The sequence below is a fragment of the Macrobrachium nipponense genome, chromosome 40 (assembly GCF_015104395.2).
Source record: "Macrobrachium nipponense isolate FS-2020 chromosome 40, ASM1510439v2, whole genome shotgun sequence".
Classification (NCBI taxonomy): domain Eukaryota; kingdom Metazoa; phylum Arthropoda; class Malacostraca; order Decapoda; family Palaemonidae; genus Macrobrachium; species Macrobrachium nipponense.
In genome coordinates, this window is record NC_061101.1 from 16,654,656 (window position 1) to 16,785,384 (window position 130,729).

Sequence of the window (130,729 nt, forward strand, 5' to 3'; positions counted from 1 at the left end):
ATATATATATATATATATATATATATATATATATATATATTATATAATATATATATATATATATATATATATATATATATATATATATATATATATATATATATATATATATATATATATATATATATATATATATATATAATCTGCTTTATTTGACTATTCCCATTATTCTTTTTTTTATTAGCCATGTTCGCCTTTCTTCTTATCCTTTTCATAATTGCTTAACATAATTAACTCAGACATAGCTATTCAAAGTCAAAAAGCAATCATAAAAAAATCAAACTAATATAATTCAGTCTTATTTTTTATCAAATTCCTTGCATATCATACTGTTTCATTTGGACACCTTGGAAAGCTTTGGGAGTCAACACTGATTAATACATTAAGAAAGGCTTACTTTCCTTGAAGCTTTCTTAGGTTGATCTTTCTGTAGCTATTAATTTCTTCTAAATAGAAATTAATTCAAATTAGTTTCGCCTGTATACCTACTAGACCTACCTACTACCATAAGCATATTATAAGTAGCTGAAAGGATAAGAAATATGAAAGGTGACGTTCTCGTTTAAGTCTATTTCATGTTTTTTTTTTCAAGAAAAACCTACTGCTTTAATCAAGAGTTGCTCTTTGACGGCTACAGGGTGTAACACGAGTGTATGCACATATTTTGTGGAATGAAAGATAAAGTTTCTTTGAACAGAAAATATTTTATAAACATGCATTTTAAGGCGCCCGTTGTCGGTGCGGGGAATTTTAAAATAACCGTTATCATTAGTGATTCTTTCACGAGATGGAGTTCATAGTGAGAAGTCGGATCTAGTCGCCTGAGATGTAGAAGAGAGCGGAGGTGGCGTACAGGAGTGATGGAGGGATTAGGCCGATGTTAATAAAGTATCTCCCAATAAAATGTATTCTTTAGGTTTTGAAGAAAAAAATGCATGCATCATTAGAGTAAGCCTAACTGAATCTCTCATCCATCAAAGATAAGTTTGCTTATTCATTAGACAACTATCAAAGACTTCAAGTGTAGATGTTTAGCAATGTCGTGACGAGGCACTAGAATTCAAAGTTCACAAATGAATGTTGCACAGCAACATTTACACTACTGTATTGTCTTGCTCTCATGTGGTGCTTCGAGGTATTCAACCTCTAGGCCCATGTTCTAAATTTTACCTTTGTTAAAACAATTTTATTCATCTATGTATGATTCTCTCCGGTTTATTAAGCTTTCTTGATATCTCTCTAACAGGAACTTGCACCGAATGCAGTGCAATAATTCTCTCGCTCATCGAGGGATGTTTCTTAGACCGATAAATGACACATTGACATTAGATTCCCGTGCACATAACATCAAAAGCAATAGAGTGAGGTCGCCTAGTTCGCACTGTTAAGATATCGTTTATTTTTTATTACTTTTTTTTTTTTTAATTTGATAGCATTTTGTGAGATTCCAATGTTTTCTGTAAAATTTAACAAATGGAATAGTTCAACTACCTTCAACTTAATATTGAAATGATAATTTAAGGACTATGTTTATGCGATACTACTAGTGATAGGTGTCTCCTATCTATTTGGTAAGGTATATCTATGGTTGTGATATGACGTTTTTTATCACTTCGTTTCGTTCACGTCAATTTTGTTACATGGAAAATAGTCTTACACAATAACATAACATAATGTTCTAAGATATCAGTGATTGTTTTTAACGTCATTACACATATCTTCCATCTTTGAAAAGAAAAATAAATAAATAAGGCATGAATCGTGCGTCAGGCAGGTGAACGAAAAATTATGACACTCTGCCACGAGTTTTTTGGCCGACAATACATACTCTTTACCTGTGCCTATCCCTGCCAGCTCACACGACCTCTATCACTGATGAAATACTCTGTAAATTCTCTACGGATGGCACTACCATTGACATTTGTATTGATCTCCGTTATTCGTTCTAGTGGTATCAGGGTACCGTCAAGTGGTGGTAGATCTACTTCCCTCCAAGATCCTGGGATAACAGTGTCATAGTCCATCTCATAGGTATCAAAAGTACGTGGAAGAATGTATAATTGTTGGGATATCGAACTCCTCCATAGGAAATTGTGTAAATATACACATGCTAATGTTACTTTCTTTGCATAATTAGGCCTCACCAACATTGGTTTACGCAAAACTCTAAACATCCCCGAAAGAATACCAAAAAAGTCTCTACAACTCTTCTAGCCCTGTTTAAACGAGTTAAATATTATTTTCTTTGAGCCTGGATGTTGCTGACCTTGGCAGGGTTGAATAATATTCTCTGTAAAGGGAAAAGCATCACCAGCAACAAATATGTAAGGGATGGCAATATGGCGAACCGGAAGTGAGTGTGAAGAAGGTAGAGTTAAAGTATTATCCCTCATGTACTGACTAAATCTAGAGTTTGAGAAAACACCACCGTCGGACAATCTACCTTGACTACCTACATTTACATAAAGGAAATCGTACATACTGTCAACAATAGCTACCAATACGATACTAAAGTATCCCTCATGACTGTAATAATCGCTACCACTAGACGCTGGTGCTTGCACTGTGATGTGTTTTCCATCCAGCGCACCTACACAGGGCGGGAAGTTCCACCTCTGTTCGAATCCCTGGGCCACTTGTCGCCATTCATCCTCAGTTGCTGGTATCTGAAATCATGTATAGTTTGCATTTACTTTATTGAAACATCTTGCATTAAAACACACACACACAGACACACATACACACACTACAGTTTATTTTATTAATACCAACTTCCTCTCTTCCTTATCAGAATGATACTGGTGATAACACGTCAGCATTGGCTGACGATGATGAATGTGTGGACGAACTAGCACTGATTGATGATTCAGTGCAAGATGGCAAGCACAGTAGCTACTGCTGGACCTCCTATAAAGGCTAGAAGGCTATGTGTTGCAGACAAACAAATAGGAAAAAATGACATGGTAGAAAAAGCATACGGTATTATGAATGAATTATATGAACGCCATATTGAAAGAGATGAGCACCAATTATTTGGAGACTTGGTGGCCACAAAATGAAGAAATTTAAAACCTCCATCCGGTAACCACTCCCCCTCCCCCATAGATACAGATGAATGTAACGTGACTGTCCCGCCCCAGACGATATATGTGTTGGATGAACCACACATTTCTGAACTTTAAAAATATACTGAAAATGTATATGTTTTTGAGTAGAAGTTTATGACGCCCTTAATAGATTATTCACTGCTCCTTTTTATATCATTATTTGAATGGTACTACGTATCTAACTATGCTCTTTTATAAATGACATAGCGTATTCGTGTGTCATAAACATATTCATTCATGCATAATTGGGGAAGGGTATTGTTATGAATGTTTATTCGTAGTTATTGAAAGGGGCTGCTCTTGGTACTATATAAGTATTAAAGAAAGGTAAATGTACATGGTGTTTTTCTTTCACTTTGAATACCTTGAATTATTTGCTTTGGTAATGTTAAGTAAGTGTTTTTAAGGTTCCTTGATGCAGTAGCATATCTATGCAAAACAGCGCCCATGGCAAAGTTTAATTGTGCGCCACTTTTTAATAATTTAAACATTAGATATAAGCAAACTTTTTACGAAAGATAAACCATGAAGAAATAAATAATAAGAATACACATATATAAATATAGAATATATATATTATTTATATATATTAGATAAGAAATTAAAACATGCATAAAATAGAAAATAAATAAATAAAAATAAAAAATAAATTAATAAAAAAAATAATCAAAAATAAATAAATAATAAATAAATATAAAAAAAATAAATGAAATTCAATAAATAAAAATAATGAAATAAAAAAATATAGAAAATAAAAATAAAAAATAAGAAATAAAAAAAAATAATGAAATAAATATTTAAATACAAAATATAAATAAAAATAAACAAATAGAAATAAATTAATAAAAATAACTCAATACAAAATAAATGAAAATAAATATATAAATATAAAATAAATAAAAATAAATAAATTTATAAAAATAAATAATTGAATATAAATAAATGGATAAATTTAATACATGTACATAAATAAATTAAAAAGAAATAAAAATAAAGAAATTAAAATAAGAATAAAAAAAATCAACTAATTAAAATATGTAAATAAAATAAAATGAATAAATGAATTAAAATAAATATATAGAAATAAACGAATTATAAAGTAAATAAATCAAAATAAGTATAAAATAAAAATTAATTAATTAAAATAAGGAAATAAATGAATAAATAAATAACAATAAATACATAAAAATAAATATATAAGAATAAATAAATAAATAAATATAAAATAAATAAAAATAAATAAATAAAAATAATGGAATAAATAAAAATAAATGCATAGAAAATAAGAATAAAAATAAATAAAAATAAATGAAGAGAAAATAAAAAATAAAATTAAAAATGAAATAAATAAAATATTTAAATAAAAAATAAAACAAATAAAAATAAAAATAAATACAAATAAATAAAAATAAATAAATAAAAAATAAATAAATATAAATAAATTAATAAATATAAAATAATGAAAAATCAATAAAAAATAAAAAAAAAATTTAAAAATGATATTGTTAAACTACAATAAAGTTTTGTACATACTTACCTGGCAGATATATACTTAGCTATAGTCTCCGACATTCCCGACAGAATTTCAAATCTCGCGGCACACGCGACAGGTAGGTCAGGTGGTCTACCTTACCGCCGCTGGGTGGCGGGTGTACGAACCAATCCCCCTTGCTTGTCAGATTTTTCTCTTCCACCTGTCTCCTGAGGGGAGGCTGGGTGGGCCATTAATCGTATATATCTGCCAGGTAAGTATGTACAAAACTTTATTGTAGTTTAACTATCATTTTTGTACATGAACTTTCCTGTCAGATATATACTTAGCTGATTGGCACCCTTGGTGGAGGGTAAGAGACAGCTAAATAATACAGGTAAGAAGGGAAACAACTAATGTTGTAGGATATAAAAACCTTGGTTCTCACCTTTTCAGGCTGAAGACTTCATAGATACTGTCTCTGAGTCTGCATTGCCTGGAGAGCTACAGCTAGGACATGACCTGTTGCTGAAAGACTCTCGGATCTACCAATGGGATATGTGATCCCCTTCTGTGGTAGAATCCAAGTCGGATCTTGTTAAAGGGAACTTGCCCGCTTACATAACAGATCCTTACCACTACCTCTGCAAGGAGCCAAAACCCACCAGACCACCTAACCAAAATACAAATGGTTAATACTACGACAAAAAGAGGTGCCTCCTGCAACCTCTTTCAAACAACCAAAAACACAAATACAAAATATAGGGTAACATAACAAAATTTTAAAAAGGATAAGTTTCAGCTCCCTGCCCCAGCACCGAATCCGCCGATACGAAAGGGCCCAAGGCGAAGCATTTATCATACGTGATTTTTACATCACGTAGGTAGTGGTTTGCGAAAACCGACTGGCATCTCCAAAAAGTCGCCTCCATCAGGTTCCGCACAGACATATTTTTCTTGAATGCAAGTGAAGTTGCGATGGCTTTCTCACCTGTGCTTTCACTTTCGTAGTTTAAAATGCTCTTCCTTGCAGGCAACATGTGCCTCTGTAATAAGACTTCTCAGGAAGAAGGAAAGAGCATTCTTCGACATGGGCCGAGAGGGGTCCTTCACGGAGCACCAAAGCACATCTTGATTAGCCTTAAGTTGCTCCTTCCTCTTAAGGTAATACTTCACAATTCTCATAGGGCAAAGAGTTCTTTCAGGCTCTTCCCCTACCAGAAAAGATAACCCACGAACTTCAAAGCTCCTGGGCCAAGGACGTGATGGGTTTTCATTCTTAGCGAGAAACCCTGGAAGAAACGAACACACCATCGATTCTTCCTTAAACCCGACATTGCCCTCAATAGCTTGGAGCTCACTCACCCTCTTAGCTGTTGCAAGGGCCATAAGGAAGAGAGCCTTCTTCGTCAGGTCCTTGAAAGAGGCTAAGCCAGGAGGTTCGAATCTAGACGATCCAAGGAATTGTAGCACTACGTCTAGATTCCAGTTCGGTACAATATGAGAATGTTTAAAGGCTTCAAATGATCTAATAAGATCATGCAGGTCCTTATCCTCGGAGATATTTAAGCCTCTATGCCGAAATACCGCCGCCAACATACTGCGGTATCCCTTAATAGTTGACACAACAAGATGACACTCTTCTTTGAGAAAAATTAGGAAATCCGCAATCTGGGTCACAGAGGTACTGGAAGAGGAAACGTTCTTCCTCTTGCACCATCGTCTAAAGACATCCCACTTTGACTGGTATACACGTAAGGTGGAAGGTCTCCTCGCTCTTGCGATTGCTTTAGCAGCTGTTGTTGAAAAGCCTTTCGCTCTGACCAGACTTTGGACAGTCTGAAGCCAGTCAGACTGAGAGCAAGGAGATTTTTGCGATACCTGTCGAAGTGGGGCTGTCTGAGTAGATCGCTCATTAGCGGGAGCGATCTTGGAAGGTCCACTAACCATTCCAGTACCTCTGTGAACCATTCTTGGGCCGGCCAAAAGGGAGCGATTAAGATCATTCTCGTTGAATCGGACTCTACGAATTTTTTGATACTTAGCCCCAGAATCTTGAAGGGGGGGAAACGTGTAGACGTCGAGTCCGCTCCAGTCTAGTAGAAGAGCATCTATTGCTAATGCCTCTGGATCTGAGATCGGAGAGCAGTAAGGATCCAGTCTCTTGTTTTTCGATGTGGCAAAGAGGTCTATGTGTGGCCTGCCCCACAACTTCCACAAGCTCTGGCATACATCCAAATGAAGGGTCCACTCTGTGGGAAGGACCTGATCTTTCCTGCTGAGGAGATTTGCTCTTACATTCCTTTCTCCTTGCACGAACCTGGTGAGAAGCTTGATTCCCCTTTCTTCTGTCCACAGAAGATCTCTTGCTGTCTTGTACAGGGAGAAGGAATGCGTCCCCCCCTGTTTTCTGATATATGCCAGAGCTGTAGTGTTGTCCGCGTTGACCTGCACTACCGATCTTCTGACTTTGGGCTCGAAAGCTCTCAGAGCCAACCACACAGCCATCAACTCCTTTCTGTTGATGTGCCAGGCTACCTGGTCCCCCACCCAGGTACCTGACACCTCGCTGGTTCCCAGAGTCGCCCCCCAACCCGTGTCCGACGCGTCGGAGAACAACACCAGGTTGGGGCTCTGGGATTGAAGAGACAGTCCCTTCGCAAAGAGGTTGGGGTCTGTCCACCATGTGAGATGTTTCTTGACTTCCTGGGATAACGACAGGGAGAACGTCAAATCCTGAGAACGACGACTCCAATTCCGATGAAGAAAGAATTGGAGCGGTCTCAGGTGCAACCTTCCTAGGGAAACGAATTGCTCCAGCGAGGAGAGCATCCCCAGCAGACTCATCCACTCCCTCGCTGTGCATACTTCTTTCCCTAAGAAGGTTGTTACTCTCTTGAATCCTCGGGCTATCCTTTCCTGAGAGGGGAAAAGCCTGAAAACTCAGAGAGTTCATCCGTATCCCGAGATACACACACTCTTGTTCGGGAATTAGTGACGACTTCTTGAAATTGACAAGAAGTCCCAACGCCTTCGTCAATTCTAGTGTTACTTGCAAGTCCTTCAAACAACGATCTTCTGACTTGGCCCTTATCAGCCAATCGTCGAGGTACATGGATATCCTCACCCCCTTCAAATGAAGCCATTGCGCTACGTTTCTCAAGATCCCCGTGAACACTTGAGGGGCCGTCGAGAGGCCGAAACACAGAGCCCTGAACTGAAAAATTTTCCCCCCCCATCATGAATCTGAGAAACTTCCTCAAGGAAGGATGAATCGGTACGTGGAAGTAAGCATCCTGCAAATCCAAGGAAACCATCCAGTCCCCTGGACGAAGTGCTGCCAGCACTGACGAAGGTGTTTCCATCGTGAACTTCTTCTTTTCGACGAAGAAGTTCAGGGCGCTTACATCCAACACCGGTCTCCATCCCCCTGAGGACTTCGGAACTAGGAAAAGGCGGTTGTAGAAGCCTGATGAATGATGGTCTGTCACTAGTTAGATAGCCTCCTTCTCCAGCATCTGTTCTACTGCTAGATGGAGAGCTTGATTCATGATGGGGTCTCTGTACCTGGCCGTCAACTCCCTTGGGGTGGTCGTCAAGGGAGGTTTTGCGATGAAAGGGATGAGGTAACCTCTCCTCAAAATTGAAAGGGTCCAAGGATCCGCCCCTTTCTGGGCCCAGACTTCCGCAAATCCTAAGAGTCTGGCGCCCACCGTTGTCTGAAGGACTTGTAAGTTATTTGGGGGCTTTGACTGACTTGGCGAAAGTCTTACCTCTTCTTGAAGGTCTACGACCTCTAAACGTAGGGGTTCTGGAGGAAGAAGCCCCTCAAAAGGGCTCTCGAGTACTTGACTTCTTCTTAGCCTTGGTAGGGAAGGAAGGGCGAGGTTTTCTTGCCGACTGTGCCAAAAAGTCCTGGGTGGCTTTAGCCGAAAGCGATCTTGAGATGTCCTGAACAAGGTGTTTAGGGAATAACTGAGCGGACAGAGGAGCAAACAGCAAAGAAGACCTCTGTGCGTGGGAGACTGACTTCGTTAAGAAGGAACAATATACGGACCTCTTCTTTACGATCCCGGCCCCATACAGGGAGGCGATTTCACTCGCTCCGTCTCTTACAGACTTGTCCATGCAAGACAAAAAGCACACAAGATCCTCCGGAGAAAAAGACTCTGGCACTTCTATCTTCTTGGCCAGGACTCCCAACGACCAATCAAGGAAGTTAAAGACCTCCAGTACTAAACATGCCTTTCAGCATGTGGTCTACTTCATTCATTGCCCAAGTCGTCTTCGCAGAGTTAAGGGCAGCTCTCCTTGTGGAGTCTACCAGAGCCGAAAAATCAGAATCAGCTGAAGACGGTAGACCCAAACCCAAGGACTCTCCTGTTTCGTACCAGAAACCAGCGCATCCTGATAACTTCGAAGGAGGGAAAGCGAACATCGTTTTCCCCGCTTCTTCTTTGGAAGCCATCCAGGAACCAAAACTCCTCAGTGCCTTCTTCATCGAAAGGGTCGGCTTCATCCTCACACAAGAAGAACCCTTCGTTGTCTTCGCTGTAGAAAAAAGTGAGTGAGGAGAAGGAGGAGCCGTAGGAGTAAGGGAATCCCCAAATACTTGCAAGAGAAGCTCAGTAAGCTTCTTGTAACAAGACACAGCTGCAGAAGTGTTTGGTTCCTCATCCGAACCGTCTAGGACGTCTTGTCGAGGAGAGCGCGGAAGATCCTTAGGTGACGAAGGGGTCCTAGTAGGAGCTGAGCAAGAGGTTGGAGAAAGCCCTCTCGTAGAAGAGCTCAAATCCACCGGAGAACGACGAGAAGATCTGGATAGTCTGCAATGAGACTCCCTCTTCGAGGTAGACGAAAACTCAGCAGAAGGAGAGGTAGGGCTCCTACCCCGAGAATACCTGGATACATCCACAGGGCGCTTACGAGGAGGCGAGCGCCTACCAGAAACTGTGCGCCTATCCTGAGGCGAGCGGCTGCCAGGAGAAGAGCGCCTATCGGGAGCAGAGCGCTTGCGCGGCTCTCGATTCTTGTCTAGTTGAGTACGATCAACAGAAGTTCGACTGGAAGGAGAAATGCGCCTACTAGGAGAAGGCTGTTTGCGAGACTCTTGATGTCTGACAAGTGGATAACAATCAGGAGAAGGGCGCTTCAAAGCTAACGAGTAGTGCATCTAGAAGAGGGAGAGCGCCTACTCGGAGAAGGGCGCTTGAAAGACTCTTGTTGTCTGCCCCGAGGAGAATAATCAGGAGTAGGACGCCTCGAAAGAGACGAGCGCCTACTAGGAGATCGACGTGCAGTAGGCTCTTGGCGCCTACCTTGCGGGGAGCGGCTACCAGCTGACGCCTATCAGGCGCACGGCTCCTACCAGACTCTTGACGTCTGTAGGGAGAGAAGTCACGATCAGGAGAAAAACGTCCACTCAAAGCACGATCCGAAACTCGAGGAGAACGACATCCTGAAGAAGAACGCCTACTTGTAGAAGGGCGCCTTCTAGGTTCTTGAAGCTGCTAAGGAGAAGTCCCACGCGATGGAGTCGAAGAAATAGCGTGATGTGCAGGCAAAGAGCGCTTACCGGAAGCGGGAATCCAATCTGGAGAAAAAACTTTTTTCTCCACAGAGCGTCCGACCGATGTTTGGCGCCTTGAAGCCGAAAGAGAGCCAGGAGAGCGGGGGCGCTCGTGTGAGCCCCTACCTTCATACGAAAACTCCCCATATGAAGGAGACCGCCTAAAAAGAGGAGAACGATCCTCTGAAGAGCGGCGCCTAGATCTCTTGATCGGAAGAGAAACGTCCTTCTTCCTACGTGATCTAAAGGCTAGAGAGTCTGCCAGCGCCGTGATCTGAGCCTGGAGTCCCGCAAGGACTCTAGTAGGAGAATCTTGCTGTTCTTCTTCGGAACCAGGCGCAGAACGAGGGGCGCGAGAAGAAGAACGATCACAGGATCTCTTGGGTTTCTTCGCCTCCAACGACAATTCTTCTGGGAAAACTTCCGGACTAGAAGCCAAAGGACTGCAGGGAGCCTTCCAAGCCCTCTTCAACGGGCGCGACGCATCCGGGGAGTTCCAACCTCTCTTCGGAGAGGGAGACGACGAAGAGGAGAAGCATTGACGTAGGATCTCCTTCTTGTAGCGATCCGAGGCAGCCTGGGAGCGTACTTCAGGACCTGCCGAGGGGACGCCTGACCGGTGGGGGTTCTCCCTAGCCCTCTTGCGGCTTTCGACTTTCCTACTCCACTGGAACTGGGAGTCTGGAAGAGGTCTAGGCCTAGAGGCACTAAGGAGCCGGTCAGACGCACCCTCCACAACACTGGGGACACTGCACTGATCACTAACACTCTCCTTACCTTCCAACTGATGAATCTTCTGATCCATAGATAGAATCGTGGCTCTTGAAGCCGCCGTCTCCGAAGACGAATCTTCGGCTTCAGTGCGGGGAGCAGGGGCTGCAACTTGGGGAGAAGGTTCTACTTCTACATTAGTATTAGGATCCACATCCAACTCACTCATTCTAGACCTACTAGAACTTCTAGAGGAAGCCTTACGTACTCTATCACGTTCCAACTTCCTAACATAAGAGAGAGCGCCTTATATTCGTCTTTCATTCAGCACCTTACATTCACTACAAGGGTTAGCAAAAGAACATTCATTCCCCCGGCATTTCATGCAAACCGTGTGAGGGTCAACCGAAGCTTTCGGCAACCTCACCTTACATCCTTCAATCACACAAACCCTAAACAAAACAGAAGTTTTAGCTACTGAATCCAGGTCAGACATTGTTAAAGAAAATCCAAATCAAAATCAAAACGGTCCACAATTAGCGTATACCAAGCCAAACAGAGCGAATACATCACCAAAAGAAGTCCAAATTAACTCCAGGCAAGAGAGAAACGAAAAACTATCGAGAGGAACCGACAACAGTTGTTATCGTTCCCGCGACAGAGAAAAATCTGACAAGCAAGGGGGATTGGTTCGTACACCCGCCACCCAGCGGCGGTAAAGTAGACCACCTGACCTACCTGTCGCGTGTGCCGCGAGATTTGAAATTCTGTCGGGAACGTCGGAGACTATAGCTAAGTATATATCTGACAGGAAAGTTCATGTACAAAAATTAAAAATAAATAAATATAAAATGGATTAACATATAATTTATATAAAAGAAAATAAATCAATAAAATGAAAATGAATAAATATAAATAAAAAATAAATAACGTTAAAAACTAATAAATAAAGGAAATATATATATATATATATATATATATATATATATATATATATATATATATATATATATATATATATATATATATATACGTATAATAAATTTATGTAAAACAATCAATATAAAATAAGTAGATTTAAAATAAAAATCTTATAAAATAAATAAAAGAGAAAAAATAGAAATATAAAAATAATAAAAGGAAAAAAAAATAGATAAAATTAAAAATATATAGATAAATATACATAACATAAATAGAAAAAATCAATAAACAAAAATAAAATATAAAAGTAAGTAAATAATAAAGTAAATAAATGAATAATATAAAGAAAAATGAATAAAAAAATAAAAAAACATAATAAAAATAAATAAATAAGATAAATAAATATAAAAGAGATAATAATAAACAAAAATATATATATTTAGTATTAAATAAATATATAAGTAATAATATGAAAGAAATAAATAGAAAATAAATATAAGTAAATAAATAAGACAAAAACTAATAAATATAACATGAATAACAAAAAATAAATAAATAAAATAAATAAATTAAAATGATTTAATAATTTAAAATGAATAAATACATTAAAATATAAATAAATAAATAAGTAATAAATAAAAGTAAATTAATAAGTAAAATAAATAAATATAATAAATAAATATGAAAATAAATAAGTATAAGATATATAAGTCTTATTGAAAGATATTGCTGCATCAGCTGCATTCAACTTGTAAATAGTCTTCTCTATTTTTCTAATAATAGCTTTCTCTCTGCTATTACAACTGGCGAGTATTGCGCCGATATTACTCATCAGGAGAAGTGTCTTGAAGAAAACTTCCTTCAACCAATGGCGGGAGCGCATTGCGCCACCGGCCAATGAAAACGCAGCTAGCGGTTGAACCCCTGCTGACCTGCCGCTATATATTGAGTAGATCTTGACAGCACCAACAGTCTGCTCCAATCCACTGCCGTGATTATGCTCGGATGATACCGAGAGAAATGTTGGCCACTATATTAACTTATATTTTGACCTATTTGTTCATTTACTGTAACAAATAAATAAATTTGTAACAATTATCCCTGAAATTGACTGCTCCTGATGAGTAATATCGGCGCAATACTCGCCAGTTGTAATAGCAGAGAGAAAGCTATTATTAGAAAAATAGAGAAGACTATTTACAAGTTGAATGCAGCTGATGCAGCAATATCTTTCAATAAGACTTGTTTGAAAGAGGGTCTCCTTCCAATATATAAGATATATAAATATATAATAAATAAACACGAAATAAACGAAAATTTAAAATAAAAATAAATAAAAATAGATAAGAAAAATAAAAATAAATAAATAAAAATACATAAATAAAAATAAGTAAATAAAAATAAATAAAAAATAATAAATATATAAATATAATTACATAAAAACTAAATATAAAATAAATAAATATAATATAAACCAATAAATAAATAAAACTAAGTAAAAAATAAAATATAAATAATAAAAATGCAAATGAATAAATATAAAAATTATTATAACATAAATAAATACAAAATGAATAAAAAAATATAAATAAAATCTATAAATATTAAATGAATAAATAAAAATTAAGAAAAATAAAAATAAATTGCAAAATTAAAAATATCAAAATAAATAACAAATAAAAATAATAAATAAATAAATAAAATAAATAGATAAAAATAAATAAAATAAATATAGAATAAATAAAAAAATAAATAAAATAAACAAAATAGTAAATAAAATAAAAAATAAACAATAGAAATAAATAAATAAACAAAAATAAATAAAATATATAAAAAAATACAAAAAATATAAATAACTACTTATAAAATAAATAAAAGTAAATAAAAATAAATGAATAAATAAAAAAACAAACAAATAAAAATATATAAATGAATTAAACTAAAATAGATAAAAATATACAAATAAAAATATACAAATAAAAAAAATAAAACAAAAATAAAAAAATAAAAAATAATAATAAAAATAAATAAATAAATAAATATAAAAATTTTATAAATAAATGAAATTAAATTAAATAAATAAATAAATAAATAAAAATAAATAAAATAAAAATGAAATTAAATTAAATTTGAAATTGAAATGAAAATAAATAAAATACCTAAAAATAAATAAAACAGTAAATAAAAAATAAAAATTAAATAAAATAAATAAAAATATAAAGATAAATATATAGAAATAAATATAAAATTAAATAAATAAAAAATTAAAAATAGAAATAAAAATATTATATAAAAGGAAAAAAGAATAGATAAATAAAAAATATATACAATAAATAAATAAATAAAAATTAAAAAATAAAAATAAAAAAAAAAAAAAAAATAAAAAAAATATAAAAAAATAAAAAGAAAAAGAAAACTAAAAATAATAAATATAAATAAATAAATAAAAATAAAAAATTAATAGAACTGAAAAATAAATAAAAATAAATAAATAGATAAAAATTAGGAAATAAATAAAAAATTAAAAATGTCAATAAATCAAAATGAATAAATAAATAAGAATAAAGATAAATAAATAAAAAAAATTATAGATACAAGGGATTACCCAAGTTACCAATCACTTTTTAAATTTCTTTACCAACGCCTATGCTGGATCTAGTCAGTTTCACACAAACGCCCAACTGCCGAGACTTAAGCCATACCAGATTATATCTACCCTCGGTGGGAGAACTGTATAAAACCGGACTTCTAAACTCTCTGCCATCAGAGCACTGAACGCTACAGGAAGAAATTTCAAAATACAGTCACAATCAATTTCCTTTATATTCTTTAACAATTTGATATACAATACTAATCCAAATTATAACTATCAAGACAAATCTCTAAAAATAGTATACGTGTTCTTGAATGTTAAGAAAAACATTCAACAGCTTATGTACCCTTTTTCTGACAATTGGGGTCAACTTTGTTTGATTACAAACATTGGCAATTACAGGATGATGCGCACACAAGAATCTTTTCTTAATAATGAATCTATGGTTAAAGAATTTATTCTTTCTCAAAACCTGTTTTATCACACTTCAAAACTGAAATAGGGAAAGCGTTGCTTTGGTAACATATGGAAAAATGAGTATTTCAAATTACTTCAAATCCTCAAGTCCACCACTCTAAACCCTTCAGAGCAGGGTCACCTGTAAGTCATAAAAAGCAACAGGAAAAACATTGGATAAAACTAAATTAAAAGCAAACCTTAATACAAAGTACAAAAAAAAAAAATTAAAAACGTACACAGTTGCTCATTTTGTAAGTTGTCCTTTATGCAAAATCTTTTCGAATTACAAAATGCTAACATGTACCAAATATCTAAAGAGGTATAACAATAGATTTTAAGATTTTAATAATAGGTTCCATGATCCAAAACTAAAAATGCAATGGGAGCTTTGAAAAACCAGAAACACTAATCTACAAGTAATCATTCTACACTTTCTCTATAAAGATCAAATTGACAAACTAAATACTTAAGTTACATCATAAAAACTGACCAAATTAATATTTCAAACAACTTTTTACATCACAGTATTAGGGTGAGAAGTAACTAAACCCAGAGTGGATTAAGCTAATAAATTCAATAACCATAAAAACACAATATATGGCTTACTATTGCAAGTTAACTGATTAAGACAGTAACTCAGATCAGTTTTATACAAACCGTTGCATTTGTACAAAACATAGGTGGGACAGTGATCTACTGAAATGACTAGATTATCAGCTTAAAAAATAACTAGATAATAGTAAAATTTAGGCCAACACGCCCACTATGCAAGCCATTAGGAGCGCCTCCACCCAATCAGGGGCACCGCCCCCCCATGGGGTGGGGGAAAAGGAAACAATTATTTATTGAAGTCCTAAAGAATCTCCGGATAGCAGCAGTTTTCTTTCTTCTTTTTTCAACTAGTCTTGAATATTCATCGTATCATTCCCTGAAATGTATAAAGAGCATTAGAAAATTAAATATACTAAATTCAAATAATATCCAATGCCGTTTGAGTAGTTTCAACAAACTTTTTTTAAAGTAAATTTCCTTATACTAACTCCAACAATCTTCATGTTATTGTCCTTGTAATGAAAAGATTTGTCTTAATAATTAAACATCATTTAATTCAACAAAACTGGTTGTGATGAACTAAATACACAACAATGGAAAAATTTAGTTTTACTGTATTTTTGTTACTATAATAAACCACATTCCAACACGCAGGTCCTCGGCAAGATCTGACCAAGAAAAAATATTTATACTGAAAATAATGAAAAATTATAAGATTTTAATAATAATGTATTAGGGAACTACGGACAGGTAAATGCAACTTTTACGCAAATAGCACAAACTTATGCTTAAAAAAAAAAAGAATAAAAGAGGCTCACTGCCAATAAACGAAAATAGACTAAACTGAAATCAATCCGTAGGAACAACAGAGACGGGAAAAGTATGAGTCACTGAAACCAACTCATGGCGTAGAACTTCAAAAGTGAAAAAAAGAAAAAATAATACTGGATAAATCCAGCAAACTTATACAAGAAATTTAGCAGTGTTTCGTCTGCAAAAAGCACATTAAAATATATAGTCAAGGTCCAAAGAACAGATTCAAACTGAACAGAAAGTTCTAAAAAATGTGCAGCAGTCTTTAAAATGCATGAAGTTGACGTTCAATAAATTAGAAAAGACACAAAACCCTAAAAAGGGACTCGACTACAATGTTAAACTCGCAATACAGTCAAGCGAACTACGACTTATGATCAATTTTTCCAAATCTACGTTGGAGCAGATGATCTGAAATGGATAACAGCTGAACCACTAATCGTACCGATACGTCTACCAGCGTCAAAACGAAGGAAGACCTTACATGACCGAAAATCAGCTTTTGATGACGTCACCAGACAAGAACGCTGCGTCACGGACCCTGGAACCACATAAATTCAATAGTCAGTCGACACACTCGCGTAAAGGAAACTAGTGTCCTCATTTGAGTTGTTCCAAAAATAACCTCGCCTGGCCCAAAAAAGATTTTGCGTGAGGAATACCGATGTATAAGAAAAATTGTTTGAACACAAATCTAACTTACAAGATAAAAATTATATAGTGGATGTCCAATATGGCCCATTAAACGTTGATCATAAATTTTTTTTTTTTTTTTAAATATGAATTTCAAGGAATAGATTCCAAAATCATTTCTGACGGAAACTTCTGTACGGATCGAAAGAAATATGATTTCTATCCGGTCTTCGAAAATCGACTTTTCATAATTGTAACAATATTAACTGCACAGTCATTCCTTATAAACATGAAAACTTATGACAAACAAATACTTTTTAGTTCTCTCTCTCTCTCTCTCTCTCTCTCTCTCTCTCTCTCTCTCTCTCTCTCTCTCTCTCTCTCTCTCTCTGACACCAACTGGTTTTCCTCTCTCCATCATCGAGTCAAACTGAGAAATACAGATCCAGTTGCCTTGTTGAGGAGGAAGTGGGAGAAGAAAACAAGCTAAGATACGACTTCCTAATCACTTTTATTCTCATATTTATTTCGCATATTTCCTTAACTGCACATTTTACACTCAAACCCAGTAAATGTCGTCAACAACAAAATCTTTACGATCACTTTTTTTAACAATATTAGAATATGGAGACTTTATTGCATGCTCAGAAAAACGCCCACTTCCCACTCCTCATTCTTGTTCCCATAGTATGTCCTTAGGAGAAGGTGCAAGGGAAGTCACTTGCTTAAAAATCTGTGAAAAAAATGTATGTGGAAGGGACATTTAGAATTTAGGCTAAACTTGCATGATTTTCTGGAACCCTGGCTTTGTTCTGGCCTCCTGACGTCATATTTCTGTAGTGAATGAAAATGGCCCCTTCTTGAAGGTGGCAGGAGAGACGCTTGGAGAGTTTGGTGGTGGTCATCCCGATACTATAAGAGTGGTGGCATCCATCCACCGGGCATGTGAATTTGTAGATGACACTCCTTCTCTTCAAAGACGTTTCTGGGGTGCCGGGTTGTTTCTAAGAAGCAGCTGACTGGTTTTCATATTTTTATAGTATATTATGAGCCTAATTTTATCACCTTCTGCAGTGGGGAGGCACTTTCACTGATTATTTTCCTTATAGCCTTTTCGTCTTCCAAATATTTGTGGTGCATATAATTTTTAATAAAATATTTTTATAGCTCCACTTTGGTCGTTAGTTTCAGTTGTTCTTTCCTGGTGCCATTTATTTATGGACTCCTGCGTTTGGCATTCGACCATGCGATTTGAAAAGTTATTATTGATGAGGAATTGTGTAGACCTTTCGATCTCCCTGGTGGTTTCTCTCCATGTGGAGCAGTGTGTAAGGGCGCGGCGGACGAAGTCATCTACCACAGATCTTTTATACCTGTCTGGGCACTCGCTGGACCCATTAAGGCATAGACCCGGGTTTGTGGGTTTCTTATAAACCGTGGTGGTGTATCCCATAAGGGTCTGCTGTACCCAAATATCCAAGAAGGGTAGGGCGCTGTCAATGCTGCGGAGGACGGAACATTCTTCAAGTCTTTCTTAAAGTTTCAAGATCATCTTCTCTGTTGACTCTTATGAAGGTGTCGTCTATGTAGCGGTAGTATTGAGGAGGGCAGGGGATCTTATTGAAAACCCTTTCTTCGACGACACTCATGTAGAAGTTGGCAAGCAGAACTTTTAATGGGGATCCCATTGCCACGCCATCAATCTGGCAATAAAGATGTCCTTTGTGGGTTGTGAATGGTGCCTTCTTGGTGCATATTTCAAGAAGGGCTTTTAGGGCTTCTTCGAGGATGTTCAAAGCCTATGTCCTCACATCTATATAAGGCGGAGAGGATTACCAGGCTTGTGGGTTTTGCCGTAAATATACCCTGGATTAAAGTCACCCTGGGCAAGGGGAAGCCTGGGAGCATTCCTAGTGGCATGGATTCTTTCGACCGTCCTATTAATGTCTCGTCACCCTCTCTCACTTTGCACAAGTCTGCCTCTCTCTCTCAATTTGCACAAGTCTGCCTCTCTCTCTCAATTTGCACAAGTCTGCTCTCTCTCTCAATTTGCACAAGTCTGCTCTCTCTCTGCCTTTGCACAAGTCTGCCTCTCTCTGCCTCACTAATTTAAGGGGGCCGGCCGGCTAATGTCCTTTTTTAAGGACAGGACTTTGATATTCATACCAGGTGACTTGGGACATCTCCAAACCGCATATGATTTTCGCCTCTGACCTTCGGTTTTGTGACGCCAGGGCAATTTATCCCGAAAATAACCATTTTTCAAATTCTATCTCCTCCCTTGATATTTAATATTAAGACCTGGAATTACTACCATATATAGACCTGATGTAGACCTCCAATCGAATGAAGAGTTTTTTTTCTAAAAGTCATTTTTTTTGCTAGATATGAATTTTTCAATATGGTAAAAAAATAAACCCTATAAATCAGGAGAAAAAAATTTATAAAAAAAATACGAAACAACTTGGAAAAAAGGGCTCTATTTGATTGTTCTATAATGTCTTTCTGAGTTATATACCAAATTCCAATGTTATAGCTTTAAAACTAAGTGAGAAGATAGATTTTGAAGGTCAATAAGTATAGTTTTGAGATACGGCCGTTCAAAGTTTTCCTTCCTATTTCTATAAAGACAATGTTAATAAATAATGATTATTATGAAGGTATATTTCTTTTTTGTGTATTAATAAACCAAAACTATTTTATTTATCATAAATGATGATCCCTTTGCTCATATATCGCAGCCTGGGGCACTGCTTGAGGCAAGATGGGGCACTCCTTCCTACGCAATTCTCTCTCTCCCCTTCACTAACTCGGCTTATTACAGCGAATTTTCTTCTTCTGTATGTTAGCGAGATGTTTTCCTTGTATTTGCCTTTTTGGCATGATGAAATTCTTGCCCGAAACAAAGATAAACAAACGTAAAATGGAAGAGAATGTCAAGAGGTGAAACTCGAAGGCGTACTCTTTTTTTTTTACAAAGACAATTTAATAAATAATGATTATTATGAATTTCATATTCCATTTTGGGTATTGAAAAACCAAAACTTTGTTATTTATCATAAATGAAGATCTCTATGCTCAAAGATCGTAGCCTTGGGCATAGTGTGACGAGTGCTGTCACTCAAGACGGGGGCATTACTAAGCAGCCCTCCCCTCTCTCTTCACTAACTACGCATATATTATGATATTCTGTAATAATACTTGAGCAATTTTTCTTCGTCTGTATGTTAGCGAGATGTTTTCCTTGTCTTTTCCTCATTGGCATGATGAAATTCTTGCCGAAACATACATAAACATACGTAAAAGCGGGCGAATGGCAGAGGTGAAATGGAACGTGTAGACTACTTGAAGTCTGTGATCGCACTAAATCAGGACTGGACTTGGTAACTGAGCCTGAAGTCTCCTTCTCGACTCGGGGAATGTCTACAGATGCCATTTCTCCCAATTTCTTTGACAATAATTATCAAAATTTACGACAATAGAAGAAATATTGCATTTTCTTGTACGGATCAATGTTTTAGGCTTATTGAGTTACAATAACTAATTACCCTGTAACTACGAAAGTAAGAGGAATTTTGACGAAATATTTCGTATACGTATTCTCAATTGCCATATGAAGCTCCATGAATTTTTTCATGACTTTGCATTTTTCGCCCTATACCACCATATAGGGGTTCCGGCCGGCCCCCTTAACACACTCCAAACTATTTACTACCGCCCAAATGGCTGGGTGGGGCTGGGGCTGGGGCTGGGCTGGGGCTGGGGCTGGGGTGGGGCTGGGGCTGGGGCTGGGCTGGGGCTGGGCGGGGCGGGGCTGGGCGGGGCGGGGCGGGGCGGGGCGGGTGGGGCGGGGCGGGGCGGGGCGGGGCGGGGCGGGGCGGCATTATGGGCACGGTATTTGCTTTCCTTGGTTCTCTCCGCCTCCATTAAGGAGGCGGAATTCCGCTCCCAGGGAACACATAGGTCAATTACATTAGTCTGCTCGCCGCTCTGTATGATGCTGAAGCGAAGGACATCTCTGCAGCAAATGACAAGAGATCCTCCGCCCCTTCATTGCATCTTCTACAGGTCAGGGACACTAGTTGGTCATTAGGGATCCTGCCCACTGCTCTACTAACTCAGCACAAGACGGCCTGTGCTCTGAGCCGGAGCAGATCAAGAATGGATGGATGGATTATGAAATTTAGGGACAAACCCAAGCACTGGGACCTATTATGGTCATTCAGTGCCGTAATGGAATGAAATAAATAATCTGATAATTAATGAAATGTAATTGAACGTGATGATAATTTGATGTGAATGAAACTAAAAAACCTTATTTCATTAAAAAAAATTATATAATTCTTTTTTTATTAAAATAAAATTAAAAGTACAACTGCATACACTTGTGTGTATTAGGTGAAAGGTAAAATTAAATATTAATAAAATAAGTCAAATTTGATAGTATGTATACATCAATCTCTTTTAAGAACTTTACAAGATTACTGACATCAACATCATCTCCTACAAGATTATTGACATCAACATCATCTCCTAAAATATACGAAAGTTGTCTCCCTGAAAGACCGAATTTCCTGCGGGCAGCACCATACACTGGGCAACAAACCAGAATATGCTCAACTGTCAAGAGGCAGCTACAGCCAGCACAGACTGTAGCCTCACTTCCTTCAAGTATAAAGCTGTGTCAATCGCGAATGGCCAATACGAAGTCTCGTTAAAACAATCTCGGTCCTCCTGTCTCTATGAAACGAAGACTGCCAAAAATTCAAATTAGGTCTGATTGCCTTCAGCTTCTTGTTTCTGGCAAGGAGGTTTGAGGACCATTGCTCCTGCCATTTGTGGCGGATATAGCTTCGAATAGGAGACTTCATATCAATGTATGGAACTTCATGGATATCCAGTGATCTTTTATTACATACTCTTTTTGCTGCTCTATCAGCTTTTTCATTACCTTTGATCCCTACATGGGCAGGAACCCAGCAGAACGAAACAGCTTTGTGTTTGCAAGAAATTCGAAAAAGCCACTCTTGAGCTTGGAGAATCAAAGGATGTGATGTATTGCAAATATTAAGACTCTCCAAAACACTTTTAGAATCCAAATATATAACAAATTTCTTCTTCTCGGTACAATGAACAATAGCTAATGCTCTATTAATGGCAGAAAGTTCTGCTGTATATACTGTAGCAGAATTTGGTAGTTTTGCAGCCTCACAAGTGTCTTTTGTAATTATGGCTAGCCCAACTCCCTCTCTTGACTTGGAACCATCTGTATAAATCTTAAACGCACCATCATGAGTTACATCATGTTCTAAGAATGAACTCTTTGCCATTTTATCAGAAAGGTTCTTCTTGACCATAGTTTTGTTACAAACTTTTGCTTTAGGGATAAGCCATGGGAGGAAACTGGATGCAACTAACTGAGAAACATTCTGATTTTTTAGAGTATCATTATTCACTTCTTGATGTATCCTTATCTGGAAGGGGACAGATGACCTTGGTTTAAATTTCCTGTTGTCAACTTGGCGAATGACCTTATTGGAAGGATTTTTTTAACTGCTTTTTACGCGCATTATGTAGCGCAGACCCAGTTCCTCCCGTCGTAAGTCAAGTGGCAGTTGATGGGTATCTACATACAGACTGTCAACAGATGTTCGGAATGCACCAAAGCAAATTCGTAATCCCATGTTATGGACAATATTGAGGTCGTTAAGTTTGCTTTTACACGCTGAAGAATAAATCTGACACCCATAATCTAGCTTTGATCTAGAAAGTGCATCATAAAGTCTTAATAAAATTTCTTGTCAGCTCCCCACTCATATCCAGAGACTACTTTCAAAAGATTAAAAGATGCTTTAATTTTACATTTAAGGTTATCAATATGTTTGGTCCAGGTGAGTTTTGAGTCAAAAGTCATTCCCAAAAATTTGACATTGGCAGCATAAGGTAAAATAGATCCCTCGAGTTTTAAATTAGGTATAACCTCTTTACGTCTGCTCCTTGAAAAGCGGATAGCAACACTCTTAATGGCTGAAAATTTAAAACCATTTAGCCTGGCCCATTTGGAGACAGAATCAATAGCTTTCTGTAGATATCGGCATGCAGATATAGCATCGTACGCAGTGCAATAAATGGCCAAATCATCCACAAACAATGAAGCTCGAACTGGGCTTGGAACTTCATCCAAGATGCTATTTCTGGCAACAGCAAAGAGGGTCACACTGAGAACACTTCCTTGTGGAACACCTTCCTCTTGTTTAAAGGGGGACGACAGAAAGTTCTCTACTCTCACTTTTATTAATCTCTCGGATAGGAAGGAATGAATGAACCGAATTAAGTTGCCCTTAATACCCATTTTCTGTAGTTGTTTAAGAATTCCATTACGCCAAGTAGTGTCATAAGCTTTCTCTAAATCAAAGAAGACCCCTATTGTCTGACACTGATTGACAAAACCCTGCTGAATTTGGTTGGAGAGTCTCATAAGTGGGTCGAGGGTAGATCTATTTTTACGAAACCCAAATTGGAAAGGAGAGAGAAGCTTATTTGATTCTAAGTGCCATACCAAGCGATAATTTATCATTTTTTCCATTAACTTGCAAACACAGCTTGTTAGTGCTATAGGTCTATAACTTGAACTTTGTTGGGGATCTTTATTTGGTTTTTGAACGGGGATTATGATGGAAATTTTCCAGGATCTCGGCATAACTCTAGTCTCCCAAATCTTATTAATGATCTTAAGAAGGTAGCGTTTGGCCTCTTCAGGTAGCTTCCTAAGCATTATATATAAAATAGTATCTTCACCAGGAGAAGTGTTATCTGTTGAAGAGAGTGCTTCATGTAGTTCTTGAAGAGAGAATCTTGCATTGTATGCCTCCCGGTTATCACCAGATAGATTCAGATTGACCTAAGTGTTCCTGATTCTTTGGAATTCACTAGAATAGTTTTTTGGGCTAGAAATGTTGGAGAAATATTGACCCAATGATTCAGCTACATCTGATGGGTTTGTAATGAGGTTATTAGATTAGATTAGATTATAAAATTTTTGGCACATAGCCAAGCGCCGGAGCCGAGGGGCCATTCAGCGCATATATATCTTAAGAATAAAAAAAAAGTCACTGTCACACAAACAAACATACACACAACCGATCTAACATACAAATCATTCATTCATAAAAACCAAACAAGAAACCTAAAACAATTAAAAGAAAACTACAATTCGTACAAAATACCAATGTTTTTTAAAAATGTCATAATTTGCTCTGCCTGAGCACCTTCACCTAAAATATCGGCAAGAGTCTTATTTGCAAGCAAACAAGCTCTACGATTGTTTTCAAAATGAGGGCACTCCACCAAAATATGCACCACAGTCAAATCCACATGACAGGTGGAACAGCGAGGAACCTGCCTATCTGACCCACTCATCATTAGATACCCCTGAGTATATTTAGTGTGGCCAATACGTAATCTAGCTAAAACTATCTCATACCTTCTATCCATCCGGCTATGGGGCCAAGGATGAACAGAAGGCCTAATCGACTTTAATTTAAGATTATTATCTAAAGTAGACCAGTGGGCCTGCCACTGGTCTCTACAATAAAATTGAATGGTACTTTTAAATCGGAAACAGGGATGCCCATGTTGGAAATGTGCCTAAGCCTAGTTGCAGCCTTAGCAGCAGCGTCGGCTCACTCATTCCCAACAATTCCAACATGGGACGGAGCCCAACAAAACCTAACAGAAAAACCTCTTCTATTAATTAAAAGATAAAACCAATCTTGTACTTCTTGCACTAAAGGGTGGCAAGAGACTAGGCTTTTGAGAGAAGATAAAACACTCAAAGAGTCAGTAAAAATGGTAAAAACCTTGTTAGTACAAGAACTATAAAAAATATATTTAAGAGCAGTCAAGACTGCCAGCAGTTCAGCTGTAAAAACAGAGGAATTAGATGGAAGCTTCTTTTTAATAATATTATCACTAGTCACTACAGAGCAACCAACACCATCAGAACCCTTTGAACCATCAGTATATATATGATGAGAATCACCATGTTCAAAAGCATGATCCAAGAAACTTGCCCTCAACTGATTACCAGAACTGATGCTCCTGCTGTTCCTAATTGGGCAGATTTCTAAGTGTGGCCTATTCCAAGGAGGAAATTTTGAGGGCGAAATTTCAGCTACTGCAGGGGGTAGTAATCCCACCTCCCTGGCAGAGCTTGCTAGTCGAACTTCAAGCGGCTTTGGCAGTCTAGGTCTATTTGGGGCTCTATCAGTTGGTTCTCTAACATACTTATAATTAGGGTTTAGCTTTGATGTAAGTATTCTTGATATGACTCTCAAGCCTAATTCCTCCCTACGGATACATAATGGGGGAAAACCTGACTCAACATATAGGCTTTCTACTGGAGAAGTTCTATACGCTCCCGTACAAATACGTAAAGCCATATTATGGACAACATCTAATTTCTGCAGTGTTGTCTTGCATGCACAACCATAAACTTGACAACCATAATCAATTTTGCTTAGGCATAAAACCTGGTACATCCTCAAAAGGGTGATTCGATCTGGCCCCCAATTAAAATTAGACACAACTTTAAGAATATTAATACGAAGCTTCACGTTACATACAACTTCATTAACATGTTGAGTAAAAGTTAATTTCTTATCAAATGTAACACCTAGATACTTAATGCTATCTTCATAAGGTAAAATCGAATCATTTTAAAACAGCGTAGGGATCTCTTCCACTCTTCTTAATCGGCAAAATCGTATAGCTTTGGTTTTTTCTGGTGAAAATTTGAAACCTTTAGCACTGGCCCATAATGTTGAAGCATTAATAGCAGTCTGGATCTTTTGACAAGCTTCGACAGCTGTAGACTTGCTACAGATTATTGCATAATCATCAGCAAAGGCCAGACCATGCACCCCGACAGGAACTTGTTCTAGTAGGCCGTTGACAGCTACATTAAAGAGTGTTGGACTAAGGATGCTTCCCTGAGGTAACCCTTCTTCTTGAGGGTAAGCAAAAGAAATGTAAGAGCCCACTCTTACTTTCAGGTAACGTTCTGACAAAAAATCTTTCAGACAATAGAACAAATTACCCACAACACCCCACTCTACAAGTTGCAAAAGGATACCCCCTCGCCAGGTAGTATCGTAGGTTTTTTCTAGGTCAAAGAACACTGCAACAGTCTGGTTTTGCACAGCAAAAGCATTCTGTATCTCCCGAGTAAGGAACATCAAAGGGTCAGAAGTACTTCTATTTTTCCTAAAGCCAAACTGCCGATTAGATAAAAGATTCTTTGAATCCAAATACCACACAAGTCGAGCATTGACCATCCTCTCATAAATCTTGCTAACACAACTAGTTAGAGCAATTGGCCTATAATTCTTAGGAAGGAAGGAATCTTTAAAAGGTTTTAAAACAGGTACAATAATCGATATCTTCCAAGACTCTGGTGAAGTTCCTGAAAGCCAAAAACTGTTTAAAATGTCTTAAAAGAAATTGTTTTGTACTTCTAGGCAGATTAAAAATCATTGAGTACAGTATATCATCTTCCCCAGGAGATGTTGGGGAAGACAACGAGATTGCATGATCCAATTCTTTCATGGTGAAAGGAAGATTATATGATTCTAAATAAATTTAAACTAAAAGCAGGAACAACCGTGGTACTGTCCCTAATATTCCTGAATGCAGGAGAGTAATGTAGGGCACTAGATATACTGGAGAAATGCCTACCAAAGGTTTCTGCAACTTCTCCAGAATCAGATATGAGGAAGCCATCAATTTTCAATATAGGCAAGGGAGGTGGAGAAAATTTCCCTTGCAGCTTTCGGATTCTGTTCCAGACTAATGACATAGGGGAGTCATATTTTAATTCACTTATATATCTGATAAACGATTCCCTCTTTGCTTGCTTAAATGTTTTCTTTTGCTTAGCAAGAGCTCTTTTATAGATAATTTTATTGACCAAACAAGGAAATCTACGATATCTCTTGTAGCAAGTTCTAGTTATCTTTCAGCTCAATGCGCATGAATCGCTCCACCAAGGTACTAGAGGACGCCGAGGCTTACCAGAAGTTCGAGGAATAGACAGCATGGCACCACACAGCAATATACTGATTAAATACTCATAAGCAGATGTTGGGCTCTGAAAATCTTTTATCTCTTGATCAACTTCAGTAGATTTTTTGAATAATCCCCAGTCAGCCTCCCCTACCTTCCATTTTGGAAAACATGGAGATGGAATATTTTTCATAAACTTTAAGTGAATGGGCCAATGATCACTGCCATGATCATTCTGGTCTACTACCCACTGGTAATCTAACCTCAAAGACGAAGAGCAGATAGTGAGGTCAATGGCTGAATCAGTATTATGAAAAACATCATGTCTTGTAGGGGAACCATCATTCATTAAAGTGATGTCATTTAAGTCAAGCAGCTGTTCTATTATTAAACCCCAACAGTTGCAGTTTGGCTCTCCCCAGAAGGTGTGCTTGGCATTAAAATCTCCCATCAGAATGAAGGGTTTAGGAAGCTGGTCTATTAACGTCTGTAGATCGGTTAATTCTAGCTGACGGGGATTACCCTGCGCATCCTGCAATCTATTTTCCAATGATGGATCAAGGTAGAGAGAGCAAATTGTGATCCATTTATAATTAAAAATTTGGACTGCACAAGCCTGCAACACAGTGTTCAATTGAACAACCCTGTGATTAACAGACTTGCAGACTATGATGCCTATGCCTCCCTGAGCACGTACACCTATCAGAAGTGGAGACCTATGAAATGAATAATTAAAACCTACGTTGGGAGTGTTCTCTCCCAACTTTGTCTCTTGTAGACACATCGCAGATAGATTATGTTCCTTAAACAGAACCCGAACTTGCTCTCTATTTGGTATAAAGCCCCGGATGTTCCATTGCATGAGAGCCATTATTTAGAAGATGGGATCTTAAAATTTTCTACCAATTTAGGAATCTGAGTCCTGGTGAGAGAGATCTTATCAGTTTTACCAGAACTACTTGATCTAGATCTGGGTGTTATAGATCTTTTAGATGATGGGCCTTCACTTGCCCTTCCAGTTTTGCTTTTATTTTTCCTATGATGGCCGAGTGACCGAGAATGAGGCGAAGAGGGAGAAAGGGGCCCTCTTCTGACGAATAAAGAGGGCCTCCATCTCCTCACCGTCATCTCCACGGTGCACTGTAATGACAGGATCAGGTGAGGGCTCAATGTCAGGCAATGTTCCTGTCAGACAAAAGTCGTCAACACATTGAGATCTGGCTTGAACCCTTGAACCAACAGGGTCCCCTGGATTGACCAGAGTCTCTGCAACATGAGGAGCCCCGCCAGAGGGGGCATGAGAAGCCCCACTAGGGGGGCCGTGTGGAGCCCCGCCAGAGGGGGCATGAGAAGCCCCACTAGGGGGGCCGTGTGGAGCCCCACCAGAGGGGGCGTGGGAAACCCCACCAGGGGGGGCACAGGGAGCCCCAACAGGGGGGGCACGGGGAGCCCCACCAGAGGGGGCATGGGAAACCCCATTAGGGGGCCCCAGGGGAGCACCACCTGAAGGGGCACCAGAAGTAGCAATATCCGGCTGTTGTGCCTCCAAGGCATCTGAATAAGTTTTCCTTCCCAACAGCTTCTTGGCCTGTCCCACACTGATGTGCTCAGCAATAGACTTAAGTAATGCCTCCTGTTCTTTTTTGAATGCACTGCATTTCTTCTCTCGGGCTCGATGTTCACCCTTACAGTTCACACACATTACCGGTTCAGAACATTCCTCGTGCTCAGGCTTGCCACACGATTCACAAAGTTTATTCCTGGTGCAAACATTAGAGGAGTGTCCAAAGCCAAAACATTGAAAGCACTGGAGCGCTTTCGGTCTATAAGGACGAACTTTCATAATTTCATTGTCAAGAACAATTTCAGATGGCAAAAAAGGACTTACAAATGTTAAAATAATCATAGACGAGCGGGGCACTTTGAAAACCTTCCAAACCACATCTGGACACATCTCCAAAATTTCCTCTTCGTCCATTTCATGTAAATCTTCACTGAAGATGACACCCTTTGCATAACTAAAATTATAGTGAGGTTTTACCTCTTTTATCATACCTTCGGGATCAAGCTTTAAATTTAGGAGCATTACTGATTGAACATTGGTCTTGGCATGAACTAAAAAACTATTACACTCAAAGCGAGTTACTTCTGGGCTGCCAACATTGCCGATCTTCTGGCTTACCAACCTTTTCACCTTGAAGAGGTTGCCTCTCTCACCATGTGTTGTAATAATCAACCACTTAGCTGGGTCTGGTGATCTGGAGGTTTTTACTTATTTTACTCGAATCTTTAGTTTCAGTTGGTGGTCTATATATCTCAAGATACCTAGGGACCTCTTCTGCCTCTACAAGTCCAACATTCATAGAATCTGACCTAAACTCTCTAAATGCTCTGTGAGCTTCTGATTCGTTGTTGAAAAATATCCAAAATTCAAAACAACCATAATTTTTGCAAAGTCTATTCCGTAATTCTTTTACGTTCCCAATTTTACAAAATTCATTAAATAAGGTTTCATAATTCCAGTCTAAAGGGACTGGTTTTACATACAAAATGTTTGTAACAATGAAGGAGCTCATTTGAAAAAGGCTCCAAAGTCCCAATGGAGGAATTACCAGAATTTTCCTTGTCCTTATCCTTGCCTAAGTCGTCAACAGAAGGTTTTAGTGTCTCCATAAGATGTAGAATTGATGATTCGTCCAGGTAGCCCCCCACCCACCATGGAGCCACATTTAGAGGACAGTGTTATCCCATACAGGGCTGCCCTAGGGGTACCACCCAGATATACACCCCACCCTCAGTGCTTAAGGCGTCATGATGTCCGTTGAGATCAGACCCAGCACTAAGAGAAGGGTTTGACATATAAACTTTCCCCTCCCTCGACCACGTTAGGTACTCGAGTTCTACGGGTGAGGTGGCATGCCAACCATCCTCACCCTCCATCAAATCCAATGAACAAGTCCAAACCATGTCCAAAACCAATCCAAGTCCTCAACATAAAATCCGTGCCTTATAGAGGGAGGAAGCAGAAGTTCCCACCAGGCATCAGGGCCCAGCTGCTCAACCCTAAGGCCCCCATCCTCGGCAAGGCTTCAGCATCTGGGGGGTAATGAGGTTATTTCCTACTCTCAAAGAGGGAGTTTTGGGTGGCACAAACTTCCCTGCTAGTTTTCGTACCTTTTTCCATACAAACATCGATGGTGTTTTAGAGTTAATTCCATTTATATAATAAATCCAAGAGTCTTTCTTGGCACGACGGAAGTATCGGCGTTGTTTTGCCATGGCTCGCTGATATATTGTTTCAGAAGTGGATGTGCCACTTGATTTGTATTTCTTGTAGCATCTTCTAGTAATTTTTCTTAAGGTGGCACACTTTTTGTCCCACCATGGAACTGTTGGTCTCCTTGGCTTTCCAGTAGTTTTTGGAATAGAGGCTTCTGCACTGGCTAATACAGTGTTTGTCCAATACTCATATGCTTCAATATGATTGTTAAAGGATTCAAATGGTTTATCTAGATGGATATCCTTTTTATACTTCTCCCAATCAGCTTCCAATGGCTTCCATTTCTGTGGCATTTCTGTAGGGACATTTCTGGTAAACTTTAACAGAATGGGATAGTGATCACTGCCATTTAAAAATTCATTTACTGACCAAATAAAATCTAAAGCTATTGCAGAGGAACATATACTCAGATCAATAGCAGAGTAAGAATTAAAATATATATTATGATAAGTCATAGTACCATCATTTAAAAGCACAATATCATTATTATTAACAATGTCTTCTATAATTTTACCTTCATTATCTGAAGTATGCCCTCCCCATAACGGATTATGGGCATTAAAATCACCAAGAATAAAAAATGGCTGTGGCAGCTGATCAATTAATGATTGGATATCAGCATTTGTAAAGTTTGATCTAGGAGGCAGGTAGATGGAACACACAGTAATCTGTTTGTCTAATGTGATCTTAAGAGCAACAGCCTGTAAATTTGTATTGAGGGCTACAGGCAAGCATTCCAGTGATTTGCTCAAGATAATAGCTGCTCCTCCATGTGCTCTATCACCCACTGGAGGGGTGGACGTGAAGATCTCAAAATTAAGTCCAGGATTGAACTTCTCTGGACCTTAACACATTAACCGCCATAAGGCAATTCATCAATTTCTCCCTGCCGCCATAACTACAATGTCCTATCCTTCTCAGTATGTTTGTCACAGCGAACAGGGGAACACGTTGTTTAATCTGCAAGATAGTGGAGAAGGGTAAGAGAGTGTAAAAACCTTGAGACACATGTTGTTCATAAGGCAACATGTATACATTTTTCTTTCTCCGACGCCAAATGCGCCATCGGTGGATCATAGATAAATTGGTCACCGATGGTTCAATTCGCGATGCTTGTCAAATGCCGTTCATTCCTCAGTCTCATTGTACACCGATGGTTCACGCTATAACAATCCATTTTAATTTTTAACTAGTTTACAAAGCTTTTATATATATATATATATATATATATATATATAATTATATATATATATATATATATATTGTGATTTGTATCTCTCTCTCTCTGTGATATTTGGATTACTTCTCTCATTTAGGCCTACAAGTGATTTACATTCACATGAGATCATGATCTACAGAAACCTAAATACGTATATTATTCTTTGATTTATTATATTTTTTATCTTTATTTATTTACTATTCTTTTCTTTGCAATGATTATTCACTAAAGTATACAGAGACTGTTTCTTATAAAACAAAATGTCATTTGTCTTTGCGTTGTAATATACTGTATATATATATATATATATATAATATATATTATATATATATATATATATATATCTATATATATAATATATATATATATCGATATATATATATATCATAGATATAATATAAGATATATATATATATATATATATATATATGTATATATATATATTATATATATGCGATATATATTATATATATTTCTTCTTTAGGAACGCAATGGATGCTAGTAGCTTTTATGGGTATGCAGAACCACCGTCAGATGATGATGATGATGATTACAGCAATGATGAAATTTCAAATTCCTCCCTAAGTGACTCTGATCCAAATTTCGATGATGAAGAAAGTAGCAGCTACAGCGAATCAGAAGATGATGGTACAGGAGATGACAGCATTTTGCCAGCAACGGATGATGATGGTACAGAGGATGAAAATATATTGCCTTCAACATCTAATGTGACAGATATTCAACAACAATTATCTCAAGCAAATGGAAACTCTGACTGGCAGGATACCGTTGCTCTCCCTAGAAACTTCCTATGTACAGCTAGAGAAGAGAAACATTACACTTTGCCATCTACTTCAGATGGAGAAGTTCTTCCACTTGATGTGTATAAATTATTTGTTACTGATGAGATCTTTGATTTGATAGTAATTGAAACTAATAGATTTTATGATACTACTGCAGCAATGAAGCCTATTACTAGGCACTCTAAGATGAAAGCTTGGAAACCAGTAACCAAACAAGACATTGAAAAGTTCTTTGGTATCTTTATTCTCATGGGTCTGAATAAGCAGCCAACTTTTGAGAGCTACTGAGTAGGAGCAAAATGTATGGAGTTGATCTTATAAAGACAACCATGGCTAGGAATAAATTTGAGCTGATCCTACGATTTATACACTTTGCAGATAATAGTCGCTCAGATGGAAGTGATAGACTTTTCAAACTGCGGCCACTGATTATTCAGCTTTTGTCAAGAAACTTTAAAAAATTCACACCTGGTGAGAAGGTTGTAATAGATGAAAGTATGGTTTTATTTAGAGGTCGAACAATATTACGGCAATATAATCCAAGTAAAAGTCACAAATATGGATTGAAAGTCTATAAATTGTGCTCAGTGGATGGATATACTTGGGAATTCATGATTTACAAAGGGAAAGGTGATAATGCTCCAGGAATAGAACATGCAGAGTATATAACTCGGGCACTAATGGATGGACTTCTTAGTGAAGGTAGAACACTTTATATAGACAATTTCTATTCTTCAGTGCCATTGTCTAGTACCTTTTAGGAAAATCAACTTATGTCTGTGGAACACTGAGAGTGAACAGAAAGTATGTTCCAAAATCTGTGACACGCAAAAAACTGAAAAAAAGGTGAAGTAGCAGCACAGCAGAATTCTGAAGGCATAAAAGTTATAAAGTGGAAGGATCAACGTGATGTTCTTATGCTAACAACTGTCCCTGAATATACCAAAGAATTAGTCAAAACTGGTAAAATAAAACGTGGTATAGAGAGAGAAAAGCCGCAATGTATCTTGGATTATAATGCAGCCAAAAAGGAGTGGACTACTCTGACCAGATGGCCTCATATTACTCACCCCTCAGAAAAGTAAGAAGTGGTACAAGAAAGCAGCTTTTGAGCTTCTTCTTGGGACAGCTATAGTAAATTCATATATTCTCTTCAACAAGTTTCACACAAACAAACCAATTTCAATAAAGAAATTTAGAGTATCTGTAGTACTCTCACTTTTGACAGGTAAACCAACTGAAGATATAAAGATTGGAAAGGATTTTTCACCCATTGGGGGGAAAAGGTCACTTCATGTTTTAGTTGAGTTAGATGGAAAAATGTAGAGATGTGAGAAAAAAGATGCAGAGGTTGCTATGAGTTACTTAGTAAGAATGAAGGAAGCCAAATCGCAGCACGCAAAGCAAGAAGAGTAAAGACAGTGTGTGGTCAATGTGAAGGCAAGCCTCATTTATGCCCATCATGCTTTGAAAGACTTCATTCAAAGGAGTACTAATGTTTCTTTGGTGCATATGAAATGCTATATATATCTATACTGAAAAGTTTCAGATATGGGAGCTTTTGCATAATTTTTTCATGTGAATGTGCTATCATGAAAAATGCCTATTATTTTTTCCATTATAATTAAAAGAATTGCTTTTATTTTTTTCACTTTTATAAAATTCAATTAATAAACTTTGATTTGCATGCAGACTAGGGTATTTATAACCCTTTTTACTAATTTATCTAAATAAAAATGAAAAAAGTATAAAAAATCAAAATTGAACCACTGGTGGTACATGTGGCGTTTATGTCTTATTCACAATGTACCACCGGTGGTTGACATGGCGGTTAACGTGTTAATGAGTTTCCTGCATTGCGTTCCATTGTAGGATGTTGAATAAAGCCATTACAAATCCGATTTGGAAGCCTTTATTTTTTCCTCTTTGGGTGGTCTGGAAATATGATATTGTTATAATACAATAAAGTTTCATACATACTTACCTGGCAGATATATACATAGCTAAGACTCCGTCGTCCCCGACAGAAATTCAAATTTCGCGCCACTCGCTACAGGTAGGTCAGGTGATCTACCGGCCTGCCCTGGGCGGCAGGACTAGGAACCATTCCCGTTTTCTACTCATATATTTTCTCTTCCACCTGTCTCCTTGCGGGGAGGCTGGGTGGGCCCTAATCGTATATATCTGCCAGGTAAGTATGTATGAAACTTTATTGTATTATAACAATATCATTTTCATACAATCAACTTACCTGTCAGATATATACATAGCTGATTGGCACCCTTCGGTGGAGGGTAAGAGACAGCTACTACTGGAATAGACAGGTAAACAACATCTGTTGTAGGTATAAATAAAAACCTGGTCCTACCTGATAGGTGGTAGACTTCGTGGGTGTTTGCCCCAGTAGTCTGCATCAGCTCAAGAAACTTTAGCGGAGATAGTGATCTATGGCCAAGAATTCTTGTGGAACTGCCGAAGGGGTCTTATCCACTTACTCGGCAGAGCCTGAAAGGACTTTGTCAATGGGTGCTGATCCACTTATATGACAACACACCTTATTAAGGAGCAACACAAACCAATCCCGACCACCTGATCCTAACCACCATGTTAGTATTAAAAATTGCTCTGAGTTATCCCCAAACTCTTCGCAACAACCGTACTCGAACCAAATTGCACACGCACACATAATTTTCCAAAAAATGATACTCATCTACTAAAAGATATCACAAGAGTTCCTACTGAACGGAAGTGACTGGCCGCCTGTGCGGTATCTGCACTTGTTCAGCAGAAAGTCTAGAACATATCTATTAGACTTAAGTAGTAAAAATTAAGGATTGTTGTTAGCTCCTGTACCCAGGATTGTGCCCGCAGACACAAAAGGACCTAAGGAAAACATTTTTCATAGGTCACACGCACGTCCTTCAAATAGTGAGAAGCAACACAGAATTACCATCTCCAATATGTCGCTTCCAAGATATTCTTCAGTGACATATTTCTCTGAAAAGAGAGAGACGTCGCCACTGCTCTCACTTCATGAGCTCTTACTCTCAGAAGTTTGAAAGAATCATCCGTGCAAGCCTTATGAGCGTCCGTAATTACGTTCCTGACAAAAAAGGCTAAAGCATTCTTAGACATAGGGTCTTGATGGATCCTTCACTGAGCACCAAAGACCTTGTCTAGAACCTCCCAACTGTTTCTTTTTCTGTAGTAAAACTTTAACGCCCTTACTGGGCAAAGAGACCTCTCCGGTTCCCTGCCGACGAGACCGATAATCCTTTTACCTCGAAGTTTCTCGGCCAGGGATTCGAAGGATTTTCATTCTTCGCCAAGAATAATTCCTTGAAGGAACAGATGGCTGAATCTATATTGAACCCGACTTTGTCACTAAGGGCGTGCAGTTCACTAACTCTTTTCGCCGTCGCCAGTGACAAAAGAAATAAACATTTTCTCGTTATATCACGAAACGAGGCCAAATGTAGGGGTTCAAATCTCTCTGAAGACAAGAACTTAAGCACTACGTCTAGATTCCAGTTAGGGGGAGAAGTAATCTTAGACTTCTTGGTCTCAAAAGACCTAACCAGATCATGTAGATCTTTATCGTTTCCCAAATCTAGGCCTCTATTCCTAAAGACGGCCGATAGCATACTCCTATAGCCCTTTATCGTGGCTACGGAGAGACGCGATTCTTCTCTCAGAAATAACAGAAAATCAGCTATTTCTGTTACAGAGGTACTGGAGGAGGACAACTTCTTCGACTTACACCACCTTCTAAAAACTTCCCACTTGGATTGGTAAACCCGGATAGTGGAAGTTCTCCGGGCTCTAGCGATCGAGCTTGCTGCTTTGCTAGAAAAGCCTCTCGCTCTGACAAGTCTTTCGATAGTCGAAAGGCAGTCAGAGCGAGAGCGGGGAGGTTTTGATGAAACCTCTCGAAGTGTGGTTGTCTGAGAAGATCCTTCCTTTGTGGAAGGGATCTGGGGAAGTCTACTATCCACTCCAGCACCTCTGGGAACCACTCTTGAGCTGGCCAAAAGGGGGCTATCAGGGTCATTCTTGTCCCCTTTGAAGTCACAAACTTCCTGAGCACTTGCCCCAGAATGTCTTGGAATGGGGGAAATGCGTAAACGTCTACCTGAGACCATCTAGCAGGAAGGCGTCTACTGCTAGAGCTCTGGGGTCTTCCACTACTGAACAGAAGACTTCCAGTCTCTTTCGAGAGGAACGTGGCAAAGAGGTCGACATGAGGAGTCCCCCAAAGAGACCAGAGATTGCGGCAAACGTCTGAGTGGTAGGGGTCCATTCGGTATGAAGGACCTGGTTCCTCCTGCTCAGCCTGTCCGCTCTCACGTTCCTTACTACCCCCTGAACGAACCTCGTCAATAGAGAGATGTTCCTTTGCGATGTCCACAACAGCAAGGTCTCTTGCGAGTTCGTAAAGGGCATATGAGTGAGTACCTCCTTGCTTCCGAATGTATGCAAGGGCGGTTGTATTGTCCGCATTCACTTGTACTATTTTGTTGCTCACTAACGGTTCGAAGCTCTTTAGAGCTAGGTGTACAGCCAACAGTTCTTTGCAGTTTATGTGCCAGGACACTTGAAGAGCATTCCAAGTGCCTGACACCTCTCTCTTTCCCAAGGTTGCTCCCCAACCTTTTTCCGACGCGTCGGAAAACAATACAAGGTTTGGGCTCTGTATTTCCAGGGAAGTACCCTTGTTTTCCCTCAGTGGGAGTAACCAACCATTCTAAATGGCGTTTCATCAGAACTGGAATGGGAAAACTGTCCGAGAGGAGTCCTGTCTTCATGTTCCACGAACTTCTGAGGAAGAACTGAAGAGGACGGAGATGAAGTCTTCCTAGATGAAAGAACTGTTCGAGCGAGGAAAGGGTCCCTAATAGGCTCAACCATTCCCTCGCCGAAGTACGTTCCTTCCTTAGAAAGAGAGAGACTTTTTCTAAACCTCTCGTTAGTCTCTCTTGAGAAGGAAATACTCGAAAACCCCGAGAATCCATCCGAATCCCCAGATGGACCAAGTTCTGGCTGGGGATCAGTTGGGACTTCTCAAGGTTCACGAGTAATCCTAAGGTCTTTATCAGGTTTAGTGTCACAGTCAGGTCCTCCAAACACTGTTTCTCTGACTTTGCTCTGATAAGCCAGTCGTCTAGGTACAGAGAAATACTGATTCCTTTCAGATGAAGCCATCTCGCCACATTTTTCATAAGGCTCGTGAAAACCTGAGGCGCCGTAGACAGGCCGAAACATAAGGCTCTGAATTGGAAGATCCTTCCCCCCCGTCATGAAACGGAGGTACTTCTTCGACGAAGGATGGATCGGGACGTGAAAATAGGCGTCCTGGAGATCCAGAGACACCATCCAATCCCCTTGGCAAAGAGCCGCAAGGACTGAAGCAGAGGTTTCCATGGAGAACTTCTGTTTCTGAACAAACTTGTTCAGAGCGCTGACATCCAGAACTGGTCTCCAGCCCCCCGAGGCTTTCGCAACCAAGAAAAGACGATTGTAAAACCCTGGGAGCTTTGATCCAGCACTAGTTCTATAGCTCTCTTGTCCCACATCTGATCCACCATTTGTTGAAGAGTATCTTTCAACACAGGGTCCTTGTAATTGGCGGACAATTCCCTCGGAGTTGACGTCAGGGGAGGATTGTCCAGGAAAGGAATGAGGTATCCCTTCTGAAGCACAGACATCGACCAAGCGTCTGTGTCTATGAGAGTCCAGGCTTCCGCAAATCCCCGGAGCCTGGCACCTACTGGTGTTTGGAGGAGCGCCACTTCACTTTCCCCTTTTAAAGGGACGGAACGAGGCTCGACCTCTCTTCTCGGTCGTTTTCCTTTTAGCGGTAACTCTAGCGGGAGGGCCTCCTCGAAAGGGCCGAACAGGAGTAGACACACCTTTCTTTTCTCCCACCATCACTGGTCTCTTCTTCCTGGAAGATTGCAGGAGAAGATCCTGTGTCGCTTTCTCCGTCAGAGATCGGGAAATATCCCTCACCAACTGTGAAGGGAACAGAAAGTCAGACCTAGGGGCGAATAGCAAGGCTGCTCTTTGCGAATGGGATACTGCTTTCGTCAAGAAAGCGCTAAAAACAGATCTCTTCTTCAAGAGACCTGCTCCAAATAAGGAAGAAACTTCCCCTGAGCCGTCCTGTACCGCCTTGTCAATACAGGACAAAATTGCAAGGAGTACGTCCGGCTCTAGCCCTTCAGGGGCATGAGCCTTCTTGGACATCACCCCAAGGGACCAATCTAGGAAGTTAAAGACTTCTAGAATGTGAAAAAGTCCCTTGAGGAGATGATCCAACTCTGAAAGACCCCAAGTAATCTTAGCAGTGTGAAGGCTATGTCTCCTGGATGCATCTACCAGACTGGAAAAGTCAGCTTCAGCCGAAGCTGGGAGAGTGAGACCCATATTCTCCCCAGTCTGGTACCAAATCTCTCTCTTGCCCGTAAGTCTAGCGGGAGGCATGCAAAACACTGTCCTTACTAGCTCTTTCTTGGTTAGCATCCAGCTATCCAGCGACTGAAGAGCTCTCTTCATAGAAATCGTCGGTCTCATCTTCAAGAAAGCCGACGACTTCGGCGTCTTAGAGCAAGAAAAAAGTGAACGAGGCGAAGGAGGAGTGGCAGGGATCAATGCATCTCCGTATTCCTGGAGGAGGAGAGCTGTTTTTTTCAAAACTTTGTAGTTAGACAGCCCTTCTCTGCCGTGAGTCCTCGTCCTCTGAGTCCTCTTCTAAAATCGGATCAGAAGGAGAGGCCACTTCCCGTTCCGGGTCTTCCTGTCCAAAAACTCTCTCTAACAGGGAGACAAACTCCTAATAGGAGAGGGGCTAAGAGAGTGTATAGAGCTCCTATGCTTGGCTGCGCCTCGTACTTGGCTGGCCCTCGCGCTTGGCTGGGCCTCGCGCTGGCTGTTGGCGCCTCGCGTTTGGCTGGCGCCTCACGCCTGGCTGTTGCCTCGCGCCTGGCAGGATCCTCGCGCCTGGCTGACTCCTCGCGCTTGGCTGGCGCCTCGCGCCTGACTGATGCCTCGCGCCTCTCTAAACTCTCGCGCCTGACTGACGCCTCGCGCCTGGTTGGAGCCTCGCGCCTTTCTGGTGCCACATCCTTGTATGTAAGATGCTTGTCTGGCGCCTCGCGCTTGGCTGAATCCTCACCCGCCTGGTTAGTTTTGCCTCGCGCTCGGCTGAAGCTGCTGGTCTGCAGACGTATCCCATCTGGGAATATCCTCGCGCCTGTAAAGCGTTTCTCGCTTGTCTGACGCTCTAATCCTAGAAGACGCTTCTCGTCTGTAGGAAGCCTCGCGCTTGTCTGGCGAATCAAAATCGTCCAAAGAGTCTCTATCCGAGTAAATCTCAAAAGACTCACGTCCCACAGGAGCCTCACTCCTGGCGGGAGAAGGAAGACGAGTCTTCTTGACCGGAAGTCTCACGTCTTTCTTACGAGGAGGATCCTTCGAAAGGACTCCTACCAAGGCGGATAGCTGTTCCTGCACCGCCAAAATGATCCTCTTGGAAGCCTCTCCTGCGTCTTCTTGAACGGGAGAGGGAGACCTCGGAAGGAGTTTTGCCCACATCATGGGACGTCAAAATCCTCTTCGCCTTCTTGATGGAAGGAGGCGCTTCTTCCGAAAAGCGTTCTGGGCTTGAATCCAACACAGGATCTCTCCAGTGCCTTTTCAGGGGCCTGGACAAGTCCGAATCCTTCCACCCTCGTTTAGGAGAGGGAGAAGCGGACGAAGAGAAGCACTCTCTGAGGACGCTTTTCCTATAGCGGTCCTGAGCAGTCTGCCTATTTACAGAGCCTGCTGAAGGGACGCCTGACCGGGGGGAATTCTCCACAACCTCCGTACGGCTTTCGACTTCCTTCTCCTCTGGGCTTGGGAGCTTGGAAGAGGTCTAGGCCTGGGAGCGTCGCAGAGACGGTCAGACGCCCCCTCCACAACACTGGGGACACTCACTTCACTATAATCACTTTCACAGTCCTTACCTTTCATGGTAGCCATTTTGGATCTCATCCTGTGAAGAGTAGCTTTCAGTTCAGCAATTTCCGAGGCCGAATCTGAATGTAAAGCCAGTGAGGGCCCTGATACAGAATTAGAATCATAATTAAGAGAAGAGTTAGAATTATCCAAAGGCTCAATAGGCCTTGTACTACTACCCGCAATCTTAGATGCAGCCCTTCTGACTCTATCCCTTTCTAACTTCTTCAAGTAAGAAGTTAGAGTCTTCCATTCCTCAACATTCAACCTCTCACACTCATGACAGGTGTTAGAAATAGAACAATCAAAACCCCAACATTTGCGACATACAGTGTGAGGATCAACCGAAGCTTTCGGTATCCTCACCTTGCAGCCTACATTCACACACATTCTCACACAACCACTTGAATCAGACATTCTTGAAGAAAAATCAAAAGCAAGTCCAAATCCAGTCCACAGTAGCGAATGCCAAAACAACGATCCAGGTACGTCACCAAAAGTCCACAAAAAGATGATCAATTGTCTAGAAAAGCGAATTCCAGTCAAGAGGTGGCAGCAACGATGTTGATACCACCGGCGACAGAAAATATATGAGTAGAAAACGGGAATGGTTCCTAGTCCTGCCGCCCAGGGCAGGCCGGTAGATCACCTGACCTACCTGTAGTGAGTGGCGCGAAATTTGAATTTCTGTCGGGGACGACGGAGTCTTAGCTATGTATATATCTGACAGGTAAGTTGATTGTATGAAAAGATGGTTTTTTATGACTAACCCTGTGATCTTAATTTCTCCTAGTTTGTAATCTGTGAAACCTCTTTAACTTGGTGGTTGTGTTCCATTGAAATACTTGCTTCACTTAAAGAAAGCACACTATAGCTGTTAAATATCGAAGCATGCTGATTTGGAGTATAAGGGGGAGAGCCTGAAAGAGTCCTTTCTCTCTTGGGGTTCCTTAACGGTTTTGATTCCATTAGATCAGGCAGAGATTCTGCCCGAGATAGATTTACTACTTTAAAAGTAGGAGATGGAAGAGATGATGGGCATCTTGCCTGCTTTGGTGGTGTGTGCTCTTGCTTCCAGTGACTGAGCACCCAACCCAGATACCCGGGCTTCTACCACAGGAGTTGATACACTTACTGCTGGAGAAGGTGCTCCCACAGGACCCCTTGTGGTAGGTAGTAAGGGGTAGTGGGTTTAGAGCTCTTGCATAGCTCTTTGATTGGCCCAATTGTTGTTTGGCATATCCTATGCTAATGTGTTCAGCATTAGCCTTATTTATTGCTGATAGTTCATCTTTGTATGCTTCACAGTTTTTATCATTAGCCTTATGGTTCAGCTGACAATTACAACAATTTGGTGTTTCAGAACAAATACCATGGTCAGGGGCAGAGCAATTTATGCAAACTTTTGCGATCTACATACTTTTGATGAATGACCAAACTTGAAACAGTTGAAACATTGAATTGGTTTCGGGAGGAAGGGTCTTATTCGCACTCTTTCATTTTCAATGATTACATGGGATGGAACGATAGGGTCTTCAAAGGTCAAAATTATCATATTAGCAATGGGTGTCTTTTTTACTTTCCACACTACACTGTCAATGGGCTCATTTCAAGGATCTCACTTTCTGTGAACTCATATAAATCTTTGTCAAAAATGACACCTCGGCCATAACTAAAATTCAGGTGGGGTCTGATTTCTTTAATCATATCATGCCCAGAAGGATTCACTGCAGATAGCATTTGTGCTTGTGTTTTTTATTTAGCATGTATTAGCACTGTACATTTTCCAAATCTAGATATATCTCCACTATTTATTCCTCCCACCTTTTTCTGGAGATACCTGCAGAACTTATAATAATTGTAAGTTTCCTCCTTTGCTGTAGCAACTAGCCACATAGGAGGTTTGGGAGTTCTAGATGGATTATTACCGTCGTTTTCTGACGTGTATCTTGAACCCCTTCAGATGGTACATAGCTATCTAAATTTTTGGGTACTTTATCTGTCAAAGCTCCCTCTATAATACACTGATTTATTTGAACTGTATTGATATTACTACTTGCCTTAATGGCATCTTCATATTTATCAAAAGTAATCCATGCTTCCCATTTTGATGTGACTTCAAGGAAATTCATCCTTATTTCAATTATAGTTCCAAAGGAATGGAGGGTTGTCAAAATAATGTCATAGTCGCACTGCACTGGTATGCCCACTACATGTAGCACTCGCAAGATTTTCACATTAGATAGTTTTCCATTACAATATTTTGTAGAGCTACCATCGTGCTCTTGATTAATTGAAATTTCCTGGGGGTGGTCCAAGTCCTTGTCCATAGTCGTCATCTGCGCCAAACAGCATCAAAAGTCCAGGGCGGGTCTCGAATCCTTATAATTTCCCCCCCCCGAATTGCATAAAGATTAGAGGGGGTATAAAATATATATATATATATTTTATATATACTACTATATATAACAAAGAAATCAACAGAGTTCAAAAGCTGCTCACAAATAACGGCTACCCAGATGACATGATCCAGCAAGTTGTCAAAAAGAGATTAGAGGCTTTCCATAACCCGACCCCGAGGGACAACACACAAGACAAAGACAAAGAAATAGTGATATACCATCAGATACCATACAACAAACACCACGAAGATGGAAGGAAAGCCATCCTTGGTATACTGCGAAGAGGAACCACCCCCCTAGCACCATATAACAAAATAACAGCAAGAATTTACTGCAAACCAAATCTTGGTAATGAAAAATAGTACGGCCCCATCGACAGAGAAAGAGGTTGAATCTGATATAGTATACAAGTTTGTCTGTGCTGATGAGCAATGTCAGTCCCCCCCAAAAATGCAATATCGGACACACAACCACCACACTCAAACGTCGCGCATGCAGGCCCACAGAAACCCAACGGAGCCATTCATCAGCACTTTGTGGATACCCACCAACAATAAAAAACCATCCTTACAAGAACTTCTCACAAACACCAAAATAATACACAAGGAAGGCAACTACAATTCGTTTATTGATATCAGAAGCAGTCAGCATCGCCATGCAACGCCCCAACCCTTCTTAACATCCAACGTGAGGCAGGACCGATCCTTGCCCTCGTGTAGGAGGCAGCCCTTCAACCGCGTATTGGAACAAAACCACCACACGCGGGACAGGAGCGCACACGCTGCACACTGACATTCAGTGAATTAAACATATATGTAATTAATGTATAATGTGTATGTAGCTGCCGTTTTTCTTCAAACAGCCACACAGGGCATGACGATGTAGAAAAGCAACAGGATCTGTTACTCACGTCACACTTTATTAAAAATTTGATAAAAAGTTCAAGTTGACATCACTAAACACTTTAAACCAACTTAAAGCTTTAAATCACTTAACACTACAACAAAGTTGACCGTTGCTGTAAGGGCTTATAGTTAGTCATTACTCCAAGACCAGAGAACCAATGAGGAGTACTTTGCTAGTAGTACAAGGCGACGAGGTTCAAGAAACTGAAAACAACAAAATATACAAACTTACTAAAACTGTTAAGTAGAAATTCCATAATAAACAAAGAATTGATAATAGTTTGATATAACTACAAAACGCCACAAACATTAAACAGAATATAACAATTTCAGTAAAGAAATAAACTTACATCTGTGTTACTCTAAGCTACATCCAATACAAACGAAACGAATTTCCAAAGAAATGTTCTTTACACTTCGAAGACTTCTCCTGGTCTGGTCAGTCATCTCAAAAAACCTGTGATCCTATTTCCAGAAACTTTAATAAATGTTACAGGTTGTAATTCCAACACTGATAACTACCAGGATAAACAATCTTTTCAAGAACTACTCAACAACAATTAACAAACAAATTACAGCAGTAACAATCCAAAATAGACTGAACAATGTTTACATGTAAAACGGACAAAATATCTTTAGTATAATTTAACCCTAATCACCAAGTTGAAAAACAAAAAGCTTAATTAATTTATATATGCACAATTGGCTTCTATAAAAAGCTGCATTTACATTCTCGGCCCTATAAACAAATTATTTGTTTATCAAAATCATCATATCTATAAATGCAGGTGATATAAAATAACATCTAATATTAAATTGTAATTATACTCTCAAATCCTTTGATCCTAAAAAAATAACTATCATAATCATTGTTCCTCTACTGCAAGGAGAAGAACAAGCTTTTGAATGGGTCGGTGGAGCTCTGATGTTGTGTCTTCAAAACTACACTTCGTACAAAACCGGTTCTGTCCTTTTCAGTGCTGATAACACAACCCATCATCCAGTTACTCCTTAACTGATTATCATCTTTTACAAGGACAATATCACCAACTTGAATGTGCCGCTTTTCCTTGTTCCACTTCTGTCTCTCTTGTAATGTTGATAAATATTCTCTTCGCCATCTAGTCCAGAATAAGTTAGCCAAGAATTGAACATATCGCCACCTCTGTCTCAGATACATATCTCTTTCTGAAAAACACCAGGTGGTGGCATCACAACACTTGATTTCTGTGTGAGAAGCTGTGCTGGACTGAGTGGTTGTAAGTCTCTGGACTGTCACTGACTGTGGTCAAAGGACGGTCATTCACTATAGCCTCAACTTCTGTGAGAGTGCGGTAACTCTCATCATCCAGTCGTCCAGCATGTTCTTTGAAGAGATGAGTCAAGACCTTTCTCACAGTTCTAATCTGACGCTCCCACACACCTCCCATATGACTAGCTGTAGGGGGGATTGAAGGTCCAGCTGATGCTTTCTTTTGAGAGGAAAGCTCTGATCTGATCATCATTCATCTCTTGCAGTGACTTCCTCAACCTTCTCGGCTCCATGAAAGTTTGTCCCATTGTCACACCAAATCTTCCTACATTTCCTCTTCTAGCAACAAACCTTCTTAAAGCATTTATGAAGGACGATGTGTCTAAGGAATTGGCTGTCTCTATATGAATTGCTCTTGAAGACAAGCAAGTAAACAATACACCGTACCTCTTCCTGATTTGCCTTCCTTCTTTGACTTCCTGTGGCCAAAGAAGTCAACACCTGTGTGTGTGAATGGAGCAGCTGGGAATTACTCTTTCCAATGGTAAATCAGCATCTTCTGGTTAAGAACAGGGTTTCTCATTTTTCTGCAAATGACACATCTTTGTAAAACCTGACGGACACTTGCATTGGTACGGATAATCCAGTAAAGTTCTCTAAGTTTGCCATCACATGGTTTGCGTCCAGCATGAGCTAATTTTTCATGTGTGTAACGAATAATCAAAGTGGTAATATGGCTCTTTCTAGGTAATATCATTGGATGCTTTTCGTCAGCTGAAATTTCTGCTTTGGAGAGCCGTCCATTAACGCGAAGAAGCCTGTCTTGCAGATCAATGAAGGGATCTAGTTTATAAATGCTACTGCTACTACAAAGTCTCGGCCCCCTTGAACCCCCTTCGCTCTTTTGTAAGAGTGCCACTTCCTTACTAAAAGTTTTCTTCTGGATATATCTGATGACTGCTTTTCCAGCAGCATCTAATTCATCTGCTGTAATTGAACCATTAAGTCTAGTTTGTCTCTTAGATTTCAGTATGAAAAAAAGACGGTGATACACTGCAACAGCCTTCCTCAACCGATGCCATGAAGAATAATACTTAAGAAACTTATCAACAGCATTTCCCTCCTCATCTTCTGGATGTACTGCAAAACTTGTAGATCCTTCCAATTCAACATCATCTTGAGTCATGTCATTTTTCCACAGCTCCTCTGGTCCTCTAAGAAAATATGGGCCATCAAACCAAACTGTTACTGTCAGCATTTGCTGACTAGTGAAACCTCTTGATGCAATATCAGCAGGATTCTCTTTACTCTGAACATATCTCCACTGTGTATTTTCTAGAGAAATCCTTAATTACTTTCACTCTATTTGCAACAAATATAGGAAACCTCTTTCTATCACTAAAGATATAGTGAAGAACTGTTGTAGAATCTGTGTGATAGAATGTCTGGTCCACTGTAATCTGCAGCTCTTTCAAAATGTGTTGTGCTAGATTTATGGACACCACTGCAGCAGTCAAACCATTCCAGTGGGGTATGGTTGTTGCCTTTACAGGACACACTCTAGACTTTCCCATCAGCAGAGCAGTAGAAATCCTCCCACTGCTATCGGAAAGTCTTATGTATGCTGCAGCACCATAGCCTTCATTACTAGCATCTGAAAACATGTGCAGTTGTGTGGAAGTCACTGTACCAAATTCCTTTGGCTTGACACATCTTGGAATCTTTAAGTTACCCAGGATTGGTAAATCATCAAGCCACCTTCTCCAGGGCTGCTGGTATTTTTCGGGAATAGCATCATCCCATCCCAAGCTGCTATCCTGACAAACTTCGCGAAGAATTCTCTTAGCTGGCAAAAGAAAAGGAGCCACAAAACCAAGAGGATCATAGAGGGAACATACTGTTGACAAAATACCTCTCCTTGTAAGTGGTTTTGGGTCCAAGCTTGCAGAGAAAGTAAAGTAGTCATCTTCAATATTCCACTGAAGACCAAGAACTCTTTCTGCATGAAGTTCATCATAGTCAAGATCACAAGTTTGAAGATCTTTTGAACGGTCCTCTTGCGGGATTGATTTCAACACCAGCTTGCTGTTACTCACAAACTTTGTCAGCCGAAAACCTCGTTCCTTCAATGCTGACGTAACGTCTTTCACAAGTCTTAATGCCTGCTCTTCTGAGGGTACAGACTTTAAATAATCATCCACATAAAAAATTAAATTAGTCTTAATGGTGCATTCTACATCGTGGACCATACTTTATCCTTTGCATGGTCAGGCTGCTGCCTCAAAGCGTACATTGGCGCTGCTAGGTGATGAACTGCTCCAAAATGTGAACACACCCATACGATTACTCTGGTAAGTTCGCTTTCAAGTTCACCACCAGGCCACCATAAGAATCTAAGGTATTTATGTTGAACTTTTGGTACCTGCACTTGGTAAAACATAGATTCTATGTCACCCATCAAGGCCACCCCTCTCTAGACGAAATCTGATGAGCACTCCAACAAGGGAATTAGTCATATCAGGACCTTGGCATGACAAATTGTCATTAGGGAACTACCCTGGTATTTAGCACTACAGTCAAAGACTACTCTAATCTTATTTGGCTTCTTTGGATGGTAGACACCGTGATGAGGCAGATACCATGCAGGCTGTTCATCATACGACTGATCCTCCGGAACCTTATAAGCATATCCTTCAGACACCAATTTCTCGACAAATTCCACATAATCTTCATGGTAACTTTGGGTTTGTTTAGTTTCATTTTTCTTCTTTGCCATTGGTCCTCGTTTCACTGCCTGTTCTCTATTGTTTACCAAGTTAACTTTATTGGTTCTAAATGGTAAGGGAAGAAGCTGGTAGTGTCCATTGGTAAACTGAATGTTTTCTGCAACTTCTTTGAGGAACTGTTGATCTTCTTGTGACAGACCCTTCTCATCAGGAACTCTACCAACATCTTTCTCACTAAAGTCTCTTTCGAACATATGGACCACAGCTGCAGGATGAATACACTCCTTTACCCTTTCAACTTCCTGAAGAAAGACATGGTGACATGAAATACTGTTCTTCTCTGAAGAGTATTTAAAATGTAGAGGGCCACTAACAGTCCATCCATGGTGGTAAAGAACTGCAAAGGAATCTTGACCCTTGGCTGGAACGCACTTCTAATGGTTGCAGTGCTTTAGGTCAATTACTGCCAATCAACAAACCAATCTCCAGATCTGCTCTATAATCAGGAATCAGATCAGCAATATTCCTCAGACCGGCTACCTTTTGAGCAATTCTGGTTTTGGTATCTGTTGATGACTCACTGGGATATCTTGACGAGTAAAGGTTTTTGGCAAATCAAAAGTGTTGTTTCCTTCCATATCTGTAACACACAAATTATTAACCGCCAAAGTATTCACAATGTTTACGCCATGCATGGTTTGGAGCTTTAAACATGTCTCTGTTCCAGATGCACCAATCTGCTCTCGTAAACTCTCTGTGATGAAATAACCGCAGTGCTGCCATTATCAAAAAAGGCATAAGTGTCCAAAACTACTGGTTCCCTTTCTGATATACTTTTACTGGGAGAATAGCCTGTAATATTGTATTTATTCACTGACATGATTGGTAGTACTGTGCCTAACAATAATTTCACTTGCTACTTTTCTAGACGCTCTTCATTGTCTTTATGTAACTTGAATCCTTCGATATGCAATGATGTGGATGCTCTTACAGCACGTCTTACATTGCTTCCTTTTCATACATCCTTTAGAGGTATGGTTGAGACCAAAGCATCCAAAACACAACCTTCTCTCCTTAAGGAAATCTATTTTTTCTTCAGAGGTCTTCTTAACAAAATTCCAACAATCATCAAGATCATGGTTTTTCTTGCACAGTGGACATGATTTCTCTTTCTCAGAGACTAATGTTGTCTTTCTATTTTCTGGATTCAGTTCTGCTTGGGTAGCAAAGCTTGAACTTTTGTTCTTTTGTTGACAATATCTGAGTTTGAAGCTACCAGAGTTGTTTTCAGGCTTTGAATAATTATTTTGAAGAGCAAACTTGCTGAATGCTGGGTCATTTGCTGCCTTTGCCTTTTTATAAACAAATTCAACCAAATCTGCAAAATCAACTCCTCCCTTTTCTTCCCTCAAATGTCCAGCCAGGCTACACCACTTGTTCTGAAGGTATGTTGGAAGTTTTTTTAACAACTGCTTGAAGGTTAGGAAGATGATTTAGTATCCATGTGTGACAAGTTGGTCATGGCATGTCTGCACTTAATAAGGAATAAAGCAAATGTATACAAGCCATGAGGATCTTCGTGTTTCAGTGCAGACCAAGAAATAAGTTTCTTAATATATGCCATTGACACCTTGTAGGGATCGCCATACTCTTGACTGAGCAAACTCCTAGCTGAAGTATATCCTTCTGAAGAACTCATATACAAGCATCCACCTATCAAGTCTTTGGCTTCCCCTTCAAGTTGCTGATCCAAGTAGTACAGTTTGTCAGCATCACCCGAAGCATTTGGGGCAATTCTGGCATCAAATGCCATCATGAAAGTGGCAAACTCAATAGGATCACCTTTAAATTTTGGTACTTCTATGCTTGGAAGCAACATTGCTGCAGTCATGTGTTGCTGTGTCTTCAGGAGCATCTCTTGTTGGGACTGTAGTTGCATATCAAGATTTGGCTCAGGGAACCGACAATGGCTAGAACTACTGGGAACGTTCACTTTCAACTGAGGAGTATCTACTGTTATATCCGAAGGTTGTGGTTGGAACGGGTCCTAACATTTTGGATTCAACTGGGAAGGAGTATCTTTTGGCATGATATCCGATATATTGTCAGCTTCAGCATAAACTCTTTCCCTTGCTTGAGACATAGCAATTTTTGTTTCTAATTCTAATTGTTCTTTCTTTTTTCTAAGTCTAAATTCTTGCTCTTCCCTCTCCTGCTTAAGTCTGAGTTCTTGCTCTTCCATCACTTTTGCTTTTTCTCTCATAGCATGTTGAGCCATCAATTCTGCCAGTCTAGCTTTCTCTTTGAGGCGGCGCAAGATCTTAACATCTATTCTTTGCTGGAACTTGGTCCTGCTAGTGGATGAGGAACAAAGACTTTTTCTATCAAGGTCTGCAGTTAATTGCAATTCACTTTCCTTGACCCAATTATTCATTTCTGTAATGAAACGATCAATAGATACAGTATTTTCTGAATGCCTCTTATTTACTGTGTTTCGTTCACTGGAATCTGTTAAATGCTTCTCATATTGCTGAAAACATTCATCATATTTATCACGTAATTTGCACAAAATAATCATTTCAGACTTCACCAGATGAAGATTATCACAATTATCCATTAGTCTAAAGATCTCATTTCTCCTTTTGGTCACGGCAGACAGAGCAGCAGTTTGGGCATTTTTCAAAGTTTTTATTTGCTCTTGTATCACTTCATCGAGACAATCTTCACTGACTATAGACCCAGCAACTTCGCTAGATTCCTGCATTTTCAATCACGAGATTTTCTTGAACTAATGTAGCTGCCGTTTTCTTCAAAGCCACAGGGATGAGATGTAGAAAAGACACAGATCTGTTACTCACGTCACACTTTATTAAAAATTTGATAAAAAGTTCAAGTTGACATCACTAAACACTTTAAACCAACTTAAAGCTTTAAATCACTTAACACTACAACTAAAGTTGACCGTTGCTGTAAGGGCTTATAGTTAGTCATTACTCCAAGACCAGAGAACCAATGAGGAGTACTTTGCTAGTAGTACAAGGCGACGAGGTTCAAGAAACTGAAAACAACAAAATATACAAACTTACTAAAACTGTTAAGTAGAAATTCCATAATAAACAAAGAATTGATAATAGTTTGATATAACTACAAAACGCCACAAACATTAAACAGAATATATACAATTTCAGTAAAGAAATAAACTTACATCTGTGTTACTCTAAGCTACATCCAATACAAACGAAACGAATTTCCAAAGAAATGTTCTTTACACTTCGAAGACTTCTCCTGGTCTGTCAGTCATCAAAAAACCTTGATCCTATTTCCAGAAACTTATAACTGTTACAGTGTAATTCCAACACTGATAACTACCAGGATAAACAATCTTTTCAAGAACTACTCAACAACAATTAACAAACAAATTACAGCAGTAACAATCCAAAATAGACTGAACAATGTTTACATGTAAAACGGACAAAATATCTTTAGTATAATTTAACCCTAATCACCAAGTTGAAAAACAAAGCTTAATTAATTATTATATGCACAATTGGCTTCTATAAAAAGCTGCATTTACAGTGTACATAATAACTTACTTTCAACTTTTTATATAATTTCTGTTAACATATTTATTTATTTGTCTTATTTTATGTTTCACTATAGTCTTTTGTAAATACTTAAAACTAGGTATCTGGCAATTGTACTACCTTTCCGTCCTCATGACGTCACAAAACGCATGTAGGCTCATATTTGTATCAGTACGCTTGATAACGTCAATACGTATAGGTTGATGAAACAGCTGTTGCGTGTAAAAATACTGGAGTAAATGGAAGAACCCCATTATGTGTCCATTAGTAACCTGAACAATGAAGTTCAACAGCTGCTCACAAATAACGGCTACCCAGACGACATGATCCAGCAAGTTGTCAAAAAGAGATTAGAGGCTTTCCATAACCCGACCCCGAGGGACAACACACAAGACAAAGACAAAGAAATAGTGATATACCATCAGATACCATACAACAAACACCACGAAGATGGAAGGAAAGCCATCCTTGGTATACTGCGAAGAGGAACCACCCCCCTAGCGCCATATAACAAAATAACAGCAAGATTTTACTGCAAACCAAATCTTGGTAATGAAAAATAGTACGGCCCCATCGACAGAGAAAGAGGTTGAATCTGATATAGTATACAAGTTTGTCTGTGCTGTGCTGATGAGCAATGTCAGTCCCCCCCAAAAATGCTATATATCGGACACACAACCACCACACTCAAACGTCGCATGCAGGCCCACAGAAACCTAGGAGCCATTCATCAGCACTTTGTGGATAACTACAATAAAAAACCATCCTTACAAGAACTTCTCACAAACACCAAAATAATACACAAGGAAGGATACACAAGGAAGGCAACTACAATCGTTTATTGATATCAGAAGCAGTCAGCATCGCCATGCAACGCCCCCAACCTTAACATCCAACGTGAGGCAGACCAATCCTTGCCCTCGTGTAGTAGGCAGCCCTTCAACTGCGTGGAACAAAACCACCACACGCGGACAGGAGCGCACGCTGCACACTGACATTCAGGTAATTAAACATATATGTAATTAATGTGTACATGTACTAATAACTTACTTTCAACTTTTTATATAATTTCTGTTAACATTTATTTATTTGTCTTATTTTATGTTTCACTATAGTCTTTTGTAAATACTTAAAACTAGGTATCTGGCAATTGTACTACCTTTCCGTCCTCATGACGTCACAAAACGCATGTAGGCTCATATTTGTATCAGTACGCTTGATAACGTCAATACGTATAGGTTGATGAAACAGCTGTTGCGTGTAAAAATACTGGAGTAAATGGAAGAACCCCATTATGTGTCCATTAGTAACCTGAACAATGAAGTAAAGAAAATAATTAGAAAATATGAAGCAATTTCAAAAAAGCTGGTTAACAGTGAAAAGGCATTCTATTCAATGAATGTTTTATATATATACATACATACATATATATATATATATATATATATATATATATATATATATATATATATATATATATATATAATATATATATAATATTATATATATATATATATATATATATATATATATATATATATATATATATATATATATATATATATATATATATATATATATATATATATATATATATATATATATATATATATATAATTTAAACTTGAAAACTTAAAAAAATATCATCAGCCTTTCTTGGAGTTTATTCCGCCACCAATGGCATAAGTGAGAACCGAATCCCAAATGTCCACGTCCCTACCCTACCCCACTGGGGATGGCATAACATGATTAGAGTGGCTCAAGTGTAAGCCAAACCCGCTTGATAGGACTGAGAGTATTACAAGAATACAATCATCCCCACCCCAATCATGTTATGGGCAAACCGTATAGAATGCCGAGAGTCCTAACCCCAAACCAGACCCCTTGGAATCCGTGGTCCAGCTCTAAAGAATAGTTCCGCCTGATCTCTCAGGTCCGAACATTATCTCTCAGGTCCGACCATTATCGGGCAGTTGATGATCCTACCACAGTTCCCACTATTTAGTTTTGGATATAAACCCAGTCCCAGCTATGATATCTTTTCCTATTTTCATGTCTAATAAATTAAAGGTGGAAAATTCCACAACAATTAATCCAAATTATACGATGATCTATGGGACTCTGACTTGAACCCGGGAACAAATTCCTGGGTGTCAAGAGCCCCCTCACCACGTCAAGGTGGTCCCACTTCGAGGGGGAACTTTTGTTAAGGGCACAGGATCGAATTTTATCACTGCTTAATTTCTGTAAGCGTAGAGAATTACAGAATCATGATTAATATTCCCATTGACTCTTATGTTGCCTGGCAATCTTACAAATAGCTCCGTTTCCCACTTATATGTCTAGTAGCTTACTACCAGTAATATAGAATTTTTTTCAGGATTCGTGTTAATATCCGTTAATATGGATATTTTTACAGTCGTCAGAGACCTGGATAGGTTCACTCATTGTTCTAATGCCATGGGTAAAAAAGTTTGTACAGCTGACTCTTTTGAATTCCACCATATCAGCGAATTCATGTGGGTTAAGTCTAGTCCTTAACGGCTCTCTCCCTCACATATTTGAACGTTGTCTGAATTTACTTTACCTTTTGACAAGTATAAGTTCGCTTACAGGCTGATTAACGGGACCTGGTTACACCTCGCAGTCGGAGAGTTTCACATTGCATGCCCGGACGGATCGTCTAAAACTTCAAACTGTTCGTCGCTGCGGACGGCTGCAGTGGAGTAACGACCACCTACAATGTGAAGGGAATAAGCACCATCATAAGTGAATAGGCTTATTTCGTGCATTTCCTTGACCGTCACCCATATCCCAGCGTTAATTTCATTTTTAATGCTGAGTTGGTCCAGCAGCTGTCGGAATTGACTACAAAGGAACATACTTCCAACGCTTACAACCAAGGAGAGTATTCAACTCTATGTTTGCTGGCGCAGACCTTGTGCTGGGGATGATTTTATTCATCGCGAACGTATTTGTATGGCATAGGATGCAGAGAACAAGCATGGAGGCTAAACAGAACGTCGGACCCTGCCCAGACGATTTTCCCTTGTTTTTAGAACCATTTGGAATTGCCCAATTCATTTGGCTCTAGGTGGTTGTCGGGAACTATGTAATGGGCGAAAAGTTGTTCAAAACGCTAGTTAAATGTGTAGTAGGTATCTCCTTGGCTATGTATTCCATATATAAAGTATCAGTAAAGGATCAGAATCTGTAACAGTATCATACATAAAGTATCAGTAAATAACAGAATCTGTACCAGTATCACAATCATTATATATCTATCAGCATGCTTATTTGAAGAATATAGAAGTTAATCAGTGAATCAATATATATCTGTGTGTGTAAGCACTAGGAATCTATTTAAAGTGTACCTAGATTTATCACTTAGATTAGTCATTTATGTTAATCATTTGTATTGGGTGCACATATATTGATCATATTTATATGAATCTATTTATATATGTATAAATAAATCAGGTAGCCTATAATCAATCTGTTACCTTGTATCATACTACTAATTGCAGTTAATATATGATTTTTATCATGTAAATCGTTATGTTATGCAATTATTAGAAGTACATTAGTATTTTCTATAGTATGTATCTTCATGAGTAGAAGTATAAAACTGTACCATTATATATCACATGATCATTATTACTTACTATTATTATCATGGGCATGTCTTATATCTTATATCTTATACCCTATACCTTATATCTTATACCTCATACGTGAATCTGTATTTGTGTACGCCATGAATTTTCTTTTTACTTATATTTTCTATATATCTGATTTTTTACATATAACCAATTGAATATCATTCCTTAACCACTTGCTGGTAATTATGAGTTAACTATATATTCACATTAATTTCTACACTCCTATGGGTCAAATGCAAGTCGACCTTCATGTCTTGGGTAATGTTCAGAGTTTGGTTTTGTAGCCGACCGAGCAATTATGTAAGTGTTTACATATTTAAGTGGAATATATGTGTTTTCCACATTATAAAAAACTTTTTTTTTTTTTTTTTTTTTTTAAAAACGGATTAAATTAAACCAATGACCCAAGGGGTCAAAGGAGTGGGCAGGAGGAGTTGGTAGGGCTAGGGAAGGTAGTGATAAAGTAAAAGATTGACTAAGCCTTGACCGTGTTGTATCAGCGTCCCTAATTAGTTCAGGCACCTGTAGTCATCCAATCTATTGTTGTGTGAATCGTCGACAAAGCTTTCCGCTTGAGAAACCAATGTTGGACCTATAACCCAGGAAAAGAAAACCGTCCAACTGACTTTTGTCTGATTAGTTTCATCTGCTGGTAGTCTGTTTGTATGGCTGAGCTAGTGTTTGCTTCACCTATGATCTTGTAAACCAAAGTTGGATGTCAGGACTTCCTTCAGCAAGTCTTCATTGGCAAGACCTATCAAATTCTTCTCTTCACGATGTAAGATAGAAGAATATATCTTATTTTTGTACTCTGTGTTTCAACGACTAAACCCTTAAATCAGAAGAAGTGACTGAATGGAACTTAGAAACATCATCGCAGTCCATCATACCCCAACGAGGAAGGGACTTGCACCAACCGACCTTTGCGAAGGCCCAACCCCAACACATACATATTCGATATGTCGCCCATGAGATCAGATGATACTAGAGGTAAGAAGAGCAACCGTAAATCTTTATAAATGCTAGAAAATGCTAATCCCATTAACAAATAGTTTATTGTTCACTTTCCTCAAATACAGGGGGGTGGGGCCCTCGCTCAGTCGGCGTTCAATCAGCAATCACGGATTTCAGTTAACTCAAACAGGTTTTTCCTTTGGACCACTCTCAGTCTAATTATCGCTAGTATGAATCCGTGGCTTTAGGGCTAAGCCCCTCGTCCTGGTTCCGATAACCAACCAAATGCATGAACTAATGAACAGATTCACATCTAAGGAATTAATTACTGACAATAATGGTAATAAAACCATTCTCACCTTATATATTAGTTTGGCATATCTTCATAATCTATACGCATATTCATGGGGGGGGGGGGGGGGGGGAAAAAAAAATAAAAAAATTTTTTTTTTCCTTTTTTTTCAAACACTCATTTGACATACAACCTTGTAAGTTGCACGGCCAAGCAGGAAATGTAAAACATTGAGTTACACTCAACAGCACATTTGTCTTCCTTAACCTTTTAGAAATGTTGATAGTAAGTACAGTAGTACCATTGAGATGTGAAATTTAATCCGTTCCGAGGCGCTTTCTGCGTATCATGAGGTTTTCGGTATCTTGGACCACACTTTTAAATTAAAATGGTAAAAGGCTAATCTGTTCCAAGCCCCTCTCCAAAAAACCCCCAAGTAAATTTCAAAGAATAAAGCCAAAATCGACCTATAAAAACAATGAAATACTACAAACAAAATTTACAAATTGGGACCATTCAATTACCTAACAATAAACGTAATGGCAAATTAACCATTGTAAATAAAGTGTTACAGTGGGGTCCCCCGTATTCCGCGGGTGGGAATGCTGCTACCAGACACCCCCACGGCGAATAGTTAGGAATCCGCGAATGTTTGGAACCCCCCTCCCTCTAAAATGCTCATAAAACTATCCTGAAACATGCAAACACCAAAGTATCCCTTAAAGACCATCCTTCATCAAATATACATAAAATATCCCATTATGGTTCATATTAATCTTTGAAACACATGAGACCCCCTGTCGACCGCGAGTATCAATCATTACTTGCTCCCACTAAATTTTATGTTATTCATATTTTCCCTTCATATTCTTATGTGAAAACATTGTGTGTACGGATATCAATGAATATTTTTTACCCCATTGTCAAAAAATTACAAAATATATAGTAAGAATATAAAAAAAAAATAGGAATATTTAGTGGAAAAAGTAATTGCAGAAGTAGGAACTGTTATAAAGTAGTAGAAATAGTAGTAAAGTAATAGAAATAAAGTAGCAGAAAAAGTAGTAAAGTAGTAGTAAAATAGTAGTAGTGGTAATAGCAGTACTAGTTTTCTTACTGAAACAGTTATTCCTAGGTTTCATACAGAAAAAGCGTATACATCAATGAATGTTTAGGCAGCTGGTAATAATAATAATAAAACAGTAATAACAGTAATAATAATAATAATAATGATAATAAAAGCAACAGCATCTCGTGACCAATACGTATATACATATGGGGCAGTTTATTCACCCCCATTATCATCAGGAAGCTATAAAAAACACATCTCATCATGAGTAACAGGCCTCCATAGAAGTCCTTTCACCTTACGCTTTCCTGTTGAATGAAAGTACTACTCTGCCCGAGCATTCATCCATTCACACAATTTGTCCATTACATCACCACAAAAAAGGAAAAAAAAAAAAATGTATCACGTAAGCAGATGAAATCTGGTGTGTAAGCAGGAATCCCATTGTCACCCTCCGTGAATCAGGGGGGGCTGGGTCTGGGCACAAGTCACAAGATGGATCAGTTATGAACCGCCAGCCTTCATCGACAAGAGGTTCAATGTCTTCCAAACACTCGTTGTCACTGTCAACCTCTAAGAAATTATCACTATAATCATCATCTGATAGATTTGGCAGGTACTCAGACCCTGACTCTGAAACACTATCATCTGACATGATACTGGAAAAAAAAAAAAAAAACTGCAATCAAAAGGGAAAAAGGTTTAGAATTCAAATCTACATGGTTTACGGACAAAATCGTCATCATCCTTCTCAGATAATAGCCTGAGGCGCACTGGTATATGATGGCCAGTACCCCTCCTAATATCCCATATGAAAATGACGTCACGACGTCCATCGGACGCTCATTGGTTAGAACGAATTGTGGGTGGAGCTTCAGCACCTCTCTCTTACACAATACTGTGTCTGGAAACCATCCAAGCTAAATAAAACGCTTTGCTTTTCGAGGAGGGATGAAAGACGTACACGCGTACGTCCCGGTCTTTTATTACTGGAAAAGACGTACGTGTACGTCCCAGTGCTGAAGTGGTTAATACTATTTTAAAGTAAATCTTACATTTTATGTTTATACATAAATACATACTGTACGTACTGAATGACTTAGTTACGTATGTGAAAATAATTCAGTCCCCCCATAAGTATTCAGTCATGCACGTTTTCTTTAATACTGTTACTATTTGAGACATCCATTTTCTTTTTACAAGGGAACAATGGAATGTGAAATCACAAATACCAAATGTCTACTTAAAGTATTATCCTACATCAAATATACCACTGAATTGGTATTATTAATATCATTTTAAAGTAATCTTAAACATTTTACCATTAGAAATATATAAACAGCCAATAGCAGAAAGAGAGAGAGAGAGAGAGAGAGAGAGAGAGAGAGAGAGAATGTTATTGTTACTGTTTAATCTCATTAAACGTAATATTATTTGTAAACTAGTACTGTATATTTTACCATAAAATGTAGTAATGTCCTTAAAGATATACTTATACATACACTTCCAGCCCAAACAGAGGGCGAGAGTTACCACTAGCGCATGCTAGTATCTCGGGGATTGTGAGAGAGAGAGAGAGAGAGAGAGAGAGAGAGAGAGAGAGAGAGAGAGAGAGAGAGGGTTGTCCTTATTTAAGAGTGAAATGGATAGATTATTGTACTTCTTTAAAATTAGTTATATTATTATTATTATTATGCAAAAATATCAATAAACATACACATGTACCATAGAAATTATCTCATATATATCAGCAAAAGAGAAAGAGAGAGAGAATTTCAATGATCCGTAATTGGCAACACTCGATTTAACAGTTGGAACCCAGCCAACCAAGCTGGCTAAGTGTTAAAAAAACAAGACACGGGGTTACATAATTCTTTTTATTTATAAACTAAAATCTTGCTAATTATCACTTTAGAATTTCTTTAATGAATTTATATTATTGCTGTCTACATTAATATTGATATTTGAAAATTAGTAAATCATCATCCAAAAAAACATACATCGCTTTAAGAGAGAGAGCGAGAGAGAGAGAGGAGAGAGAGAGAGAGAGAGAGAGAGAGATTATTGTAGTATTTGTAAAATACTTTCACATATGATTTTTGTAATTACAGTTATTATTAGTATTATTATTATTATTATTATTATTATTATTATTTGAAAATATTAATAAACATATTACGCATATATGTACCATAAAAATCTCTCATCTCAGTGAGAGAGAGAGAGAGAGGAGAGGAAAATTTCATGCCCACTTGATGGCAGCAACAAATCAGCTCCTTCCCCCTCCGGTCACTTAACTTGATACGTATATCTGAGTTTTAGTACCTGGAGTTAGAGAAAGAATCTGACTGGGATTTCCTTCATTCTTCCATCATTTTTTAAATTTATAAGCTAAAATCTTACTAATTCACTATGGTATTTTCTTTAATGAATTGATATTATTGCTGTATAAATTAATATTAATATTTGAAAATAGTAAATCATTTATTTATCATACAAAAAACATACATCTTTGTAGTAGAGAGAGAGAGAGAGAGAGAGAGAGAGAGAGAGAGAGAGAGAGAGAGAGAGAGAGAGAGAGAGAATTATTATTTTTATTATGTGATATTTAAACTTATTAAACTTACTAATACAGTATTAATCAAAATTAATATTTGAAAATTAGTAAATCATTTTTGTATCATAAAAATGTATTTAGTCATGAAAATAAACATCAAAATACACTAATTAGTGATTATTTTTGTCGGAAAATTCCGCGAATGGGCGAGTCTGTCCACGAATAATTTCTAGATAGGTTCCAAAGAAAAATCCGCGAATGTGTGAGTCCGCGAATCCGGAGAACGCGAATACGGGGGGAACACTGTATTAGTGTACATGGTATACAAGAAATACTGTACGTAAAATGTAGAAGCTTACCTTTTGAGTGAGGCTATCTCCGAAAGTGGCGGCAGAGGAGGAGGAGGAGGACAAATGGCAGATACATACGTACGTACGTACGTATGTACACTTAACTTTACGAAACACAAAAAAATTTAAGGAAAACTAAACTAAAATTAACGAAACACATTAACAAAACTGTAGCACTTAACTTTACAAAAACCTAAAATTAAAAAAAAAAATTTTTTTGCTTTCTTTGATTTTTTTTTTTTTTTTTTATGTAGGTTTTTTTTTTCCCAGAATTTTCAACTTCTTCACCACTTTCAACTTTGTTTTTTATCACTTGGATCTTCCTTTTTCCTTACTCCTGCTAATGCTAAAGGCCTCTTTAAAAAATAACGATCCAAGGAAGATTGCTTCTGTCTACTTTTCACAATGTTCCTGAAACGACTCAGGCAAACGTCATTGAACTGCGCAAGCATACGACCTGTGTGAGCCTTTTTGGGGTGTCTTTTTTTCTATAAACGATTGCACTTTATGAAAAGCGGCAATCTCCCACAAGGCCAGCGCGTATGTTTTCTTTTTTTTTTTTTTTAAAAACGGCTGCCCGTCTTGATAATTATCTACTAATTGTTGCACCTCATGACTCTGTTGGCCCTGATGTCCATCAAAACCCTGTTCAACCAAATGCTCTCTCTGCAACTGATTTGGGTACTGAATGTTCGGCTGCTGACCTTCAACATAAACTGAAGTGCCTTGATTATACTGGTATGTATGTTGTAAATGATTGGTCAACACCCTCTGTTCAGCAGGGAGTGGAGATTCTACCAACCTTGCATAGTTTCCAGTTATCCCATGAGAGAGACCTTGATCACTTATCCCATGTGAGAGACCTTAGTCACTTATCCCACGAGAGAGATCTTGGTCAATCATATCATATATGTCGTCACTCAAGAGGTGCTCTTCTTTTTCCATTTTCTGTGAAAAGAAATGAATTTTATTTTTAAATACACATGACACAAACACCATCACAATGTCAACTCTGACTAGTAGATTCAGAAACAGTTGACGATCCCGAAACGAATACCGCGTGCATACGATAGCGATGCTGGTACCGAGTGGCCGAGGCACGCCACCACGTACATAGATGCATGATGGGAGGGACGCTGGCCAATAGGAGAGAAGGATCTCATGGCCGCGACTAGCATCAGGAACCAATGGGAGAGCAGGAGGATGGTGGCGAGTCTACTAAGTTGGCGGCACGCAAGTTTCAAAATTGTTATCGGTGTTCAGGCGAATCTCGAACTTTACAGAAACCTTTCGTATCTTGAAAACTTTTCGTATGTAGAGCCGTTAAATTTTTTGTATTGGCTTTCGTATCTCGAGGTAAGTATATCTTAGTTTTACCAGAGCACCGAGCTGATTAACAGCTCTCCTAGGGCTGGCCCAAAGGATTAGATATTTTTACGTGGCTAGGGACCAATTGATCACCTAGCAACGGGACCTACAGCTTATAGTGGGATCTGAACCACACTAAATCGAGAAATGAATTTCTAACACCAGAAATAAATTCCTCTAATTCTGCGTTGGCCGAGCTGAGAATCGAACCTCGGACCACCGGATTGGCAGCCGGGAGCGAAAACCATTTATCCACTGAGGAACTGTATCTCGAGGTACTACTGTAGTGTAATTACAGTAGTAATAACATTTAGGGAAAACAATCTTCAATTTGAACTTCATTATTGTTTAGCTATATCGTAATCAACTTCTCTGAACACTGCAGTCATACAAACGATAATTGTCATAGATTATCATATTGTTGTTTGCGATCGGTGACGAAGCGTAAACGTAATAAAACCATTTTTACCTTATATATTATTGTCATATATTCATAAAAAAATGCATATCTTATATATTATTGGCATATCTTCATAATAAAAAGCCTCTTCAAGGAATAATTCCTTGGGGAATGCATTTTTCAAAAGACAAAAATACACTTTACATGTTTACAGCATGCAATGATTACTTTATTTTGATGTGATTACATTAATATTACAGTATGGTACTCTAAGCAGTACAGTAACTATTTTCTTTTATCATAAATGTATATTCATTCACGAAAAAAATATGTATGACCACCGTGACGTTACCAAACCTAGTCTCATTCGTACATACTATCTTTACACAATGTGATAGTGGTTACACGGTTCTACAAACTACCGATGTATTTTTACGTAAGTATCCTCTAAATTCTGTCATAAATCACTTTACTTACTTTTTTTGTGGAGCCCAAATACTACGTATATCCTTTCTCTCTCACCACTTACAGAAAAAACTATAATACTGATCTATTATTGCCGTAATAAAAGAACAAAATAGTCTTTTATTCTTTCTGTGATTTACGAAACTGCTTCAATACAACTTTTATAGTTGACTCAATGATTATCACATTATAACAGTATACAAGATAATATCTTATCACTATCCATGTTTCATTTCTTATCACCATAAAAATATTTACAATACAAATTTCATTATGTTATTCTCAAGCTAAGCTAGTAACAGTACGCTCGTCCTAAGCTGCTCTCTCAAGCTAGTCAACAGTTACTCTCATCCCAAGCTGCTCTCTCTCTCTCTCTCTCTCTCTCTCTCTCTCTCTCTCTCTCTCTCTCTCTCTCTCTCTCTCTCTCTCTCTCTCAATGAAATATGAATTGCTGTATCATAATATCATAAACTATTATGTACAAAGTTAAAAATAATAATAATTCCATTAATAAATTAGTTTCTTTTAGCAACTAAATTGTTTTCCAAAATAATTCTTTCGGTAATAAACGTCCATCAGCTGATTCTAAACATAAACAAAAGACAAAACTAGATTTTATTGCAGTATTTTGCTGTTTATACATTAATATTATAGTTAGGTGCTGCAATCTTTACAGTAAATCATGTTTTTTTTTATCATAAATATGTTCATTCACAAAATAGATATACTATGTACTTTTAGTTTGGTGCAGCAGCCAAATCATGAAAATAGAAAGGAATTGTAAGATAATATACTTTTGTTTGCTGATCTGATGAAGGGGAAATTGAAGATAGGAAAGAATAACTTTGAAACTGCCTTGAATTTAGTTTAAGGTGATAGCTAAAGACATATTTGGTGCTTGAACTAAAGTAGGCAGTTGTAAACATTGATATAGTGGTCTTGGGTGGGTTAATTATTAAAGTAGGCAGTTTAAAGCAATTTTTAGGGGGGTACCAGGATAACACGGGTATTTACTTATCACGGGGGTTCTGGGCCATATCCCCCGCGATTATCGAGGCCCTACTGTAGATGGCGTTGTGCTCTGTGCAAGTTTGATGGTGAAATTCAAATGCCCCGTGATCGCCACAATTTATTCATTATTTTTCTCGTCTCGCTACCCTCTACAATAAAAATAAATGACGAAAAAAACTAATAGCAATAATTATGTAATACCAAATTTAGAATATGAAAACCATTGCCAAAAAATGTGCATATTCTGAGAAGAGTTTAGCACAGTATTGACTTAGTATTCTATTGACTTATTAGTAGACTAACTCGGGAATGTAGGCTAAATGTACTAAATAAAGTACACTATTATAAAAAAAATTATACATTATGAAGTTATAAAATGACTAAATGTGTTAAAGTACACTATTTTAAAGAAAATTATACATTGAGAAATTATAAAATGAAGCTAAAATGTATGAGTAATAATAAAATAATAAAAAGCATTGTCAGAACTTTGCCAAGTAGTAGTGTGAGTTGGAAACTAGTTCTGTGTACAATGTGACTGAAAATTAATGCTATGAGTGAAAAAAGAGAGCAATGCGTGACTGAAAATTAATGCTATGAGTTGAAATAAAGAGAACAATGCATTTACCGACGCGGTCGCTGGAACGGAACCCCGTCGTTAAAGGAGGAGAACCTGTAATAAATAAAATACCATCCTACCCAAGAATATGGTTTGAACAACAACTGTAAATCATAAATGCACTTACCTCAAACAGTGAACGTACGAGTTTTCTTTTTGTTGGCAAGTAAGGGGGATACAAACACCGATGTTCTCAATGGACAATCTGTAATGACGGCATATAATGCAAATCATTTGAAATTTCACAAACGGAAATATCGTTAACAGAAGAGTTATCACAATTAACACTGAAACTACAACTACTTTAAGAATGCAGAGCAACCGGTGTTATGAATTCAAGTACTTGTTGTTAATTGATATGAAAATGCAATTAGGTTGTGCACTGCATGGGTGATAAGAGGCCTATGATTGGCCAGAAGAATGGTGAGGTTTGGTGGGGTGGGGGTGAATCATATCATCGAGTGGGGATGATTTCACACGTGTGAAATCTGACGGTGTAAAATAAATAAATAAATGCAACAGAGTAAATACATGAACAGTCTTGTAATTGACATGAGATTTTCTGGGTTAAATAAATTGTATTTTAAAGGAAATACCAGTGCAGATAAATGTTATGGGACAGGCACTAATATCACAAATTTTGGGAGTAAATTGTATTTTTCCTAATTTTACAAACCTGAGGTCCTTTACATAAGGAATTACTTTTGGCATAGCTGGAATTATGGCCGTTAAATTCTTGAACAACGTGGTTAGGCAGTAACTTCCATTTGGCAGGCGGGTAGGCTAGCCTGCCCAGATGTAAACACTCCACTTAGCCTTTCAGCCCAGGTTCAGATTGAGGGGTGGCACGAGGTGGGCATGTATGTATGTAAAGGACCTCAGGTTTGTATGGTTAGGAAAAATACAATTTACTTCCAAAAATGGTGATTTGACTGGAGTTCTACACACCTAGGCTACTCCTCTTGGTCATAAGAGTGAGGAGAAGTGCCCTGCCTCTGACAACTTCATCGCAGTATAGGAGCTGCATGATCAAGAGTCAGACTTCTGGGCCTTTACAAAATGAGTAAGGAATCGTAACTCATCCGAAAATGGGCTGTGAAGAATATTTAGAGTTGGAGGCATTAATGCAAAGTTCTGGGAAGGGTTTGCATTATCGCCAGTCTCCTTCCTCCCCTTGCTAGAGGAAGTAGCGGGATTGCTTCTGTGATTCTGATAAGAAACATAAAAAGGATGCTCTGTGTAAGCTTACCACATCAATCACCTGACCAGCCAGTGTAAGTTCGATCCTATCCTCAACCCAAAGGAAGAGGAGTAGAAGGACGAGGTGGGGAAGATGAAGAGACCAGTCACTCTCACATCCTTCTTACCTCTAGAACTGCACACCATAGGCGAGATGCAACTTGTCCTCTTGAAGGAGCTGGGAAAGCAAACACAACCTGCAAGCATCCACCACCGGTCCTAGGAAATGAGGTTTCAAGGACCTGTGGGCAGGCTTGTAGGGAAAGATAAATATGGTCACAATGAGACCTTATCTATCTTCCTGTCTGACATATTCTTCGGAGTGATGACAAAGTACCCATCCACTGGACTATCCAACTGCAGAGACGTCTCTCACGGTCTTGTAATATTCCGCAGTGGATAAAGACACCAACACTCCATGGTGGTTGTTGATCCTTATGGGTACAGCAACACGCCAATAGGACAAAGTAATGACCGATCTGGATCAACCAATACAAAGTCCACAGCGTAGCTGATGACGATCTCGGACTCTTCAGTGTGAAGCAAGCCGTCATGCATCCGAGATGTAGTCACATGACACTCGCCTTTTGAACGGTTATGCCGAGAAACCATACAATCATCTATCTTGTTCGCCACCGATGTTGGGAGACGAGATGATGATTCTCTTAAGGCATGCGCCCATCAGACAATAGTCAACTGCCTTCTAGAGACCGAGGTCCCTGATGGCAAGGCAGAAGTTCTCATAGTAGTTGAATCTCAACTAAGGAGAAACAATATAATATGCCAATGAATGACTAAGGTGAATGCGGACCTACATCTTCACAGCTGAATCGAGAGAAGTTAACTCTCAAGATTCTGAACATAGAAAAAGCCCTGTCGATGACACCAACCAGTGAAGACGGCTTTAATCCCTGTTGTTTACAGAGGATTGAAAATGCTAAACTGTCATTTCATTGCTGTTCGGTGAGAAGTCGGAGTTTACAATGAAAGCGGAGCGCCTTTCAGTAATGAAAACACAGGGATTGTACTGCCTGAAGAACCACTTCTCATGGGCTGGATCAGGGAGGACATTTCTATTACTTTGGAAGTAGAGATGGCAGGGCGGGGAACAGGCGAAGTCTTCTAATATTCATCTACAATTCGGGGTGAACAAAGAATAATTGCACACCTACGAATTACGAGATGTACTTGGAAGACAAACTCAGATTGTCTAAAGAAATCATTTTGCATCATTGCAGCAGCAGGTGCAATGAACCGGAAGACTGACTGAGCTACAGACTTATGTTACCGTGAGGCAAACAGAAAGATGATAACGAGTCTAGTGAGATATCTCTGTCTGAAAATTCTCGCAACTGCAAAAGGCGATGCAGGAGAGATGGTCATACACGTATGCAAGAATTCCAGCCAACCAGAGACCTAAGTCTGTGATTGCCGGGCAGAGATTCGATTCGGTAGCCAATCGTCGCAGAAGAGGAGAGACAATACCCAACTGAACTATCTCGGAGAGCCAGCTGTACTGGCTGCGGCAGGCAGGGCTGGTAGGCAGCCCGTACACCGCTAGCTCTCGCTCACTTGTCATCCTGAGTTGCCAGGCAATCCATTCCATGAAGGAATGCGTTCGGCTAGAACCATAGAGCGCAAGAAAATATGCTCGAGCATTTGCATTTTAACAGAAATGGGAGGGAAGAAACCCGTCCTATTCGTTGAATGCAAACATTGTGGTGGTGCTGTAAACAATACCACTAGTATCTCAAACCGATACCGGTAACTCTTGGGAGGCTTGCAAGGCAGTCCCGAGTAGTTGCAGTTCAATTAAGAAAAGATACTATTCACCAGTAACTCCTGGGAGGCTTGCAAGGGAGTCCCGAGTAGTTGCTAGTAGATACTATTCGTCTCGGTCACATACCTGTAGAGTTAACTACAGTTATGTGCCTACTCCTTGGACAATTCATCTGATAACAGAAGCATGTCGTGAGAGAAATATACGCAGTATATTTGTAGGTTCCTGTACTGCCTTCATTCTCTAATGAAGAGAGCGAAGGTGAAGTTTTCCCTAAGGGAGACTTCTACGGTGATAACAGGATACTAAAGACACCTAGTTCAAGCCAAAATGGTTGTTCCCAAAACAGTAGCACTGGAGAGGCATTCAAACTCTCGGTGCTATCCATCCTGAACGGATTGACGTATGTTTGGTAAGATCCTAGGATTGAACCAAAAACAGGTTCTTGGGTTCAAATTCCTCTTATTTCCTTGTTTCATTCTTGTATAACCAAGAAGTAAAGGGAAGAAAAGAGAGGAGGATTGACTGTTATTGCCTGTTCTTCTCTATCCCGGGTCTGACCGCTTACTGAGGCGACGGACCGTCAGGTCCATCCAGGCTGAGCCCCTCCCGAGATATTCTTCCTTCAGCAGCAGTACTTCCTTCGTACACTAGAAATTCCAGGAATTAATGGCTTAGCGAGACTCCCGAGTCCATAATAACAACCAGAAATGTCTGTCTCGGCAGTATTTGGAAATTACAGGAAAACCAGAACACTCCTGAGCCGCCAGAAATTCCAAGGAATTTGAGCATTCGGCAAGATTCCCGATTATTGTAGTAACAATTATCAGGATTCCCATAGGAATCGAGAGGAATGAGCAAGATCTTTCCTCAATGACGGGGACTTACGTCCGGTAGGACCCAAAGGTCCCTCCAGGAATGCAGTCCCCAGCACAGAATACTACAGAGAATGCTCTGCAGGATCCCTTCCATTCACATCGCCCCTCCCAGCATAGCCAAAGGAAGAGAGAGAATGGGGGAGGAAGACTGGATGCTCTCACTCGCCTTGCCAGCGGAACTAGCAGCCGGAGAAGCGAGTCATGGGCAGCCATCAACCTGCAGGGATGGCCACTCCAAGAGTGTAGGAAAACATTACCGTCTGGAGAAAAAGTTTTCCCAAGGAGGGTTGCAAAACTCGTACTGTAGGCAAAACATCTGCCACCATGGTGACCGTCGTCTGGGTGGGGCAGAACATGCATCTGACAGGAAAGAGCCGATATCGTCCTCTCGATGCATCACAGTACCAGGTCCCTGCCAGGTCCAGGCGAGGCTGGACCTGGTGACCAGGGGGGACCTCTTCCCAGCCTCACCACGTGAAGTCTGATAGGAACTTCACGTCAACCCTGCAAGCGATCGCTGGTCTGGCGAGTCACCTGAGCGACTCTTACCATACTTCTGCTCCGTGCCTGGGTCCTGACAGTGAGCGTACTTAGTAGTCTGGACCTTGGCTGCAGGCCGAACACACAGTGACGCTCGCGAGCGAGTAGCCAAGACAGTTCCCGATCCAGAGATGGAACCTCTGGAACCGGGAGAGGAGGTACCAGCGGTGGCTGGTACCTCCATGGTCCCCGTCTTCTTCCCTGAGGAAGAAGAGACGGGCCTGACCAGCGGAAGACCCACCTGTCTCACCGGAGCAAGACAGACCCTTAGAAGTCCCTGTGCGAGACTTCTTGGAGGGGGGCACCTTTTTCTTCCTTGGTTGGGGGGCCTTGGAAGTCAAAGGGGAAGAGGCAGCAAAAGACAACAATGAAGATGATGACGACACCTTCCTCATCTTCTTTGCCAACTTCCTCAGGATGGCAGAAGGCTCTCCCATCTAGGAAGGGGCTGTGGCGGCTGCCGAAGCAGCAGGCCCCAGCGCGACCTGGGAAGGAGGAGCAGTGGAGAGAACGCTTCCTCAATGAAGGTTACGAAACTCGCCTAGGCGAAGCGTCTGCCACCAACGAGACTGGTTGGTCATGCTGACATGACCGTCGTCTGGGTGGGGCTGAGCGTGCACCTGAGAGGAGACAGCCAATACCATTCTCCGACTCGTCCAAGTCCTGGTCGAGGCCAAAACCTCTCAAGAGGGCTGGATGGGTAGCCTCCACCGGTCTCTGGGTGGACGGTCCCGCGGGAACGTCATGTCAACCCTGAGTACCGGATGATCACTGCGCGAGCGATCGCTGGTCTGGCGAGTCACCTGAGCAACTTTTACCATCCTTCCACTCCACTGGGTCCTAATGGTGAGAGTACTCAGCAGTCTGGACCTTAGCTGCACGGTCACCCGCAGGTGCCGTACACTCAGTGACGCTTGCAAGCGAGCGGCCAAGACAGTTCCCAGTCTGGAGGTGGAACCTCTGGAGCCGGGAGAGGAGATGCCAGCGGTGGCTGGTACCTCCATGGTCCCCGTCTTCTTCTTCCCTGAGGAAGGAGAGACGGGCCCCGTTCCCGGAGAAACGGGAGGATCAACGGAAGACCAACCTGTCTCACCGGAGCGAGACAGACCCTTAGAAGTCCCGTGATGAGACTTCTTAGGGAGGGACACCACCTTCTCTTCTACAGCAAAGCCTTAGGAGTCGAAGGGGTGGAGACATGAAAATATGATGATCTCGAAGAGGAGGATGACAACACTTGAAGAGCTCTCTTCCTCTTCGATTCCACCAAATTCTGCTAGACTTCTACCATCAGGAATAGATGAACATAACAGGGCAGCCCAAAGCTTCATCCAGTGACGTAACTCCAGGGTAGTAGTGGTAAATGAATATGATTACCAGCATGGGATCAATACAAACACTCAAGGATCAGTATCACAACATGCAATGAGTTACAGGTACAATTCCAAGGTTAGAATAACCAATACTGCTGTGAACACAATCACCACTGTTAAGTCTGTAAAATAAAGAAAAAATTATTAAATTATTAAAGTACAGTTACCATCCGAGTTACGACCTAGATCCGTTCCGACCAACAGGACGTATGTCAGAATGGTCATTAGTCGAAAATACCAGCCAAAATGGCCGACACGTGGATTATAAGTACTCGGTTAAAGTGGAAGATTATACTGTACTCGAGGACATATGATATGAATGTGTTGCATTTTTAAGTAACTTTTTCTGTTGAATAATATTATTGTGTATATACAAGCTGTTTATTTATCATTTTTATGCCTTTTAGTTTCACTTTTATAATTTTATCATACTTTTCTGTTGAATAATATTACTGTACATATGTATATACAAGCTGTTTATTTATAATTTTTATGCCTTTTAGTTTCACTTTTATCATACTTTTTCTGTTGAATAATATTACTGTTGTACTATACGTACAAGCTGTTTATGTATTTATCATTTTTATGCCTTTTAGTTTCACTTTTATCATTTTATCATAGAGATATTTTTAATATTATACTGTAGGTGCAATGTATTTAGCTTTTTTTTTCAGTTGCTTAGTTGATATACTACGTACATACATCTTAATATAATATGGTTTTAGAAATAAAATATTTATTACTGCAGTTGAATTTATTATACAAAAATACAAATGAAGATCAAAATACGAAAATAGAAAAGTTACAGTTCAAAAATAGAACATACAGCTGTAGTACAAAATAGAAAATACATATGCATGTAAAAAAATAAGCAAAACAACACTCAAAATTAATGTTCACTGGTGCTTGGTTCGACGTCATCAACACTTTCTTCATACGCACGGTCGAAAGAAAGATCAGCTGTTAAGTCAGGCGAGGCAGGGGATGGGGAAGGGGTGGTTACTGCGCTGGCCGATGTAGGGGAGGGGGTGGCTTCGATGCTGGATGAGGCGGGCTTTTGTGTTCGTTTGACAAACATGCTAAGTGTCGTTTGGATCTTCTGCTTTTTCTTTTCATCGTAGATTTCTTTGTATGGCCTCATTACTTCTTGCATAGATCTCTCTATCCGGGCAAACCGTTCAACATTCGGATCCATTCCTTCCAATTTATGCAGCATTGTATTAAGCATTTGTATGGCTTCCGGTAATCCCTTTACAGTAAACTTTCTTTCATGCTCCTCCTCTTCTACAACTTCCTTTTCTTCCTCTCTTCTTTCTTCTTCAGCTTTCCTTTCTTCTTCTATTGCTAACAGTTCTTCATTTGTTAATTCCTCAGGTTCTTCACTTATCAGTTCTTCAATTTCTTCTTCATCACATCCTAACTCAAGTTGCTTTGCCAAGCTAACAATTTTTCCTCGGACGTTGCTTAATTCCTCTTCGTTATCGAAGCCAACAAAATCTCTGAGGAAGCGTTTGCAGCAGTGTTTCCAAATACCACTCATACATTTTTCTGTCACCAAATCCCAAGCTTTAGCGACATGCTTGATACAATGGTAAATGTTGTACGATTTCCAATAATCGCGCAAAGTCAGCTCAGGGTTTTCATCCATAGCTTCGATGGCTTGGTCAAAGGAAATTCTTACGTAGTGCGCCTTGAACGTAGAAATCACACCCTGGTCCATGGGTTGGATTAGGGGGGTGGTATTAGGGGGAAGGAAGACAACGCGCACACGTTAGGATGAAGATCATCCAAGTGCATCGGGTGGCCAGGCGCATTGTCAAGCACTAATAAAATCTTAAACGGAATGCCCTTATCACTACAATATTGACGTGCCTCGGGAACAAAACAGTTTAAAAACCAATCTTCAAACAGTGCTAGCGTCATCCAGGCCTTTCTGTTACTTCGGTAATAAACGGGAAGGGCATGTTTGTTCACATTCTTCAGTGCGTGTGGGTTTTCTGAAAGCGCAATCAAAAAAGGTTTTAATTTATGTCCTGCGATGTTTCCACCGAACAATAGCGTGAATCTTTCTTTGACTGCCTTATGCCCTGGTGCACTCGCGAATTCTTTGCTTATGTACGTGCCTTTCGGCATCTTTTTCCAAAACAAGGCAGTTTCGTCCACATTAAAAATCTGTTCAGGCAAATATCCTTCTTTCACAATTAGTTTATCAAATTCTTCAACGAATGCCTTAGCAGCAGGCGCATCACTGCTAGCAGCTTCGCCTTTCGTCAGAACATGGTGCACTTGGTACCGATCTCGGAATCGACGAAACCACCCATCACTCGCTATAAACTCCAACGAAGCATATTCTTCACCTCCTTTCTCTTTTAACATTTTAAATAAACTTGTTGCCTTGCTTTGCACTGCTCGCAACATCACTTGCACATTTCTTTGTCTATTATCTTCCAGCCACGTAAATAACAACTTTTCCATGTCTGCTATCGGTCCTTCATGCTGTTTGGTGATAAAAGTAGACTTGATTGGGGCTGCTCCTTTCACTGCGTCCTTAATCCTTTCCTTGTCCTTTAGAATGGTGGAGACCGTGGAGTGGGAGAGATGGAGACTTCTGCTTATACAATTAACTTTCATCCCACCTTCATATTTCTTGATTACGTCCATCTTCATCTCCAACGTCAGTGCCTTCCTAGCTTTCTTGGCAGAATTGCATTCTGATGAGTCAGACTTTCTCTTAGGGGCCATGGCAAAGGTGTAATGAAAAAAATGTTCCTGCTACAATGCTACAGTACTGCTACAATGTCTAGACAGTGAGTGAGGTGGTTGGGATGAGTCTGTCTGGGATGCTGTGCTGCCGGCGCCGTCGTAACTGTCATACCGCGCCACACGCACTACACTACCACGCTGCCAAACAGTAAACGCCGCCAAATATAAAAAAATAGACCCCTGTCGGACACTGTCGTAAGTACGGGTGGACGTAACTCGCGCAGGTTGTAACTCGGATGGTAACTGTAATAAGAATAATCCTCTTGCATCCAAGGGCACGGCTCTCCGAAGTGAGAGGAAATCCCCCAAACACCAACACCACACGCCCCCTTTTCTACCTTCGTCCGATAGTAAGTGAAAGGATGAAGAAGAGAAATTACCATAAAAACAAAACAAGAACAAACCTCTGAAGTTCCCCTGGTAATTCCCAAGCGTAAGCGTAACTTTCGGATGAATACATGTCTCCTTACAGGACCAATGTCACTCACGTTAAATACATGTCTCATCCTCACATTAAATACATATCTCATACTCACGTTAAAGGGCAAAAGAAAGTAAATATGTTGGCATACCTTTGCCAACGACTCTCAACACAAGTAGAAAGGCAGCTATAAAGGGTATTGCAAAAACTGGGTTTGTATATTAACTGAATTTAATATTAATATCAAACACCTTATATACATATTTATTTAAAAACAAAAATAAACCAGAAAGATCCCACCAGGAAAAATGATCAACGACCAGCTAGCAAGAGCTCACAAACACACGTCTTCATCGGAAGACGGCCGAAAGCAAAGTGGAGTGTTTACATCCGGGCAGGCTAGCCTACCCGCCTGCCAAACAGTAGTTACTGCCTAACCAGCTTGTTCAAGAATTTAACAGCCATAATTCCAGCTACACTGAAAGTAATTCCTTATGTAAAGGACCAAAGGTTTGTATATTGCGTAGGAACAATTAAAGTTTTTATACATTACACACACACACACACACACACACACACACATATATATATATATATAATATATATATATATATATATATATATATATATATATATATATAGATATATATATATATATATATATATATATATATGAAATAGATAGAGCCTGTTCTATCAGGAAATACAAGATGGAATATTATTACCACTAAAGAATAATTATTATCACTTTATATTAGGTTTCTAACCTTTCCTAGTAGGCCGTGTTACCTGAGGGGGGGTGGGGTTAAACCCTTAAGGAAACCTAACATAAATGTTACCATACTAACCTAGTGGGCCATGTTACCTGGCCAGGGGCTTCACCCACTGGAACCTCCCTTCCTTAAACCCCTAACCTGACCTAACAAAATGCATTATGTACCTGGCCACACTGGACACCCATTAAAGGAAACTGAATATAAAGGTTACCAAACTAACCTTACCCAACCCAGTGGGCTACGTTACCTGGCTGGGGGGGGGGGGGGTGTCATCCCCTTAAAGGAAAACTAACCTAGTACGTGTTGCCTTGTAGAGGAGTGTTAATGAGAGAGAGAGAGAGAGAGAGAGAGAGAGAGAGAGAGAGAGAGAGAGAGAGAGAGAGAGAGCAAAATTGGTTGAGGGACGAATGGGAGTGGTTTGATGGCAGCGTAGGCTTGTGGGTACTGTCTGTTGTGGCGATCGCCGAGTATATCAGTGGCGAGCGTATGTTACGAGTCGGAAAAAGCGAGGAAGCCTGTGAAGTCATGGTCGAACTAAACAGTTGGTTTGGCAATGGTTTTATCCATCGAGGGTCAGTTATGTTGTGTGATTTGATTGATTTTAGTATTGTAAAGTTCGTGTGCGTGTTGGTCTGGTGGTGGTGGAAGTGAAGGGGTTTGTTGTGCATTTTGGTGTCTGAGAGTTGGCAGTTGGGGAGTGTTGGTGGTTTGCTGTGCTGAGTTGGAGTTGGCGTATGATTTGTCATGTTGTTTTCAAGCTGTTGGTGGTTGTTTGCGTGGTGATTGGGGTGTTTTTTTTATTTGTATGGTTTTGGTGTTTGTCTGTCCTGGGTAATGAAATTCTTGGCAGTTGTTGTTTCGACTAGCCTATATCCAGCAGACAAAACAGCCTAGCCCTGAGTATCTGGAGTCAGAGATGAGTACATGTGGTTGCTTTGTGTGTTCTGTGTTTCGGTAAGCCAATTGTCCTGCATGTAAAAAGTAACAAAGGGGAAATTGTGGCTGGAGGAACTATTTGTCTACCGGTATGATTAAAGTAACTATGAGGAGCTTGCTTGCTCCGCTGCTTTGAGTGATCCCACCACAACCTGGCTGTGAAGGGGGGGTGTGCTTTGAGCCTACTGAACCCCCCCCCCCCCTTAAAGGAAAGTTAATATAAAGGCTATCATAAGGAAAGTAAATAAAGACCATCAAGAAATACAGAAAGTAATTTACCATACCTAAAATGTTTGTAAATGCATAAATTCACATGACATTTTTGAAAGTAAAATGTATTTTTCCCTAACCATACAAACCTGGAGTCCTTTACCTAGGGATACATTGCAGCTCGGCTGAAACTACTGGCTAATACATTCCTTTATATACCAAGGTAGTAACTACCGGGCAGGTAGTTACCTGCCCGGCGGTGGGGAAGCACCACCTCCCCACCAGCTCACTGAGTCGTCACTTTGATTACAGCCAGGACTTTGATGATGACCCCTGAATCAAGGGGGTGGGTGTTTGGCTGGACCATACAAGTAAAGGACTCCAGGTTTGTATGGTTAGGGAAAAATGATATTGTTATGATACAAAGTTTCATACAGAAATTCATACAGAAATTCAAATTTCGCGCAACTCGCTACAGGTAGGTCAGGTAATCTACTGGCCTGCCCTGGGCGGCAGGACTTGGAACCATTCCCGTTTTCTATCATATTTTCTCTCTTCCACCTGTCTCCTGCGGGGTGGCTGGGTGGGCCATTAATCGTAAATATCTGCCAGGTAAGTATGTATGAAACTTTATTGTATCATAACAATACAGTAGTACCTCAAGATACGAAATTAATCCGTTCCGAGGCGGCCTTCGAATAATGAGTTTTTCGTATCTTGGAACACATTTTACATGTAAAATGGCTAATCCGTTCCAAGCCCTCCAAAAACACCCCATTAAATTTCATAATAAAGCTAAATTGACCTATAAACAATGAAATACTACAACAATTTGGACCATTCAATACCTAAATTAAGAATAAAAATCCAAACCTGTAAATAAAGTGTATAATTAGTGTACAAGAAATATTATTTCTGTAACGTAAAATGTCGAAGCTTACCTTTCGAGTGAGGCTATCTCTGAAAGTGGCGGCAGAGGAGGAGGAGGACAAACGGCAGATAACGTACGTACGTACGTACACTTAACTTTACGAAAACACACAAAAAATTTAAGGAAAACTATAAAAATAAAATTTACGAAAAACATTAACAAAACTTAACACTTAACTTACAAAAATCTAAAAATTACGTAAATTTTTTTTTTCTATTTTTTTTATTTTTAACTTTTTTTTTACTTTTACGTAGGTTTTTTTTTTTTTTTTTTTTTTTTTTTTTTTTTTTTTTTTTTTTTTTACAGAAAAATTTGTTTTTTCAACTTCATCACCACTTTCAACGTTCTGTTTTTCATCACTTGGTTCTTCCTTTTTGCTTTCAACTTTGTTTTTTATCACCTGGTTCTTCCTTTTTGCTTACTCCAGCTAATGCTGAAGGCCTCTTTAAAAAATAACTATCCAAGGAAGATTGCTTCTGCCTGCTTTTGACAATGTTCCTGAAACGACTCAGGCAAACGTCATCGAACTGCGCAAGCATACGACCTGTGTGAGCCTTTTCGGGGTGTCTTTTTTTCTATGAACGATTGCACTTTATGAAAAGCGGCTAAGACCTCCTTAATTTCTGCCGTTGTCATAGGCTCCTCTTCATCGCCGCTGCTGGAGAACTTCTCTTGAACGAAGTTATGTTGCATGGCCTCCAACTCCTTCAGGTCATCCGTCGTAAGCTCCTCTTGGTGCTCCTCGAGAAGGTTGTTGATGTCGTCCTCGTCGACGACCAGCCCCATGGACTTGCCGAGTGCAACGATCTCGTCAAGATCTGGTTGCGAAACAGTTTCGGGATCGTCAACTGTTTCGGACTCAGCAGCACCAGCTTCGCCCACGTCGAATCCCTTGAAGTCTCGGTCGGATACGGCATCAGGCCAGAGTTTCCTCCACGAGGAATTCAAGGTTCGCCTCGAAACCTCCTGCCATGCTTGGTCGATGAGTCGGATGCATATGACGATGTCAAAATGCTCCTTCCAAAATTCACGCAAGGTGAGGTTTGTGGTATCGGTGATGTCGAAACATCTTTTGAAAAGATGTTTCGTGTACAGCTTCTTAAAGTTCGCTATCACTTGCTGGTCCATGGGCTGGAGGAGAGGGGTGGTGTTGGGCGGAAGAAAAAGAATCTTAACGAAGGAATACTCCGCTAGGATATCTTCCTCGAGGCCAGGAGGGTGGGGAGGGGCATTGTCCAACACCAGCAGACATTTCAGGGGGAGGCGCTTCTCTTGCAAAAAACTCTTCACAGTCGGGCCGAAACACAGATTTACCCACTCGGTGAACAAAAGCCTCGATACCCAGGCTTTTGCATTAGCCCTCCACATCACTGGAAGCTTCTCCTTCAACACTTTGTGGGCCTTGAAGGCTCGAGGAGTCTCGAAGTGATACACCAGTAGGGGCTTCACCTAGCAATCCCCACTGGCATTCGAACAAAGTGCGAGCGTAAGCCTGTCTTTCATAGGCTTATGCACGGGTAGCTTCTTCTCTTCCTCCGTGATGTATGTCCGACGAGGCATTTTTTTCCAAAAAAGGCCAGTCTCATCACAGTTGAAAACCTGCTGAGAACTGTAGCCTTCCTTGGTCGTCATCTCGTCGAAAGTCTTCTTAAATGCTTCGGCCGCTTTCGTGTCCGAGCTGGCAGCCTCCCCATGACGCACCACCGAATGGATGCCAGTCCGTTTACGGAATTTCTCGAACCAGCCATGTGAAGCCTTGAACTCTGGGGTTTGTGTTGAAGTCCCTTCCCCTCCGTCGTCTTCTGCCTGCGCAATCAAATCGCCGAAAATAGCACTGGCCTTGTGAGCGATTGCCGTCTCCGTTACTGTATCGCCAGCGATTTCTTTGTCTTTTATCCAGACGAGGAGCAGCCGTTCCATCTCGTCATGCACATGGCTCCTCTTGCTGGACAAAATAGTGATGCCCTTCGATGGTGTGGTTGCTTTGATGGCATCCTTCTGTTTAAGGATGGTGCCTATTGTCGACGGATTACGGCCGTATTCCTTTGCGATCACACTCAATCGCATACCAGCTTCGTACTTCTTGATGATCTCCATCTTTGTCTCCAAAGAGAGCATGCGCTTCTTTCCGTGAATTTCAACTTTCTTGGGACCCATGACTACGTTAATTTACGTAAAGTTACACAAATACGTGATAATACAGTCTTCGCACAACACGATAATATGTACTGCAACGAAATCACTAACGAATTTACGTTACTAAACAAAATCGTTGGAGCGAACGAATGCCGAATGCGTACGGTAAAGTTTCGGGTGCGAAGTGGCCGAGCTAAAGCACGCCAACACGTAGTACGTATGTATAGAAGATGCATGATGGGAGGGATGCTGTCCAATCAGAGAGAAGGATCTCATGGCTTGGCTAGCATCAGGAACCAATGGGAGAGCAGGAGGATGGTGGCGAGTCTACGATAACTAAGATGGCGGCGTGCGGCACGAGTTTCAAAATTGTTATGGGGCGAATCTCGGACTTTCAGAAACCTTTCGTATCTTGAAAACTTTTCGTATGTAGAGCAGTAAAATTTTTCGTCTTTGCTTTCGTAACTTGGATTTTTCGTAAGTTGAGCCTTTCGTATCTTGAGGTACTACTGTTTCATACAATCAACTTACCTGTCAGATATATACATAGATGATTGGCACCCTTTGGTGGAGGGTAAGAGACAGCTACTATGGAATAGACAGGTAAACAACATATGTTGTAGGTATAAATAAACCTTGGTTCCTACCTGATAGGTGGTAGACTTCGTGGGTGCTGCCCAGGAGTCTGCATCACCTCAAGAAACTTTAGTGAGATATATGATCTACGGCCAAGAGTTCTTGTGGGTCTGCCGATGGGGTCTTATCTGCTTACTCGGCAGAGCCTGAAAGGACTTTGTCAATGGGTGCTGATCCACTTATATGACAATACACCTTATGAAGGAGCATACAACCAATCCCGACCACCTGATCCTAACCACCGTGTTAGTATTAAAAATTGTTCCGAGTTATCCCCAAACTCTTCACAACAACCATAACTCAAAAAAACATTACGCACACACATAATTTAAAAAAAAAAAAAAAATGATACTCATCTAATATGATATCGCAAGAGTTCCTTACTGAACAATATTGACTGGCCGCCAGTGCGACGTCTGCACTTTGTCAGCAGAAAGTCTAGAACATATCTAATAGACTGTAAGTATAAATTAAGGATTGGTGTTAGCTCCTATACCCAGTATCGTATCCGCTGACACGAAAGGACCTATAGAAAAACAATTCTCATAGGTCACACGAACATCTCTCAAGTAGTGAGATGCAAATACTGAGTTGAATCCCCAAAATGTTGCTTCCAAGATGTTCTTTAGTGACATATTTTTATGAAACGAGAGAGATGTTGCTACTGCTCTTACTTCATGAGCTTTCACCTTTAGAAGTCGAAAAGCGTCGTCAGGACAGATCTTATGCGCATCTGTAATGACGCTTCTTACAAAGAACGCTAGAGCATTCTTGGACATCAGTCTTGTGGGGTCTTTTACCGCGCACCAAAGACCTTGTGTCGAGCCCCCCATCTGTTGTTTTCTCTGAAGATAGAATTTCAGAGCTCTTACAGGACAAAGAGATCTTTCTGCCTCTCTCCCGACGAGACTCAATAAACCTTTAACCTCGAAGGTCCTAGGCCAGGGATTCGAGGGATTCTCGTTTTTAGCCAGAAATAAAGCTTTAAACGAGCAAATGGCCGAGTCCCCCTTAAATCCTACTTTATCCTCTAGAGCATGCAGTTCACTAACTCTTTTTGCTGTGGCTAAAGCTAATAGGAACAAACATTTTCTAGTCAGGTCTCGAAAAGATGCCAGATGAGGAGGTTCGAACTTATCAGAGGAAAGGAACTACATCAAGGTTCCAGCTAGGAGGAGCTGGCCCCGACGACTTCGTAGTCTCAAAGGATCTTATGAGATCGTGGAGATCCTTATTCTCTGTTAGATCTAGTCCTCTATTCCTGAAGACTGCAGAAAGCATACTTCTGTAACCCTTTATTGTGGGTACCGATAGATGCGAATCTTCCCTCAAGAATAATAAGAAATCAGCGATTTCCGTCACAGAGGTAGTGGAGGAGGACAACTTCTTAGACTTGCACCACCTTCTAAAAACTTCCCACTTAGACTGATATACTCGTCTAGTGGAATCTCTGCGGGCTCTCGCAATCGCGCTTGCAACTTTGCGAGAAAACCCTCTCGCTCTGACAAGTCTTTCGATAGTCGAAAGGCAGTCAGAGCGAGAGCGGGGAGGTTTTGATGATACCTCTGGAAGTGTGGTTGTTTGAGAAGATCAGTCCTTCTTGGGAGGGATCTGGGAAAATCTACTGTCCACTCCACCACCTCTGTGAACCAGTCTTGTGCTGGCCAAAAGGGGGCTATCAGGGTCATCCGTGTTCCTTCTGAAGCCACAAATTTCTTCAGAACTAGTCACAGGATCTTGAACGGAGGAAAAGCGTAGACGTCTACGTGAGACCAGTCTGGTAGGAAGGCGTCTACCATCAGAGCTCTGGGATCTTCTACCACCGAACAAAATACCTCCAGTCTTTTGGAAAGGAATGTGGCGAAGAGATCCACATGGGGAGTCCCCCAAAGAGACCAGAGACTCTGACACACTTCTGAGTGGAGGGTCCACTCTGTGTGAAGGACCTGGTTCCTCCTGCTGAGCCTGTCTGCCCTTACGTTTCTTACTCCCTGAATAAATCTCGTAAGCAGGGAGATATTCCTCTGGGAAGTCCAAAGCAGTAGGTCTCTTGCCAGTTCGTAAAGGAACAAGGAGTGGGTCCCTCCTTGTTTCCGAATGTAGGCCAACGCTGTGGTATTGTCCATATTTACTTGAACAACTTGGTTCGATACCAAAGGTTCTAGGCTCTTTAGAGCCAGATGTACGGCAAAGAGCTCCTTGCAGTTTATGTGCCAGGACACCTGCGCTGCTTCCCAGATGCCTGACACCTCTCTCGGGCCTAAAGTTGCTCCCCAACCTTTCTCCGACACGTCGGAGTATAACACTAGGTTTGGGTTCTGAACCTTCAGGGAGATTCCCTTGTTCTCCTTCAATGGAGGCAACCACCATTCCAAGTGCGGCTTCATCTCCACTGGAATGGGAGAGGCATCTGCTAGATTTCCTGTCTTCCAACTCCAAGACCTCTTGAGAAAGAATTGAAGTGGACGAATATGCAGTCTTCCTAGAGGAAAGAACTGTTCGAGCGAGGAAAGGGTTCCCAGAAGGCTTAACCATTCCCTCACCGACGTCCGTTCTTTCCTTAAGAGAGAGACTTTCTCCAAGCCTCTCGCGAGTCTCTCTTGCGAAGGAAATACTCGAAAACCCCGAGAATCCATCTGAACCCCCAGATAGACTAAGTTCTGTCTGGGGGTCAGCTGCGACTTCTCGAGGTTCACGAGTAATCCCAACGACTTGATCAAGTTCATGGTCAGAATAAGGTCCTCCAAACACAGTCTCTCTGATCTGGCCCTGATGAGCCAGTCGTCCAGATACAGAGAGATATTCACCCCTTTTAGGTGAAGAAACCTTGCCACATTCTTCATCAGGCTTGTGAAGACCTGAGGAGCTGTGGACCGGCCGAAACACAAGGCCCTGAACTGAAAGATCCTTCCCTCCGCCATAAAACGGAGGTACTTCTTCGACGAAGGGTGAATCGGTATGTGGAAATAGGCGTCCTGGAGATCCAGAGACACCATCCAATCTCCTTGGCGTAAAGCTGAAAGGACTGAGGCCGAAGTCTCCATCGAGAACTTCTCCTTCTGAACAAATTTGTTCAGAGCGCTGACGTCCAGTACTGGTCTCCAGCCCCCCGAGGCCTTTGCAACCAGAAAAAGGCGATTGTAAAACCCCGGGGAGTTTTGATCCAGTACTAGTTTATCGCTCTCTTGTCCCACATCTGATCCACCATTAGTCGAAGAGTATCCCTCAGTACAGGATCCCTGTATTTGGCTGACAGTTCCCGCGGAGTTGACGTTAGGGGAGGACTGACGTGGAAAGGTATAAGGTATCCTTTCCTTATCATGGACAAAGATGAGGCGTCCGTGCCTATACGTGCCCAGGCTTCCGCAAATTCTAAGAGCCTGGCACCTACTGGTGTTTGGAGGAGAGAAGCATCATTTACCCTTTTTAAAGGGACGGAAGGCAGACCTACCTCTCTTCTCAGGAGCCTTCCTTCTTGAGGGTGCTCTGGAGGTAGGGCCTCCTCAAAAGGGCTGAACCGACGTACTCGGTCCTTTCTTTTCCACCGCAGTCGCAGGTCTCTTCTTCCTTGATGACTGGGTAAGAAGGTCTTGAGTCGCCTTCTCAGTTAATGATCGGGAAATGTCTTTCACTAACTGAGAAGGAAACAAAAAGTCCGATAAGGGAGAGTACAACAGTGCTGCTCTTTGAGAGTGGGAGACCGCTTTAGTCAAAAAAAGCACTGAAGACTGTCCTCTTCTTAAGAAGTCCCGCTCCAAATAAAGAGGAGGTTTCTAAAGAGCCATCTTGTACCGCCTTGTCGATACACGACAGTATACATAGGAGAACTTCTGGGTCGAGTCCTTCTGAATCATGGGCCTTCTTGGACATCACCCCAAGGGACCAATCTAAGAAGTTGAAAACTTCCAATACATGGAAGAGTCCCTTGAGGAGAAGATCCAGTTCTGAAATGCCCCAAGTCACACGGGCAGAGTTCAATCCTTGTCTTCTCGACGCATCGACTAACGTCAAAAAGTCCGCTTCAGCCGAAAAAGGAAGAGAAAGGCCCATATTCTCTCCCGTCTGATACCAAATGCCCCGTTTTCCAGCGAGTCTCGCTGGGGGCATGCAGAAGACCGTCCTGACCAGCTCCTTCTTCGAATCCATCCACGAATTCAAAGACTGAAGAGCCCTCTTCATAGAAATGGTGGGTTTCATTCTCAGAAAAGACGACGACTTCTTCGCCTTTGCGCTCGAAAACAGAGCGCGCGGAGAAGGAGGAGCGGCAGGGGTTAATGCGTCTCCATATTCTTCAAGAAGAAGGGCTGTCAAGACTTTGTAGCTTGACAGTCCTTCCCTTCTACGAGTCTCGTCTTCTGAGTTCTCATCTAACTCGGGGTCTAGAGGAGACTCCGTCGAAAAATCAGGACGTCTTTCCTCTGGGGGAGACAAACTCCTGATAGGAGAGGGACTAAGGTAGTGATAATCTCTCCTCTTCAAAGTTTGAGCTTTTTGAGAAGCTTCCCGCTTGGCTGGCGCCACACGCCTAGGCGTCTCCTCATAAAAGGATGACGCCTCGCGCTTGGATGACGCCTCTCGTCCGCCTCTCGTCCTGGCTGACGCCTCGCGCTTGGCCGACTCCTCACGTCTGGATGACGCCTCGCGCCTGGAAGACGTCTCGCACTCAACTGGCGTCCTGGCTGGCGCCTCGCGCTTAGATGACGCTTCACATCCGGAATGAGTCCTGGCTGGAGTCTCGCGTCTGGCTGATTCCATGCCTCTGTATGACGCCTCGCGCCTGGAAGACGCCTCACGTCTAGCTGGCGTCTTGTCTTGCACTTCGTGTCTGGTATATGCCTCTCTCGATCTCGATCTAGACAGAAAAACTTCTTCTACATGTTTGGAAGACGAAGCTTCATGTCTGAAAGACGCCTCGCGTTTGGCAGGAGAGAGAGGACGAGACTTCTTGATCGGAAGAGAAACGTCCTTCTTACGAGGAGGATCTCTAGCCAAAACTCCCACCAATGAGGCTAGCTGCTCTTAGACAGCAAGAAGAATTTTCCTTGAGGCTTCTCCCACGTCTTCTTCAATGGGAGGAGAAGGAGAATTCGAAGGGGAGCGATCCGCTACGTCCATGTAGGGAGACGTTGATGCAACCTTCGCCTTTTTGATTGAGGAGGGAGCTTCATCTGAGAAGCGCTCCGGGCTTGAATTCAAATCAGGTTCTCTATAATGCCTTTTCAGTGGCCTGGAAAGGTCCGAGTCCTTCCACCCTCGTTTAGGTGAAGGAGAGGGAGAGGAAGAGAAACACTCTCGCAGGACGCTTTTTCTAAAGCGGTCCTGAGCAGCCTGAAGCAAAACAGAGCCTGCTGAAGGGACGTCTGACTGTTGGGGATTCCCCACGACCTCCTTAAGGCTTTCGACTTTCCTTCTCCTCTGGGCATGTGAGCTTGGAAGCGGTCTAGGCCTGGGAACGTCGCAGAGACGATCAAACGCCCCCTCCACAACACTGGGAGCACTCACTTCACTAAACACTTCACTTTCACTATCCTTACCTTGTAAGACCGCCATTTTGGACTTCATCTTAGAGATAATAGCCTTCAGATCGGCGATTTCAGAGGCCGATTCTGAAAGTAAAGCTTGTGAATGATTCGACACAGAGGGAGAATCAAAATCATTAAGGTTAGAGATAGGGTCATTAAAAGCTCAATAGGCCTTGTACTCACGCTCTTCAAACGTCTAACTCTATCCCTCTCTAACTTCCTCAAATAAGAAGTTAGTGTCTTCCATTCTTCTGCATTCAACCCCTCACATTCATGACAGGTATTAGAAGAAGAACATTCAAACCCCCTACATTTACGACACAGTGTGAGGATCAACCGAAGCCTTCGGTATCCTCACCTTGCAGCCTACATTCACACACATTCTCACACTCACATTTGAGTCAGATATACTGAGACAAATAAAAAAGCAAGTCCAAATTCAGTCCACAGTAGCGAATGCCAAAAACCTCGATCCAGATACGTCACCAAAAAGCCGAGAAACGATGATCAAAAGGTTGAAATAAGAATCTAAGTCAGGAGGTAATAACAACAATGTTGATACCACCGGCGACAGAGAAAATATGATAGAAAACGGGAATGGTTCCTAGTCCTGCCGCCCAGGGCAGGCCGGTAGATCACCTGACCTACCTGTAGCGAGTGGCGTGAAATTTGAATTTCTGTCGGGGACGACGGAGTCTTAGCTATGTATATATCTGACAGGTAAGTTGATTGTATGAAAATACATTTTACTTTAAAAAACGTCTTTACTTAAGAGACTCATCCTGAGGTAGGGATGGAAGTCCTGTCTCACTGGCTGAGAATGGAACCCAGGATGCCAGGACCCAAGCTTATAGCTCGGGGTTGTGGATCCTTCACCCCACGGGATGGAAGTCCTGTCTCACTGGCAGAGAATGGAACCCAGGATGCCAGGACCCAAGCTTATAGCTTGGGGTCGTGGATCCTTCACCCCGTGAGCCATGGTAAATGCAACCTGATGGCTGAAGGCCTGAGTATCAAAGGCGTTAGCGTCGAACTCTCTCTGGCAACCAAAACCAGGGTATGTAATTATAATGGGTTTGTTGGGTTGCAGCACACTCCCCCTCGGAAAGGAGTGTGGAGACTGACTTCTGTGTATCTACAGAAAAACCAGTAGACAGACACCAACCACAGAAGATGGCCCACTTGGTCTGATAGACGGACGTTGATTGTTTGTTTGTTTGCATGGTGCTTTAACGTTGCATGGAACCAGTGGTTATTCAGCAACGGGACCAACAGCTTTCAGTGACTTCCGAACCACATCGAGAGTGAACTTCTATCACCAGAAATACACATCTCTCACTCCTCAATGGAATGGCCAAGAATCGAACCCGCGACCACCGAGGTGGGACGCAAACACCATACCAACCACACCACTGCTGCGGAGCATCAGAGGTGGCAAGAAAGCCCACCATGCTACCCCAAAAGTCCAACCATGGTAGACGGACGTTGAGGACTTCCTGAGGTATAATGACATTGCTGTCGCAGCCTCGCGCAAAAAAGCCTTTCGCTGTGACGAGTTGCTGGGCAACCTCCACGCATGAAGATGTAAAAAGATCACAGCGTTGTGGATGATCCTCACATGTGATTGGCATAGGAGGTTGGGGAGTGGTGGAAGCACTCTCAGTCTCTACCAGCAGAAGGTCCAGGTACCATTCTACGTGAGGCCATTTCAGCGCTACTAGCATCATGGACAGGGAAGGTGTGGATCGCACTCGATTCAACACCTACTGATCAGGCAAAATGGTGGAAAAGCATAGACGTCTAGGCTGTCCCAGGGGTGCTGGAATGCGTCCTCGAACGCCGCCGCCAGATCTGGAACTGGAGAGCAGTAAATCGGCAGTAAATCAGTAACTTCCAATTTAGAGCGGTACCAAACAGGTCTATTTTTGGGGAACCCCACAAAGTCAAGACTCTGTTCGCTATCCGAGGAGCCAAAGACCATTCGGAGCCAACGATGTGTGTCCTGCTCAGATTGTCTACCACAATGTTCCGTTTGCGTGGAATGAACCTAGCTGTCAACCCTACCGAGTTGAGAGCTGCCCATTCGTGAATCTGCACTGCTAGCTGGCATAGCTGCAAACACAGTACCGCCTTGACGGTTCACGAATGTCACTATGGTGGTGTTGTCGCTCATCAGCGCCACCGAGTGACCTGTCAGAAGAGAGCTGAAGTGCTGGCTTACCAGGAAGGCAGCTCGAAGTTCCAGCACGTTGATATGATCTTGACGTTCCTGGTTGGACCATAGGCCCGAAGCAAGGTGTTGCAGTAGGTGCGCGCCCCATCCTTCCTTGGATGCGTCCGTAAACAGGAGCAGATCGGGTGGACGAGACAGGAGATGGGAGCCCCTCAATAGGTTCGCGTTGTCCAGCCACCACTCGAGATCGAAGCTCATGTTCTCCTCCACTGGGACTAGTTCGTGAGGAGAATCGTGACTTTGTGACCAACGATTCTTCAGACCCCACTGAAAGGATCAAAGGTGCATCCGACCATTTGAAACAAGGCGTTCCAGCGAGGCCCGATGTCCCAGCAACTGTTGCCACTGATGTGCTGGCAGATGGGACTGTTGAAGGAAGGGCAGAGCGACACTTCAGAAGCATTCCAGTCTTTCCGGTGTCAGAAAGGCTTTCCCTGCAACAGTGTCAAGGATCATACCAAGATACACCAGTTGTTGAGAGGGCTCTAGAGAGGATTTCTTGCGGTTCACCATGATCTCCAGATCGTAACAAAACGCCAGAACCCTGTCTCAGCGGAGACGAAGCAGTTCCATCGAGGACACCAGTATTAGCCAATCGCAATAGACGAATGCCCTGGCGATGAGCCCATGTAGACACTAAGGTGAACACCCAAGTGAAGACTTGCGGAGCTGTGGAGAGACCAAAACATAGGACCTTGAATTGGAACACTGTTCACTACAACAAGACAAAGATACTTCCTGGACAATGGATGGATAGGGATCTGGAAGTATGCGTCTTTTAAGTCGATCATCACCATGTAATCCAGAGGACGAATGGCCTGTCTGACCATGCTGGGGTTCTCCATCCTGAACGGGGTTTGCTGAACGAACTTGTTCAGGGATGAGAGGTCGATGACCATTCTCCAGCCTCCAGACGCCTTCTTTACAAGAAAGAGTCGACTTAACAAGCCTAGAGTCTTGTCAAGGACCTTCTCGAGAGCATCCTTCTCCAGCATGTCCTGGACTTCTGCCAGAAGGGTGAGATCCTTTGCTGATCCCTTACAATAGGATGATGATGTCTTCGGGGGTCGAATCAGAGGGGGAGAGTTGTGAACGGGACACGATACCAGTGTCGGTGGACGGTCAGCGTTCAATCCTCCACCTCGTGGTACTGCCACCTTGTGGTACTGCCACCTCGTCCATCTGGCTTGCAGGAATCCCCCCCACAGGTGGCAGAGTGGGGGGAGTGCCCTCCTCACTGGTCACGGCACTCTCTTCCTCTTGCCGCGTTTGCCTCGCCCTCGACCACCCCTGGTCGAAAAGGGCTGCTGACCTCTCTGCCGCCGAGTGGTGGAGGCAGTGGGTAAGGGATCAGCCCTGGCAGGAGGGTGAGAAACCCTCCTAGATGGAGAGCCAGGGCGACGTCAAGCAGAAACAACAGGAGGTAGGGGCTGACGGAAGGATGCTGCACAGTGCAGCAAAGAATCCTGGCTCGCTCTCCTGAAATTTCCGATCACCTCGTTTGCATCTGAAGATGGAAAGAGGGTGGATCCCTGAAGCAAGGCATTCCTCAGGTTGGTCACATCCTGAGGGTCCACAGCTTGATCAAGCCTTGATGAGACGGTGTCCCTGCGCTTCAGCACCAGGTTGACCCAAAAGGTTGGCAAGCTGGTGGACTAAGAACTCCATAGGCTTACCTCCTGACAATACAAGGTCATGGAGCTGACGGGCCATGTCCACTTGCTTGTCAGGCTGCAGCGGAGTCTCAGAGGTGGCAAGAAAGCCCATAGTCCACCCCAAAAGTCTAACCATGAAGCTGCTTGCAAAGCAACCATCATGGTTTGTTCAAGCTGCAACATCTCCTGGGAAGAGAGCGTCGAGGTTCTGTGTTGCAGTGTCTGGAGTGAAACTCCAGGTGCTAATGATTTTAATGTTGGGTTTATGGGCAAGGGTAAAGGCTCAGCCTCTTGGGCCACATAGTACTTCCTCTGCTTCTGGAAAGCAGAGTGGAGTAGCTTAGAGGACCGAGATGCCCGCAGCTAGTCCTTCCTTGCTGAAACTTGTCTATTGACCTTGGTCACAGCCTCCCTTATCAGGGATGAAATGGGCAGCTCATACCGGGACCAAGCACCCCGAGGGGCACGACAAAGTAGGTTGACAGCCATTGTACAGCCTTTCAGAGAAGTGGTTGGAGCTTCTAGGCCGTTTACCTTCCACATGAGAACAATCATCTAACATAAGCTGGTTTCAGCTGCCGCATCTTCTGGAACAGCTGGAGCAGCTGGTTCCGGAAGGTAGCCCACTGAATCGTCGGTTGCCTTGTGAAAATCACCCTCCCTCTGCATTGACGCACCCGGGCGTGAATGAGAGGGGTCCAGATTCTCTAGTTGTTCATGAATAGCGGCTCTAGTTGTTCATGAATAGCGGCAGAAGGTCCAGGAGCCGAGGACCCCAGAGCCACAGGAGCCCTTGGAGGTTCTTCACTGCCTTCCCCAGGTCCTTGTGCCCCCCTCAGACAGCCCCTTGCAAGATGGGGGAAGGTGGAGTTGGAGGACGCCTATCTGCTTCTGGCGAAGCTGGAGGAGAGACGGGAGATGGAGCTGTCTCCGCAAGCACAGTTGGAGGCCTGTCAGGAGGATCTCGGCCGGGTTCGAACTCGATGGGCAAGATATGATATTTCTCTACAAGAGAACGGGCACTTGGAGATCGAGAACCTCAAGAGGATGGAGGTATGGACTCGTAAGCAGGAGTCACAGGATGCCTTTGCTTCCAGAGCGCCTCTCGCCTGACGTTAAGCACTCGTGGCAGCTTAGGGATAGTAATTCCCCTTAACTGCTCTCCCAACTTCCAAAGAGGAATCGGAAGGGGGGCTGAAAGGTCATATGAAGGAGAAAGAGCCAGTTTGTGGCCTTGTTCTCGAGGGAGTCGGGGAACGATGACCTGTGATCAAAGGCGAAAGCCTATAAGGCTGCCTTTTGGAAGGCTGGGTTACAACTTTACGAGGTTCCCGAGGTGGAGATGGGACCTCCGGAGGAGGAGAGATGATGGAAGTTCCGAGGACGGGTACTCAGACTTGGATGTCTGTTTTCCATGTAGAAACCTTGCAAAAAACAGAGGAAAAAGGTTTTACAGGTGCGTGTATCTGCAGGAGCAGGAGCAAGAGCACATGTAAGCGCGGGTGTGCACACAGGTTCTGAATGCGCTGGAGAGTATGCAGGCAAATGGCGCGCAAATTTGCGAGCGGGTGAATGCCTAGAGCCGCGCGCGTTAGAACATGTCTACAGGTGAAATTGCGCGCCGTGTTGCGTGTGTAGATGAAGAAGAGCATTCCAAAGAAGGAGCGCGTCTGGGGCGTGATACTGGAGATTGAGAGCGCCTGCTGGAGTGTTTAAAAAAACGCTCTGATGATGCACCTTGCAGTAGCGCATCTTGGTGAGTGCTTACTCTGTTGCTGAGGCAGCGCTGAAGCAGCACGCTGGGTAACGTACATTACAGGTGAGCGCTGTCGAAGATGCATACGCAATCACACGTGCTGTCGGAGCACACTGTCCAGGAGTAAATGAATGGTGCGCATCAGGAAGTAGTTCTTGCTGCGGTGTAGAAGGTGGGGGCATGTTGGCGCGTTATCCCTGAGAGGGAGAGACATTTTCTCTGCGACCTCTCTAATGAAGGCTCCTGTGCGCGTGCCGAAGCATCACGCATTGGAGGTGCGCGTTCAATTAGTGAAACCTTCTGTGCACGTACCGTAGCATCACGCATTGCGGAGGATAGTAAATCCTACAAATGCTCCTTTGTGCGTGCCGTAGCATCGCACAAAGCCGAGGAGCTTACTCATGAGGTTCTGGTAGTTCTTGAAGGACAGCGCACATCAGCACGTCTCTGAGAAGTCTTTACTACTTCTCTGAGTCACTGTTGGCTCTCGAAAGGGCGTGTCAGGAGAAGTCCGAGGACCTCGTCCAGGGACAAGGCGAAGCTGCATGGGCCGCATCCCCAAGGGCGGGCAGACAGGAGGACAGACCTGGTCAGCGTCAAAAAGAGCCTCTGCAGGGGAGGGCTCTGGGGGCTGTGCCACAGAGGGAAGGGCGCCTTCCTTGACAGCACGGGAGGATGAGGCCAACTCCTCTGAGGAGACTAAGGAGGAAGACGCAGCCCCTGAGGATTGATTGATTATGTCCGTTAGAAACTGGTGTCACAACATCTCGGTTATTGACACTGAAATAAATTTAGATAAAAGGTAGAATTAAATCTAAAATTAATTTAATATAAAAAATCTAAAAATATATTTATATAAATAAATTTGTTCAAATATATAAACTCTTGCATAGATATTCTATTATATAGTGTAGGAAACAGAAGGAAACCTGTGTGTCACTAGAGTGCTTTATTACACATCCAGTCTATACAGAGGCACGACAGCAAGTGAGTTGCAGACACGCAGGCTACATTGGCGCCAATCGCGCTGCCCTCTCGGCAACAGACATTACACAAATCAACCATCCTACATCCCCCCCCCTAAGATTATGGCATGGCAGAATGGCATAATATTAAATGTAAATAATCAGTGATGGCAACAAGCAAATATGTATTATTATTATTATTATAAAGTTAAGATTTACCAGCCCAATGAGTCTAACCAGACTCTTACAGTGCTGGCCCGAAATCATTCGGGAGGAAATTATTTAAAAAATACGCTCATAAAATGTTATGTCTACAACATGGGATGGTATGGAATGAAGTTAATGAATTATAATAAATTAATGATAAATGAGGGGATTGTTAAGTGATATATGAGGTTGGAATTAAAAATATGAATTGAACTTATAAAAGACGGAAATAGATAAAAATGACAAAAGTCATCTATTTAAAACGGTATATGTTAAATCTTATTAATCAAATTAGTCTTTTTTAAAAATAATAATACTCTATATAAAGAAAAATGATCTGATTCTGATAGTATTTCTGATAATGATTTATTGCCTAAATATAAATTTCTTTCTCTATTAAAAATTAGGCATTCACATAAAATATGCTTGACTGTTAAAATTGTATTGCACACATTGCAATGAGGGATGTTCCCTTGTGGAGTTATCATTAAATACTCGTGAGTTAGTCTTGTGTGGCCTATTCGTAATCTTGTTAGTATTACTTCAGCTCGTTTTTCCTTTTGTACTGATGTATTCCACAAGTCTACTTTCTGTTTGATGCACTTTAATTTATTGGTGTCTGCTTCACTATCCCACAGATTTTGCCATTTTGTTTTTATGCACTGCTTCACTGAGTTTATATAATCTGTAGCAGGCAATTTATTGTCAAAAATTGTTGAATTTATCCCAGACTTGGCCTTTTCATCTGCCTTTTCATTACCTTGGATTCCAAAATGGGCAGGAATCCAGCATATTTCAATGTTAACCCCACGTGAATATAATTTATTGATGATTTGTTTAATTTCCTTTACTAAAGGGTTCTTATGTGAATTAACTCTTGAGGGATTTCATTGCGCTTCTTGAGTCAGAATTTATTACAAATTTTAGTATTCAGTTTATTATTTGACAATTTTATTTGATTGATTGCCAATATAATTGCTGTTAACTCAGCAGTAAAGACAGTTGCTTCAATTGGCAATGAATTCTGACTTATTTTGCATGATGACACTGCAGCACAACCAACTCCTGCAGAAGATTTGGATCCATCAGTGTATATTGCTTTAGTGGGCCTTTACTTCGAATGTGTTCTAATGTATACTGTTTATAGCGATCTGAAGTATTATCTTGCTTTTTTGACAGATGATAAAGGTTAGAACATACTTTGATTTTCTTCATCATCCATGGAGGTGGAGAATTTGAGGGTGGGAGTATATTTACTCTAACACCAATGGATTCCAATAACCTATTAGCTCTTATTGGAAAAGGTGGTTCGTGATTACTAATAAATATATCTCGCAAGGCAAATAGTTTTTTTGTGGGTGAATCAGTAGACGTTATCTTTAAAGCACTTCTCATTGTTACAAGGTCATGATGTAAGGATAATGGGGGTTCGCCACTTTCACAACATACTGAAGTGTTTGGAGAAGATTTAAAGGCTCCACTACAAAGTCTCAAGCCTCGAGTGTGGATAGAGTCTAAGGACTTCAAGGTACTTTGTGATGCTGACCCGTAAATTGGACATCCATAATCTATTTTGGATAAAACTCGTGCTTTATATATCATAAGCAATGTTTGTCTCCTTAGCTCAACCCCAAGTAGTATGAGACAATTTTCTTATCAAATTTAAGGCACTATTACATTTATTTTTTACAAAGGCTATATGTGCTTTCCAGTTAAGATGAGTGTCAAACACCAAGCCTAAAAATTTTACAGTATTACTAAACTGAATGAGGCTATCACCTAATTTAAGATCTATGTCTTGATTCTGTTTCCATCTACTATTTTTGTAGAACATATTGCTTGGGTTTCTCTATAGAGAGCTTAAAGCCTACTGACAAAGTCCAGTTGTGGATGTTTTTGATAGCTTTATTAAGAATTCTTTTGTAGATGACGAAGACTGCTTGAGGAATAATATATAGCAAAGTCATCTACATACAAGCTATTTTGTACTCCCTGTGGTAACTGCTTTACGATGTTATTAATAGCTAGAGCATAAAGTGTTCCACTCAAAACACTCCCTTGAGGGACTCCACAATCTAAATTGAAGGAGTCAGAATATACATTATTTATTCGTGTTTGAAAAGTTCTTTCATGGATAAAATTCTCGATAAAAATTGGTAAGTGCCCTCTAAAACCATTTTCATGTAAAGACTTTAAAATTGAGTATCTACAGGTCGTATCATATGCTTTTTGGATATCAAAGAATATGGCAACTGTAATTTGCTTACGTTCAAACCCTCTCCGTATATAATTTTCTAGATGAGAAAGTGAATCTAAAGTAGATCTTTCAGATTGTGAGCCAAATTGAGTTGAAGACAGAGCCTTATTCTTACGTAGGCACCAATTTAGTCTATAATTTACCATTTTTTCTAGCAATTTGTACTAGCAACTTGTCAGGGATATTGGTCTATAGTTATTTGGATTGCTTGGATCTTTCCCTGGTTTGACAACTGGTATGATTATGGCATGTTTCCATGCTTTTGGGAACAGGTGATTTACCCATGAAATGATTTATAAAGCTTCAATAAGTATGTTTTTTTTTGCTAAAAGAGCCAGGTTTTTTATCATCTCAAAATTTACGTTGTCTTGGCCTGGAGCAGAAGAGTTACAGTTAGATAAAGCATATTCAAATTCCTCTTCTGTGAAAATCTGGTTATAATATATATCCTCTAAAGTTTCAAAATTTAATGGGACAGCTTCTTCACGGGCTTTAATGGTTCGAAAGTGATCATCTATATTGATTATACTACTAATTGCTTGGATGTTACGCCCTAAAATATTCGAACAAATATGTATTAAATACATATATTTACACACAAAGAAAATATGTAAGAAAAAAAAAATCTTACAGGAAAAATGCAATGGTTAATGCACAGTTATCACAGCATAAATTGACATGAATATGCATAAAAATGTGTCTGCAAAAATTAATTGTAGCCAGTTCGGCTTATCAAAAATAGAAGACAAGAAAAGCACGAGGGACAATATAAGACAATTTTACAGTGGTACAAGCATGAGCATGGGTTAACACTCAACATCACCCATGACATACTCGCCCATCCATGAGGGTTGTACTGTCCGCCCTTTTGGACGAGGTGGAGCAGGGTCCAGGCGTGGGGAAGTGGCTGACGACGTTGGGGCTGACGACTTATCACTTTCAGGGGCTTCCTGTTTCTGAGAAGTGACATTCGACTGCTTCCATCAAGCCTAATGAGATACTTTCAGTGGCCCTTGGACTCCACTACCAACCCAGATCAGTCCCATGTTTTGGTTACAGGATCCTGCACTCTTACCCTGCAGCCTACAAGGGGTAGAAGCTCCCTGGTCCCAGCAAGTGGTTGGGTCTCCTTTTGGGACTCTGCCATTTGTAGTTACCTCTTCTGGATGATCTCGTCCCAGTGTCTCTCCACCTTGTAATGCTGTCTGGGCGTTGGCACTCCATCTCTGAGCTGCCTACCGATGGCAAGCTGTGCTGGTGACTTGTCGAACCCCTTAGTAGGGGTGTTGAGGTACTGAAGAATTGCCAGAGATGCCTTGTTGTTATCGAGGCTACCTCATTTGCCTATATTTGCCCTGATGATCCTCTTGGCGGTCTTGACTGCTTCTTCAGCCCTTCCATTGGACTGGGGGTAATGGGCTAACAAAAGGCGTACAGTAACCCCCCATTTTCTGAAGAATGAGGTGGTCTCTCTGCTAATGAGGTTTGTGCCCCCATCTGTCGAGATTAGCTCTGGTGCTCCCCATCTTGTGAAGTACGTCCTCAACACTGATATGATTCTTGATGACGTTGTACCATGTGGAAAGTGCGAGACTTCCAGCCACCCGGTGAGCCTGTCTGCATAGGCCATGTACATATGGCCCTGCCAGTAAACTGATTGCCTAGCCCTGCGAAGCATGGAGTCCACCCCCTGATGTCCTGCGTGAAGGCCTGTGATGACTTGAAGGCGAAGTTCCTCTGGGATGAGCAGACGTGGGCATTCTTGCTCATAAGTGTAGACTATCAGGTCTTCTACCATAGATAACCTGTCCCTAACTGCGTAGAAATGACGTAGGCAGGCCAACTCCTGTGCCTTCTGTGGGCGCTAGTCATTTGCTGCCACTTTAGTAGCTACCAACAACTGGTATACAGGGTCTTTTAGAGGCTGCTACTTTGACCCTCTCCTCGTCAAGTATGAGGCATTCTTGCTCAAGGGCAGTGGCTGAAGCAGCGACAAGGGCAGCAGTCATATCCTCTTGAAGTTCAGTCCTTGTCGTCTGGTTCACAACGGAGAGCAGGGAAATGTGATAAGAAGTCAGCAGCGCAGTTCCTCTTCCCTGGTAGGTATCTTACCTGGAACCTGTATTGCAGGGTTTTCTCCTTGAGACGGAAGAGTTTTGGGTTCAGTATATCCTTCCGCTCTCTATCACCCAGGAGCTTGACCAGCGGGCGGTGGTCAGTCACGATCAATAAGTTTGGGCAGCCCAACAGGAGTAGCCTGGCCTTCTTGAGACACCACGTGACAGCTAAGGCCTCTCCCTCAACAGCAGCACACCCAGCTTCAGCTTGTGACAAGTGACGGCTCCCACATAGGGCAATACGCCACCCACCCTTGCAGCAGAATGGGACATCAGTTGAGGTACAAGCACAGTACTGCTGCAGGATAACAAACCCCATCCCATCTCTGCTCCAATCTGTTAGGGCTGCTGTGGGTTGGGTCTTGTCATAGTATATCAGCCCATCCTTGGCCAGCTTGCATATGGCCTCCTGTGCTTGGTGGAATCTCTCTTGTAGGTTGTTATCCCAGTAGACATTCTTGCTTGCAGACTTCTTCAGGAGGTCTCTGAAGGGTTCCATCAGCAGGGCAGTGGCAAGGAAGGGTGCCAACTGGTTGACAAAGCCAAACCATGACCTGATGTCAGTGACCAAGGGGTTGTCAGGCACAGGGAATCTGTATGGTGGCTAGACTCTCCTCTGTGGGCCTATAGGAATCCCATCCCAGCTGGAATCCGACGAAGCTCACTTCTCTTCGGCAGAAGCTGAATTTCTCTGGCTTGAGGGTTATTCCCTTTTTGGCACGTCTCCAAGAAATTATATGTGTGCTAGAAGGCCTCTTCAACGCTGTTGTCATATAGAAGAGTATCATCCACACACTTGTGTTTTCGGGGAATGTCCTTAATGGCGTCATCAAACCTCTTGGTGTAGGCATCTGAAGCTGAACAGTGTCCCATGGGTGTTCTTCTGTACAGATAACGCCCCCAGGGAGTTATAAAGGTTGTGAGCTTGCGGCTTTCTTCATCTAACTCCACCTGGTGGAAACCCCAATGCGCATCTGCCACCATCTTAAAGGAATGTAAGGGTACCCCTGAGATCATGTCGAAAGGAGCAGGGGGTGTGATGCATCTCTCTCCTGCAGGAGGCATTGAGACGTTGAAAGTCCATGGTGCGGCAGGGCTGACCTGACTTCTTGGCAACAATGACCATCCTTGCACACCATTCTGTTGCTTCACCAGTCGGTACCTCCTTAATGATGCCTTTCTTGATGTGCTGGTCCAACTGCATCTTCACTTCTGATTCCCAATGCTTGGGGACAGATGCTGGGGTGTGGCATGCATAGGGGGTTGCCCCTGGCAGTAGATGAATATGGTGCGGCTTACCCTCCATGACAGGGAGGGGCTCCCTTTCTGTATTGAATGTTGATGACGAAAAATGGCGCAAGAGCCACTGCTCCAACTTTGGGACGTTCTCCTCCACTGGTGGGAAGGGTATGGATGAGGGCTTAGGCAAGGACTGCCCAATGGGGGTGAGTACCTCATGCTCCAGTGCGAGGCTTGCTGACACCGGTAAGTGGTGGGGGAAAGGACTGGGGCACAAGGCCAAGGTCCTTGCAAGCAGCCAATGAAAGAAAGAATGACCTTGCAGACTTGATGAAGTACACTTCTTGGATGGTTGTCCTGTTACCATATTGAACGCAAAGGGGGGCAGTTCCCATACACTCCAATCTAATGGGGGCAGTTCCCATACACTCCAATCTAATGGGGGCAGTTCCCATACCCTCCAATCTAATGTTGGCAACGTCAAGTAGGGCCCCACAGCATCGTGAAAGGGTAGGCCTTTCAACGAGGGTCGACAGCAGGGTGGGGCCTGCAACACACACTTGGGCCCCGGTGTCTACCACAGCCTGTACACTACCACTTGTATAGTAGGCTGCATACTGGGTTGTACCCCAGTAGTGACTGCCCCCAGCGTTACTGATGAAGCAGGGGCATCATTCACCATCATCTTCTTGCTTCTACAAAACCGTTTCAAGAGGCCAATTTTTTGGCAGTCATGACAAACACTATTTCTCACTGGGCACAACACCTTTCTGGGCTCGTGCTGCACTCCGCAGTTCCCACACACGAGCACTGATGGGAACTGAGGCCCGCTCATTACTCTTCATTGCTGCACACTCGGGGGGGGGGGGGGGGGGGGGGGGGGGGGGGGGGGGTGGGGGGGGGGGGGGGGGGGGGTCGTCTGTCTCCACATCGGCCGCTCGGGGCTCTTGATGACAGGTGTCGTGCTGGGGCATGGATGCATCTTAGCGGGCTGCTTCGTATGTTGCACACACTGCCCTTAGGGAATCTACACTACAAACAGAATCACATGACCTGTAAAGGTCTTTTTTCAATAACTCATCCCTTAGACCTACCATAAGCTTTCTAATGAGCATATATACAGACAAATCACAATGACACCTAGGGCACTGGAGACCACAGTCCATGGCCTTTTGAGAGCACTTTGCAAAATATTCGCTAATGGACTCCTCACGCCCTTGCATATACACAAAAAACCCAGCCCAATGCACACAGAACCATGGCCCCTATAGCATCCAAAGCCCCTTCTGGAGACTAGTTAGGCCACTTTAAATCACTATACCTGGCATCCAGTGTACGTTGCAACTCTGGGGTGCAATGAAGCCTGATGTGTTGAACTGCATCCGCTGGTTGAAGCTTATGTAGCCTAAGCCAATGTGTGTCATGGACCGTTTCCAAGTCCTGTAGGAGGCTGATGACATTTCCAAAGCACACTTCTCTGGTAGCGGTAGGGCCGGGGCCCTGGGGCCGCTCTGTAGATGCAAGCCACTCGCCATTGTAGCCAAACGGTTGTTAAGGGCTTACAATGCATCTGGACCCTCGGCAACTATATGTTGCAGAGCTGGTGATCTTGACGCCACTCCGACGGGAGTACTGTGGGCACCCCTGGAGGATCATTGTGTCCTTGCCGTGAAAGATGGTCTCCCTGGTGTAGACATGATTATTCTTTATGAATCCTACTCACTGCGCCATGTAGGAAACAGAAGGAAACCTGTGTGTCACTCGAGTGCTTTAATACACGTCCAGTCTATACAGAGGCGTGACTGCAAGTGAGTTGCAGACACGCAGGCTACATTGGCGCCAATCACGCTGCCCTCTCGGCAACAGACATTACACAAGTTTAACCATCCTACATATAGTCTAAATTTTGTTGATGAGGCCAGCCTCCCTCACAAAGATATATCCTCATAAAGATATATAACTGCTCTATATTACAATCCTTTCCAAGAATCGTAGATAGGATAAAATTACCTCCTCTATCACATCCCCAAGACAGGAACCTGTCTCAAATTCCCAAGTCTGGGACATTCAACCAGCAAATGTCTCACAGTCAAGGGCACAGTATAGTTCTCGTAAAACGGAGGATTTTCACGAGACATCAAGAACCTATGGGTGAGTCTTGTATGTCCAATCCTCAATATACACATCGTTTCCTGTCTCCTTGGCATATACGGATATGACCAAGGAGACACTGATGACGTGATACTACGCATTTTTTGATTATTTAAAATATCCTCCCACTGGGACTACCAACATTTTTTAACTCTCTTACCTACTAGAGGATACAAATCCCAATATGGTAGTAGGCATCTTGTGGGTTCTGGGGAGCTGACCGCAGTCTTTGCAAGTTGGTCAGCTTTCTCATTCCCAGCCACCCCAACATGAGAAGGCACCCAACAGAACTTTATTTCTTTCCCTCTTCATTTTAGTAAATGCAGCCATTCCAATACTATATCTAAAATCAGAGGGTTTAAAGGGTTAAAAGATTCCAGCGACTGAAGAACACTTCTTGAGTCACAATATATAATAAAATTACTTTCATTCCAAATTAAAACTCCCTTTAAAGCCTTTAAAATTCCATATAATTCTGCTATAAAAATCGATGCAACTGATGATAGCCTGCCGCTTCTCTCTACATCAGGGAAGGCTACACCAAAGCCGACGCCAGCATCTGACTTTGAGCCATCCGTGAAAACTGCAGGAGAGTCATCATGCTGCAAAGAGTGTTCTAAAAATATTGAACGCATGGCCTCACTGGACAATTCTGTCTTGGTAAAATTAAAATATCTACAAAATTTTACCTCTGGAAAGTTCCAGGGGGGACTGAGTATTTTGCTGGTAAAATCTCGATTCTTGGCATATTTAATTCACGGACAATAAAATTTACTCTAAAAGCTTGGGGTGACTTTCATTAAACTGCCAATGCCTTTCATTTCTCATACAAATGCTGGTTAAAGACTTAGGTAGCCTCTGGAATCTATAACAGCTCCGAACCAGCAGACGCTTATAATGAAGATCCAGTGGCATCTCATCAGCATCTACAAGCATGCTCTCGGTGGGAGATGATTTAAATGCTCCTGTACATAATCGTATTCCTCCATGATGAATTTCAGGCACTGGAATATTCCTCACAACAGGATTCACATTCTTGGATAAAGCTAAGTCCTTACCGACAATAATATCAACGCCTTCAACAGGCAAACTGTCCACAACGGCAAGTTTCACTTCTCCTGACACTACCTGACTTTCTAAATTCAACTTCAACAAAGGACAAAGAACACTAAGTGTTAGGAAATCCACCTAACATGACTTTCTCTTCCATATTGATTTCTGCCCTGTTCGGCACACACTCACTTTGAATCAGTGAGACAGCAGCCCCTGTGTCTCGAAGCAAGACTACTTCTCTCAAATCTACTCCTCCAAGAGAGGAAACTACGCCTTCTGACAGAAATTCACCAAAAATTTTCCTAGTTTCTCTCATCACATCATTCCTACTTGCCGAAAGGTTAACTAGAGACACTGGTTTCTTACCGTCCTTCCTTTCTACTGCACTTTCCCATTAAATCGGAAACAAGTTAATTCTGAGCCACTATATGCCATTCTACTCTTACAAACCTTAGACGTATGACCAGGTTTTCTGCATGTAACAGGAATAGTCACTTTTACTCGCATTGCTATTACTAGGACTGAAACCTTTACTGCTTTGTACTCTACCAGACGAAGGATCATTTCGTTTCTTACTAACACTCAAATTATGAGTTAGACTATATTCGTCAGCTAGCCTAGTTGCTCCTGCAAAAGATACTTCTCGCCTATCCTCTATATAAAGTTTAATCTCAGGGGATATGTTATCTTTGAAGTTTTCTAACAACACTAAGTTCTTCAAACTATCAAAATCCTCAACCTTAGCAGAAGTTAACCAATCAAAAAACAGTCTATCGAACTTCTTACCGTATTCTACATACGTAATATTTTCATCCTTTCTCAAATTTCTAAATTTCTTACGGTACGCCTCCGGTACTAACCTATATGCGCTAAGAACGGTTTCTTTCACGATATCGTAATTATCACATTCCTCCTTAGACATGCAACATTACACAGTAAGTGCCCTACCACTCAAAACTGACTGCAAATATAAAGTCCACATTTCTTTAGGAGAACCTACTCTTTCCATTAACTTCTCAAAACACATGAAATATGTCGTAACATCTTCCTCATCAAACTTTGGTACTAATTTCAACACTGCACTCATACCTAACCTACCAACTCCGTTTTCGTTTTCGCCTGTCCGACTGTTACGAGTACTTTCCCTTAACCGAGCAATTTCCAACTCAGGCATACATACTTTATCTCTTTCTTCCTGCTGCATTACCAACATTTCTCTCTTGCTGCATTTTCATTACTTCTCTCTCGTGCTGCATTTTCATTGCTTCTCTCTCTTTCTCTTTCTGCCTTTTCATTACTACTCTCTCAGCCGCTCTTTCATCTCTCTCATACTTTTCCCTTTCTTTCTTCTCAACATACTCACGGAGATCATTCCCCTCTAGACCTAGGAGCTTACCCGACTCAATAAACTCTTTCACCATCTCACTCATTCCGATTCTTTCTATATTCTCCCAGTTTCAAACTGTTAAAGTGTTGATAGCCTAGGCAAGGTCGCCACAATGTTACGGACTCTGAGATCTCAGAGACAATGTTACGGTGTCGAAATATCCTGGCCAAGGGTCGACACAGTGTTACCGCCTCTGAGAGAGGTCCGCTTCAGGTTCGATATGAAATTAAAAAAAAAAAAAATTTCAACACCAACAGTTGAAACTGGGGATACGAATATAGAAAGAAACACTAACACAACAAAGGTTTATTTAAAAGCTTACTAACATAGGGAAATGCAGAATGGTATCTCCTATTTACATAAAAAGATAGAATCTTACACTGCATGAACTGGGGGAACAGTGAGGCAATTCAAATACTTGCGGGCTGGTTTAGTGACTCGAAGCAGTGGCTTTGCAAAAGGAGAGCGTTGATTGCAGACGTTCTCTTGACTTTGTATTGCGGAAAATAGTCTACTTGTAAGGCAGGAATTCCCCAAAACCTCTAGCAGGACCTTTTCTTCTCTGAAGTCTGCTTGACGTCGAGATAACACAAGATAATCCGTCCACTCCTGAAGACGACTAGACCAATATCAAACCAACTCTCGAACAACTCTTCTGATCCTTCGTTGGTTCCTTTTTCTCGTATCTCTCACGGATGATCTCTGCTGCTGCTGATCTCTCACTGATATTCTGATCTGTGGCTCTTACTCTCTGTGACTAACTGGAGTCTCTCTTTTACGATCTCTCTCTCTCCAACTTCGACCGTCGTATTTATACGACACTCTGGGGGCGGAGCCTACGGCGAGCGTCACAGACTCCCGAGATTTCTAGAAACTCTTAGATGAATCTAGACAAGGTATAGCATCAGAAATCGCGGCATTTCTCACGTGACGACGAGATCCACAACACTCCTGCTGATTCTAGAACCATCATGATAACAGGCACTTCCGACACATTGCGCTAACGCCTCCTTGCTGCCGAACTTCTCGAAAATGCGTTCTTCCTTCCTTTATCTTTCTTTGCTAGGAAGCAATTACCATCACAGGCAGCAGCGGGTACTCCGATGGCACGTAGAACTGCCTCTGTCGTGGTAGAGGAGGGGGAAGCAGCTTGGTTGACCTGCCAGACCTAAGCGATCCCTCCTATCCGGAAACAAGAGAGTTCACCTGACCCAGGACACCGTCGGCCAAGGCAGATCAGGGTAGGCCCACTGTCGTCCTAGGTTCCTTCTTAGGTTCCAAGAACAACTCCAGCCTCGATGAAGGCTCAGAGGGAGGGAGCACCAATCCTTCCCTGAGGTCGTGGTGCTGACGAATCAGCGCAATGACCTCTGCAAATAACCTCTGGATCTCGGGAGTGATCGCGTCCTAAGGAGATGGACCATCAAGTCCATCTAGGGAGAACACTTCCCGAGATCCTCCTTCCACAGGAGGAACCACGGCAGACCCCTCTTGGTCTCCTCCAACCACTTGGGCATGCGATCTGGTCAGTCCCTAAACCGTGCCAGGCTCATAGGCCCTCGCGGTGGGACCGTGAGAAGCGCTCTCCTCACGGTCACTCCTGATCGCCTCGCTCCTCCCGGAATAGCCCGAGGAGGTTGAAGGGATTGGAGAGGCAGACCTGACGTTCCGCCCCTTGCCTATCAGCAGAGCTGGTGGGCTGGGGGGCTGCAGGCGATCGCCAACCCGCGGTGACGATCGGGCTGCAGGTCTAGTCCTGCGGTCTCCCTGGGGAAAGCCGCTGGACCGAGAATGGTAGCGACGGTCCCGAGCATCAGGAGAGCTGCTACTCGTCAACCGATCCGTCCGGTCCCGGTGGGAGCAACGGTCGGGAGACCGGTAGAGTCCACTGGCACGGTGGGAGCGTGCACCGTCCTCACGACACATCATGGTACCTGGTCTAGCCGAGACTGGGGCTGGTGACCGGGGGGACCTCTTCCTCGCCTCAGCCCGCGTACGGTCCTGTGGGACCGTCGCGTCAACCCTGGGGACCGGGTGATCGCTACGACAGTGATCACCGGTCTGGCGGAAGTCACCTGAGCGACTGCCACCAGTCTTCCGCTCCGTGCCGCCTGGGTCCTCCCGGTGAGCAGGCTCAGTGGTCTGGACCCTGGCTGCACGGTCACCCACGGGTGACCATACACTCAGTACCTCTCGCGACAGACCCTTAGAGGTCTCCAAGCGAGACTTCTTAGGAGAGGAGGAGGCCACCTTCTTCTTCCTCAGCTGTGTTTGTTTGTATGGTGTTTTTACATTGCATGGAACCAGTGGTTATTCAGCAACGGGACCAACAGCTTTACATGACTTCCGAACCACATCGAGAGTGAACTTCTATCACTAGAAATACACATCTCTCCCTCCTCAATGGAATGGCCAAGAATCGAACCCACAACCACCGAGGTGAGAAGCAAACACCAAATCAACCACGCCACTGAGGCGCTTCTCTTCCTCGGCTGTGGGGCCTTGGAAGACGAAGGGGAAGAGGCGGCTGCAGACGACGACGATGAAGACGACAACGACAACTTCCTCTTCTTTGTCAGCTTCCTCAGGACCACCGTCAGGTCCTCCATCCAGGATGGAGCTGGGGCAGTTGCCGAAGCAACACGGCCCAGCTGCACCTGTCCGGAGGGACCTGCGGTGGGAGCAGCAATACCACGGGCATGAGCGGAGATGACAGGATCTGGAACCAAAGCAGCGATGACTGGAACTGGCGGCAGGTCGAGCGGGGAACTTTTTGGGTACCAAAAGTCAGGGGCTGGGGCGAGGGCGGCGAAACCAGGCGGTGGGGTCGGCTCCTCCCAAGGCACGAATGACAGCGGGGCCTGGACGGTAGCTGTAGGGGTCACCATCGCCACGTGCTGGGTGTAGACTAGGTGGGGAGGAGTGGCATACCCAGGCGTCAACACTGTTGTTGTTGTTGACGTCACTGGGCCATGCGTCACCGGACCGGCACACTGTGCAGCCAGGTGATACAGCAACCCCTGAATACTCGGCGTGCCCGAAAGCCCCAGCAAGTGCCAGACCTGCATGAGGTCTCCACCCACGGTGGCAGTCACACCTGAGGAGGCAAAGGTTGGGTTAGTAGGGGGTTTCCCACTCGCCCGGGGGAAAGCTCCCACCCCGAGCGAACGGAAGACCCCGAGTACAACTGCAAGTTGGGGTGCTGCGCCCCCTCCTCTGCACTCGACAGGTCGAGTGAAGAGGCGGAATGCGACACGTCTCCCGAAGGGGAAGGAGCCATATGCGGGAGCTCACTCGGAGGGAGGAAAGATGTGTCCGTAACCAGTGGTGTCGCTGGAGAGCTTTCCGATGACACCTTGGCTGGTTTATGCGCTTTTTTCCTCCCCTTGTAGCGGCCCCCCTGCTCCTCCGACCAAGACGCACACATGATACAAGAGCAATTTCGCCCTCTGCACTGAGCACACAATTCATGAAGGTCAACTTCAAGTGATCTAAAGGCCCCGCACTTACGGCCCTCAACACCAGGGTACAATCTCCGGCTGGCTGGGGGCTGGGGGGGTGCCTGTCCATCTCGTAGCAGCTCTTACGCTACAAGAATCACAATAATCAATGAAAAGAAGGAAAAGTGAGTACTCAGTCACACTCCCAAGTACTATCAAAGATACCAGTTACCCAAGAAATGCTTCGTAGCGAAGGCGAAAACAAACGACAATGGCGGGCAGAGCGGCGAACAACACGTATGTTTCCGTCGGCGGCCGAAAGCAAAGTGAATGCTTACCCTCCAGTCGAGCGGGACTCCCAACCATCGGACAAGCAGTTAACTACCAAACCACCTTGTTCAAAAGCTTACGACCAGTCCAGTTGCCACTGTAAGTATATTCCACATGTAAAGGACCTCAGGTTTGTATTACGTGTCGGAACAATATATTTTTTTAAATATTCCACCTGAGAAGTCTCTACCAAGTCAATCCTTTTAATCAAGACAATGCGACATTTGGCATGCATAAATTCTTACTCTTAGTATGCTTGAAAGACTTGCATGTAATAACAGATTAATAATTTTTTTATACTACTGTATATTTACATACGTATTTGATATGTCACCCATGAGATCAGATGATACTAGAGGTAAGGAGTGCAATAGACGGTGTTGTGCTTCAAGTTTGATGGCGACATTCAAATGCCCCGTTATCATCAAAATTCATTCATTATTTTTCTCGTCTCACTACCCTCTACAATAAAAATAGATGACGAAGAAACTAATATCAATAATTATGTAATACCAAATTTAGAATATGAAAATCATTGCCAAATAATGTGCATATTCTGAGAAGAGTTTAGCACAGTATTGACTTAGTATTCTATTGACTTATTAGTAGACTAACTCGGGAATGTAGGCTAAATGTGTGAAATAAAGTACACTATTATAAAGAAAATTATACATTATGAAGTTATAAAATGGCTAAATGTGTTAAAGTACACTATTTTATAGTGTACTTTAACACATTTTATAACTTTAAGAAGTTATAAAATGAAGTTAAAATATGAGTAATAAAAATCATTGTCAGTAGGATATGTTGGAAACTAGTTCTGTGTATAATGTGACTGAAAATTAAAGCTTTGAGTCAAATAAGGAGAATACTAATGCGTTTAACAACGAATTTGTTTAATGACACGGGTGCTGGAACGGAACCCCGTCGTTAAATGTGGAGTACGTGTAATAAATAGAACACCGTCCTACCCAAGAATATGGTTTGAACAACAACTGTAAATCATAAATGCACTTACCTCAAACAGTGAATGTACGAGTTTTCTTTTCGTTGGCCAGTAAGGGGGATACAAACACCGATGTTCTCAATGTACAATCTGTAATGACGGCATATAATGCAAATCATTTGAAATTTCACAAACGGAAATGTCGTTAACAGAAGAGTTATCACAATTAACACTGAAACTACGGTTACTTTTGAGAATGCGGAGCAACCGGTGTTATGAGTTCAAGTACTTGTTAACTGATATCCAAATGCAATTATTTTGTGCACTGCATGGGTAATAAGAAGCCTATGATTGACCAGAGGAATCGTTGGGTTGGGGGGGGGGGGGGGGGGGGGGGGGGGGGGGTGAATGACATCATTGAGAAGGAATGATTTCATATGAGTGAAACTGATGGCATAAAAAAAAAAAAGTAAAAAACACATGAACAGTCTTGTAATGGACATGAGATTTTCTGGGTTAAATAAATCGCATTTAAAGGAAATACTGATGTAGACAAATGTTATGGGACAGGCACCAATTTTCCATATAGTATATACATCACACAGACACGTGCATGTAGATAAGTATACTAAGAAAAAATTATGAAATGGATAGAAATGGCCTGTTCTATCAGGAAATACAAGATGAAATCACAATTTGTCGTAAATTGTATTTTTCCTAACTATACAAACCTGAGGTCCTTTAACATAAGGAATGTATTTACGGTGTAGCTGGAATTACGGCCGTTGAATCTTGAAAAAGGTGGTTAGGCAGTGACTACCGTGGGGCAGGCTAGCCTGCCCGGATGTAAACACTCCATTTTGCCTTTTGGCCCAGGTTCAGATTGAGGGGTGGCTGAGGTGGGCATATCTGTTAAAGGACCTCAGGTTTGTATAGTTAGGAAAAATATAAACTTTCATAATAAAATTAATTATTTGGATACTTAGCTACTGTTAAATTTAGCTACATCTCCCCGCCGATTAGGCGAGTCGGCATTCAAACAAAAAAATTGAATGGCTGCCCGGATGACTGTCTAGTTTACCTGTTCTCCACCAGGTGTGTTTCGAATCTTTTAGCTCGTCAGAATTCTCCTTGACAGCCCACTAAGTTGTGGGGAGGCTGGGTGGGTCTACTTAACAGTAGGTAAGTATCCAAATAACAAATTTTATTATGAAAATTTATATTATTCAAGATGAATAACAAGTCCCTGACATAACTTATAGAGGGTTGCGCACTAACCCAAACAAAATGCCCAGAACAGCAATACCTTCTGGTAAAAACCTTTTGAAGGAACTTGCATGACTGTGGATGTATGGTAAGTGGAACACATTTGCATGTGTACCACAAGTCTGACCATTCTTTGGAAAGGCACTAAAACCAAGCTAGAAAACCAACAAGTATATGGGCAGACAGCTACTGTTATTCAGTCTCCTAATGTCCAAGAATATCTCCAATTACTTATGGGTGTCTTCCTAAAGAATTACCCTTGGACCATCATTCCCTCTATATACAATCTCCTACTAAAAGAGACTTATGAGAGATCCCTGCTGAAGACAAGGGAAGCTATAAGAGGGAGATTAAACCAGTGGAGGACAACCAAAAAGAATCACAACTGCCCTTCACTGTCTCCACCATATAACATACTGGTCCCAAGTCTCTCCATGCATGTTAGGAGGTTGCAACTGTCCATATCCCAGAACCTGAATCTGCACTTATCCCCGAAAGGTATAAAATAAGACTACCAATAGATAATCCCGAGCCGCATAATCAGACAGGAAGCGAAAGTGTTCTCACTTCTTCCTAACAGTAAGTATAAGCATGAGGACATTACCCTGCAGCATCAGAAATGAGTTACTTGTTTTAGTTACTTGTTTCCTCACAAAAACTCCCGCTGGGTTGGCGTCCCCACCTCTCTAAGAAGTCGCAGAGACGAGACAACGTAGATAAAAGTTAATAACTCAGGTAACTAAAAATCTATCAGCATGTCTGTCAGTCTCAAGTTCATTTCCCCACTGAACGCTTGGATTTCACTAACTCTCTTCGCCGTCGCCAGAGAAGTTAGAAAAAGCGCTTTCTTCGTCAAGTTCCGTAGAGACGCTTCGTGGAGAGGCTCAAAAGGACTTGACATTAAAAATTTAAGAACCACATCGAGGTTCCAAGAAGGCGGTCTCGCTTGTGGAATCTTGGTGGTTTCAAATGATCTCAAAAGGTCGTGGAGATCCTTGTTGTCAGAGAGGTCCAGTCCTCTGTGTCGAAAAACGGCCGACAACATACTTTTATATCCCTTAATGGTCGGGACTGCCAATTTTTGTACATTTCGTAGGAAAAGCAAAAAATCGGCTATCTGGTTCACAGAGGTCGTGGAAGAGGAAATTCCTTCCTTTCTGCACCATGCCCTGAAGGAGGCCCACTTTGATTGGTAAACAGCTCTTGAAGAGGCTCTTCTAGCATTAGCGATTGCTTTCGCAGCTGCTTTCGAAAAACCTCTCGCTCTGGCCAACTTTTCGATAGTCTGAACGCAGTCAGATCCAGAGCGGAGAGGTTTTGGTGATACCTTTCGAAGTGAGGCTGTTTGAGTAGATCTTCTCCTCCAGGGGCAACGTCCTTGGGAAGGTCCACAAGGAATGTCATGACCTCTGTGAACCATTTCTCTTGCTGGCCACATCGGGGCGATCAGGGTCAACCTTGTCCATTCTGACGCTGCGAACTTCCTCATGACTTCCCCCATGATCTTGAATGGAGGAAAAGCGTAAAAGTCTAGGTCTCTCCAACTCCAGAGCAACGCATCCACCGCAATTCCTCCTGGATCCAGGACCAGGGAGCAATACAGAGGAAGCCTTTTCGTCCTCGACGTCGCGAACAGGTCGACCAGAGGACGTCCCCACAACTTCCATAGTTGCTGACACACTTCTTGGTGTAAGGTCCACTCTGTTGGCAGGATTTGATCTTGTCGACTGAGAAGGTCCGCTCTGACGTTCTGCACACCTGCGACGAATCTCGTCAGAATCTTGATCTGTTTCACATCTGCCCATAGCAGAACTTCCCTTGCCAGGTGAAAAAGGGATCGGGAGTGAGTTCCTCCCTGATTCTTCAGATATGCAAGGGCTGTGGTGCTGTCCGAGTTGACTTGGATGACCTTGCCCGTCACTTTGTCTTCGAAGAACTGCAGCGACAGGAAGATCGCTGCTAGTTCTTTCACATTGATGTGCCAGGCTACCTGTTCCCCTCTCCAGGAGCCTGACACTTCCTCCCCTCCTAGTGTTGCTCCCCAACCGGAAATGGAAGCGTCTGAAAACAACACTAGGTCGGGGCTCAGAAGATTTAGGGATAAGCCCTCTCGCAACTTCTGAGGGTCGAGCCACCATCTTAAGTGGCTTTTTACTGTATTTGAGATCTTTAAGATCGCATTCAGATCCTCCTTGGCTTTCCATTCTTCCGCTAGGAAAAATTGAAGAGGCCTGAGGTGCAGTCTTCCCAAGGAGACAAACTTTTCCAGCGAGGAAATGGTGCCCAGCAGACTCATCCATTCCCTCTCGCCGAGCAAGTCTCTCTCCCTAGAAGGCTGAGACTTTTCTCTAAGCCTAGACGCTGACGTTCCTGGGACGGAAACGCCCGAAAAGCCACTGAATCCATTTGAATCCCCAGATACACGATGGACTGTGTCGGGGTCAGATGTGACTTTTCGGAGTTGACTAAAAGTCCCAGGGACTTTGTTAAGGCTAAAGTTGGCTGAAGGTCCTTCAGACATTTTCCTTTCGACGAAGCTCTGATCAACCAATCGTCGAGGTATAGGGATATTCTGATCCCTGAAGAATGTAACCATCTCGCCACATTCTTCATTATTACTGTAAATACCATCGGGGCCGAGCTGAGACCGAAACAAAGGGCTCTGAATTGCCATACTCTGTTTCCTAAGACGAATCTCAGGTACTTCCTTGAAAGAGGGTGGACAGGGACGTGAAAGTAAGCGTCTTGCAGGTCTAAGGACACCATCCAGTCGCCAGGTCTCAAGGCTCCTAGCACTGACTGAGACGTCTCCATCTTGAACTTGCTTTTTTCTACAAAAAGTTGAGCCTGCTTACATCCAGGACTGGGCGCCAACCCGACGACTGCTTCGGTACCAGGAAAATCCTGTTGTAGAAGCCTGGTGACCCCAGGTCCACGACTTGCTCCACCGCTCTTTTTTCGATCATCTGATCTAAAAGATCGAAAAGGATGCGCTTCTTCTCTCCCTGATAAGACGGGGAAAGGTCTCTGGGAGTTGATGTTAGAGGAGGAGGCTGGAAAAAGGGGATCTTGTACCCTTGTTCTACGATCTTGAGAGCCCCTCTCTGCCTCCATGCATCCGCAAAAAACTTCAGTCTGGCCCCGACTGGCGTCTGAAGGACATGTTCTTCATTTGGCTGTTTTCGGTTTAAATGAAGCTCTTCCTCTTGAAAGTCCTCTCCCTCGAGGAGCTGCTCTCGAGGGAGGAGCTCCGCGAAAGGGTTTAACTTTCTTCGGAGGTCTCACAAACGATGATGCCAAAGGAACTGCTGGATGTCTCGAGGACTGTGCTAAAAGGTCCTGGGTCGCCTTCTCCTGCAAACTAGTCGCTAGATCTTTTACCAACGTCTGGAGGAAGAGATGGTCCGAAAGAGGAGAAAAGAGCAATTCCGCTTTCTGAGCGGGAGTAACCGACTTTGCGGTGAAATTACAAAGAAGAGCTCTTTTCTTAAGGAAAGCTGTTCCAAAGTGCAAAACTAGCTCTTCCGAACCATCCCTGACGGCCTTGTCCATACATGACAACACACTGGACAGCTCCCCCAGACTGAGAGAGTCAGGGCTTCTAGATTGAAGGTCAAGAACTCCCAAGCACCAGTCCAAGAAGTTAAAGACTCCCAACGTTCGCAGCAGTCCTTTCAAGTGGTGGTCCGTCTCCGTAGGAGTCCAGGACACCTTTGCAGCTGATAAGAGGGACCTCCTCTGGGCGTCCACTAAGCTGGAGAAGTCCCCAAGAGCAGACGAAGGAACCTTCACACCCACATCTTCCTTGGTCTCATACCAAACGCCTCCTTTCCCGGCGAGTCTAGAGGGAGGAAGGGCGAAAGTCATCTTGCCTTGATCCTTCCTTCAAGTCATGAAGTCCTGGAGCTTCTTGAAAGCCCTCTTGGCTGAAAGAGAAGTCTTCATTTCAACAAACTCCGGTGTCTTGAATGATTTGGAAGACGAAAGTTGCGAGGGAGGAGACCTAGGAGCTGCCGGCTGAAACTTGTCCCCGAAGGACGAACGTAACAGCAGCACAAGAACCTTATAGTCCGAGACAGAAGAAACCAAAGGAGGTTCCTCTTCCACTGAGCTCGCTGGACTACTATGTTCCCCTTCTTCTCGTCCATCCGGAGAGGGCGTACGTCCAGCAGGTCTAGGCTTGAACAAAGACTTCCGCTGCTTAGAAGTTGACGCTTCAGGCACGGACTCGTCCTTACGATGATCCTTACTACTTGCAGAAGGAAGAACGTCTTGGGTGCGTCGAGCATCCTGTAAAACGACGTAGACTGCTTTACTTCTAACTGAAGAAGTCTTATGCTTCTTGAAAGCACTACTTCTAATAAACTCCTTATGGGGAGACACGTCTCTCCGAGCGTCCACACGAGCGTCCTGACGAGAGGCCTCAAAAGCGTCCCGCTTTTCTTGAAAAGCATCCTGCTTAGCATGGAAAGCGCCCTGCTGAGCGTCCTCGAAAGCATCCTGCCTCGTGCGAAAAGCGTCCTGCTTAGAACGGAAAGCGTCCTGCCGAGCGTCCTCAAAAGCGTCCTGACGAAAGCGAAAAGCGTCCTGCTGAGCGCAAGCTATATCAGGAGAAAGAGATGGGCGATGATCCGAAGGCGGGGAAAGAGACGAACGAGGAGAGAGAGAATGAGACTGCTTAGTCCTCTTGACGGGAAGCCTGACGTCCTTTCTCCGCTTAGGCTCGACTGCTGCTGGGCGAGTCTTCTGAGCCATAAAGGTAGAAATCTGGTCCTGAAGGGACAAAAGAATATTCTTCGTAGGTGACGAACAAGATGGGGCAGGACTGAACCTGCGAGGGGCGAGGGGACGCCTCCTTCCTTCTCACAGGTACAGCTACCTGCTTTTCAGGGATACACGCCTGTGCGTGCAACCCATAGACCTCAGGGATGTGCGTGCAACCCAGAGGCCTCGTCGGAAGAGGTTTTACCTCTCTTCTGAGGAGGGAAAGCGTCATAGGCTTCCTCCGAAGAAATCGGCGATGCCAGACATGAAGCGTCCTCAGCACGAAACGTCCTTTTCAGCGGACGAGTGTCTCTTCGAGCGCTCCACCCCTTGCGCGGGGAGGACGCTTCGGAGGACGAAAAAAAGTCCTTAAGGATGAGCGCCCGTGCACGCTCCTTGACAGCCTGGGACTTTGCAACAAGGCCTGCCGAAGGGATGCCAGATCGGTGGGGAGCCCCCGTAACCCTCTTGCAGCTTTCGACATACCCTCTCCCTGAGTCCTGGGAGTCCGATAGAGGTCTAGGCCTAGAGGCATTATGAGGCCGATCTGACGCCCCCTCCACAACACTAGGGGTTTGATCACAAACTTTCACAGGGCCAGTTTCCAAGGCCAACACTTTAGATTCAAGAGTGCGTAGAGACTCGAGAATCAGAGAAAGGGCATTACCTTCTCCAGACACAGAAACAGGGCCCGGAGGCAACATCACAGGTTTAGGTGAAACAAAATCTACCGGTGTTAGAGGAGGAGAAATGTTACATTCCTTACCTTTTGTAGAACTGCTCCTGGAGGAAGCCCTCCTGACTCTATCACGCTCAAATTTACGCCGATAGGTCTCATACATCTTCCATCCATCATCGGTCAAATCCTTACATTCATTGCACCGATCATCAACCAAACAAACTGCCCCCTGCATTCCATACAAACTGTGTGAGGATCAACTGAAGGTTTAAGAAGCCTCACCTTACATTCACTCCTCTCACACACTCTGAAACTCCCTGTACTTGATCCCGACATCATGTACACAGAAAAGCCAATCCAAATTCAAAAAACAGTCCACTATTACGCGTGCCAATACAACAATCCAGAGTCAATAACCAAAAGTCAATCCAGATAATTAGAAGCGAGATAATCCAAAAATCATAGACGGAGGTACTGCAAACAGTTGTTTCCAGCACCGGCGACAGAAAAAATATGAATAGAAAATGGGAATGGTTCCTGATATCCGCCTCCCAGGGGCGGGAATGGGTACTACCACCTGGCGGCCCACTACATGTGCCGCGAGTTTTGAAATTCTGTCAGACGTCAGAAAATACAGCTATATATATATCTGACAGGAAAGTTTCATGAACAAATTTAGAATTTATTGCCGGTTTAATTACTTATATTTGTGAGGTGTCGGTTTTATTTTGCTCGTTCGAGTTCATATTTGTCCGATCTTCATATATTTATTATATTAATTGGCAATTAAATAGTTTCTGATATTATATTTTCGTATATTTGCTCTCTATTAATATGACAATTTGTCCAAAATTGCATTTTTCCTAACTATACAAACCTGAGGTCCTTTTTACAATAGGAAGGTACTAGCGGCAGCTGGATAGGTCGTAAGCTTTCGAACAAGGGGTTCGGTAGTTAACTGCTTGTCCGACAGGCGCGCGCGCGCGACTGGGAGGTAAACAAATCACTTTTGCTTTTGGCCCAAGCAAAAACTACAGAGTGAGGGGTGGCATGAGGTGGGACTATGTGTAAAAGGACCTCAGGTTTGTATAGTTAGGAAAAATGCAATTTTGGACAAATTGTCATTTGTTCCGACACGGCATACAAACCTTCGGTCCTTTTTACAATAGGAAGACTCACTTCTTGGTGGGAGGAATCTGAGTCTTTTGTGAACAGACTGGTGTTCGCCCAACCTTGGAATGCCTCCCTGGTCGTAAGAGCGAGGGAGGGATCCAAGCCTCTGTCCGATTGATCGGGGTGTGCACCGCAGGATCAATGGTCAGACCTCGGACCAAGTACTAAGAGAGAGGCAACGCGTCTCTTTCGTACCAGCAAACAAGAACAAGTTCCTATTTGCAAGAGGCAACATAAAGTTATGGTTTGTCTCTTGTTGGCATCCACTTCCCCCCCCTTGTAGGAGGAAGTGGTGGATATTCGCTCCCATCCCTAGTGAAAGGGATAGGATGGGGCTCTGTCGAGTAGCTCACCGGCATCTCGTCCTTATCCAGCAAGGTGATACCGTATCCCTCTACCCACAGGTAGAGGGGAGAAAAAAGATAGGAAGAGAAGCCAGTCACTCTCTCATTCACTTAATCTTATTCTTACAGTCACACCAGGACTCGATGCTGTTCAGCCTGCTAGGGTCTGGGTGGGTTAGCTACACAACGTGTTGAGCAGCCACCACGGGTCCTAAGGAAACGATCCAAGGACCTGTGGGCAATATCCAAAAGGTAGAAGGAGGTGCCAGTGGTCTGGTTGTACCAGAACCCCTGCCTTCAGTACCTGCGCCACGGAGAAGTTCTTGTGTAACTCGAGCGAGTGTACTTCTAGGTCATCTTGGTGCTGACGAAGAGTCTTCAACACTCAGCCTGGGATGTCGAGTTTCTTCAGAAAGCGCGGTCGCGCTTTCACAGGACAAAGCAGCATCTCCTTCGCATCGAAGGCGGTGAAGTCCATTAGGGATGGGGATTGTGAAGGACTCTAACCGATCGTCAGGAACCGAAGGGTTTCAGAGTCTTCGCTACGAAGTCGTACGAAATCGAGCGTCACGAATCCCCATCCCCTGGATGCTTGACTTCGCAGGAAAAGTCATGCAATTACCTCAGAGGAAAAGAAGGGAATGGTCGTATGACCTATCCCTCTTCTCGACTTCGTGATGTCCTGTACCCATACTGGTCTATCCGTCTGCAGCGAAGTTGTTCTTCTCGGTAGTGGATAGGACACCGACACTCAATGGTGGGTGTCGATGGTATGGGTACTGTGACAAGCCGTTAGGACGAAGAAAAGACTGTTATGGAACAACCGAACTAAGTCCACAGCGAAGTTCGTAACAGACTTGGGCTTGGGCGCTCTGACAGCTGCCGACTGACTGCGTTCGGTAGGAGGCAAGTTGTCCAAGCACCCGAGCAAGTCACGTGACCTTCGCCTTAAAAGGGTTATGCCAAGAGACTAAACAAATAATTTGTTCGTCACCGATGCCAGAACGGCAAGGTGATGACTCTCTTAAGGCATGTGCCCAAACAGGCGAAAGTCAATTGCCGTTCTAGAGACCGAGGTCCCTGATGGCAAGATATCTCATAGTATAGTTGATTCTCGGCTAAGGAGAAACAACACTATGTGTCGTTGAAGACGAAGGTGTACAGAAAATGCAACCTACGTCTTCACAGCTGAACCGAGAGAAGGATTCTCAAGATTCTGAACCTGTGCTACAAAGACTGAGAACGCTAACCGCTATTCATTGCTGTCCGGTGAGGATCGTAGTTGCAATAAAGCGGAGCGCTTTTCAGTAATGAAGACAGGGAAATACTGCCTGAAGAACTGCTTCTCATGGCTGAACATTTGGAAGTAGAGCTGTCAGGTCGGAGAGTAGGCGATGTCTTCTGACATATCTGTTAATTCGGGGCGAGCAATGAATAATTGCACACCTACGAATACGAGATATTTTGAAGACAAACTCAAGATGTCTGCAAAAATCATTCGCATTATCGCGGTGCGATGCAGCGGGTGACTAGTACAGACTTCTGTTACCGTGCGGTAAACAGATGAAAGAGTCCAAGAGATATCTCTGTTGAAAATTCTCGCAATGTCGAAGGCGATGAAATCGAGCGTCACAGCAGTAGATGGTCCTTCATTATTGCGAGAATCCCCGTTAATCAGAGACCTAAGTCCATGATTGTTGGGCAGAGATACGGTTCGGTAGTCAATCAAACCAGGGGAGAGAGAGACGTAACCGACCGTGCATCTCCGAGACCTAGCTGATACTGAGCCGCTATCAGGCAGTTCAATACGCAGTAGCTCTCGGTGACTCGTCATCCTGAGTTGCCAGGTAATCCATTATTCCACGAAGGAATGCGTTCGGCTAGAACCATCGAGCATAAAGAATACGCTCGAGCAATTATATTTAACCGAAACGGATTTCGGTAAATACAAAAGCTGATTTGGTGTTGTCATGACAATACCAAGTATCTAAAATCGAAACTGATAACTGCTGGGAGGTTGCAGGCAACCCGAGTTGCAGTTCAATTAAGATACAATTCGTCTCGGTCACAAACCGTAGAGTTAACTACGTATGTGCCTACCCCCCGGACAATTCAACTGTTAAAAGAATCATGTCGCGAGGGTAATATACGTAGTATATTTGTAGGTTCTGTACCACGACCTCCATCCTAAATTCTTTTCCTCTCGAGGAATGAGAATAAGGATTGAGATCGACCGCCTTCGTTCTCTAGTCAAGAGAAGTGAAGGGAGAAGTACTTCAAAGGAAAGCTTCAATGGTGAACAGAATACCAAAGACGATAGTTCAAGCCAAACTGGAAGTTCCCGTCCGTTCTTCTCTATTCCAGGTTAATCTCCTACTGTGAGATACTCTTCTTTCAGCAGCAGTCTTCCTTCCAAATGCTAAAAGAAATTAACCGGTAATTTCGAGCAATAAGCGAGGTTCCCGATTATCGTGTAACAATTATCGGGATTCTCGCTCACTTTGGACCGTGGTCCCGTTTAAGTGTTTGGAGATCGTAAAAAACTCGAACACTCTGAGTGCGCTAGAAATTCCGTAGAATTCTAAGCACTCTGCGGGAAACCCCCCACCGAATTCGTCAAACGATATCGGCTGGTGATCCTCCCGATTCCCGTAGAAATCGAGAAAGGGGCAGGATCCCTCCTCAACGACCGGGGTCTTACGTCAGGTAGGACCCGAAGGTCCCCCCGGTAGCGCAGCCCCTAACGTGAGATCTTACAGAGAAATCTCTGTAGGATCCCTCCCCTTTCCCTCGTAGCCGTAAGGAGAGAGGAAATGGGGAGGAATTGGATACTGGCTCGCCTTCCAGCGGAACTAGCAGTTGGAGAAGAAAAGGAGCAGCCATCGCCTTACGGCGATGGCCTCTCAGAGCCTGGGAAAACGTATCGTCAGGAGAAAACGTTTTCCCGAGGAGGGTTACGAACTCATACTGTAGGTAAGGGTCTGCCGCCACTGTGAACGTCGTCTGGGTGGGGCTGATCGACACCTGACAGGAGAGAGCCGATACCGTCCTCCGACTCATTCCAGTCCTCGTCGAGGTCGAAACCTCAGGAGGACCGAAGGGGTATTCAAATACGGTGTCCGAAGACACGTAGAAACGCCTCTGTCGCAGTAGAGGAGGTGAAGTAGCTTGTTCGACCGGCCAGAACTGAGAGAGCCTTCTTGTCCGGAGACGAGAGACTACCTGGTTCAACACAGTCGGCAAGCTCCGATCGCGGCAGACCCACCGTCGATTTGGGTTCCCTCTCGGGCCCCAAAACGACTCGAGCCGAGACGTGGCTCTGCTGGTGGAAGCTGGCGATCCTCCCCGAGGTCGTTGTGCTGACGAATCAGCGCCATAACCTCGGCAAAGTTCCTCTGGATCTCGGAAGTCACAGCATCTTGCAGAGTGGGACCGTTAAGCCCTTCGAACAAGAGCATATTCCGAGAACCTTCCTCCTAAGAAGGGGGAACAGCGACAGCCCTCTCGGTCTTCTCCATCCCCTTGCGCATACGTCCTGGCCGGTCCAAGAACCGTGCCTGGCACGTAGGGCGTCGTGGTGGGATCATGAGGGGCGCACCCCTCACGATCACTCCTCAATACCTCGCTCCTCCCGGTGTAACCCGAGGAGGTTGAAGGTACGGGAGAGGCAGACCTGACGCTCCCTCCTCGCTCGCTGGCAGAACCAGCAGGCTTGGAGGGCTGCAGGCGATCGTCAACCCGCGGTGGCAATCGAGCTGCAGGCCTGGTCGAACCGTCTCGCTGTGGAGAACGGCTGGACTGAGCACAGCGGCCCTGATCTCGAGTGTCAGAAGAGCTGGTGCTGGTTTGCCGTACCCGATCGCTCTCTGTGAGAGCGACGGTCAAGGCGACTTGCAGGCTCCACTGTCACAGTGAGACCGGTGCTTGTCCTCACGGCACGTCACGTCGCTGGTTCCAGCAGTGGCTGGCACCGGCGAACGGGAGGACCTCCCCAGCCTCAGCCCGTGGCGGTCGTGGACCGTCACGTCCCGCCGGTAGCACGTCGCCGCGAGAGGCCGAGAGCTGGTCTGGTGAGAGTCGCGTGAGTGGCTGTACACCAGTCTTCGCCCCGTGCCGTTAACTGACAACTGGCGGACTCAGGGTTCTGTTCCTGGCTGCACGGTCGCTGGTAGGCGACCGTACACTAGGTACCTCCCGCGAACGAGGCCGCCGACGGACCCTGATGCAGTAGCAGAACCACTGACACCAGGCGAGGAAGTACCGGTGTTATCCGGTACCCCCATCTGGTCCCCAGTAGTCTTCTTGCCTTGCGGAAGAAGAGACGGGCCCCGCCTCCCGAAGGAGCAGGAGGACCAGCGGAAGGAATCCTCCCGTCCCACCGAGGTGAGACGGGTCCCGAGAAGCTCCCGAAGGAGACTTCTTAGGAGGGATGAGGCAACCTTCTTCTTCCTCGGCTATGAAGCCTTAGAAGTCGAAGGGGAAGAGGCGGCAAGCCGACGACGATGAAGAAGATGACGACGACGACACCTTCCTCCTCTTCTTCGTCAGCTTCCTCAGGACAGACGTAAGATCTGCTATCCAGGGCGGAGCCGGGGCTGCTGTAGCCGAAGCCACAGGGCCCGGACGCACCTGTACAGACAGACCAAAGTCTGGGGTAGTACCACACGAACAGGGACGACGTCAGCAGGTATGGGCATCTCAGGAACAGCAGGCACAGCCAGCACAGCATCAGTAGGTACAGCCAGCGCAGCAACGGCAGGGACAGCCAGCGCAGCAACTGCAGGACAGCCAGGGCGCAGCAACTGGCCATGGACAGTTCAGCCCAAGAATCGGCAGGTACGGCAGGCAGCAACCGGGAAACACAGGAAGGTGGAGCAGCAGCCAGCAACATCCTGGTACCGGCGGCAGGTCCAGGGGCGAGCTCTAGGGCAGCGGAAGTGTGGTCGCGGCAGCGCGGCAACCACGAGCGGCGGCGGCACGCCCCCCTCTCGGTACGGCGAACGGCACTTCACAGCGGCTGTAGGCAAGACTGTTACCACGTGAGGCGAGTACACCAGGTGAGGAGGGACGTCGTCACCTGGAGCGTGGTCACACTCCATGGGTGACCGCAGTAGGCCCAGACATAGAACCGCAGCCCTGGACACTAGCACGCCCTGCAAATGGAAGGACGCCCATACCTCACCAAGGTCCACCCTCGTGGCAGTAGCACCTGCGGAAATAACAGTAGTAGTGATTAGTGGGGGTTTGGGGGGGAAGTCCCCTCACGCGGGGGGGTGAGCCCTCTCCGAACGAGTGGAAGACCCCGAATACAATTGTACATCGGGCACCGAGCGCCCTCCCCCGCGCTCGACGGGTCGGGCGAGGAGAAGAACGCAGATAACTCCCCCCCCAAAAAAAAGGGGAAGGGCCCATCTGTGGGAGCATGAGCGGGGGGGGGGGGGGGGGGGGGGGGGTCCTTCGGTCCCCACCCCTGCACAGTACCCATGTACCCAACAATAATAATAGAGCCCGAGAGCAATCGTGCCCTCGGCCCGAATGCAAGGGCATAAGGATCAATTCCCTGACTGAGCGGAACTTGAACCAATAATATTGATGCAATCAATAATAAAAGGAATAAAATGAAAAGAATCTTGCATTACGATTCACTTCACAATGATAAGGGCCTCGGATCGAGCGCATTTTGCGCCCTCGGTACCGAGCGCCAAGGGTAAAAGGATCCATTCCCGATTATGACTGGAAACCTTGATCCATAATGAATTGATGGCAATCAAATATATATGAAAATGAAAAAGAATACTGCGCTTGCGATTTCACTTCATACAAATAAAAAAAGGGGAAGGATCAATTCCCGGGAAATAGCGGAAACATTGATCCAAGTAAACAATGCAATCTCAATAAAATATGAAAATGAAAAGAACTGCACTTGCGATTTCACTTCATTCAAATAAAAGGGGAAAGGATCAATTTCCGGGTAAGCTCGGAAACTGATCCAAAATGAGTATTGCTACAATCAAAATAATATATATGAAAATGAAAAAGAATACTGTACTTGCGATTCCCACTTCCATACAGAATAAGTTTTCGTGCGGCGCATTCGCTCGGCAACGAGCATACAGGTCAAAAAAAAATATAAATGAAAAGAGCACTTACTTACGATTTTCATCTACACATTTCCAACCAAAATATACGCTCGGAGCGAGCGCTCTCCCGCCCTCGCACCAAAAAACAAAGGGAAAAAAAAAGGGAAAAATAAGGAAAAGGAAAAAAAAGAGCATACACAATACGAGGATCATTTCTGGGAAAAATGAATCCCGCACTCCCCGACCCTTCCGTCCCGGCACTCGGGTAATCGGAGGGCGTGGAGAAACCAAGATCCTTTAATTCACAATTGAATTCAATGGAAATAAATATGAATGATTGTACTTACAATTCAGTTGTCACTAGATAAATAGAAAAAGAAAAAACACAACCATGCGAAAGCAACGACGATGAGCGGGCAGAGAGCGATGATACACGTCCACACGCCATCAGGCCCGAAAGCAAAAGTGGTTTGTTTACCTCCCAGTCGCGCGCGCGCGCCTGTCGGACAAGCAGTTAACTACCGAACCCCTTGTTCGAAAGCTTACGACCTATCCAGCTGCCGCTAGTACCTTCCTATTGTAAAAAGGACCGAAGGTTTGTATGCCGTGTCGGAACAAAGAGCGTATTTATCGCATATTTATAGATCCTGAGGACTTTTCTGATATTGGGGGTTATTAGTAAGGTCGCATCATCGGTCTTCATAGGGACGGATACCTCGCTTAAATGAGAAGCAGCAATAAGACAACCTACGATCCTGAGCCATTTTCTCGAATACATATTTCAGTGAAAGTTCTGTTTATGTAAAATAAATATTTAAAATCGCTCTTGATTATAATTTATTGCCATTTGATAAATTTTTAAACTTCCAGTATTTTGAAAAGGGTTAGCTACACAACGTGTTGAGCAGCCACCACGGGTCCCAAGGAAAACGATCCAAGGACCTGTGGGCAATATCCCGAAGGTAGGAGGAGGTGCAAGTGGTCTGGTTGTACCAGACCCCTGCCTTCAGTACCTGCGCCACGGAGAAGTTCTTGCGGAACTCGAGGGAGTGTACTTCTTCTAGGTCATCCTGGTGCTGACGAAGAGGCTTCAACACTCAGCCTGGGATGTCGAGTTTCTTCAGATAGCGCCGTCGCGCCTTCACAGGACAAAGCAGCATCCCCTTCGCATCGAAGGCGGTGAAGTCCATTAGGGAGGGGATTGTGAAGGACTAACCGATCGTCAGGGCCCGAAGGGTTCCGAGTCTTCGCTACGAAGTTCGGTACGAAATCGAGCGTCATGGATCCCCATCCCCTGGATGCTTGACTTCGCAGGAAAAGTCATGCAGTTACCTCAGAGGAAAAGAAGGGAATGGTCGCATGACCTATCCCTCTTCTCGACTTCGGTGATGTCCAGTACCCATACTGGTCTATCCGTCTGCAGCGAAGTGTCTCGCATTCTCCTATCCCATGCAGTGAAGTTTCTCTTGTCGGAGTGGGGATAGGACACCGACACTCCATGGTGGGTGTCGATGGTATGAGTACTGGGACAAGCCGTTAGGACGAAGAAAAGATTGATTTGGAACAACCGAACTAAGTCTACAGCGAAGTTCGTAACTGACTCGGGCGCTCTGACAGCTGCCGACTGACTGCGTTCGGTAGGAGGCAAGTTGTCCAAGCATCCGAGCAAGTCACGTGACCTCCGCCCTAAAAGGGTTATGCCAAGAGACTAAACAAATTAATTTGTTCGTCACCGATGCCAGACGGCGAGGTGATGATTCTCTTAAGGCATGTGCCCAACAGGCGAAAGTCAATTGCCTTCTAGAGACCGAGGTCCCTGATGGCAAGATATCTCATTGTATAGTTGAATCTCAGCTAAGGAGAAACAACACTGTGTCGTTTAAGACGAAGGTGGACAGAAAATGCAACCTACGTCTTCACAGCTGAATCGAGAGAAGGATTCTCAAGATTCTGAACCTGTGCTTACAAAGACTGAGAACGCTAACCGCTATTTCATTGCTGTCCGGTGAGTGTCGTAGTTGCAATGAAAGCGGAGCGCTTTTCAGTAATGAAGACACAGCGAATTACTGTCTGAAGAACTGCTTCTCAAGGGCTGAACATTTGGAAGTAGAGCTGTCAGGTCAGAGAGTAGGCGATGTCTTCTGACACATCTGTTAATTCAGGGTGAACAATGAACAATTGCACACCTACGAATACGAGATATTTGAAGACAAACTCAGATATCTGCAAAAATCATTCGCATTATCGCAGTGCGATGCAGCGGGAGACTAGTACAGACTTCTGTTACCGTGCGGTAAACAGAAAGATGAAAGAGTGCAAGAGATATCTCTGTTGAAAATTCTCGCAATGTCGAAGGCGATGAAATCGATCGTCACAGCAGTAGATGGTCCTTCATTATTGCGAGAATCCACATTAATCAGAGACCTAAGTCCATGATTGTTGGGCAGAGATACGGTTCGGTAGTCAATCAAACCAGGGGAGAGAGACATAACAGACCATACATCTAGGAGACCCAGCTGATACTGAGCTGCTATCAGGCAGTTCAATACGCAGTAGCTGAGCTCTCGCTGACTCGTCATCCTGAGTTGCCAGGTAATCCATTCCACGAAGGAATGTGTTCGGCTAGAACCATCGAGCATAAAAAATACGCTCGAGCAATTATATTTAAACGAAACGGATTTCGGTAAATACAAAAGCTGATTTGGAGTTGTCGTGACAATACCAAGTATCTAAAATCGAAACTGGTAACTGCTGGGAGGTTGCAGGCAGCCCCGAGTTGCAGTTCAATTAAGATACAATTCGTCTCGGTCACAATCCGTAGAGTTAACTACGGTATGCGCCTACCACCCGGACAATTCAACTGCTTAACAGAATCATGTCGCAAGGGTAATATACGTAGTATATTTGTAGGTTCTGTACAACGACCTCCACCTAAATTCTTTTCCCTCGATGGAGATAATGGATTGGAGATCGACCGCCTTCGTTCTCTAGTCAAGAGAGTGAAAGAGAATTCTTCCCCGAAGGAAAGCTTCAGTGGTGAACAGAATACCGAAGACGATAGTTCAAGCCAAACTGGATGTTCCCGTCCCTTCTCTATTCCAGGTTGGTCGCCTACTGTGAGATACTCTTCTTTCAGCAGCAGTCTTCTTCCCAATGCTAGAAATTCCAGGAATTCGAGCATAGGCGAGGTTCCCGATTATCGTGTAACAATTATCGGGGATTCTCGTCTCGCTCACTTTGGACCGTGGTCTCGCCTAAGTGTTTGGAGATTGTAAAAACCTCGAACACTGAGTGCGCTAGAAATTCCGTAGAATTCTAAGCCCTCTGCGAAACCCCCACCGAATTCGCCAAACGATATTGGCTGGTGGTCCTCTCGATTCCCGTACAAATCGAGGATGGGGCAGGATCCCTCCTCAACGACCGGGGCTTACATCAGGAAGGACCCAAAGGTCCCCCCGGTAGCGCAGTCCCCAACGTGGGATCCTACAGAGAAATCTCTGTAGGATCCCTCCCCTTTCCCTCGTAGCCATAAGGAGAGAGGGAATGGGGGAGGAATTGGATACTCGCTCGCCTTCCCAGTGGAACTAGCAGTTGGAGAAGAGTAGGAGCAGCCATCGCCGCCTCTCAGAGTCTGGGAAAACGTATTGTCAGGAGATAAAGTTTTCCCAAGGAGGGTTACGAACTCACACTGTAGGTAAGGGTCTGCCGCCACTGTGAACGTCGTCTGGGTGGGGCTGATCGACACCTGACAGGAGAGAGCCAATACCGTCCTCCGACTCATTCCAGTCCTTGTCGAGGTCGAAACCTCTCAGGAGGACCGAAGGGGTATTTAAATACGGTGTCCGAAGACACGTAGAAACGCCGCTGTCGCAGTAGAGGAGGTGGAAGTAGCTTGTTCAACCGGCCAGATCTGAGAGAGCCTTCTTGTCCGGAGACGAGAGACTCTACCTGGTTCAAGACAGAATCGGCAAGCTCCGATCGCGGCAGACCCACCGTCGGTTTGGGTTCCCCCTCGGGCCCCAAAACGACTTGAGCCGAGACGTGGGCTCTGCTGGTGGGAGCGGCGATCCTTCCCCGAGGTCGTTGCTCTGACAAATCAGCGCCATAACCTCGACAAAGTTCCTCTGGATCTCGGAAGTCACAGCATCTTGCAGAGTAGGACCATCAAGCCCCTCGAACAAGAGCATTTTCCGAGAAGACCAACCCCTTCAGGAGGGGGAACAGCCCTCCCGGTCTCCTCCTGCCACTTGCGCGTACGTCCTGGTCGGTCCGAAGATCGTGCCTGGTACATACGGCGTCGTGACAGGATCGTGCGGGGCGTGCCCCTCACGATCACCTCGCTGTGCCTTGCTCTTCCCAGTATAAACCGAGGAAGTTGAAGGCACGGGAGAGGAAGACCTGACGCTCCCCTTCGCTCGCTGGCTGAACCAGCAGGCTTGGAGGGCTGCAGGCGATTGCCAACCCGTGGTGGGGATCGAGCGGCAGGCCTAGTCGAGTCGTTTCCCTGGGGAAAACGGCTGGACCGAGAACAGCGGCCCCGATCTCGTGTGTCAGGGGAACTGCTGCTGGTTGCCGTACCGCACGCTCCCTTTGGGAGCGACGGTCAGGCGACCTGCAGAGACCCCTGTCACGGTGAGACCGATGCTTGCTCTCACGGCGCGTCACACACGGCTGGCGCCGGCGATCGGGGGAACCTCTTCCCAGCCTCGGCCCGTGGCCGGTCCGAGACCGTCACGTCAACCTGGGTACCCAGCCGGTCGCTACGAGAGCGAGAGCTGGCCTGGTGGGAGGCGCCTGAGCGGCTCTCACCAGCCTTCCACTCCGTGGCGTGAAATTGGCGCCGAGCGAGCTCTGGCGCCTGATTCTTGGCTGCACGGTCACTGGTGGTGACGGTACACTCGGTGGTATCTCTCGCGGACGAGAGGCCGAGACGGAACCTGGTGTAGTGGCAGAGCCCCTGACACCAGGCGAGGAAGTACCGGTGTTAGCCAGTACCCCTCTGGTCCCCGTAGTCTTCTTTCTTGCAGAACAAGAGACGGGCCCCGCTCCCGAAGGAGCAGGAGGACCAGCGGAAGAACCCTCCCGTCCCACCGAGGTGAGACGGGTCCCGAGAAGCTCCTGAGGGAGACTTCTTAGGAGGGAGGAGGCAACCTTCTTCTTCCTCGGCTGTGAAGCCTTGGAAGTCGAAGGGGAAGAGGCGGCAGCCAACGACGATGAAGAAGATGAAGACGACGACACCTTCCTCCTCTTCTTCGTCAGCTTCCTCAGGACAGACGTAAGATCTGCCATACAGGGCGGAGCCGGGGCTGCTGTAGCCGAAGCCACAGGGCCCGGACGCACCTGTATAGACAGACCAAAGTCTGGGACAGCACCACCACGAACCGGGACGATGTCAGCAGGTATGGGCATCTCAGGAACGGCAGGAAAAGCAGGCACAGCCAGCACAGCATCGGCAGGGACAGCCAGCACAGCCATGGCAGGGACAGCTAGCACAGCAACGGCAGGGACAGCCAGCACCGTATCGGCAGGTACGGCAGGGACAGCCAGCACCGTATCGGCAGGTACGGCAGGCAGCACCGGTAACACAGGAGGTGGAGCAGCAGCCAGCGACATCCTGGTACCGGCGGCAGGTCCAGGGGCGAGCTCTAGGCAGTGAAAGTCTGGTCGCGGCAGCGCGGCAACCCCGAGCGGCGGCGGCACGGCCACCCCTCGGTACGGCGAACGAAACCCGCCCACAGCGCGGTTGTAGGCGAGACTGTTACCACTGAGGCGAGTATACCAGGTGAGGAGGGGCGGTGTACCCTGGAGTTGACAAGGTCGTTGTCGTGGTCCCCGCTCCATGGGTGACCGCAGCAGGTCCAGGCAGATAAAGCAGCAGCCCCTGGACACTAGGCACGCCCTGCAGACCGAAGGACGCCCACACCTGACTAAGGTTATCCCTTGTGGCAGTAGTACCTGCGGAAGCAATAGTAGAGTGATTGGGGGGGGAGGGACCCCCCTCACGCGGGAGGGGCGAGCCCCACCCTGAACGAGAGGCAGACCCCGAATACAATTGTACGTCGGGGCACCGAGCGCCCTCCTCCACGCTCGACAGATCGGGCGAGGAGAAGAACCCAGATACCCCCACCCCCGCACAGCACCCAAAACAATATACGGCACGGCCCGAGAGCAATCGTGCCCTCGGCACCGAGTGCAAGGGCATAAGGATCAAATCCCGGTCTGAGCGGAATCTTGATCCAAAATGAATATTGATGCAATCAATAATAATAATATATGAAAATGAAAAAGAATACTGCACTTGCGATTTCACTTTCACACAAATTAAAAGGGGAAGGATCAATTCCAGGTAAGAGAGGAAACCTTAATCCAATAAATGTGATGCAATCAAAATATATGAAAATGAAAAAGAATACTGCACTTGCAATTTCACTTTCATACAAAATAAAGGGCTCGTGCCGAGAGCATTTGTGCCCTCGGCACCGAGCGCACAGGGCAAAAATATAAATGAAAACAAAAAGTACTCACTTACAATTTTCACCTACACATTTCACCCAAAATACATGGCTCGGCGCTCTCGCCCTCGGCACCGATCACACAAAATATAATGATCAATTCTGGGAAACTTCTGAATTTCGCGCACTTACACCCTTCAGTCCTTGCAATCGTCGGTACCGGAGGGCATAAACCAAAACAAATAAATAAAAAATAGTGAATAATTGTACTTACAATTTTCAGTCACACAATGTAAACAGAAAAAGAAATACAACTATATGAAAAGCAAACGACGAAAAAGCGGGCAGAGAGCGAAGATAAACACGTCTATCCACCAGCAGGCCAAAAGCAAAAGTGATTCTTCACCTCCCAGTCGCGCAGCGCGCACTGTCAGACAAGCAGTTAACTACCGAACCCCTTGTTCGAAAGCTTACGACCTATCCAGCTGCCGCTAGTAACCTTCCTATTGTAAAAAGGACCGAAAGGTTTGTATCTCGTGTCGGAACAACCTCCTATTAAAGACAGTTAAAGGACCATTAAGCGTTGGTACAGCAAAAGTCGGCCTTCGGCTCTCTGCGACTTTAAAAGACAAGACAAGCAAAGGCAGACACAAAGGGAGATTGTGTCAGAGGACGAGAAAAGTTATGAAATGCTCTCAAATTGGAGAAAGCGTTGGTTCTCTTCTCCATTATTTAGAGTGCGCCAAATTATGCTAAGACAATTACCGTATATATTCGCATATTATGTGACTTTTGAAACCTAATTTTGAAATGAAAATTTGTCCAAAATTGCATTTTTCCTAACTATACAAACCTGAGGTCCGTTTTACAATAGGAAGGTACTAGCGGCAGCTGGATAGGTCGTAAGCTTTCGAACAAGGGGTTCGGTAGTTAACTGCTTGTCCGACAGGCGCGCGCGCTGCTGCGACTGGGAGGTAAACAAATCACTTTTGCTTTTGGCCCAAGCAAAAACTGCAGAGGTGAGGTGGTGGCATGATGGTGGGACTATGTGTAAAAGGACCTCAGGTTTGTATAGTTAGGAAAAATGCAGAAAAAATTTTTGGATCAACTTGTCATTTGTTCCGACACGGCATACAAACCTTCGGTTCCGGTCCTTTACAATAGGAAGACTCATTCTTGGTGGGAGGAATCTGAGTCTTTTGTGAACAGACTGGTGTTCGCCAAACCAACCTTGGAATGCCTCCCTGGTCGTAAGAGCGAGGGAGGGATCCAAGCCTCTGTCCGATTGATCGGGGTTGCACCGCAGGATCAATGGTCAGAACCTCTGACCAAGTACTAGAGAGAGGCAAGCGTATCTCTTCGTACCAGCAAACAAGAACAAGTTCCTATTTGCAAGAGGCAACATAAAGTTATGGTTTGTCTCTTGTTGGTCATCCACTTCCCCCCCCCCCCCCCCCTTGTAGGTAGGAAGTGGTTGATATTAGCTCCCATCCCTAGTGAAAGGGATAGGATGGGGCTCTGTCGAGTAGCTCACCTGTATCTCGTCCTTATCCAGCAAGGTGATGACCGTATCCCTCTACCCACAGTGAGGGGGAGAAAAAGATAGGAAGAGAAGCCAGTCACTCTCTTCATTCACTTATCTATTCTTACAGTCACACAGGACTCGATGCTGTTCAGCCTGCTAGGGGTCTGGGTTAGCTACACAACGTGTTGAGCAGCCATCACGGGTCCCAGGAAAACGATCCAAGGACCTGTGGGCAATATCCAAAAGGTAGAAGGAGGTGCCAGTGGTCTGGTTGTACCAGACCCCTGCCTTCAGTACCTACGCCACGGAGAAGTTCTTGTGTAACTTGAGGGAGTGTACTTCTAGGTCATCTTGGTGCTGACGAAGAGTCTTCAACACTCAGCCTGGGATGTTGAGTTTCTTCAGAAAGTGCGGTCGCGCTTTCACAGGACAAAGCAGCATCTCCTTCGCATCGAAGGCGGTGAAGTCCATTAGGGAGGGATTGTGAAGGACTCTAACCAATCGTCAGGAACCGAAGGGTTCTGAGTCTTCGCTACGAAGACGGTACGGAATCGAGCGTCACGAATCCCCATCCTGGATGCTTGACTTCGCAGGAAAAAGTCATGCAATTACCTCAAAGGAAAAGAAGGGAATGGTCGTATGACCTATCCCTCTTCTCGACTTCAGTGATGTCCTGTACCCATACTGGTCTATCCGTCAGCAGCGAAGTGTCTCACATTCTCCTATCCCCATGCAGTGAAGTTCTTCTTCTCGTAGTGGATAGGAAACCGACACTCAATGGTGGGTGTCAATGGTATGGGTAATGTGACAAGCCGTTAGTCAGAAGAAAGACTGTTATGGAACAACCGAACTAAGTCCACAGCGAAGTTCGTAACTGACTTGGGCGCTCTGACAGCTGCCGACTGACTGCGTTCGGTAGGAGGCAACTTGTCCAAGCACCCGAGCAAGTCACGTGACCTTCGCCTTAAAAGGGTTATGCCAAGAGACTAAACAAAATAATTTGTTCGTCACGATGCCAGAAGGCGAGGTGATGATTTCTCTTAAGGCATGGTGCCCACAGGGCGAAAGTCAATTGCCTTCTAAAGACGAGGTCTCCTGATGGCAAGATATCTCATAGTATAGTTGATTCTCAGCTAAGGAGAAACAACACTGTGTCGTTGAAGACGAAGGTGTACAGAAAATGCAACCTACGTCTTCACAGCTGAACCGAGAGAAGGATTCCTCAAGATTCTGCAACCTGTACTACAAAGACTGAGAACGCTAACCGCTATTCATTGCTGTCGGTGAGGATCGTAGTTGCAATAAAAGCGGAGCGCTTTTTCAGTAATGAAGACAGGAGGGAAAATATGACAATTTGTCCAAAATTGCATTTTTCCTAACTATACAAACCTGAGGTCCTTTTTAACAATAGGAAGGTATTAGCGGCAGCTGGATAGGTCGTAAGCTTTCGAACAATGGGGTATGGTAGTTAACTGCTTGTCCGCAGGCGCTCACAGCGCGACTGGAGGTAACAAATCACTTTTTGCTTTTGGCCCAAGCAAAAAACTGCAGAGTGAGGGGTGGCATGAGGGTGGGACTATGTGTAAAGGACCCTCAGGGTTTTGTATGTTATGAAAAATGCAATTTTGGACAAATTGTCATTTGTTCCGACACGGCATACAAAACCTTCGGTCCTTTTACAATAGGAAGACTCACTTCGGTTTGGTGGGATGAATCTGAGTCTTTTTGGGAACAGACTGGTGTTCGCCCAACCTTGGAATGCCTCCCTGTCGTAAGAGCGAGGGAGGGATCCAAGCCTCTGTCCGATTGATCGGGGTGTGCACCGCAGGATCAATGGTCAGACCTCTGGACCAAAGTACTAAAGAGAGAGGCAAGCGTATCTCTTCGGGGTAACCAGCAAACAAGAACAAGTTTCCTATTTGCAAGAGCAACAAGTTATGGTTTGTCTCTTGTTGGCATCCATTCCCCCCCTTGTAGGGGAGAAGTGGTGGATATTCGTCCCATCCCCTATGAAGGGATAGGATGGGGCTCTGTCGAGTAGCTCACGCGGCATCTCGTCCTTATCCAGCAAGGTGATGACCGTATCCCTCTCCCACAGTAGAGGGGGAGAAAAAGATAGAAAAGAAAGCCAGTCACTCTCTCATTCACTTATCTATTCTTAGTCACACCAGGACTCGATGCTGTTCAGCCTGCTAGGGTCCTAGGTTAGCTACACAACGTGTTGAGCAGCCACCACGGGTCCCCAAGGAAAACGATCCAAGGACCTGTGGGCAATATCCAAAAGGTAGAGGAGGTGCCAGTGGTCTGGTTGTACCAGACCCCTGCCTTCAGTACCTGCGCCACGGAGAAGTTCTTGTGTAACTCGAGGGAGTGTACTTCTAGGTCATCTTGGTGCTGACGAAGAGTCTTCAACACTCAGCCTGGGATGTCGAGTTTCTTCAGAAAGCGCGGTCGCGCTTTCACAGGACAAAGCAGCATCTCCTTCGCATCGAAGGTGTGAAGTCCATTAGGGAGGGATTGTGAAGGACACTAACCGATCGTCAGGAACCGAAGGGTTCTGAGTCTTCGCTACGAAGTCGGTACGAAATCGAGCGTCACGAATCCCATCCACCCCTGGATGCTTGACTTCGCAGGAAAAGTCATGCAATTACCTCAGAGGAAAAGAAGGGAATGGTCGTATGACCTATCCCTCTTCTCGACTTCAGTGATGTCCTGTACCCATACTGGTCTATCCATCTGCAGCGAAGTGTCTCACATTCTCCTAT

The 130,729-nt window shown here is 43.2% G+C and overlaps 1 long non-coding RNA gene across 1 annotated transcript; it reads right to left on the reverse strand.

The window, feature by feature from the left end:
- Positions 1–14,725: 14,725 nt before the first annotated feature.
- On the reverse strand, positions 14,726–105,833 carry LOC135212307 (uncharacterized). The gene is made up of 3 exons (XR_010313856.1): positions 105,754–105,833; positions 63,935–64,012; positions 14,726–15,759 (listed from the first exon to the last, which is right to left on the reverse strand). It is a non-coding gene; the product is annotated as an uncharacterized LOC135212307 (long non-coding RNA).
- Positions 105,834–130,729: the final 24,896 nt, after the last annotated feature.